At 41.6% G+C, this 121896-nt stretch overlaps 1 protein-coding gene across 1 annotated transcript; it reads right to left on the reverse strand.

The window, feature by feature from the left end:
- Positions 1 to 53394: 53394 nt before the first annotated feature.
- Positions 53395 to 120484, reverse strand: KCNK13 (potassium two pore domain channel subfamily K member 13; the record flags this gene model as incomplete). The annotated part of the gene is made up of 2 exons (XM_080345429.1): positions 53395 to 54287; positions 120148 to 120484. 2 exons carry the CDS (start codon positions 120482 to 120484, stop codon positions 53395 to 53397), a joined length of 1230 nt encoding a protein of 409 aa, XP_080201555.1.
- Positions 120485 to 121896: the final 1412 nt, after the last annotated feature.

Consider the following 121896-nt stretch of genomic DNA (forward strand, 5'->3'; position numbering starts at 1 on the left):
GTTACTTTACAGAAAAAGCTGCCCAGTTATGAGTCTGTGGAGTATTCTTCTAAATGGAGTATTTTTCTAAACAGAATATTGGAGTAAAGACATTTAAATGGTCAATGAGGCAAATGTTTGGGTACACACTGCTGCCAATGTCCCTCCCTGGCCCTGAGTGGCTCTGGGTACAGGGCAGGGATTTTCCTCTTCCCAGCAGTATGTGGCACGTCATTTCCTTCTGCCGAAGCCTGCTTTCTTGGGACTTTGCTGTCAACAAGAATTACTCACTTTGCGGTCTTTTTAGCTCAGGATGCTCCTTTTGTAAGTAAAGAATTGGTCATGCAGTGTGAGTAACATTTGAGAATGGATCTCTTGAGCACATTTAATTGAGACTGAATATAGCGCTGTTGCAAAGAAATAAATTCAGGTTAGCCTCCAACAGCTGAGAAGACTGCACAGTTTATGTTACACGGTCCCTTTTCTGCATTTAGGTGGTTGTTGAAAACAGGTTTGTTGATACTATATTATAGTTATTCTGGGCAACTCTATTGCCTATGGCTCTGTAAACTCCCTGAAAACAATTATTAATGCCTCTGCGTACAGCTATTTACATAATGACTGTAGAGTTTTCTTGGGAAGTGCTCTCTGAACATGCAAATCTCTCCTCATGTTGCCTGTGTGGTCCCTCAGCTCTGATGGACTCCAAACGTCACTTCAGGTTCTCACGTGATGCGAAAGTGCACAAAGGAAGAATTGTCAAAATTGGAGCTTTCAAGGGATGGTGTTATTTTATTTACACAACCTTCATAAGTACCCCTCAAGGCCCTCCTCGTGCTTCACAGCCAGGCTGCAGGCACCAAGGGTGCGAGGTGGCACTCAGACAGAGGAGTCCGAGCCCAGCTGGGTGGCCTCGGCCCCAGCCACGCAGCAGCTCTGCTGGGGAAGAGCTTTGCTGGCTTCCCTGGGGCAGGGTTACTGAAAAGGTTACAGAAAACAGTCAAGGGGAACCTACCCAATTTGCTATTTGTTTCTTAACAGCACTGTCAACTTCTTTTGTAGTTCATTCTTCTGTCCAGTTCAAGCTTTGAAGTTTCATGGCGTTAGTAAGGACTTCAGGGCATTTTTCTACTAAGTCCAGCCTTTTGTCTATTCAGAGAAGAACACAGTCACTACTCTGTAAATTAGAAGCGTGTTCAAGTTTGTGTTATAGCAATTAAATGGGAACTATCACTGTTTCCCTAGAAGCTTGACAAGAACTCTCTCCTATTGTTTTTAATTTCCACTATTACCCTGCCTCCATTCTGCTCTCAATATGGTGCTTCATATGGAGATGAAATGGTTTTCTTCTCTTCAATATGGATCACAAATAACATTTATTTGTATATTCATTACATCTCCTTGATAATAAGACAATGTTTGTCTTTTTTTTTTTCCCTGAAACATCGTTCCTCTGGAGGAACAACTGAGTACTTGGAAGTTAGCATCCCAACAAAGGTGAGATCCCTGTGCCAGGACTTGCATAAATGCAAGTCATATTATCTAAACCAAACTGATTTCACAGCAGAGGTGGCTAAGCAGGGCATTTCTCTGAAACCTAGACACCAGCAGTGTGTTTCCAGAAAACTCGTAAGTCTCAAAAATCAGTTCTGACCATGGAGAGTGAAAACGTCTCGATGTTTGATACTGGTTTATTCTTTAAGGATGCCAGACTTCTTCTATAACAGATATCTTAAACAGCACAACAACTGTGAATCTTGTTCTGGAAGTCCTGACTTTTTCTAGCATTTCTCAGGGGAGCCCACACACCCAATTCAAGGTCATGATTTCCAAGAGATGACAAGAGAAAGAATTCACCGTCATGTGATTCCAGAGGATTCTGGTGGATGTCTGAAGCCCAACTTGACATTATCCATTTGAGGACCTAGGTTGATGGCCTTTATCTCTCTAGTAGCAACAAATTGCCCTGTACTAGTACAAATCATACTCAGGCAGAGGAAGAGTGGACATGTTACTTTAAGTAATTATGATGACTAGCTAAAACTCTTACTATAAATTATCTGTTCTTTAGCCAGAAAAATCTGTAGCCTGTGTAGCTATGGTGCTTTTCATGTGTGCTAGATCCCACACAGTTAATATGCTGTCTTTAAAATATAAGGAAATTTAAACATAATCTAATATGACTCATTGCTTTGTAAGGAAACTGTCTCTCTTTTTATTAACTAACTGCAATCTGTGTCTCCCTGTCATAGATTTTGATTGCGGGGTGACGATAAAACTGTGGCAAATGTATTGTTAGCCCCCTCTTCCCCCTTTTCCCCTGAGGACAGGCGATTGGGAGGGAAAGAAGGACAGAGAGAAGAGAGCTGGAAAAATTAAAAATGTTTTACTAATGCTACTGATAAGAATAGAGAAAATAATACAAAATATACAAAACCAATCTTGAAAGTCTCAGCAACTGCAGAGCCAGCACCCGAAGTCCTGGACTGGACTCTGCAGCCAACCGGAGCTGGATTCACTAGGCCTCAGTTCGGAGGGATGACTAGCAAGGTCCTCTCCTAATGTCTGCCATAAGGAAAAAAGGATGAGATCCTCGTGATCTCCCACTTTTATATGAAGTGTTCACGTGAATGGGATGTTATACTCCGTTGGTCAGTGTCTTGGTCACCTGTTTCTCGTTGCCCCTCTCGTGAAATGTCCATCCATGCTTATCAATAACTTCGCATGCCATTGCTATGTTTACCAAAACATGTATCCGGTTTTCCAGGAAAATGCAGCTAATATGAAGGCTTTAGTTGACAGGCAAATTCACTAAAAGAGAAACTTGTTTTTAACTAAACCAGGACACTCCCCAGGGTATTTGGAGCAGCTGATCTGTCTTTTACCTCACGACTACATTATTGGTTACATCACAAGAGTATAAACGATATCAAAATAAATGGCACACAAACAATGCATTTGTATAGCAAATGGCAGCACTCCCAGTTATGGCTTGTGTGGACTTCATTGAAAGTCTGCAATTTGTTCAGTATTTTAAGCAAGATAAACTAGAAGCAGGAATCTCTAGAGCTGGTAGACTTGCTACCCCAAACAGATGTATTTTTCAGAGATCCTACTGCCAGTTAAAAAGTGATTTGCTATACAATTAAGGATATGATTGCGAATATTAGATCAACAGGCTGACAATAATCATGGTAGCCAGATTTTAGTCTCTGGCAGAAATGAGATTAACAATTGAGAAGTCCTCTCGTGGAGACTAACCAGATTTCCTGTACAATATAAGCATTCTTTATTAAGCTTGTCGAACAAAAAGGCCACAAGACATCCTGAAATAGCAGTTCCAAGAAAACTAACATTTCATCTCTTTTTCTTTCTCTGAACAGGTCAATGTCTGGTGTTCCTCTCAGTTTGTTCTAGAGACTACTCACACAGTGTGGAACAGGAGCCAGGTTTGATGAGTGACCCAGACCTGGCAGGGAAGGCAGCAGAGCTGGATCACTTCTAGGTGAGGTATCTCATCCGAATGTGGAGCAGGGCAACTCACGCAGGTTCTGGACAAGCAGTGTTGGGCTGGTGCATGGGCTGTTCTGGGCAGCAGCCGGGTTTGAACTGCAGTGTCAGAAGTCACCAGTGTCCCATGCCAAGCAGGCAGAGGTTTTGGCTGAAGGGACTGCAGCCCCTGGGAGGCAGCCAGCACCATTCACTTGGGGGTCTGCGTATTCATAGCACTGAGTACCTTCTGTTCCTGCCGGTTTGTGGAGGCCAAACACTTTCCCCTTCAAGGATGCTAATTTCCTTGGAAGAGGCTCTTCTCAGGGTTTTCTGCTGTCTCCTCCTGATGATTTTTATGTGGAGACTGCTGACAATCCAACCCATGTTAACAGCTGCTGGCTGCAGTGCTTGTGTGTAACATTCACAGCACTGCCAACCCTAAATCCCAAAGCCACACTGCAAACACCAAAATGAGAATCACATTTTTCCCCATTATTTTTAGAAACACATTTTAATGATCTCTTTGCCCTCAGTTTTATGACCTTACAGAGTGCACCAGAACCTTGTGTTCCAGCTTTTCCTTGTGGTCAGGAGAGTATTTTATGTTACAAAAGAAAGCTGAGATGCTCCTGGATCGCAGTAATGCAGGGGCTGGGAGTTCCAAGGAAAGTGTTAAATATCCTCAATACACAAATAAAATAAATAGTGCTGACAAGAACCATGGTTATTGATAATCTCTCCAGGAGCAAATTGGAGACCTTACAAAGCAATGATAAAACAGTAAAGAACTGGTTGGCTAGACGGAGGGCAGCAACAGCTGAAGAGATGAAAAGAGAGGCAGGGGAGCAGAGCTTTATAGGGGTGTGCTGTCTGACTGCTGCCTGAAATGTGAAGGGATTTCAGCTGATTCCTGTCACCTATAGCCAGAGAATGTATTTCCAGAAGAGGAAAGTGAGTCTGGAGGAGTTGTGTAAGAGTGAATAGAAAAAACAGGACCATCATCTCTTTTTCATCATTAGTTTATGGTAGGAACATTGGAAAGTTACCCCAAATAAAAAAGGGGTGCTGGACAGGCAGTGGTCTGACATGACCTCAATTAGCACAAAACCATCAGGAATATGATGTCTCTGGCTGTGCTGTCAGAAGGAGGCAAAAATTGCTGCAGGAACCCTTAACCTTTAACTCGCATTAATGTCCTGAGTTTGTAAACAATTCTATTCCTCCCATGGTAAAAGAGATTCAAGGGAGGAAAACAAGCCCGAGAGTTTCTGTTCTGGGGTGAGATATCATGACAACACTATGTGTCCCCTGGAGCCAGTCTAGCCAGGCGCCCCAGAGACTCGGGGCTGCTGGGAGCTCCTGCACACACTGCTGGCAGCTGAAAGACAACGGCATATGGAAACGTGAGAGGCCAAGTGGTCAGAAGGATGAGGAGGGCTTTTTTTTCCCTTCTCCTTTCCATTCTCCATGCATCATGGCTGAACATACTGACAACCTGGTGACTGAGGACTTATACACGTGCCCAAGACAGCCTGGATTTTGTCCCTACCTGTGTGACCTGGGGGGAGAGGTACGCTTCCAAACATACAGAAGAGTTCAGTTTTCATGAGCCTCTCTCTCTTTATCCTTTCCCCTCAGCTCATGCAGTGGCCAGGCATCCCAGCTGCAGAATAGCCCGAGGTGTGAGCATCACCCCCAGAGGAGCTGGGCACCCACTGATGCCAGAACCAGTGCTGAGGAACAAGCAGCTACTGAAAGCATCCAGACCCAGCAGGTACCTGGAAACTTGTGGCCAGCCCAGAGGGAAAATCACTGACCACCCTCGTGCTGCCAGACAGACAAGCCATGAGGAGGAGTGGAAGCATGCACAGTATCACCTGCGGTGTATCAGGAAACTTCCCTGCACATGCTGTTCAGTGATACACACATACACAGTCAGGCCATTTGTCGCACTGAAGGCTCATTGGTTTACTTTTCAATGGGTGCACTGTTGAGAAAAAGAAGAGACTTTCCTCCCATGTGGCTTGTTGCAGCTGGTTATTGCAGCAACTCACTGTGAGACCATGGCAACTGTCAGATTAACATCTTTTTTGTATTTAAACGCAGTACCTGTTTGTAAGGTGCGAGCTGTTTGTTGCCTTATTGGCCACCTCCATGTTATCTCTGGCACTGCGGAGAAGTTCTCAAGTCCTTTGTCTACACAGCTAATTGAAAATAAACCATCACTGTCTGAGCATGTATGGAATACACAGGACAGAACTGGATTGGGTCATTGGCTAATTCAACTTGCCGAAAGTAAGTTTACACCAGGGCTGACTGTAAGAGTATGCCTGCAGTAAGCAGTGGCCAGGGCTAAGAGCTCAGGTCAAAGTCCAGAAGCAGCACGAATACAAATATTGGATGTTTTCTCACTAAAAATGTGGAAGTCTGTGACAGGCCTGTAAATTCTTCTAGTTAAGCTTAAGTGTATGGGACCAGCAGCAGTTGAAGCTGTGTGAGGATTATGTTATTTAACAGACATTGTTGCGATTAGCCTTAATAGAAAAATCCTCCAGAAAGCATATTTTCAGTTCATTGTCTGAACTCTGCCTTTAGCTCAGTTATTCATTTCCTATCTAATTTCCAAGTCATATTTCATCTTCATTACAAATCCCCTATTTTATCCCTTATAAAGAGCTAGTCTGAATGTTTACATCCTTACCACTGTATACCTAACACGTAAATTGCTGCAGGAATTCTCTCAAGGCAGTTTGTTAAGCAAAGCTCATTAATTTTCTTGTGGCTGGGAGTGCAGGTGCACGCAAACACTGGTGAACCTGTGTCATGAGGTGCCAGATACCCCTTTTTGGCACACAGCCCTGCTTTCACTGCAGCCAACCCAGTGCTACTCAGCAAGCGCCAGCACAGCGAGTACCTTCATAGCAGCCTCTTCAGAGAAGGAATATACCAAGTGAGCTTCAAGACTGGATTCATTTAGCATCAATACCAGTGCTTCTCTTGACTTGAGGCTGACACAATGTTTGGAAACTGTGGGAGGATCTGCAGGACTGACATACATCTGCAGGCCAGCAGATATTATTTGACAACCTCCACTTCTCACTCTACCTCTAAATTACATTGTTGGATTCCTTTTCTTTGCTCCTTTTCCAAATTTGTAGTTTTTGTTCCCTCACAAGCTGTGTGGGAAATCTTTAAGTAGAAAAATCCTGGAGGCTGAGAGGCTGCATGGAGACACTGTTGCATTGAAGTTTCCTGGACTTCTGCTACTGATTGCTGTTGGAAGCAGGACTAGACATTTGACCTGATCTGATTTGGCATAACTTCATTAAGGCATCCTCCATGAGTGGGTTTTTCATAACTTTTAGTGCATTGTAATATAGAGGCTGTTTTGTATGCAGGAAACTGTTGAAATGGGCATATACTGCTACCACAGAGACACTCACATCTATTCTTCTGTACTTCATGAGGAATAAAAGCTCATTCCTACCACAGCGTAGCACTATGCAATGAACAAGCCTTTTTTGTTCCATTAACAACTTTGTTTTAGGAAGGCTACAAATGATCTGTGTTTGAATAGCACTTCTTCAGTGAAGGGATGCCCAGGAATGACCAAACCCTGCCTCAAAAGGTCTCTGATTTGCAGGCTGTTTCTGAGGTGCAGAAGGCAACTAGTAGGATAAGGGACAAGAAGTGGGTTCACAGAATGTGTTCAGTGGCTTGGTTTCCTACAAAAAGCTTACGCTAGCACAGGAGAAAGAGGGAAAACAACAGCCGCCTGTACCATGCAGGCTTATGAGGCGGGGGAGAACACCTAATGTAATCTAATCCCTTCCCCACTGGCACTAGTGAGTGGAGTGTGTGCTCCTCTAACTCACCAGAGTCTACTCAGAGCAGAGCTGTGTTCTGTCTCCTGGGCTGGAAGCCACAGCATCCATCTGTCCTCAGTCAGGCATGGCCAGGGCTCGGCTGCCTCTGTCCTCAGGAAATTCAATTCTGCAGTGAAGCGACACTTCACCTTGTGCATCAGCATCAAAGAACTACCAAGCACATAGCATATGCCAACAAGTTAAAAAAGCTGGAAGGGCTTAATCTACTGTGTTCTCCAGAGCCTCCCCTCTGTGCCATAGCTCTGGCTGGAAATCTTTCCCCATATCCTGAGATAAGTGTAACCTCTTCTGTACATGATACCAAAAGTCTACAAGACTGTAACATGCCATGGCAAAAAGACACAGGAGCTATGAAGAAAGTCACCACAGCCTGAGGTCCCAGCAGCAGTGAGGCTTTGTTGGGTGAACATGACAATCTGATCTAGAAACTGTTGGCAGCTCATTTAACCTTCAGTTTGGGTTTTAATCTACAGATTCTTCCTTTTATCTCTTGGGTACAAGGCATTTCAGTGACTGCTTCCTCCCTCTAAATTGCATGGAATGTTTTATTACTGTGCTTGTTGCCATCTTCGTACCTCTGGTTAGAAGCTGTCAAACAGCTTCTTACCCAAGCAATTCTGATTTCAAATTCCAGATTGTTTACTTGCATTTGATTTGGTTTCTCATACAAAGCCACAGCTGGAAACCACATCCGCAAATGAGAGAACAGGGCTATGTTGCTAATTAGTGCCCCGCCAATCTATCACATTTTACCAAGCCTATGCTCCTGGCACAAGTGGCCACGTGTCACACTCTGCTCTGTATATGCCCAAGAGATCAAATGGAAACCACAGTGGTTCTTTTTCAAAAAAGGGAAAATTAAAATTCAAGTGAATGTCAAAGATGCTCTGAGGCCCTTTGTTGCACTTAACAATACATTATTCCTATTGATTCATCTAAAGTGCATGAAGCATGTCTAAGCCACGGCATGGAGTGAATCTAAAGTCTGTCAGGAGGGAACTGGTCTGTGGAAAGACAAAATGATGGGTGGATGAGCATCAGCCTCCATGTTCCGCAACATTGCAAGCGAATCATGGGGGCCCCTGTCGCCCAGGCAGCTAACACTGGTCTTTTGGCAGGGGCTGTGCTAGAAGGCAGGTGCACAGAGAGCAGAGAGCCTGTCACAAGCACAAGTGTCTGCACAAAAGCCCACTCAGTGAAAACTATAAGACAATGATGAAGCACAACAAGGGCTGACACTCCAACCTTTGAGTTGCCTTTCTGCTTTATATGTTGGCCCCACAGAGATCAGCCTGAGCTTCCCAGGTAACATGTTTTTTCCCACAGCTGAGGTCAGGACAGCCACCTCTCTCTGCAGCAGCTGGTTGCTGTCTTCTGCTCATTCTGACAAAAAGTACAACTGTGGTAATACAAGGGCTTTTATATTTTGTTGACTCCTGACTTTGCAGCAGCTACTGCTACTGTCCCAGCACTGAAGTGCAAACTGAGCCAGAGAGGTAAGCTGAAGGAATAAGTCATTCCTGTAGCAGCAGCCTCCGAGCCTGCAGTGTGGAGTGAGGCACAAAGGAAGAAATGTGCCACAGGACAGCAGCTCCCAGGATTTTCTGGCACTAGATGTTGGTGCATCTGCCTGTCTGTGGGAGATGTGAAAGCGCTTTGGGGTTAACTGCAGTGAATCAGCTCATGTCTTTTTTGTGCCTCTAGAAATCACTCTGAGAATTTTACACAAGTACATCCTAGCAGGCATATGTGCCACTACTGCTTGTGGTGCCAGCTGTGGGGAGCATTTGTATTTGAAATATCTAGGAAGGACTGAACTGCCTCACAAAACCGGGACAGCCGTGCCGTGAACATCTTGCACCTCAGGTCCCCAAGTGCTCTGCAACATCTGTTAATTTTCATGACATGCTATGGTGTCAATTTTTATTGCTTAGTTTTTACAGAAATGAACAGCTCAAATAGGTGACTGATGCTTGAAAGACAATTCTGTTTTGTATAATTTTACCAAGTCTGTAGATCTTCTCCTTAAACATCGGAGGAAATTTTACCTCCTGATGCACAGTTCTGCAGCAGGGGTACAGACAAGACTGACAAAAATGTATCGGCAAGGTGCAACCATCCCCCAAAGTGTAGCTACATTGCAATTGGTGACAAATGGTGCCACCCATTGGCACAATGTGGAGAATGGAGGCTTTTAGAGAGAGGATTTGCCTGCTCAAAGGCAAAAGCACTCACTTAGATAACTAAAAGAGCATTCATGTCAGTCTGATGCTATTATGTTTAATGGAGCTGAATGAGTGACTTCTGCTGAAATAAAATAGTCTTACAGCAGTGGGAGGAGAGGGAGAGACATTTTGCATTGTAGCAGCCTCATAGAAAGGAGAACAAGGCTGGAGATGCTGCAAGCGTAATCACAGAACTGTGGTTGACTTTGTGCATTGCAAAAGTGAGCATGGGATGGATATTTCCATAAATGCCCTGAGAGAGCTGAGCAGAGGTGGAGTGACTTGCTTCCTGGCTCACATGGCCCAACAGGCACATGTGTCTCTGGCTCCCTCTCCTCTCCTTCATCATTTCTCTTTGCTTCCCATGTCATTCTGCTCCAGAATCCTTCTCATGGGGGCTTGGTAAAATTAACCTGCCCAGTAAAATAGCTTTTCTCCTAAAATTTCAGAATTTGCATAGTGGAAAACTGTAAGCAAGGAGAAATGTTCCTCCTCCCCTTAGCACATGGTCAGGGTCTTGCTCTCTGGCCCCATGCAGGATCTGACAGTAGAGTGAGGCTCGACTCTTCCCCACTGAATGGTATCTGGCTAACACTGACCTTCCGGTCCCAAGTTGTTCTCTCAGCCCTTCTCCACGGGCAGGACTTGCTAGCATGAGGAACAGATGTGCAAAGGATTCACATGCCCAGATTCACTCAAATGGCCATAGCGTGACAATACAGATAGTCAGAGGTACTAAACACTAAACATGGTTGCTGCCAAGCCCAGGAGGTGCCTGGAGTAATTTTTATCATTATGTCCTCAAAGTGGGTCCATAAGCAGCTGTCTTTGGTTGAGCATCTGGCTTATGCTGTGGGGCATTTAGATGCTGCTCCCGTTGTTCTGTCTGCAGGTAGTTATGGAGCACAGCTGATTTGGCTCTGCACAGAGCAGACGTGGGAGCAATGGGACCTCCCAGGTACCCTCCCTCCGAATGTGACAGTGGCTGCAGCACCTTGCACACATGCTGTTAACACTGGTTTGCCTTTGATATTCAACCAACATACTATTTTTCTGCCTACCCCTAAAAGTGTAAACAAATCTGTACTCATAGAGGAGATGGCAGGATAAGAACAGGTTAAAACAGCCTCTTAGAAAAGTTACCCCAAATCCTAGTGTTTATGCTCTGCAGTTTATGAATATGCTGCCACTCCCCTAGGTGGAAGTCTCATTCATAGCCCAATTAGCAAATATGGCCATGCTTTTAGTGACATGTACATGGACAGATCAGTAGTGATGTTGGTACTGGGCAGGAGACATACCAACTAAATGCAAAATAGATATTAGCTTCTGGTTATCTTCCAGAGTTGGGCAGCTGGAATCAAACCACAAGATATGGGCCACTTTCAGAGGAAATAACGTAGCTACCATCTTGCTTTGTACCACGGCTCACTGTAATCACTCTTTCCTCAGTGCATTTTTTCACTGCACTGTTCAAGTAAATTTTGGAACAATAGATCATAATGTGACTGCCAGTCAGCTTTGTCCCCTCTCCTGTAATTATGGGTCTCTGTTCAGTTCCTTATTGCTCAAGGAATCTTTGGTTTTACAAGACTATTTAATTAATCCCATTATTTTCTGAATTACAAATCACATTTTCAATTTCTCCATTTATCAGGGTGACAAATCACTCCAACTTGTTTTACAGTACAAAATTCCCATAAGGTCTGATTGTTATAGATCTGCTCTACATCACTGTGTTGCATCTATCACTTGAGGCTCAATCATTTCTATAACCAGCAGGACAAGAAAGCATTTTATATTTAAATAGCATCATTTTGGTTCCAGCTCAGCAGAGCATTTAAGCCCGTGCTTACTGGCTAGGAGGTCATTAGGACTCAGCAGGTGTTACAGCAAATGAATGATGCATTGCTGTGGCAGGGAAGAACCTGAAAGAGCTCACAGTGTATCTGGCCCTTGCCGTACACGCCACAGAGGACAGTTGCCACACACTTCCAGCAAAGCTACTTTTCTTACAAATGCTACGCAGATGCTCCCTGCAGGAGCTCATGGATGCTGGTAGAGTCAGCAGCATTTTCATCTGATTCATGTTTCTGAGGGTCTACAGATCATTATAGTGAGAACACATGCTTAAATCCCACTGCAGGTAACTGGGGTGAAATCCATGCTGACCTGAAGGTACAGGCAGGCTGGTGTTGCCGCCTCCCACCACAGCCCCGCAGGGCTGTGTGCTTGCTCTGCTGCACACTTCAGTGGGAGCTCTGGAGCCCTGTAATGCTGTAGTGGCTCACTCCTACTCTAAGGCTGACAATCTTAACATGATTTTCAGAAAAATATTTGTTTCTTTGCTAGTTTCTGTTCAAAGGAAGAAGGGAGAGCCATTAAAAGCTGCTTTGTGTGTACCCTCCACAGCACCATTTTATACCACGGTAACAGCTGATGAGATCTCAGGGTGCAGAAGATCTGCTGAGGACTGGCAGATCAAACTCACCTGTGCCAAAAGGTACCAAAGCCATTCAAAACCTACATCTGATTGTGGCAACCTGTAAAATATTCAAAGGGTGCCACTCAAAATTAACTTCCTGTTTTAGTAACAAATATAATCCTTGGACTTATTCAGTGCCTTGCAGTTAGACTAAAATGCTGCAATCAAATTAAAACCCCCAAATTCCTTTTCTACAAGTTACTGCAAAGCAAGATACCATGTGAGTTTACAATGTGGAAGTGTTGGGGAGCGGGTTTCTCAATGCCAGTGTTTGAATACCCTTGCAGTTCCTTCAGGCTGGGCAGCTGGGCTGGAGAGCTGTATGGCTGCGTGTTCATACCCCAGCGTACGCCCTGGTAGTCTGCTTGCCCTGCACCGGCTGAGCTGTGAAGGAATGACTGTGGTGCTCATGTCATGGGAGCAAGCCTGGGAATGGACTACCACATCTCCTGCCCAACCCTGTGACTCTCTCCTTTGGATCAAAGAGGACAGACATGAAAAGTTTACTCCTGAGAGAATGAGAAAAATGGGGGTTTTTTTGCTTTGTGTGAGTTTTGGTTTGGTTTTTGGCTGGTTGGTTGGTTTTATTTGTTTCTGATTTGGTTTTGGTTTTGTTTCTGCTGTAAGTAATACAATGTTCTAACTTTGGGGTTTTTTTTGTTGTTGTTGTTGTTTTTTTTGTCCCCTTGGGGACAAAAAACTAGCAACATTAAAGTAACAGCCACTATAAGCAGAGTTTGTGCCTCTGATGCTTCAACAACTAAGCACATTGATTGCTGAGTGAAAGGCCCTCAGCTGTTGAATCACATAGTCTGTATTACCAGGTTTTCTCCCAGACGAAACTGCATTTCCTGCTCTCTTCAGCTTTTGTATTTATCAGTTTTAACAGTCTCAGAGCCTTCAAATCATCAGACAGGAGCGCAAGAACAGACTGGAATGGAGTAGAAGTTAATATACTGTCTCAATAATTATAATCATTTGAGAAGACAATTTGTAATTACTTCCAGGTCCATAAAGATAAATCAAAAGCACTTAATGCACAACTGCAGTGCATAAATGCTGTTTATTACCAGTGCTTTTCTTCTCTTAGGTCTCAGTGCATCCTACAAAAGCAAGCTACTGCAAACCATTCTACAGATGGCGAAACTGAATTACAGAGAACTTAAGTCACCTTTCCAAACTAGTGCTTTGAACCAAAATGATCCAGATGAAGTCCAGGCTTTATAATTCCATATCTGATGCAGCATAGTGCGTGAAGTACTAATCACATATAGAAAAGCAGTAGAGTTGTCGTCCAAGGCACGGATTTCACGTCTTGGTTTGGAGCCCAGCCTACCCCTTTTCTAAGCCTCGGGTGCGTTGGTGTGGCTTTGAGGCAGATGTGCTGGAAGTTCCCAATGGAAGGCTACTACTGCAAAATGCAGCACAGCTTGAGTGCCTAGGTCTGATTTTTCCAAGGTTCAATGGAAAATAAGAGTGAAGCAGGTACTCTGTGTACTGATTTGGGTCTGCACATCTGGAGATGATCATCTAAAGCATCTGGACTGAAAGGGAGCTGGGATAAGAAGGCATATCTAAGGGTGTAGTTTTGCACCTTTTCTGCTACTTTCTCATTCACCAAGGCTCTGGCTCCCACAGGACCTTCTGGTGAGGGCCAGCTGGGATTTCTGCTGCTCTGGTGAATAGATCTTTCTTTTCCCTAGTGGTTGGAGTGTGGACAAGAGCCTTTCCTTCCTCTGGCAGCAAGCTGCTGTTCTGGTCTAAGTGGTCTTGTCAAGCTGTGTCCTGAGACAGCTTGCACTTTGGCTGACTATGATTTGATGATCTCTAGAGCTGGATATATTGTCTCGTCATGCAGAATCAAGCATGAAGCAAGTTACTCAAGTAGCTGAAGTTCCTTCAAAAAATTTGCACTGGCAGGCTTACCAACGTTCTATTTTCATCTCCACGAAGTCATGGAGCTGGTGTAAACTCCTTATTCTATGTTCTGGCTAGTTTAATAAAAACTGCAGTTGTATGTATGCATTGGTCACTCCAGGGCTGAAGTACTAGTGTATGATATATAGATCTGCTGTTAACAATCACAGGTCATGACAGTGGATCTGATCAAAAGAATACTTCCTTCTGTCTCTTTCAGATGCTCAGGGAAAAAAAGATATTCAACAGCTGAAGTGTTAAACTAGGAGATAACCACCAAAAAAGTAATACAATGTTGCAGCCTCACTGTGCGGTTAGAACTCAACTCACAGAAGAGAACGATGAAAAAGCCACATAGCCAAAAAATGTACACTGATTCATTCACTGTATGGTAGGAAAACAAATACTCATCTGCTTATATATCTCAAACACAACAAGCCTCATTAGAATTCTATTCACAGCTCATAGCAGGTTATAGGCTCAAAAAGAGTCTGGGTACTTCAAAGGAGGTGTAAAGGCCATTGCTAGTCAGTAAAGCTATAATGAATCATGATCATATTCTCTGGTAACTAACTGGGAATTAAATTATTATATTATTCTTGTTTTTCCAACAAACCGTGGCAACTTTAAATTGCTGAAGGGAAATATTACCTGTGATCTTAAGATATTGAAATGCCGTGATATATCTGGGTATTTAGTGTTATCATTTCTGTGTTTGTTTGAATTTGTTTGCTGTATTTGGCTCACTCTGGAACAGATGGCAGGAATTTTTGCTTCTGAGTGTTACTCTGATGGTGGAGGGTCAAGAATCCCTCAGTTACAGCAAACCGTCGCAAAGGGTAACAGTGGTTGGAAAGCAAGTACAGTTGCCTTCCTTTTCTGTGCAGGCAACCAGCCGCTCTCTGCTGAAGGCGGTGTGCTCCTGCTGAGACAGCTGCCCACTGCTGCTGGCCATACACCACTCCGCTTCTCCCCTGGTACATGCGGAATGCAGGTACAGAGAGAGTTCATGGGATAAATATGTTTTGGCTACACAAGTAAGATGTCAATTTCAGGGACACTGGCTTGATTAGAGACATCTTGTTGGGCAACGCTTGTTTTTACAATTGAAGATTAATTCTTGTCAGTCACAATAAAATCTTGACTCCGTCATGAATATGCCCAAATATAGATCCTGAGAAGAGGATTCTAAGGCGTATAAAATGGGACCCAATAGGTGACTCATTTGTGTATTTGTTAGAAAAAATTGAACATTTCTGTTTAAAGAACATGCAGTATTATTGGTACTGTAGGAAGTAATTGCCCAGACAGGCCCAGTGGTTTGGATCAATGCAACAGCCATTATATCACTGGTACGTTCTGTAATTATTCTATATTTGAACAGTGGCTGGAGTCTCATCTCCCTCTCACTCCATCATCCTGGTCAAAGCGAGCTGCGTATAATGAGCTTGCTCAGAGTCTCCCTTCTCCTACCATACATGCTGCCAGCATACCTTATCCCATTTCTCACAAGCTCAAGCACAGTTGTTTTTTTCACCAAGTTTTCCGCCCACGCAGGACACAGCTGCTGCACTGTGGCCTCTCACCAGACCCCCATGAAGAGCTGCTGCTCTCACACCCTTCACCAGCACTACACCATCTCACTCAGGCAATTTGTCACCTGCACATTTCTTCACTGTGCAAAATCTGCCCACATGTCCCAGGCTGCATCCCTTCCCCACCTCACACAACTCAGCAGTTTGTATACTTTTTAGGCCTTTAGCCTTGCTTGTGTTCTGATTGTACATTTTAGGAGAGGTCTTCCTAGCTAAAAGCCAAAAGGGACTGTGGCACTTACTTATGACGCAGACCCTGTGGCACACGGAGGCTTCCGCGAGGAACTGGCTGTGCTGGGAAGAACCCGTAAGAATGATGCATTTTTCCTTCGTTGCGCTGTGCCTTTCAGTGCAGGTCACTTTGCTTGTGTCTCAACACAAAGGCCACAGCAGAAGAGGCCACCATGCTGCTGCTGCTGTCACACTTTCATCTCTCAAGACACTGAGAAAAGGCAGTAAGAGAAAAAGCAAACCCAGCTTTTGCCATCATCCCCTGAGAAAGCTGTGCCCAGCAGAGCAGCAGAAGTCCTGCTGCAGGACCTCACTGAAGGGAACGGGGTCACTTCTGTCACCAGTGTAGGACATTTTGGTGTATTTGTCTGAGGACAAGACTGCCCCTTTTTCAAATGGCCATAGAAAAAATCGCCTGCACAAAACAAGGGGTTTACTCAGAAGGGCAAGACTTGCTTCTCGCCAAGCATATAGAGCATTTCACCTGCATTGCCTAATTAACTTCCTGCAATCCAGTCTGTGTTGTTTCAGAACCTAGTACATCTGATATCCGACAAAGTCATTCCTGTTTCTATGTCATGCTTCGTTTGCCCCAGTTTGCAGGAAGTATTTGGATGTTAAATTTGATTCAAGCCATTATGTTTCATTTTTATCAAGAATCTTTGACTCATTATTTTTTTAGCTGCTTCACTTGCTTGTGTGGCAGGTTGCCCATTGCAAAGGCATCTGAGCACCTCATCACCAGTTTAGAAATCAGCAGACTGACAAGCCCCAAATCCTGAGAGACTGGGCCAGATTTTACAGGGGGTGATTCATCATTCAGTTGGCAGCTTCCAGCTGCTGATATTGGGAGGTTTAGTCGTCTGTATTGACAGCACAAATGCCTCAGCCAGTCTTAGCCACCTGATGCGATACAAACAGATAATGTCTAAACTAGCTGATCCCTAATATGAAAGGGCCTGCAAGAGTTTATTGGCTGTGTACTCTCTCTAGTGCCACTGATAGTCCTTGACGTCAGTAAGAATAGAGCAGAGGCAGAGGTGTCTGTATGTGTCATTTTCTTCATCCAAGGTATCAAGATTATGCATCAAGACTGCCTGTGATGCATCTTGTAATGAAGCAGCACAACTGGGAGCTGCAGAGAGAAGCATGCATAGTGCTTTCCTTACAGCCTCAGAGACACAAAATCAGCGAGTAGGTCGTGGGAGGTCCTGGGCTTGATTTCTAACTATCCTCATAGCAATCTGCTCTCCAAACAGTGTTGTTGAAAGGCAGAATCATTTCACTAGACTGTAAAATGCATGAACAGCAGATGAGATTTATGACACATTTTGTGTGAGCAATGAAGTTGTTTCAGTAGTTACAAACGTTGTGAGGTACAATGAGTAACTGAGATTTTCCAAAATTAGGATATTTTTTAAAGTTATCCTTAGAAAGCCTCTGAACCATTAAAAAGAACAGCAAAATTGAATTGGGGACTTCTGTGCAGATTCACAAAGCATAGTTAATGTTAGTTTTGGACAAGTATATAAAAATATAGATTCTCAAAATGAATGTTCTGTTACTATCCAGCCCTTGGGGACATATAAAACAGGCCCAGTGCACACACAGCCTATGGGCATGTGGACAACAAACAGGGTCTGAGTGGCATCCAGCCTCTTCAAGACTACAAACTGGGGGTACACTGAGCGCTCTCTGACCCACACTGCTTGCAGAACCTTCATCCAACAAGCTAAGAGCATAACAACGTCAAAACACCACGTTTACCACCCTTTTTGGGCAATGCTTAGGGCAATCTCCATGAGGTTTTTCTACATCTTGCGAGAGGGTACTTAACACAAGCTATAAAGCATATGGGAACATCAGCACCGAAACTGCTAAACACTCCTGAGGCGTTGCCTGCTGTTTCTGGTGATTCCCGCTCTCCTCACCAGCTGCTGCAGTGGCTACACCGGGGTGTCAGCCCTGCATGGGGCTGTGATGTGAAACTCGGGGCTGCTCCTGTACAGCTTCCTGACCCTACCAAATCTAACTTTTAAGACAAGGCTGACGAATAGGCATTAGGGCTGTGGATGCCAAGGGGAATTTGCACACTGCTATTCACATCTGTGACTGCACAAATACCTTAGAGAATCCAGGCGTGAGGCTGACCCCTGCTCAAAGGGCAACACACACAATTTCAGCCTCAAGGGTCAATGTCACAGAAGACAAAAAATCAATAGGATGACTGAATAGCAGAGTCTGTGTCCTAAGAGTCACAAGTGACTACTGATGTACACAGCTACTGGCTTGTATAAATCCCTTTATAAATGTTTTACAGGATTTGGCCCCCAATTGCCAGCTTAGTACCAAAAAGCTTGCTTGTCACACACTCTGACTTCTTTCTGCACATTTTTTTAGAATGTTGTCATTGTATTTAAAATACATAGGAAGAAGATGCTTTACAACTGTTTACTGTTCAAATCATAATTAATATTAAATTTGTGCAGGGTGATGAAACAGAGCAGAAAGTCACCTTGCTTTTGGTTAAATTCATTTCTAAACACCTTCAGTTAGGGAGGGAAAAATGGTTTTTTTCTGTTCTACAACCTCTTATAATATTTTATTCAAAATCCAATTTAATCACAACTACATCCAGGCACACAGCCCCCATAGAAGCCTGACTATTGCTGACAAAAAGTGAAAATCTGTTTTCTGCCCCGCCTCCCAGGAAAGGCTGCTATAATTGGTCTGCAGGGGAAGGTTGTGCTCCTTCTTAAATTTGGTCCTTTCACTATTTATCCCTAAGGTAGCAGTATAATTTTTTTAAGTCCTTGTTCGAGGATATGGAAGTTACCACATGGAAAAATAATTTTATTGGATAACTATCCAACAAACAACTAAACTGATTTTTTGTATCTGGACCTGCCTACTTGCCTTCCTTAAATTAACAGCTTCTCAACTCAAATCAAAATACTTCCTAGTGTGAAAACAACATGTCCTTTTTATTCACACCTAGCAGGGTGAATAGTTCACGTAGTAGCCTCAAACGGAAATAATTGCAAGCATCGTCTGCAGCTGGACAAAGGTTGCCCCAGGGCTCTCAGAAAGTCTCTCCCATCTGTGTCTTTCTGAGTCACATCATGCCCAAGGCAGCCAGGTTTCTGTCAGTGACAGCGCAGACAGGGCAGTGGTTCACGGGCCAGGAGAGCCAGCTGCTGCTCACTGCAATTTGCCTGTTGCATGGCCCTGGCTGAGATACTTCTTGCCATACCTCCTCCATAGGTTGTCTCCTGCTGGAACAGGGTGTTTGTACAGCAGAATGAGCGAGAATGTCTCCTGAAGCCATGGACCAGAGGAAAAGGTTTGCCTTACCTGTCAGAGCTGGAGGAAGCCTTTCCATCTCCTGGAAGTGTTCACAAACCAAACACTAGCTCATGAAGTGACACCAGGGACATCTTTAAATACCTCTGAAAGGTTGGTATGTTCATCTGAACAACTCAGAACTTCTCAGCCTACAGGATGGAGATGGGCAGCACTCACTGTAACACTGTCCTCCATATCATGGTTCTCCTTTACTGTTTTCTTCCAAAACTCTTTTATCTTTCCAAACCAAATGTAGAATTCATAAGGAAAATATAGTAAAGGAGGGCAGGATCATTAAGTCAAACTCCTTGGTCCACACAGGACTACCTAAAACTAAACCATATAAAAATGAGCATCATCCAGATGCTGCTTGAACTCTGACAGGCTTGGTGCTGTGACCACTTCCCTGGGGAGACTGTTCCAGTGACTCACCATTCTCTCAGTGAAGAACCTTCTCCTAATGTCCACTTTGAACTTCCCCTGATGCAGATTCATATAATTTTCTTGTGTGCTATTTATTACTTGTCACCAGAGAGAGGAGATCAGCACCTCTCCCTCTGCCAGTCCCCTTGAGGAAGTTGTAGACTTCCATGAGATCACCCTTCAGCCTTCTCTTCAAGCTGAACAAACCGAGTGACCTCAGCTGCTCCTCCTAAGTCTTACCCTCAAGGCTTTCCACCATCTTGATCACTTTCCTCTGGACACACACTAATAGTTTGATGTCCTCCTTATGTTTAGGCACCCAAAACTGCATAGAATATTTAAGGTGGGGCCACACCAGTGCAGTGCAGGGTGGGACAGTCACCTCCTTTGACCGGCCAGCAAGTCTGTGCTTGATGCACCCCAGGAAATGGTTGGCCCTTTTGGCTGCCAGGGCACACTATTGACTCATATTCAACTTCCTGTCAACCCAAAGCTCCGGATCTCTTTCTTCAGGGCTGTTCTCCAGCCCCTTGTTCCCTACTTTGTATGTATAAGCAGGATTATCTCATCCCAGGTGCAGAATTCAACACTTGCTCTTGTTAAATTGTATATGATTGGTGATTGCCCAGCTCTCTATCCAGATCTCTCTGTAAGACTTTTCTACCCTTGAGGGTGTCCACAGCTCCTTCTAGTTTAGTATCATTGGCAAACTTACTTAATGTACATTTGATTCCCACCTCCAGATAATTTATAAAACCATTAAAGAGCACTGGCCCTAAAACTGAGTCCCCCCCAAATCCAAACAGTTTCTCACAACCACACAGAGCACAGAGATTCAACTAATTTTACCACTGATCTTAACAGCACCCACTTTAAGACAGTCTTTCTAAGCTCTGCACTAAGCTACCTCACTGGTAAAGATCTGGATGTGAAGTGTCAACAGAAGATTCACAACCTTCACTGCAAGCCCAATTTATAAAACATACCTGCTTTGGTAAGTACAGTTGAATTTGGTCAGTCTCATTATGGCTTGTTTTCATAATGCTTTTACTAATGTAATCTTCATCTCACCAAGGCTGTCTGGCTTACTTGTAAATAGGCAAGTCTGGGCTAACACTCTTTTCAGATAAAATAACACTCTTAGTGTAACTTGCAATTATTTTTGTTAGGCAGTCTCTGAAGAACTTGGAGAATATACCTTTGTGTGGCAGTTGCACTTTCCTCCTCAGAACTGGTGTGGTAGTTGCACGTCCCCCTCTGAGAACTGGAGCCTTCAATGGGGCAGTTATTGGCTCTTTTGTGGGACCCGGAGTCGGTTGACAGGGTCGTTAGCAGAGGAGGAGTGGTCCAAAGAAGCTGAGAAGCTTCTGGAATGCCCACAGCCAGATCTGATAGACTACAAAACTGGGTTCCCGACGAAGATTTCCTTTGTGTGATCTTCTCGGAGCAGCGAGTCTGCTGAGTCGGAGTCCTCCCCTTAGATGGGAACGCCGTCTAAGGAAACTTCCCAGGATTGGGAGCGCCTCACCTCCTCATTTGGATGAGTGATAATTTACTGGGTATATCCCTGAATAAGTCCTTGCCTAACCTAGATGGGTGATAGTTTACCCTGGAGTCAGAGGGCTCTGGTTTGTTTCTTGTGAGTGTGTGCATGTACACTGTGGATCCTCATTATTCTCATTTTTGCTGCACCCCAATAATCTCTTCAACTGGTATCCGAACCTTTATGTTACGTTATTGGAGTGCTAACTAATTGTATAAACCCTGTTTTGGTTGGTTCATTGTTTTTGGAATTTGTCCATCTGAAACTGACTTTGGGGTCCCTCCGTGACACTTTGTCCTAATATTATTTTCATTTTCTGAAGACAAATTAAAAAAAACCCAAAAAACAGAAGGGTCATCATTTTGTAAATTCTAAAAAAAATTTCTCTCTTTTTGTGCCTTGGAGTATTTTTCAGTGGAGAATATCAAATGCAAGTTCCATTTAAAAATACCTAACTGAACACCTACTGAAGCTACTAAGCCAAGCACAAAATTGTTAGAAATCCTAGGTCATGTGATCATGATTTTCTCTCCTTATTCAGGTGCATTAGGCTACATTTTTTCATTTTATATGAGGTTTGGAATAATTTAATAGCCTTGATCAGAGTCCTATCTCTGCAAATAAGCAGCTAAACTGTGTCTAAGTACTTATAAAAACAAACAAAGAGCAGACCTGCTCCCTGACTCCAAGCAGATGGATACATCAACAACAAATTATGTGAAATCAGTGTAATTCCTTTCTGCAACAGAGGACCTCCTAGCTATGGGAGAAGAGGTACTGAACATGCATCTTTGCAAATCTCTGATGCCGTCTTTCAGTAATATTTTCATAAGGAATCTAGGGAAATGTAACCCAAATGAGACTGCTTAAAGGTGAATAAGAATGGGCTGAAAACGGTGTTAGAGACATGGTTCATGATCAAAATGCAAGAAAGGGGGCTTAGTATAACTCCACATTTTCACCAGTAAACAGGTCAGAGTTAGTATGGCCTTTTCTGGGATTAGTGCTAGAGATGTCATAGGATGTTTCTGAACACTGTATGGCAGAAGCAGCCTGGAGCTGATGGCAGAGGCATTGAGAGGGCTCAGACTGTGGCCCCCTCACTCCGAGTTCTCTAGAAACAGCATCATGAGGCTTTCTGTCTTACTGAGAGCAAAGGCAGCTCTTGCTCAAACAGGGCAGACCTGCATTGCAGAAATAATTCCAAGACCATTGTTTTATACTTTCCTTTGAATACAAGAAAATGTGTGAATCAGATGTCAGGAGTGATTGTGGTAATTAGATGAAGGATTAGGTCAGATCAATGATTGCAAAACCTCACAGCAGCTTACTGATTCAATCAAATAAATTTTCAACCTAATTTTCGTCTCTTCAGCTTCAAAAATATAGCTAATATTTTATGTAACTAAATTCCTTAAACTTAGGGGTTTGGAACTTAGTCAAATACCCTTAAATCAGATGAGATTTTCTAACAGTATCCTAGTACTGTTTTGGAGTGCCAAGTTGATACTACACAAGGAGCTGTGTGTGTAACATCAGTAGTATGCAGAAGACTTCACAGTGTCACATAGCTTGCCCTACACTGCAGAGCTCCTATTTCTGATGGTACGTAGCAAAGACAGTTTTGGAACCCCTAGTGTAAAAGTAAGGAGTTGAAGTCCAGAGTAACAGCCTATAACACTAATGATGCTCATTAACACTCCTCACTCATCATTTTGCCTACATTAAACTATGACATACTGCAAGCATAGGATTAAATTTTAATGAATAAGTGCCAAAAACTCCCCCTTCCCGCCTGTTAAAAGTGGAGGGCTGAAGTGGTAAGCACTGATTGTACAGTTGCTGAGGCTCAGGGGAAATATGTAACAGTATGTCTTTCCCAGGGACTGTCACATGAGCTTAAATTCTCCTTGTTTGACTTAACATTAGTCATCTATGAATTTCATTACCTATGAGCAAAACTTGGAATTGTGTGTGTAGTTAGAGCAGTAATATAAGGAGACTTTATAGCACAGAACAAATAATGCAGTATTGAACTACAAGTATTTTTACAAATAACTTTTTAGAATAAGAACCAAAGCTGAGCAAACTTGAAACTGATTGCTGATGGAGCACACCAACATGGTGAGCATCTGTGCCAGACACAATTTGCAAAGCAATCTTGTGCTGTTTTGGAGTGTCTCGTACTGCAGTGTCAGCCTTTCAGCCCCTAAATTACCCATACAATATGTATGTGTGTACACATTTCTGTACTTCTGGACAATGCTCAGAAGTTACCTATTTGAGTTTTTTACCACTCCAGGGTAACACTGGGGAGGACAAAAAGACCTTGGCTTTTGTTCTGTAGCAGGTTGTGTATCGATTCTTCCAGGAGCAACGGACACCGTCACATCCCTCTGAAACAGCTACTTGTACCCTTTCCATATGTGTGGAGCAATGTCCTACTGCTACTCAATGGGTGGCTTTACCATACAGCTTTGTAATGCAAAGAATACTTTTTAAGCTGAATATTTTGCAGGTTCAAGTCCCAATATACTCAGACTGTGTTTGACCCTGGGTAGCTCACCAGTGGGATGAAGGCAACGTTCACAGCTATAGAGGAGGAGGTTTCTGTCCCCTCTCAGATGCTGTGGTGGCAACTGTCACCAAGAAACCAAACTAGGGGTAAGTGTGTTCCAGCTCTCTCTAGCCATTTGCAAGGTTACATAAATCCATATACTGCTGCTTCCCCTAACACATGAATCTAATGCTTTCATGCCCACCATACCATTAACTTTAGGCCTGCTAGCACCTCTAAGCAAGCTCAGCTAGGACAGAACAAGAACATGCAGAGATGACTGTTTCAAAGCAATAAAACTATCCTTTGGATAAAGGATGTGTATCTATTATACTATGAGAAATGAGAAAGCAATAACTGAAATCCATACTACAGTCAGACACCTCAAAATGAAATCATTAATAATTTAGTCAGAGTTCATAAAACTTAGGTAGTTTTTCATATGAAAGATACTTTATCAGAAGACAATGACATATCTTTTTTCTTTTTACTACTTCTGTTATGATCTTATTGAAGTAGTATCATATGTCATCTTGCCTTATAAGAAAAATTAGTACTTTTCCAACAACTTTGCAAAATGTGTATCTGAAAGGGATACAGGTGTTTACATAGGTGCAATAGAAAATATTTATTGGAAATGAAAGGTGTGGTTTCCCTGTAAATTTAGAAGGATGGAGAAACAGGCAAACCAGTGAGACTTTTTTGTGTCAGCTAGAATACTGTGTGATGAGAGTGAAGATGGTTCAGTGCTTAAGGTTTTGCAGAGTTTTGATCAGGTACCTTTTCCACAGAAACATCCCAGTTTTAGTAGCACTGGCCTTATTCTCCACTGCTTTTCTCTTATGCACTTTGTATAGATGTTTAAAATGCTACATTCAACCCATGAAATGCCCATGCATGACTTATTTTATACAGAAAAAAGTAAGACAGTAGCATCCATCTGAATAGGACCATTCAATATTAGACATGACAAGTTCCTAAGCAATATAGACTGTTCTGTTTCTGGACATAAACTACATTCTAAGTGAAAGACATTACAGAGAAGTTTTCAAGACAAGCAGATTATTTCATAGTCATCCATTTGCAGAATCCAGACAGTCTTCTCCAAGTCATCTTGCATTGGTTGCTGCCAGACACAGATTTGAATACACCATTCGTCTGATCCAGTATCATATTCCTCTCTCCCTATGAAGGTATATGAAAGTAACAGAATCATAGAATGGTTTGGGTTGGAAGTGACCTTAAAGATTATCAAGTTCCAATCCCCTTGGCATGGGCAGGAACACCTTCCACTAGATCAAGTTGCTCAAAGCCTCGTCCAACCTGGCCTTGAACACTTCCAGGGATAGGGCATCCACAGTTTCTCTGGCCAGCCTGTGCGAGTGCCTCATCACCCTCATGGTAAAGAATTTCTTCCTTATCTAATCTAAGTCTATCCTCTTTCAGTTTAAAGCCGTTACTCCCTGTCTTATCACTACATGCCCTCATAAAAAGTCCCTCTCCAGCCTTCTTATAGGCCTCCTTTAGGTACTGGAAAGCTGCTAGAAGGTCTCGCTGGAGCCTTCACTTCTCCAGGCTGATCAACTGCAGCTCTCAGTGTGTCTTCATAGAAGACCTCTAATCATCTTTGAGGACCTTCTCTGGACTCACTCCAACAGGTCCGTGTCCCTCTTATGTTGGGTGTTCCAGAGCTGGACCCAGTACTCAGGTGGGGTCTCACCAGAGTGGAGTAGAGAGGCAGAATCACCTCCCTTGACCTACTGGCCACACTCCTTTTGATGCAGCCCAGGATACAGTTGGCTTTCTGGGCTTCAAATGCACATTGCCTGGTCATGTTGAGCTTCTCATCAACCAGCACCCCCAAGTCCTTCTCCTCAGGGCTGCTCTCTATCCACTCTCTGCCCAGACTGTATTTGTGCTTGGGATTGACCCAACTCATGTGCAAGATCTTGCACTTGGCCTTGTTGAACTTCATGAGGTTTGCACAGGCTCACCTCTCCAGCCATCTGGATGTCATTCCTTTCCTCCAAGGTACTGACCACACCACTTAACTTGGTGTTGTCAGCAAACTTGCTGAAGGTGCACTCAGTCCCACTGTCCATGCCACCAACAAAGATGTTAAACAGCACTGGTCACAATACTAGGGCCTGAGAAATACCAGTAGTCACTGGTCTCCACTCATTGTTTATTCTGGGATTTTTTCAGGGGCTGGGTGTGTGGAATGAAACAAGGAATTGGAGGATTTATGGTTTTGCCTCAGGATGCTCCCTGCCACCTCTTAACCTTAAATGCATTACATTTTTAATAGAAATAGTTTAATTGCACTTCACAGAAACAGAAAGAAAATTATCATCAAAACCAAAGTATCTCCACCCTTAAAGGGACTGGAATTTGGAATTGAGGTACAGCAAAAGAACAGAAAATTATTACATTGTCAAAACAAGTCTTGACATTCTTAAAATACTGATTCTGAAAGGCATTATTTTAAAAGACAGACTGACGTGACAGCAGATTATGAAGCCAGAGGCATGTATGTTGGAGTTGGATGGGATCATCATGTCCAGGATGTCTTTATGCAGCTTAATTGAGTAACAACAGAAGCAAAGCTATGACAGGCACCAGCACCAACTGCACAAGCCTGCCAGAAATCTTTGATATTAACTCATGCATGTAGGGCATGCCAGAATGTTTATACTGAAATTGTTATTCAGACTCACTGGACTAAGTGGAAAGCCCTCCAAGAATGATCCTATCATGCCCAGCAATACATGAAAGAAACGACAAAGCACAGCCCAAATGTAAATCAGCCTTTTTCACCTTTCAATAGCTAGCTGAGGAACAATTCAGAAATAAGCAGTGGTTCTTAAGAACCAGGGGCCTGAGATATCCCGTCTGTTGGAGCATAATCTAATTACCACATGGCAGGCTACTCTAGGGTAGGTCTTTTTCTCCTTCTCTTATTGCAACTCTGTCACATATTAATATTTGTATAGAATAGTTAAACCATCACAATGCAATAACTTGACTTCTTAGGCAACCTAGCAAGTGAAATACCAGGTTTTCAGATCCTGTTTCTGTGGAAATAATTGCCTATGATGTCTGAAAACTGGACCGTCAACAGGATACTCCTTGTGAGAAGGAAGAAACCAGCTTGAACACTTGGGTATGGGTGCAACTTGAAGACAGATCTCTTGCAAGCTGAACACATACTGTGAACACAGGAGCCATAACATCACTATCAAAGCTAGCAATAAGAGAGGGTTTTTTATTGCTCAGTTGTGACCATTTGGCCAACATCTGAATTCCATGACTGAGACAATTAAAATGGGTATTTTTTTCTTGTGAGTGTACTGTTCTGTTAAACTCCCATTACCTGAGAAGATAATTAAGGGAAAAAGTGAAGCACCAAGCAATAGATCACCATGATACCAGGAGCTGGCTCTGAGCAGAGGTGGGCTCAGGAAGACAGTTCCCATCCAGATGGAGCTGAGTGGTGAGAGCACAAGGACAGCTACAGAAGTGCCCAAATGGGCAATGAAGCTGGTGGGGCTGAAGTCTGCATATGACAAATGAAGGCAGTGTAATACACCTTACAGCTGGGAAAATGACACTTCAGTCTGGCATAGTGACTTCCTAGTCCCTGCAGGGAGGGACAGAGAAAGGATTGAAAGTTAGATGGTGAAAACAGAGCTGGACTACAGGGCTGTTGCAAATCTAGTCTGTAGTTGTCAAGGCCAGGGAAGGTTTATTTAGATCTGCATAATCCCTAGCTCAAAAATGTCTCACTAAACCTCAAAATTGCAGAAGTTTTTCCCCATCCATTATGAAATGTTGGCACAAGTGCAGAGCACCTGAATGAGGGAAGGAGATGGCACATCTGTCCATTGGAGCAACATGGAACTGAAGTGGACAGCTGCTGCTGTTTCACCACAGTTAGCAGAAAAAAATGTCTCCAAGTGACATCACAGAAGAAACACTGTTGTTCAGTAAAACAGATTTTCAAACTCACAGTTCCAAGCAGCATGTGTTAACCACAGGCAGTGTAGCTCTCACCACCACACAGCTGACTCTATATGAACGCATATTTGAAGATTCCAGTTAGTTAATGGGACATCCATAAGCAACAGAAAGAGGAAACCAACAGTTTCCTTCCAAAGTGTTTATCTGAGGGGCAGAGAACATGAATGAGTGATTTAGTAAGAGATGGAATTATCTCCCTCCCCCTGTGGGTCCCATTTTGTAACTGTCAGAGTCAAGCTGCTCTCTGAAGGCTTAAAGTACCATCATGTTTTTTTCTCTAGACTAAGATGATTTTTTTGCCAAGAAAACAGCCAGTTGAGCCACTTCAGATTGATGAGATTTCTGAGTCTTGTCAGGAAGAGATGTAGATGCTGTACTTGGTGAACAGAAATTGCAGGGTCTTTGATAAGCAAAGACATTCCAAGCTGCCGGGGAAAAAATAATTTCTACAGCTCATTGGCTTCAAAATGCTTCATTAATAAATACAATTTTGAATTTCATTTGTTTTACATTCAGAACAGATGGGCTGGCAAGGCTTAAGAATGTTTAACCAGTCCCTGTCTTTACCACAACATGTGCACTAGTGTAAAGATTAGCACAGAGGCACTTGGCTGTTTCAAGTTCTAATACTTGCAGACATGACCTTTACTTTTAACGATTTTCCTCTTTCCTCCCTACAACACAACATCCAGAACCTTGTCTGCTGTCCGTACCCATAGCTCACATTCAGTATGTCTGCTAGAACTGGAGTTTAATCTAATTTCTCTCAGTTGGATGTTTGTTTGCTTGAATGATTCCCTACCAAATATGAGCACAGCCTGGTCCAGAGAAACACCAGTTAAGTATGATGTAAATGCAAAACACTTAATACACTTTTTCCAAGTATGAATGTAAACCATTACTATGCATGGTTAAATGTAATTCTCCTCCCTGAGAAGAGTAAGGTAAAGTCGACTGGAAGCCAGTGTTCTCAGAAAAGATTCATCAAGATAATCACTTGTGACAATGAAATGTCTTAAATACACCAGGGAACCACCAGCACAGTGGTGCTTTATTAAAGCAAGTGCTAGTAAGGTGTCTAAACCAACTTGTCAAGAAGCAGAATATCTACAAATTACCTTGCAGCTTTGTGTCATATTTTCAGAGTATTAGAGCTGTTATAGATCAAAACTATTTTAACAAAATGTGTGCTTAAAGTAGTGCTGCTTTGGGGATAATTGTGCAAGTACAATAAGTGTCTGATTATATACTTAATGGGCAGATGTAGGTATTCTTTTAATATTGGAAAGTGTGTGTGGCTTGCTCTTACATTTTTGCTGCAAGTAGAATTGTTCTACTTTGTGCTATATTGCTAAACCTGGAGCAAAGTTAACTCCTATTGCTTGAATGAAAGGTAAGTGCTTTTGAAGTAGGACCATCAGATTTTTGTCCACTGTCACTGAGAAATTTCAGATGACCGTGACGTGCTGCATGGTGATAACAAGAAAGTGCTATGTGGACATGGATTCATTGAAAGGCTTACAGGTAAATGAAATTGTCATCCCTTTTCATACTATAGATACTTCTGTTACTTCTACCTGCAGGAGATGAAATGGTAGAGTAAGTAATTTTAAGTATTTTTACCATAAAACTTGTCTGCTACTGAGTCATTAAGAGGCAAACAATTCTGAAAGCTGGGAGGAGAGCTACACAGCAGTAAAAACAGTGAATGCATGAAAAAGGCTTGTGCAAGTTTACATACTAAGATTTGTTTAGAGTTAATATAAGGCACACACACACATGCAAGAGATAAATCCTCACATCAGGTGAGAATGTGAGGATGTGGTGCAAGGCCTGTCTACAAGGTCACATAGAAAGAGGCAGTTGACTCCACGCCTCAAGACCATCTCAGATAAGAAAGAAAGAAGGGTAATTGTAGTAGGCAATTCCCTTCTGAGAGGGACAGAGAGCCCAATATGCAGAGTTGACCATCATCGTAGAGGAGTTTGTAGTCTACCTGGAGCCCAGATCAGGGACATCACCAGGACGCTCCCCAGCCTGGTGCACTCAACAGACTACTACCCACTGCTGATCTTCCAGACAGATGTGAAGGAAGCTGCATCCCGCAGTCTGAGGGGAATGAAGAAAGATTTCAAGGCCTTGGGACAGATGGTAAAAGAGTCTGGGGCTCAAGTGATTTTCTTTCCCTCCTTCCAGTTTTGGGTGATGAGATGGGAGGGAATAGAAAAATTCAGTCCATAAACAACTGGCTACAAGACTGGTGCTACAGGCAGGGCTTTGGTTTCTTTGATAACGGCTGGTTTTATAAGACACCAGTCCAGACAGTGATACGTGGGAAAGGTTTATCTCACAGGGGAAAAAGGATGCTGGGACAGAAATTTGCAGGGCTCATTTGGAGAGCTTTAAACTAGACTCGAAGGGGGATGGGGTTGTGTCTGGGCTTGCATCAGTGGGGCAGCACTCTAGAGTTGATGAAGACTGAGAGGCCTCCCATAACCCTGAGGTGGAATCAGTGTGCTCAGCTCGCTCTCTGAAATGCCTGCACACCAATGCACGCAGCATGGGGAATAAGCAGGAGAAGTTAGAAACCTGTGTTCAGGCAGGAGATTATGACCCGGTGGCAATTACAGAGACATGGTGGGACAGCTCACAGGACTGGAATGTGGTCATGGATGGCTATGTCCTGTGGTGGTGGAGTCCCTCTTTAGGTGAGAGAGCAACTACAATGTATCGAATATTGTCCAGGCACGGATAAGGAGCGAGTTGAGAGTCTATGGGTGAAAATTACGGGGCAGGCTGGCAAGGGTGATACTGTTGTGGGTGTCTATCACAAGCCACCAGATCAGGGTGAGTTGATGAAGTTGATGAAGCCTTTTACAGACAGCTGAGAGCAGCCTCTCAGTCGCAGGCCCTGGTTGTTGGGAGGGATTTTAACTTCCCTGATGTTTGCTGGAAGGAGTACTCAGCCAGACAGCCACAGTCCAGGACATTACTCCAGTGCCTTGACGATAACTTTCTGATGCAGATGGTGGAGGAGCCGACTAGGAGAGGTGCACTGCTGGACCTCATCCTCACTAACAAGGAGGGTCTGGTTGAAGCAGTAAAGGTTGAAGGCTGCCTTGGTTGCAGAGACCACAAAATGGTGGAGTACAGGATCTTGTGTGGCAGGAACAGAATAGCAAGCAGAATTGCAACCCTGGACTTCAGTAGGGCAAACTTTGGCCTTTTCAGCAATTGCTGGGGGAAATCCCATGGGCAAGGCTGCTTGAAGGTAAAGGGGCCCAAGACAGTTGGTTAGTGTTCAGGGACTGTTTCTACCAGGCTCAAGATCCGAGCATCCCGACGTGTACGAAATCAAGGAAGGGAGCCAGGAGACCTGCGTGGTTAAACAGGGAACTGCTGGGTAAGCTCAAGTGGAAGAGGAGAGTTTACAGATCATGGAAGGAGGGGCTGGCCACTTGGGAAGAATATAAGGCTATTGTCAGGGGGTGTAGGGAGGCAACTAGGAAAGCTAAGGCCTCCTTAGAATTAAACTTGGCGAGAGGGGTCAAGGACAACAGAAAGAAGTTCTTCGAATACGTGGCAGATAAAACTAACACCAGAGGCAATGTAGGCCCACTCATGAATGAGGTGGGTGCCCTGGTGACAGAAGACACAGAGAAGGCAGAGTTACTGAAGGCCTTCTTTGTCTCTCTCTACTCTGCCGGAAGCTGTCCCGAGGAGTCCTGTACCGCTGAGGCCACAGAAGAAGTCGGGACAATGAAGGAGTTTGCCTCAGTTGATGAGGACTGGGTTAAGGAGCAGTTAGGCAATCTGGACATCCATAAATCCATGGGTCTGGATGGGATTTACCCGTGGGTGCTGAGAGAGCTGGCTGAGGTCATTGCTGGGCCGCTCTCCATCATCTTTGCCAAGTCTTGGGAAATGGGAGAGGTGCCTGAGGTCTGGAGGAAAGCAAATGTCACTCCAGTCTTCAAAAAAGGCAAGAAGGAGGACCCGGGTAACTATAGACCAGTCAGCCTCACCTCCATCCCTGGGAAACTGATGGAACAACTCATCCTTGGTGCCATCTCAAGGCATATCAAGGATAAGAGTCAACAGTCAATATGGCTTCACCAAGGGGAAGTTGTGCTTGACCAACCTCATCGCCTTTTATGAGGGCATAACGAGGTGGATAGATGATGGCAGATCAGTGCATGTGGTCTACCTTGACTTCAGTAAAGCATTTGACACAGTCTCCCACAGCATCCTTACAGCTAAACTGAGGGAGTGTGGTCTGGACAATTGGATAGTGAGGTGGACTGCGAACTGGCTGAAGAAAAGAAGCCAGAGAGTTGTGGTCAATGGGGCAGAGTCCAGTTGGAGGCCTGTATCTAGTGGAGTGCCTCAAGGGTCAGTACTGGGGCCGGTATTATTCAATATATTCATCAATGACTTGGATGAGGGAATAGAGTGTACTATCAGCAAGTTTGCTGATGACACCAAGATGTGAGACGTGGCTGACACGCCAGAAGGCTGTGCTGCCATCCAGCGAGACCTGGACAGGCTGGAGAGTTGGGCAGGGAAATAGTTAATGAAATATAACAAGGGAAAGTGCAGAGCCTTGTATTTGGGCAGGAACAACTCCAGGTTCCAGTATAAGTTGGGGAATGACCTATTAGAGAGCAGCATAGGGGAAAGGGACCTGGGGGACCTGGTGGACAGCAGGATGACCATGAGCCAGCACTGTGCCCTTGTGGCCAGGAAGGCCAGTGGCATCCCGGGGTGGTTAGTAGGTCGAGAGAGGTTCTCCTTCCCCTCTACTCTGCCCTGGTGAGACCACACCTGGAATATTGTGTCCAGTTCTGGGCCCCTCAGTTCCAGAAGGACAGGGAACTGCTGGAGAGAGTCCAGCACAGGGCAACAAAGATGATTAAGGGAGTGGAGCATCTCCCGTGTGAGGAAAGGCTGAGGGAGCTGGGGCTCTTTAGCTTGGAGGAGACTGAGGGGTGACCTCATTAATGTTTACAAATATATAAAGGGTGAGTGTCACGAGGATGGAGCCAGGCTCTTCTCAGTGACAACCACTGGTAGGACAAGGGGTAATGGGTTCAAACTAGAACACAAGAGGTTCCACTTAAATTTGAGAAGAAACTTCTTCTCAGTGAGGGTGACAGAGCACTGGAACAGGCTGCCCAGGGAGGTTGTGGAGTCTCCTACTCTGGAGACATTCAAAACCCACCTGGACACATTCCTGTGTAACCTCATCTAGGTGTTCCTGCTCCAGCAGGGGGATTGTACTAGATGATCTTTTGGGGTCCCTTCCAATCCCTAACATTCTGTGATTCTGTGATCTTCAAAGGAAGTTTAGCTGAATATTTCTCTGGGAGTATCCAAATAATTCCTCTTGCACAGTTTGGGCTATAAGCTTATACTGGGGGTTTCAGTTCAGCCTCATTTCCTAGACTGCTACAGATACAATATGGAAAAAGCACTACCTCGCATAGTGCTGCTGTTTAATCTATTTAGTATTATCATTCTCTTAACATTTGGCTACAGTCCCAGGAAAAGCACATAGATAAGGGAAACATTTGCAAAATAAAGGAGAAGCATTGGAGGAGTTTAATGAAATAAGCTAAACTGGATTCTTTTCTGCAGGAATCTTAGAAAATCCACTTGCATAAATTCAAGCAACTTTAACATCTAGGAATAAGCTGATGTTTTTTCTCTAGGTCCCACAGTAGTATGTGCAAAGACGTCCACTGCTACTTTTTAAATTAGCTTTCTGAACAACAATGACAATGCAAGCACAACCCTTAAATACATTAGCAGTTTGTCTGGATATAAGGCAATTGCTTGGGCAGTATCCCTTGGCACTTCATGCTATGGTTCTTGGCTCACAGTAAAACACAGACTGTCACATCTTTGCTGTTTTCCCTACTGCACTCATGCCTGAAACTTGTCTGAACATATCCAGATCTCCTCAGTGTTGATACTTTTGCAGTTACTTCCTCCTGGAGGGCAGGAAAAAATATCCACGGTTTTGAATTGTGTACTTATTAGCTTGCAAAGATGTGTGCTCCAAAACTGCATAGACAACCTCACCTGGAAAACTCGCAACTCTGAAGAAGAACACCAGACTTTTGTCTAAAGCAAAAGATTTTAGGTAAAGTCATGTGACTCAATATAATTTTGTCCTATAGCTGCTGCCAGAGAAGACAGAACAAGGTATTCTGTATTTTTTGCAAATAAAGAATGGAAAGGAAAAAAGCCATTTCCCTGTTCTTTTTGTGGCCATCTATCCCATCACAAATTCCATTTAAACAGGCTACAAGAAGCCTGGTGTAACAATCAGGGAGAAATAGAACCTTCAATCATCTCCTTTTCAATCAAATGTTTTAATTTAGAAGCAGAAGACTGCAGTGCAGGAAGATATGGAAACTCATTCTGCTCCTGTATATTTTAGATAATTAATTCACAAGAGTGCGACACTTGGTATAGGCAGGAGGAAAAGGGGGTGCCATCAATGCAGAAAAAAACTGCAAGCATACTAACTAGCAAATTTCCACAAGTGTCCACAGATTTCGATCAATCCACATATGCAGACTTCTGAGCACAGCTTCTGACATGCAGATCAAAAATAGTGGTCAAGAGAGGTAAATGAGACCACTTACATTTATTTTCATCAGCAACAAGTGGTTGTAAATTATCACAGTGGCACTGGCATGCAATGAAAACCTCTGAGTCAATCAGGAAGTAACAGGAAGTAATCAGTAAATTGTGTGAGTCTTCAAGGTAAAAAAGAGGACAAGTTTAGCAGGAATGTCCATGAAACTTGACATGAAAGACAATTCTGCTGCTCTCAGTACTGGTAGAAACAAATCCATTGTCAAAAGTTAGTTTTGATCTACTTGGCTACCCCTTAGAGTAACAACAAGGCTTTCAGACATGATTGATTAGAGTAACCAGATGAAATAGAAAACATACAAACTGGAAAAAAACAAACCAAACTAAAACACAACAAAACAAACAAAAAAACCCGAAACAAACCCAAACAACAACAAAAACCCCACCCCAAAACAATAACAACAACAAATAAATAACAACAAAAAACCAAACCAACATCCAAAATCTGCCTTACTACTTTATTAGGACTGTCCTACCAAGCACTAAGAGAAGCTAGTCACCTGATAAATGTCAGAAGTAACACTTTTAATTGGAAAAAAATGATAGAACTCGTGGTTATTTCATCTGAAGACTGACATTCTTAGAACTAAAAGATCAAAAACCTCACAAACCAACAAAAGAGGTTACTCATTAAAGGAAACTGAATTAAAATGCAAACAAATGAAGAGTACAAAACCCATTGCATAGGCTCTTCCATTATTTTCCATTATCATGCTACTGCATTGGCCCTGTCTGAAGATTTAATTCCAACGCTAAAGTTCACGAGAATTGATGAAGATTCAGTGTCTGGAAGGCAGGATCCTAAGCTTGGGATTTGAACATAATAAAAAGAATAAAGAGGCAGAGTATGAATCTTCAATACCTGTAGCTTTCCAGAAGTTCCTCTAGCCTCGTAGGCATTGATATGAAGGAAGGGTGATGTCAGGTGATGACGAGCTAGTGTCATGTGCTCAAAGCTATTAACGTCAAACAAGCCTGCTGCTCAAAGTAAAGCACAACAAATTCCTAACAGAGTAATTGTTAATTGGTATCAGTCTCACTGGAAATGTGGAACAGGGAGAAGAAATGAAAATAATATTGAGTTCCAATGTAGTGACAGCCAATGAATAAAGAACAACCAGATTCACACTGGTCTTTCTCCTGTCCCAGCTTAGTGAGTACTTATCAGGCCTGCTCCATCATCAGCCCATTGTGCCAAAGACCGTACATTACAGTCAAGATGAAAATGGTGCTGCTTTTTTTTCCCCACTAGCATAGCAGACTACTTCACCACCCCAGCAATTCATTAAAATAGATCACATAGAATTTTATGCCTTAGAACAAACCCTCTCCTTGTTTAAAAAAAAAAAAAAAAAAAAAAAAAAAAGGAAGGAAAAAAAAGGCATAATTGTGCTGGGAAGATAAAGAAATTAAAGCTGTGAAACATGCTGAGTGGAGGCTACAGGACTGAGCTCTTCCATGACCCATGCTGCAGCTCTTGTGACCCGGCTTTCCCTGGCCATGCATCAGTGGCACATCCAGCGACTGGGCTTGAGACCTACACTTGCCTCCAAGTTTCCTTCAAAAAGAAGTGCTGGCACAAGTGAAGAAGTGACCTGAGCTGCTCTCCTATAAGCCTCCAGCAGAGGAAAGAGCACCCTGAACTGTGGGACATATGTACTAGGGAGACCTCTTGCCCCACCATGTAGAATCAGCCTCAACAATAATCACAGTAGTATCACAGAAGTTAGTTTTCAAATAAATAGGTGCCTGGAAGCACTCTTAACAGATCTTTTCCCCACCAGTTTGCTTAAATCTCCTCTGCAATAGTTTGAATTTTTTGTTACTTACTAAGTGGAGAACTTTTCAGGACTGTAGTAACATTTTTCTATGACAGATATAAACCAAAGAAAGCAGTCCATGACGCAGTGACTGAGACACTAACCTGGGATATAGGAGTCTGCTCTTTTGAAGAATGAAAATCAGGCTTGATCATTTGTTTTCAATAGGGATTCCAATCTGGATATTTGTTGTCTGCTTACACAAAGCCAATGCATTTTCTTGCAGCATTTGTTATCTTATAACATGCAAAGCAGGAGAGGCCTTCAAGAATCTGTGAAACACAAACCCCAGGTTATGCTCTGAGAATAACATAGATCATTTACTAGCCATGTGTGAATAGAGTTCTCTTTCACTCTCACTCACCACTGATACTGTGTTTGTCAGGAGCACAAACTCAGCCACAAGGGTAGATTCCGAAAAAATAGAACCGAAAACATAAAAATCATCTTAATGATAGCAACTGAGCTTCAATGAACACAAACATCTGCCTTTCGGCAAGCAGCATGCATGGGAGCTGTTACGCGTGGGTTTGATACAGCACATTAGAAGGGACAAGTGCCTCATTTAGCTGCTTGCTGAGACCATGGGAGCATTTTGACAAGCTGTGTTAACATGCTAATAGACAGGGTTAGAGACAGTCTTGCACAAAGTGGCTCAAGTCTGTGACGGGCAAATTAAATTAGAGAGCATTTAATTGAGAGGCTGTGGTGTCAGCAGCGAGTACCAACTGTCTGTCCTGTCACAGGACATGGCGAGGGTGCCGTGGGGAGCAGCCATGTCGAGCAGTGCCACGCCAAGCAAATGGCTGGTGGAGCTTTGGGGCATCACTGGTGGGACTTCCCTGGGGAACAGAAACTGAAGCAAATCACCAGCCTCATCATGCTCTCACCTCCCCTTGAGAAGCTCTGGCCTAAAGAGGCTGTTTCTCATCTCTGCCAGCAGACAGGCCCATGCCCAGGGGCAGCCCTGGCTGTCTAAACTGGAGCTCTTGCCCTCACAAGGGCAAACTCTGTACGAGTGAGAGCACTGAGAGCCTCACTGGCCCTGACTGGCCTCTGCCCATGGCCCAGGACCCATGGCAGCCCCCCCAGGGCCATCAGCCCCGGCCACAGTGATGCTGCTCCCCATAGCCCTGCCCTACATGGCTGTGGGGCCATGTCCTGGCCCAGCCTTAGCCCATCTCTGTCTCCATGGCCCTACCTGGCCACCTCAGAGCCATACCAACCCTGGTTCCCCTCAGCTTGCTCTCATCCAGACGCACCTCGGCTTGGCAGGTCTCAGGCGGTGTCTGCCATGGTGCCTCACAAGCTTGGTTGTCTCCCCACACCTCCCAGCTGAGTGTGACCCCACAGGGCACAGGCCAAAGCACATGGCTCCCTGAGGGACTGCCTCACGGTTGACTTTGGTCCCCAATGTCAGGAGGTCACCTGGTGCCTCCCCAAAACACCTGGCAGCTGTGAAGGGAGGAGCAGGGCCTGCATGTGGGGCTGAGAGCACCCCCTGCTTGGGGGCTGATATGGGGGCCAGGCTGTGTCCCTGTCATATGGCAGGAACAACAAGAAGCCCTCCTGCATGAAAGGCTTGGAATCTCTGCTCAGACAGCAGCCTTCTGACCTGGGCAAACGCTTCTCATTTGTGACGCAAAGTGCCAAATCCCAGCTTCGCCCCAAAACACCAGCCATGATTTCCTGTGTCTTGTAGCACTGCTGCTAATCCTGCCCTTGTACAAACCGAAAAGGCGTTTGGAAAAAAACTAACATGTTTCCTAGTGTCTGCTGGTTTGTAGTATCAAGCAGGTAGTCATTTGGGACAGTGTTACCTGAAAAAAATTAATCCGCACATGTATGATAACATTGCTATCTTTTATTGAATATAAAAATATCAGTATTTTCATTTTTAAATAACTTACAAACCATTTCTGGACACGAAAATAAATGGATTTCATGTTATTCATACTCATAGCTTCTCATTTGTGGGAGCCAAACTTGGTGACAATAGTGCCTTTAAAGGGTCAGATTTTATACTTCCTTATTGCTTTCAGTATGCTGCACCAATTTTTCTAATAGCTGGTCAATAATTGAATATTTCTCAATGAGAAAGTGTCATCAAATGAATAAGTAATTCAAGAAATAGTGGGAAAATCAGTTCAAAATATTTGAATCTCATGAAATGTGAGTTTTGAATGATGTATTATCGCAGTTGCCTATCTTCGTTGAACATTAGCCTAATCCCTGGCGCTAAGCTTATGTAGCAATTCTCAGACTCTGCAAAAAAGAGCTGTTGAAGTAGAATATGATGATGGAATATAACACTTAAAATGCAATCTAAAAGATTCATAGAGCTACATATATTAGCACACTAGCATTCATTTCCTTACAGGTCTTTGAACATAAATGCACTTCTACACTGTACCCCTACTGTTATTCTAATACCTGAGTGCTGCAAAAATCAGAAATGTGGGCACTCCAGAAGGTTTCAGATAGAGCAATACTCTATTTTCATGGGAAAGAGCTGCCCTAATATTAGGTTCCACAGTGTCAAAGGCCAAATCCTTCTTTGGTGTAAACCTGTCAGTTTACGCCCACCTGAAAAATCTGTTTATGTAACTTCTTCGCCCTTAAACCATTCACAGCATTTACCAAAGCTGGAAAGTAACTTGGCAGTTTTCATCTGTTGTAACAAACCTTTTGCTTTCCTGAGCATTTGTCTGCAAAGAAGAAAATCTTTAAATGTATGATATGGTTGCAGTATATAAACATACATTTTGCTTAATAAATATTCAGTTACAGCATCTCTATTGCTTTTAGCACAGGTATAAATTTCTAAAGTAAACTTACTTTGCTCACGTACTTCCTGAGCAGATGTGTAACATGGGAAACAGTGTTCAGGAGGCTTATTGGTCTGGTTATGAGTCCTTAGCACCAACTGCTGAAGAAAAAAACTTCAAATGCACTTTTTATAAAAAATTGTTTTGCAGGAGAGGACAATTTTTTCTTAACACTGTCTGCCTGGAAGAATGATGATTCAGAAGCATCGTTTTATTTCAAATGGTACAATTACTATTTATGTCGACACCATTTAAAAAAAATTCTACTGCATTTTTACATGATTATTGTTCTGCTTTAACTAAACACAAACTTAAAAGTGCACTTTCCCCCCCTTTATTTGCCTTTTCTTTTTCTTACCATTTTATTCCCATTCAATTATTTTTAAGGCTTTCAATGGAGATAACTAAATGGGTTCTGATATTTATCGGTTCTGTTCCTTCTATTCTGCAAGTGGTCATTCTTGTGGGCACGCTGGGACTCAGTGAGATGTGTGAGCCTTGCTCCTGTCGTACCTGCACAGGAGGGAAGAGCTGCCCTCGTGAGCACCCGGCGGGGCTGGTGCTGAAGGACCGGCTTTTCTGTCATGCCCTATGCCCCTTGTTTTTCTCTTCTTTCCAGTCACAGTATAAGCAAGATTCACACTTATTTAATGACTCAGATCTGCAAATACTCCTGACTTTGTCTTCCTTGTCTTGGAAGTAAGCATTCAGAGACCTTTGATTTGAATTTTTTAAACTGCTTTTCCTTGGGTTTCATTTTTTGACTTTCATAACCATCTTTTTGTCAAGCTATTACAATAATAACCAGGATGAGAACATAAATCTTATCTCTACAGCACAATAGCACATCTTCTTAATACAGTTTAACATACTACTTCTTTTTCACTTGCTTTGCACTTTGAGCAGATGTCATCATTCAGCTCCTTTGGAGGTACAGGCAATAGCTGTTTTTATTTGCCTCTATAAATATAATTCAGAACTCATCTCATGCAATTTAATGCTTTCCCTTTAAAACAGAATGTATTTGAGTGGTTACATCTGCTAATAACACAGTGTTTCTGGAGTGCCTCAGTTATCTTTAGCTCTACAAATGTGAAATATTATTCTTTGTTCAGGTTTTCCACTGACCCTGAAATATTCTGATATTCATTACTGGAACACCCTGATTCTGCTTAGTTATTAGAGTATTTGTGCTGGCAACTGGACTGAGTCAGATGTAGATTCCTTTCCCCCATCACAATACCTGTTAAGTATTAGAAGTTTGTCATGGTTACAGGCTCCTGCTCACAATTTTTGTTGGCAATGAGCTGGGAACACAACTGTTGGGACTCTTTGAAAGCACTTCAATTTCTTGATTATTTTAAATCACATTTGATGGAGGGGTAGAAATATGAAAGATATTAAATTTCTACAAACTGTGTAAATGTAAGTGTCTAGGAGAGAAGTGTGCCTGAGGAAAAGGCAGGGCAAGCTGTTACCTGGCCTGTTAGCAGCCTGCCCAGCCACCACCAGCTTAGGATGTGCTGGCCAGGGGGCAATACAGGAGATGGGGTATTAAAAATGTGGAAAATGGGGTATCATAGTAGGCTTGCTATGGCTACAGGAAGGAGCTGAGACTATCTGAATATTGGATATTAAATATGCAATGGGGGTATTGGATTAGGGTGCCATTTGGAATAGAAAGAAAGGGACTGGATGACTTTGCTGAAGGTACAGAAAATATGTGGATGTTGCAAGTCAATGCAGGGATCATGTACTGGGGACATCAGACATAAATTTGTACACACACAGGCATTGTTAGTTCCGCTGCTCACAGGAAAACTTGCTCATGGTGGTTTTTGCTAGCTATGTTAGTAGAGAGGCTTTTTAAGTAAAGGAATGTCTGAGCAGAATCCTACCATTTCCTAAAACTCTCCCAAAGCTCCCCGACTCTGCGAGTCTGTGCTCCAGGGGCGTGCAGGGGGCCCAGGCACCCAAACTGCTGTCTGGGCAGCGAGGCTCTTCTCGGTGGCAAACAATGATAGGACAAGGGGCAATGGGATCAAGCTGGAACACAAGAGGTTCCACTTAAATTTGAGAAAAAACTTCTTCTCAGTAAGGGTGACAGAGCACTGGAACAGACTGCCCAGGGGGGTTGTGGAGTCTCCTTCTTTGGAGACATTCAAGACCCACCTGGACATGTTCCTGTGCAACCTCACCTAGGCGTTCCTGCTCCAGCAGGGGGATTGGACTAGATGATCTTTTGAGGTCCTTTCCAATCCCAAATATACTGTGATACTGTGATACTATGAACCCTCCATCAGCAGCTGGGCAGACAGGCTGAGGCGCAGCCTTTGCTGCTGCTGCAGGGCACGAACACGGGGCTGCAGGTGCATGGGAGGCCTCCAGCACATGTGGCTGCCTGACTGCAGAGCCGCTCCCCAGGAAAATCAGAGCTGGATGACCATGAAAACAAACTGCAAGAGCAGGCAAATGCCTTGCTATGGCACCACAGCGGGCCTCATGGGATGGAGCCACACATGCCTCTGAACCCTGCAGGTCCAGAGAGGCTCAGCTTAGTGTGCAGAGCAGGAAGAAGCATGTGGTGTGTGGTGGCTGCCTTCATGTTGAAGGAGAGATTTGGGGTGATGTGGCCACATTGGAGCAGTGGTGCAAGGGGAACAAGAAAGTGGGCTGATGTTGGAAACAGACCCACTTTTTGAAAGTGGCCTATGGAACCTGGCTGAAAATAACTCTCGTTTCAGGTTCATGCACCTAAATAATCTAGATCACTTAGAAAGTTTATTTGTGAAGAACCTAGTCTGTTTAAGATACTTAAGTACTTCCCTTCACTTGAGGACAATACTCTTTTCCTGTAAAAATAACTAAAACATACTTTGATTATCACATATTCCCCTGCTGCAACTCACTATGTCAATAGGATTGCCAGGATGCTGCATGTAGCTGGCAATTTTGCATATACAGTGAGGGGCAGCTTCTTGAAAGAGTAGTCCCAAAAATTTCCCTGAAAAGAGACCAGTGCTTGCCTTTTGTAAGTCCTAATCTACACCCAGTCCTCACTGACATCCAATGTCCCTTCCTAAAGGTTGTAAGAAGATGAGAAGCATGTTCAGTGAGTTCTCATCCTTTTCCTCTCTGCAGTCTTGTTCTACACTGCCCGTTGTTTGCTGTTACTATTAACTTATATTTGCTTCCACAGGTCCCATTCAGCTCTATGCTGTCCTGTGCTAGAAATCGCTTATTACAGTTATTACTGTTGCCGAACAGTCGTGATACAACTTCTCTCATGAGCCCATTCAGTGTCTATTGAAATCAAGCAAGTGATGGCTTTGCTGTATTGACCTACCTCCTACGCAGCAGATTTTGTATATTTAATGTGTCCAGGGTTCAGAGAGGGAGCAGCAGGACTTCCCTCCAGGAAACCTTAGCTCAGGCCAACTTCCCTGCAAGGATGATTTCCTTATGAAGGGTATCTGATGAGAATGCAAAGGACATTTTACATTTTTTTTTTTCTGTCAGATAGGCATTTGCTAGTGGACCGTAAGTCAAGATGCCTTAGACAAATGAATAATAAGCACATTCATCATAAATCCACAAAGTATGTTTGGGGATTAAAGCAAGGATGTTTCTATGATCTGCTGGTCACACAGTTCTATTCCTGCTGTACTCACAGAGATCAGTGTTTCAAAAATATAATCAACAGCCTAACAATCAAGGGAAGATCATTCTTGAAAAACCTTTTCATCACACACACACAAAAAGCTGTTTGTGTCTTAGTACTTTTCAGGTTAAATATATCTGGCATAATCTCACCTAAAATAGGATTTGATGCACAAACTAATTAAAATTTAACTTGTATCTATAGAAAAATATTGCATGTTGACTTTTTTTTTTTTTTAATTAATTTTAATCAGTAGAACAAAAAAACTTGTCCTTAAGGAAAAAAACTAACCAAAGTCCTACCATGTATTGCCAAGTACTTTTGTATTTTTCAAATTGAATTCTTCCAGGTAATCTTTCAAATAATTTCATCTACTTCTGTAGCTCTGGGAAAAAAATTATTTTATAAGAGGTAACTGTAAAATGACAGAATAGAGTTTTGTGTTGGAGGCTGGTAAATCAAGCTTTACTTGTGTTTGATTTAAAATTTTAACTACTTTTTCCCCTACTAATCAGTTGTGCAAATTCACCCAGGGATCTGAAAGCTAAGTATCTTCTGGTGCACATCTCAGAACCTGGAATAAAAATACTGCAATTGCAGCTTACTGTCCATAACACTTCATGAAACTAACATGAGTACAAAATTGATTGGGAAACAGTATTGAGACAACAGAATGTACGGAATGATAGTTCAGTTTCAAACTGGAAGAAGGGATCTATTAGGTTCTGCAAGACCTGGGACAATATTTTTATTAATAACTTGGATGATGGAATAGAGAACACAACTGTTAAGTCTGAAGATGATTCCAGGCAGTCAGAAGTGACGAAGATGCTGAAGGACCAAAATGAGTGTGGGAAAGGGATCTGAAAAAAACAGAAGCAATTCAAAAACAATATGTGTAAAATGGTACATAGGAACAATCACCTGCGTAGACTGGAGGCACTAGAATTTAGATAAAGGGTTTTGGAAAAAAGAATTTGGCATCAATACCACATGACAAACTGAAGATGAATCAACAGTGTTTTAAGATAGCAAGCACTAGCCTAGAACCTAAAATGGACAGGACATTGTATGTAAGATGTGGAAAATAATCATACTGCTCCACGCTCTATTAATAAAATATTTTCTGTGTCACTGTATTTGATTTTGAACACAACACTTCAAAGGAAAAATAAATAAAGTGGATCAAACAGACAGTCTGGAGGACAGTAGAGAAATTATAAATAATGTCACATATGGAAAGGGATTTTTATAGTCTGGGGTAGCAAAGGCTAAGAGGACATTTTGCAAAAAACACCTTCCTTTGGAAAAGGAAGGGAATATTCTGTTCTACACATGGCTAGGATGCAAACAATGTGCCTTGGCTGTAGCAAAGGAAATTGAAATTTAGCATTTGGAGGAATGTTTGAAAGTAAAATTCATTATGCTCTCCAGTAAGTTGCCTGGAAATACTGTGGAATGTCTAACACTGAAAATCCATTAAGAGCATGACAAAGTTCTCTGTTTTCTTATCATCATGGACTCTATTCTGTAGATACTAATTCTTGCTATTGCACAGAACTGTTACATGGCGTCAAACAAGCACCAAATCTTTTGCAAATATGGTGACACATTTCTGTAGTTCCAGTTTAAACATAGGGCCTTCAAGCCTTGGACATCCAAAGAAGGTAACAGAGCTCAGGGTAGCCAGCAAAGAAGCTGATTGAGTTAAACATAAAAAAAGTTAAAATCCTGGCACACTGAAGGGATTTTTTTTTTTAAGTGATGCTAGAATATTGCAACAATCTTTTTCGTGCTTTGCAGGACATGGGATTTCAGTAATTTGTAGAAAGGAGGTCAGAAATCTTATTCCTGGTATGAAACAATTTCTCAGTTGGAGTCAACTCTTTTACTAAAAGCTAGATACACTATGAGACAAAAACATAGGTCTGTGATCGGTGGACCACATGAAGCTGTTTTCACTTCAAAACTGTGCTGTGAGTCCAGGAAGGTATAAGCTCTGTTTGACTCTTTCCTGGATGACAGGACATTCAGGACATCATTCTCTCTTTGTGCCTCGCTTTCTTTTCCTCCTGACTTGCTCTGTGTGGCTTTTCTTGTACCTAACAGGTTGCAAGCCTGCCTCTCAGACTTCTTCTCAGGTGGACTGCTAATTTTATCAAAATGTGTGGGAAGTGTGAGACACCTCACCCCCCTTTGGCAATTTTATTTGAAACTGGACCATGTTTAAAACAGAGCAGCAGCAGACAGGCACGTATGTCTAGTCTGATCCCATGCACTTTGGTTCCATCAAGCAGTGGGAAGAAATGCTTTAAGAACATCTTATTATTGCTCTGGTACTGCTGGGAGAAATTCTACTCAAATGCCAGTGAAATCATGGCCAAGAAGCTGATGAGGTAAAATTCTTTAACATCTCTGCCATGGTTGTGGTTTATAGCTGCCATGAAGATCAGTCCTTATTCAAAGGAAGAAAAGTGAAGTCAAGACTATTGTTTCCCTGATACCTAGGGAAGTCTGGAGTGTTACTGATTGTTACTGTGCTCACAGACAAATGCAAACCCATTCATTTATTAAAAATATAGTAAGCCAAAAGTGACAAATATTGATACCATGAAGCTCAGTCAGCTCAGCAGCCTTTACTGAAGGCATCCATAGAGAATATAAGCTTCCACGCAAATTGCAGGCCAATTGGATATACAAAAAGAGGCAGAATATCCCTTCTGGCTGCCAAGGCATCAAAGACACTTCTGCTGTTCTACATCCAAGTACCTCTACGTGATACTTTAATTCCAGCTTCCTAAAAACTGTCTTGTTACTCTCAGTGGAAGTAGGTATGAAAAATAATAAAAACACATCTTTATCATTACATTTCATGGATGAGGTATGGCTCTGAATCCTCATTGAACAAAGAGGTCTTTGTTTTACAAGAATCCTTTTTGACAGTGAGTCCACTTTCAAGTGCAATATTCAACAGCGGCACATTCAATGGTTTATTTGGCTAGGGGAAGGATTTGATTAACTGAGACAAAGATGAATGGAAAGAAAAAAAGGAGGCAAGAAGATCTTGTGGGTGTGGACTGAGGGAAGCAAGTTGAAGGAAAGAACAACCTGACACAGGCAGTGAGCACAGAACAACACCTGCCCTTGCAGAAGTGCAGGGCATTTCAGGGAAAGTGTTATTATTTGTCAGAGTTTCCAGCTGAGGAAATGAGTGACCAGCAAACAATTCTTAGAGATAATAGTCTGAATACTTTCAAACTTAAATAAGTGTTCCTTATAAGTAGATTATTATTTTGTTAACCAAATAATGGACCCTGGCTGAGAAGCTGGTGCAGAACACAGTACTGCTTGAGTAGAATTAGTATTTGCACAACTGGTGGTAAAAGCAAAGCAAAAGGCTAGTTAACAGTTCTTTGGATTATTTTGTAGCGCGAAATTAATTCTTGTGAAAAATGTCAGAAAGAGCTCAGTGGCAAAGTCTCCATTGATTTCAGTGGAGCTGAATCCGTTCCTGAGCTGAGAACACAGACAAATCCAATGTGCAGAGCCAAGCCAAGATACCATAGGTTCCTTGCCCAAGGGGTCATACCCCTGCCTAGAAACCCAGAGCTGACAGACTGATGACCTTTTCAGTCCCTGCCATCTCTAATATCACTGCCAACAATAACGCCTAGGGGTCAGGATACCCATCTGCTATGTATTAGGCTGAGAAAAGCAGCTGCGTAGGTGCTGTTTACAAAGAAATGTGTTCAACTTAGAGCAAAGTATTTGCCCAAATGCAGTAGCTGCAGAGAAGTGCTGTGACTTGCCCTTGGTACAAGGTGGTGGTCAGTGTTTCATGAGAGAAGGGCCCATCCAGCACCCCGTGAACAGAGTTCTACTGGCAGAGCCAGGATCACCCACCAAATTACAGGCATTTGCTCTGAGGTGGGCAGAAACTAGCTGGACCTGCTTTGGAAAAGGGTTTAGAGACTAGATAGCATCCAGAGGCCTCTTCCAGAGTAAATTGCTCTGTGAATTTCTGAACTGGTGGTTCTGGACAGCATTATCTCTGTTTACTTCTAGCCCTGAATACTAGATGCAGACAATATGACACCCAGAGGTTAACAGCCAGCAATTGCTGCTACTGCAGCAATATGAACTCAACTGGTCACAGTGTCTCCCTGACCATCGCAGAGATGTGAGCAATGGTGACTCCAACCTTTTTAACAGACTTCACACAGCACCTGTTACTCAGACCATCAGCTCATTCCCAGCATTTAGAACAGATGAACAAATACAACTTTAAAGTTCTTTTATTCAAACTGTCACTATTCACTAATAAGACCAAACCTCTTCAGTGAGCTGTAGAAATTAAACTCTGATGCAAACGTCAAGTTAGCAAAAAGAGGAGGATTTTAGCAGCTCCAAGTGGTACATATAAAGGTTATGTAGGTTATTTTCATTTTTCTTCATGTGCATCTTTTTCTTCTAAAGATATCAAAAAGCAAGGTTCAGTTTTCTCAGAGAAGACCACAAACAGAAAACGCTGCTAGTGTTCTATTGCTTTGAAAGGCAGAATAGCTTTCAAAGACATTTCAAAATACAATGTTTGAAAACTAGGGCATCTTGCCTCTCTCTGGGATCTTCTGCATGGACACCCGATAGCAAATCCGTTTGGAATCCAGAAACTGGCACACTTGCTTGGAAAGAGAACCCATTGATTCTACTTTTAATCAAACTTTCCCTTTGTAAGAAGGTAGGCAACCTGATAAAAATAATATTTCATTTTTAACAAGTCTCACTATCATGCCTCTCAAAATCTTTGCAAATTTATGTTCTTTATTCTATTATAAAGGGTGAGTGTCACGAGGATGGAGCCAGGCTCTTCTCAGTGACAACCACTGGTAGGACAAGGGGTAATGGGTTCAAACTGGAACACAAGAGGTTTCACTTAAATTTGAGAAGAAACTTCTTCTCAATAAGGGTGACAGAGCACTGGAACAGGCTGCCCAGGGGGGTTGTGGAGTCTCCTACTCTGGAGACATTCAAAACCTGCCTGGACACATTTCTGTGTAACCTCATCTAGGTGTTCCTGCTCTGGCAGGGGGATTGGACTGGATGATCTCTTGAGGTACCTTCCAATCCCTAACATTCTGTGATTCTGTGATTGCAAATAATTTCCAATAATGAAAACTTCAGGCAAACAGAGTGGAAATGTAGAAAAAATATAAATGAGTGCATCTGTTCTACAAGGTTATTTTTACCTTTGCTAATGCTTTTAAAAGTCTGCAGTGATGGGGTTTTTCCTCTGGTTTGACGCTCTATAAACATGGGCCATATCAAGAAGCTTTGGACTACTTGGAGCTGAAGGGTCATTCTTTGTGTTCACACTGTCTTCCTCTTAAATCTAATACAGAACAGGAATATGTTGGTCCACCTTGATGAGCCACGGCTTTAATTTCCGTAGTGAAATGTGATCTTTTAAGCAGTAAGCACAGAGTATTGTGTACGCTAAGAGATGTTTGGAAAATAAGGAAGAGGGAAGGGATTGTATTCCTATTTCCTGGATTAAGCAAAAAAACTACTGTGAAAGTTCTCAAATAGACAGATTGCACTCATATATTTGGCAGTATTATCTGCCCAGGGGGAAGAAAACACTTGGTGATTCTCCACAGCTTGTACATGAAATTGGACAAAATAGCTTTGCTACTTCTTGAAGTTTCTGAGAAATTACTATATTAGCCAAATGTTAGCAAGCTAAATCAAAAGAACAACCGATGCAAACTCTATTGACTGAAATGCTGACCCTTCTCTCAGCTAAAGCTCACTGAGCTGCTGCACCCAGAGTGAGGGCTTTGGTGGGTCATAGCAAACAGCTCCACTCCAAAGCCCTTGGAGAGGAGTCATCCAAACAACCTAATACCCTCCACCTCCAGAGGAACTTTATTCAAATATAATGTTAATCAGAAAGCTCTTTCCCCAACCTGACCTCTTTCTCTTGATTAATTCAGTCTGAGAAATGAAGATGGTTTGTTTTTCATGCCCAGCCCAACCTTCTGTTTGTTGTTCAATTTGTAAATGTGTCAAATATAATTAATAGTGGCAGAGGCCAAGGTTAAATCAAACAAACTGTAAACATTGCTTGTGCTATTTGGTTGATGCAAAGCTTTCACCATAAAAGGCTTTTAAATAAATGAATTCAGCTATTACTGTGCTGCAGCACTGAAACCTTGCTCCAAGTGTTTGAACTTTTCAGGGACACTGTCAGGTCAGCTTAGATTCAAAACCTAATACATGACTGGGATTCTGAAATTGCCTAAGGGAATTAGGTACCTGACTTGTACTCAAAGTCAATGCGTTGTGGGAAGTGAATTGTCTTTCAGCAGGAATTAGATGTCTTTGAAAAACCTGTCCATATCCTTGTAAACAGCAGACCATGTCTTTCATGCAGATAAACTAATGCAACTCGTTTGACACCTACATACCCAGCAAAGCATCTGATGCACCAATTGTACAAAACCTAAGACTAGCCAGAAAACACTAAGAGCTACCTTTACTTTATTGTGTTTTGGTTAACACTAAATATTTTGTTTCCATGTGCAGTAATTACATTGTGCAATAGTGATATTATTAAGGTGTGGCATAACTATGAGACCAACTTCCTAGAGATTACTCCATTAAGGACTTTAAGTTTCAGTCTGCCAGGCTGCAGCTTGCAGTTTAACCCACTGATTTTAGTGGTACTCCTGACCTGGTAAGTGCAGATTCAGAGACTCGGTACATCCAAGGTTTTCCTCAAAACTTTTTGCAAGGGGGAATCTAAACTTTATTTTTTAAAAAAACTTTCTTTTAAAAAAACCAAAAAAAACCAAAAAAACACACCCATATCTCAGCAACCATTGTGCAATTCATAGCAGGCAATAAGGAAACTCAGTACTTTTGAAAGCAGGTTTCTGTCTTGTTGACTGAGATTGTAATGTTACGCAATACAGCATTAAAATTTAGATTATATAGCTTTGAAAATAGATCTCTGGCTATTTGACGGTATTTCATTTCATTTCATTTCATTCCTCATCACTACTTTAAAAAGTCATGCAAGAATGCAGTGTTGTCTGTATTTTTGTCACTCCTATGCCAAATTTTGCTTCTTTTGGCACATGTATGTCTCCACATGTTTTTCAGTGTTAATAAACTGGTGTTACATTATGAACTGAGCTTCTGAGGTTTTCTCTATCTCTATACTATCATTGGACTGAAGTCAGAAATTTCCCTTTCCAATCTTAAGTGTCTTTTTATTTATCCCCAAATATTCTCTAAGAATTCTACTGGTCTCCTAGGTAAAGCTGCCTCATGCAATGTTCAGCATGGCTGCTAGAGGGGGAACTCAACGACAAAACCATAGGTCTTCTGGGGACAGGATGACATCATGATACAAGATGGCACAGTCACAGAATGTACTGGTCCTTCATCTCTGGAACGGCAATTCACATCTGAACAGAGATGATTAGACAAAATTAGTGCACTTATTCCCTCTTTATCTTCAATGGGCATTAAATCAGACCACAGAACCACTGCAGAGAGCCTTGCGAGTGGCAGGCTCAGGTCATGAGGAAGCCACTGCTTGGGAGAGCAGGTCAGGACCCATCGATGGAACGCAGAGCCAGCATACACCAAAGATCTCATACAGCCTTGCCCAGTCTATTTGATCAAGGCTGCATATTAGTCCCTTGCTTTCATAACCATAGATGTTTTCATATCTATTGAAAAGAACTGATAAAGATTCCTCTGTGGTGATGGGTGGCTGAGGCTCAGTATCACAAAGAATGGAAAGGAGCAACATAACTGCCTTATGTCTTGGGAGCAGGTGAAACCACCTGAAGACCATCTTAATGATCTAAAAGCTAAATAATCTTACAGATGGTAATGCTTTATCTATTTTCATCAGTGTATATATGTATGGTTTTTCTCTTTCCATTTGATTTCTCACCTATTTTCTATTAATATTGCTCTATGTTCAGACTTCCAGAATCAAATTTTGAAAGCTAATTAGATATGGAAGGATTTGAGTCAAAATCCTGTATGGAAGCCAGATCCTTCATTGACAATGACACAGAACTATATAATACATGAACTAAAGAAACTTGCATGTTTTGATGATTTGCCTAAGATGAAAATGTGTGTTGCCTCCATCATCTGGAAAACAGAGTAGTGTTGAGTAACTTTGGTCTTCAGTGCTCAGCAAAATATGACATTTGAAACTTAGAGTTAATAACTGGCATAAATGGAGAAGTAAGCTGCACCCTTCGAGACTGTGGCTTTTCTGCCCATGATGAAAGCCCTTCTTAAGCAATGGGTCAAGTCCTAAACTATTTCTGCTAGTTAGCAGCATGAGGAAAACTTATGCAATGAGATTTTAGGGTTACAGGCAGTGAACAGAGGGATTGCTGAAGGAATTCGGAAAAAAGGCTTCAGAACAGTACTTTTCTCTTTTTATATCCAAGTATTTTTATTCAGTGAGGTTGAGACAAAGAAGGTCTTGCAATGAAAAAAAAAAAGTAAAAAAAGTATAACAATGTAACAGATCTCGGGTGCTATAATATCATCTAAAATAATTCAGTAGCAATTTTTGCTAATACATAATCCCCCCCAGAAACAAGTCAGACTGCTTTTTTCACCAAAGTTAAAGTTTGGGAGTGGATTCAGATTTTACTTGGATGCAAATATGAAGAGATACTATTAGGGACATTCCACTGCTGCACAGCTGAGTTCATATCAGTATTTGGACTAATGGCTTCAGCTGGAAGCTCTCCTTGTAACTAAGGACAGCAGGATTTTATTTTTAATCAGGATATTTTAGCTGTAATATGTCAAAAAGAGCTTGCAATTCTTCTCACTAGTTAAGTACAGTTGTTTAATATCTGGTTTTACTTTATTATATGTAAGGATTCCAAGAGGTATTTTTTCATTTTGAAAATCAAATATTGCTTAAAATTAGTATTAAAATGTTATCCTACAGTATCAGGAACCTCAATAAAAGAACTTGTGGTCAGAATGAAGAAAAAGAATATTATATTAATTCCTAATACAAATTAAACTGAAGAAGCTATCTGCATCGTTCCTAATAAGAGAAGTTAAGAACTGAATACTGGTGTTTTAAATTTCCTAAAATTGTAGTATTCTACAAGCTTTCCTAGCTGGGAGAAAACATTCAATCCTGATGCATGTACTGTTCTCTTCAGGGGGAATTGGATCAGGACTTTTGTGACCAATTCTGATTATTTATACTCTCATATACTGTTTAGCTTTAATGCATTGCATGGTTAAAGGAGAATCAGGAATTCAGCCTAGTCTTCCTTAAATTCTTGCTAGACTTTATGTTAATTTAATCCCTTATTTCTCCAGTTACGTAATACAAAGCATGATTGCACTATTAAACATCACTTTGTTACCTGTTTTTGTATTCTTCTCACTGTTATTATTCTTCTCATTGAAGTCTCCTTTCTAGTCATAATGAACACTCAGAGCATTTCACTGAGAAAAATGAGGAGTTAAACATTTTCTATTTCCCTAATCAAGACCCTGTCATTATCATCACTGAAAGCCAGAAAAGCAGATGAAGAATGACAGAATTACATGAAAGGTAAAAAAGACACTGCCAAAGTGATTTTGTGATCACAGTCACTTGTTATAATAGTTGGCATGGCAATCTAATTACATACTAAAGTCTGTTGTGTAAACTCAGTTACTAGTGGCATTACATAATGCTGATGCTCAATTGCATCAGTTACAATTGAACATAATATGAGTAGAAATTTGGGAAAGTCTCTGTTATTGTGGAATAATTCATACAACTCGTCAGCGTGGCAGTTTTCAATTTAATTTGATATTTTTGAAACAGAAAGCCACAGTGATTCAATTATAGAAGAAAAAGTAGCCTAGAAAAAAAATCATGCTTTGCAAATGGAGAGAAGAAGACAAAAGTAGGATAAATTTTTATTCTATCACTTTGACAGTATCCTTTTAAAGGGAAGACTAAATTAAATTCTAAAGGACAAATTCTCTTCTCATTCACATCACAATAGCTCCAGAGTAGTCCTACCAACTTTCATAGAATTACTCCAGTTTTACACAAATATTAATGGCAGCAGAAGCTGCCCTTTCAAGCCCAGCTGTTTCGAAATAGGAATACATTTTAAGAAGTGATTTAGAAAAGAAAATTGTTTGTTCATTTGTTTGTTTGTTTTATTCCATTAAATTGGGTCTGCAATATCACAGAGAAAGGCTGATTCCTCTTTTGGTCTCAGATAAGTTACTTTCAGAAAACAGGTATACAGAGAGTAAGACGAAAAGCTCAGAAATAAGAATGTGTTCAGTAGACACACTTGGTTGCTTCTCATACCATAGATTTCTCTACCTGAAATCTGCCTTTCATATAAATGGAGGAGAACAGGACATGGAAAATTGATCTGAAGACTAAATAAAATTTCTCCTGTAGTGACCTGCTTGAGGAACAGAAGGAGGGGGAAGAAGGCAGGCTGAGACTGCTGCAATTCAAAGAGCAAACACGCTAAGTGACAGCCCCCAAAAAAGTGTCAGAGGTTTTCCAGCAGGAGGTATGCTGTTCCCATCCATCCCACCCTCTGGCGACACTCTCTCCCTAGCTATTTCCACTTGATTCATGTCGTTTCTATACTTGTTGAAACGGTTCACACTGTTTCACTTTCTTACTGTTATTATTTCACCTATCCACACTTGTCTCTGCCAGTCTGTTATTCATAATTGCTAAGGCTCCAACCCCACCAGAGAATCCGTTTTGCTTTGAATTAGAGCCCATTTGCCTCGGATAGCCATTAGCAGTTTCCGACAGCTGTTTCTGCATGATGGCCAGTGAGACTTTATTGGAGGCCAGGAAGTCTTTCATGGAGATCATCTCGCCTGACAGCCGGCGTCCATCTGTGTCACTCTCATTGACAACATCAGTCTCGATGGAGATGTTTCTCCGGCTACGCACATTTCCCGGCATTACCACGTTCCTCCGTGAACGAAATAATTTTCTTTGGCATCTGTGGCAGCACCTACAGTCCAGCTTCTTTAATATCCAGTTTATAGATTGTTTGATGACAATAGAGATCACGTTAAATAAGGAATAGATGCAGCACACCCCCATGAGTATGAAGACAAAATTGCCAAAACGGTAAAGGCCTTGGCTCTCATATTTGGTGTTCTGGCTGCTGACCAGATCACCAAAACCAATGGTGCTGAAGGCCACAAAGCAGAAGTAAAGTGAGTCAAAGTAACTCCACCCTTCGATTGGTGTGTACATTGCAGAGGCACAGCAGGAAATGATGAGTGACACTACACATAGAATCAGCATGACGTAGTACACGGAGGGCTTCCAGCCCGCCAGGCTGTCCACCTCAGAGCTCCCCGAGCCCCGCCGGCTGTTGTGAGGGAGGACCCCTTTCCTCCTCAGCTGTCTTTCATGGCAGGACTTCATGACATAGGCTATGACTGTGATCAAGCGCTCCAGGAACAGGTTAAAGAACAAAATGGTCCCTGCACATCCTATAAGGCCATAAAATATCAGAAAAATTTTGCCTCCAACGGTGGCTGGGGTGGTCATGCCAAACCCTGGAAGAAAAAACAGAACAGTTGAAAAAAATAAACCCATAATCATGCTGTTGGTGGTTTTGTCACATGGAAGACTGATGAACTGTCAGTAAATCCCTGTGGCACAGCTCAGCTCTGGAAAAAAGCGAAAACACTCTCCCCAGCTGTTACCCACCTGTGCTTGACCATGTCCCAGTAGTAAGGGGAAGGAAATTCATGCCAGCATTTCCTCCAGAGTTAGAATGAAACAAAAAGCAGAAGAAAACATGCTGGAAAGAAAATATACTTTAGTGCAGGCCTGAATTTTGTTCTGGTTGCTAGGCTTGCTCCACCCCTCTGTGCCTGGGATCACTTCCAGGCTCTGGGGTTATCACACCCGCTTCCTTCTCTCTGATGCTGTTCTGGGTGGCTTTTGACTCACAGGGGTCCATCCCCACCACATCTGAGTAAACCCAATATGAGTTTTTTCTGACCCTTACTTAGCTCCCGCTGTAAGTGCGGGTGGCCCATCAGCCAGCACCCAGCACCCACCGCAGCCCAGGGAGGAAAGCTCAGGCTGGGAGCACACGCCAGAGGAGGCAGCTCCTGACAGGGTCAGCAGCCCCTCATGAGTGTCCCCAGCAGGCATTAGAGCTGCCCTGCATCTGACGCCGGGGCCTGTCACCCCTTATCAGCCCTTTTTCTAATCAGCATTGCCGAAGTTTTCATATTTCTCTGTGTCCCACTCCACAGCTCAAATCTGTATGTGAGACTTTACTTAGGTGTTCTCTGGCATCATTCCCATCATGGGATTTCTCAGGTCAGAGATGCTTCAGGCTTCCCTCAACCCTTCTTAAAGCCTGAAAACAGTAATTTTGTTTTGGTTAAAACTGTTGATAAGACAATCTTACTGTAATAAGATATTATTAAAGAATAAAAAGCATGTCCAAACATCATTGAGCAAACTGGAGTAATAGTCCCTGTTGGTTTATTAGGATTAATAAGGGATTACATAACTGACCAATTAAGCCAAGACAATCTTGCTAAGAGAGAACAATCATGTTGGACCAGAGACACAGTTATTTGTTTCCCTGTCTTTGTATTGCGAGATGCTAATTATGAGATAAAGGCATTAGGCTCTGAGAAATAAAGGAAGTCATATTTAGTGCAATACATTTGTGCTTGGAAGACAGACAACTGCAGTGTGAAGAGACTCCCATGTTTCCAACACTGCTGAATTGCACTCCCCTTCACTGGAAACCTGCCACCAGCACAGACTGGTCTCTAACACTGCTCCTGCCTCACAGGGTCAAGTGACAGCCCTCACCATCACCCCCCTGGCAGGACCCCCTCCAAATGACAACCCCAAGTGTGGGCTCTGGAGGGTCACTGCATCCTCACCTGCATCTGCGGCCAAACTGCAGCCTCCAGAGGAGCTACAGGAGGCCCAAGCCTCCTTGTCAAATGTTGGTGCTAGAGACATCCGGACTGCAGCTCTGTGATGTGGGCAACAGCATGGCGACACAAACCACATGGACAAAACGTTCTTTATGACAAGAACTTTTTGCTGTTGTTCTCCTTGGCACACATATGTTTTCACTCACTTTCTACCTTCCCATTCTGCTCTGTAAACTGATCCCTCTATAGTCCTAATTTTGATGTTTATTTTCTGTGCAGTCTGGCTTGTATGCAAGTCATGACCTCCACCCTGTGGACAGACCCGTAAAGACTGATGGATGAGGGGAACCTCTGCAGCTGGTGGGATCTGCCCAAAGCAGCCAGTGTGAGGGAGGCTGGGGGCCGCCATGTCCCGGGCCCCTCTGCTCACTGCAGAAGGGCTGCAGGCTGGGCAGGGGCGGAAAGGCAAGGGAGCCTCTAGCACAGGGTGAAGGGCAGTGGGCAGGATCTCTCATAGAGTAAAGCAAATGCCCTGGGAAGAGAAATGTAAATCAGGCTCACACTTCTAGCATGGCACAACACCTTTGGGCTGCTTCCCACAGGCCCCTCTCTGGATCCTACCACTGGCATCACGGTCAGAGCTCATCAGCTTTGTTTGTTTAGTTGACTGGATTTTATAGCAGAACTGAGATGTGTGTACATAAAAAGCCACTAACAAAGGCAGCAAGCAGGCATGATGGGAAATGCATGGTGAGCTATAAATATCAGAAGATGCAAAACATCAATCAAAAGAGGCAGTGAGGCTCTGATGGGGACTCTACCCCTTGTCAGCTCCTCCTCGTCAGCAGGGGCACTGGTTTGACCTCCTGGAGTCAATGTAATTTTTGTTCATTTTTCTATTTATAAACCTCAATGTGTAGCAATCAATGCTAAGATTTCTAAGGAAGCACTAAAATGGAAAACCTAAAAGCAATATAAAGATATTAATTTAACAAGCATTTTCCTTCAAAGCTAATTTGTCAAAAATGAGCTATGAGCTTTTAGTTCCAGAAATAATTTCAGTTCATTAAATGCCTTGTATTTCCATGTATTGGGCCACACTCTGCCTGGTTAACTTTGGCTATCACAGCATTATACCCGGGATTAATTCAGAATGCTGTATTATAGACAAGGGCTTGTTTGACAGTAAGTACATTTTTCTCTAAATGGACTTTTGTGGTGTTTGAAATACTCATAAATCCAAGGAAATCTGGTTAATTGTATCGGTCAAGAAATGCAGGAGGGCAAAATTGCAAAAGGCTTACAATAGTGGAAATGAAACTAAATGTTCTCTTATGGCATTTTTGTGAGGACACAGAATCTCCATACTGGGTCAGACCGCTGTCTTTGACAGTGAAAGATATAAGAAAATGTGAACAGGGAAGAAAATATTAACAGAGTGATCTTTCTCTGGGATACTCTCCCATCTTGCAGAAATCAGCAGTTTAGAGGACATCACATTTAATAATTCAATCATCAATCTTGTAAAATAATTTTTTAAAATAATCTATACTGTTGGTCTCCATTAAAACTGAGGCAGTAAGTTCTACAATGTAATTATGTTTTGTGGAAAATAAATCTTTGTCTAACCTGCTGTCTGACAATTAATTTCAGGGGTCTGCTTTTTGCAATAAGCTGTAGCAATTGTCATTCTCCATGCACATTATCCCTTCACCTTCCCCCTTCTGCTTTTATAGACTTCTATTATTTCCATCTTTCTCATTTCTTCCCCAGTCTGGAGAGATTTATGATGTTTAGTCTCAAGTTTTCACTCTTCTAAGACATACTTCTGACTAGCCCTACTACCTTTCTTGTTTCTTTTCTATCTTAATACAGTCTTCCAAAGATAAAGGAGCAGGACCAGAAATACACAGTATTTGCAATGCAAAAGTACTTTGAATTTATGCAGGGCATGCTGATGTGTTGTGCTTTGCTCTCTTTTTCACAGGAATTCCTATTTGTCTTTTTAATTGCTACTGACCACTGAACTGATATTTTCAGCAACCTGTCCACAGCGGGTCCTAGCTCACTTGCTCAACAACTGATGGCTGTCTTGGAGCTCTTCACTATCTGGCTGTAATTACATCTGTCTTTTTCCGTGTACATTACTTTGTATTAATCAACACTGAATTACATCTACATTTTTACTTAGTTATTCAGGAATACGAGATTCTTCTATAGTTCACTACACTCAGGTTTATAGTTGGTTATCCTGAATACTTCTCTGTCCTAAGGAAAGGTTGCTATCTATTTATTTCTCTATCTCTTTTCTTACATTATTTAAGACTGTTGAAATGTGCAGGTGTCAGCAAATAGCCCCAGAGACTCTGATGTTAATCTGCTACCATTTTGAAAACTGAATATTGATACCTAGCTTTTTCATCTATTCTTTTTAAACAGTTATTTATCAAGGATAAGCTTTAACAGGACAGGCTGGAGAGTTGGGCAGGGAAAAAATTAATGAAATATAACAAGGGCAAGTGCAGAGTCCTGCATCTGGGCAGGAACAACCCCAGGTTCCAGTATAAGTTGAGGAATGACCTATTAGAGAGCAGCAGAGGGGAAAGGGACCTGGGGGTCCTGGTGGACAGCAGGATGAGCATCACCCAGCACTGTGCCCTTGTGGCCAGGAAGGCCAATGGCATCCCGGGGTGGTTAGTAGGTCCAGAGAGGTTCTCCTTCCCCTCTACTCTGCCCTGGTGAGACCACACCTGGAATATTGTGTCCAGTTCTGGGCCCCTCAGTTCCAGAAGGACAGGGAACTGCTGGAGAGAGTCCAGCACAGGGCAACAAAGATGATTAAGGGAGTGGAGCATCTCCCTTATGAGGAAAGGCTGAGGGAGCTGGGGCTCTTTAGCTTGGAGGAGACTGAGGGGCGACCTCATTAATGTTTACAAATATATAAAGGGTGAGTGTCACGAGGATGGAGCCAGGCTCTTCTCAGTGACAACCACTGGTAGGACAAGGGGTAATGGGTGCAAACTGGAACACAAGAGGTTCCACTTAAATTTGAAAAGAAACATCTTTTCAGTGAGGGTGACAGAGCACTGGAACAGGCTGCCCAGGGGCTTGTGGAGTCTCCTTCCCTGGAGACATTCAAAACCCGCCTGGACACATTCCTGTGTAACCTCATCTGGGTGTTCCTGCTCCGGCAGGGGGATTGGACTGGATGATCTTTTGGGGTCCCTTCCAATCCCTAACATTCTGTGATTCAACTTTTCATCCCATTGGAGTATTGTTTATTTCTTTTGATGAAGAGTTTTGCAAAAAAGCTTTTATAATGTCCAGGTACACTGTAATTTTTGGAGGCGTGACTTCCCTCTGCAAATCTATGTCACTTTTTTGAACATTCTGACTAGTTATATTCTTGTTTACAGTTTCCTAATGTTCCTCCATGGCAGACAGATTTACTGGCCTCTGGTTTCCAGGAACATCTTTGTAGCCTTTTCCACAAATTGTGGTTACATCTCCTATCTTTTCTTCTCCTTGCACCAAACCTGATTTCAGGCTATAAACCACAATTAGTTAAGCAGCATTTTCATGTTTGAGTTCTTTTATGAGCCCTGCATGAAAAATTCAGTCTTGGCAGTTTGAAAGAGCTTAGTCAAATAGGAGAAATAGAGGAGAAACCATGAGCCAAATACATGGAAGGGAAATGACTTAGTGAGCAATTAGAGCAGAAATCTGATCCATGCGGCATAACAGTGAAAGAACAAGAAGTTAAATTGGCAGACTGGGAAGCAAATACAGAATGAAATTATGAAATCATATAAAAGAGGAAATAATAGCAGTGGCTGACACTTGCAGATTATTCAGAAATATTATACAAGATTGCTTCTTGTGATGAAGAAAGAAAACAGGAAACAACCGCAGGAAAAAAATGCTGATTTTTTATGGTATGAGAGAATGCTGATGAAATTTAGTGAACTTTATTTTACAAATTGGGTGACACTTCTTGAAAAAGAGTTATTATTTCAAGTAGAAATAGAGATTACAGTTAATCAAGTGGGAATCAGATCATTCTGAATTGGGAAAACTGAATATTTTTAAGGTACTGAAAAATGTTTCAATTGATTTGTTAGATATGTCCACAGATATGGCACTATATTATCACCATTGATAGATACGCATGATAAGCCCTAACTTTACCAGCCCAACAATGGGCTTCTACTAAGAAGATTTCAGATATCTATTCTGAAATCAGTATGATACAGATTTACCTATGTCCCATGATCCCCTGACTACTATAAACTGATGTTACCTTTCCTAATATTCAGCTGAACTGAGCAAATACATTCCTTGTAGCTTCAATTTTCCTTTAACTGTTGTGGTTTGGCTTTTTTCACATATTGCTTACGCAAGAATTCAGATTTGTTTGCTGAGTATTTATACTGATTCTGAGTTTCTCTGTAGCTGAACTACATTTTGCAGAAGATGGAAGGAATTGAAACTCCAAGTAGAGTCAGTAAAAGTTTTCTAAAGCACTGCATACCTCTTATGCAAAACTATTTTGCAGATTTTGTCTTGGCAGTAAAACTTCTATCATGAAGATTGTTACTGCAAAGTGCTCTAAAATCTACCCGTGTCTTCAGGTTATATTGTGTGCATATTCCAAGAAGACAGAGGTTACTTATACAAAAGAACAATTAAAAAATGTAAATGCATCGATAGTATAATATAATCATGCTTCATGATTTCCTGAAGCAAGTACTGGGTATAACCAAAGAAAAGCAAGCAGCTGTAATTCCTATCAATAGTCAGCTTGATAAGGACTGAGGCCCAACAGAAGTTCTCCTAGAGCAGAATCCTTTGACAGAAGGTAAATATTGACTAACATGAAGCAAATGTTGTTCTTAATATAACAGTAACATGCTTGTATCGAAATCTCACAAGAGGAACAGTCATCAACTTTCTACAATTAAACAACCCTACAAAAAAAATCTAGTTTCTCTATTTTTTGTTCCTCAATATCTTGAGTCATCTTCCTCCAAAAATCTACAAAAGCTGAATTAAAACAAGCACCAGCCCCTAAAAGCCAGACCCCCAAGATGACGTGGTGCAGATATCCCACCCAGCCACCCTGGCTCTGCCCAGGTCCCCCAGCACCACAACATCCCCCCAGACAGCCAAGGGGGCACAGCCCAGGGCACTTGTGCCACTACATCCTGCCATGTCACACACACAGTGCACAGCCCCAGTGAATCCAGCTGCCAACTCCAGGCCAATATTAGGTAATTTCATCTTTTTCTGTTGTAAACTACTTCATTGCTACCAACTGTTGTAAGCGTTTCTCCCAGATCACTATCCACACTCATCTCCCTCTGCTTGGTGATACACAGTCTGGCATCTCTTTTAATTCTGGATGTCCTGACATTCACAGGTTGCATTAATTAAGCCTTCAGTTTTCATTTCCTGGTATGCTTGATGCTATGAAAGAGCATCAGAAACAGTTCCTCAATCCTAATCCCTCATGAACGAAGCCTGGAGCACCAAATATAACCTGTGTGTAGGAAGACTAGGACTGACATACAGATTTTACAGTTAATTCTGGATCATGAGATTGGGTCTTTCTATTGTTCTGCAAAATAGCACTCTTTTCTGAGAGGTTTCGTTTCCTTTTTGAATGCGTGCAGTTCACTGCTCCTGCCTTTCCCACTAAGAGGAAGTGGGTAGAAAAAGGGGGTAACACTATAGCAACAGTAATGAATCATCGTGATGCTAGAAATATCATGATAAAACAGCTTTCCAGTTTAACCTACGATCAGTCTTCTTTGTCTGTCATGTTGTGACTGTATTCCTAATGCATTTTCTATTTATTTGATTAACTCTTTTCCTTGTTTTTGTCTATCAGTTCTACTTTGGTCATGACTCACTCAGGAAATGATGAATTTCACCAGTGGAACGGTCAATGGAAAACAACTGAAGATCGTGACAGACACGAACCAAGCTAAATACCAAGACTTCCAACTGCAGTGAAAAGATCATAAAGAAAATAGTTATTAGGAGAGAGAAATATGGAAAGTCTTAGATACCTGCAAAGATGCTGACTGTCCTTCCCTCAGACACGTTCTGCACTGAACTACCTGCGTAAGGACATTCTGTGCTTCTAAAAGACAGGCAGAAGAAATGACTCTAAGTGAAGTTGTGCTTCAAAGGCTTCACTGATAAAAAGTCCTGTACTGTGTACTGTTCCTACAGTGTGCAGACACTAATTATTTGGCAAAATTCACTTCTGCCATGATGGCCTATTCTGGTGCTGCCAGAGCACAAAAAGTAGTCCTAGGAAAACTCTACTTCTGCTGGAGTAATTGCCACCCACAGGAACTCTTGTAGGAAGAGTCAAAGCACTCTCAGATCATGTCACTTGTCACATCAGTCCCCTTAGGACACTGCTGCTTCAGCAAGCTTGTAACAGAGCCCTGCTGTAGAAAGGAATGGGGGCATTAAGTCATCCCCAGGAAGAGAAGAAAAAGACACACTTCTGTGAAGACTTTCACTGTGTGAGAGGAGATGCTCATGGAAGTAGGCAAGGTGCTGTCACAGCTACCTGACAGCAATAAACTGGGACTTGGGTCTAACTTCTGATATGAAAATAAATGTCTAGTGTGGTTCATTTTGCTAAGTGTATGCAGAAAATCACACCCCCCCCCCCACACACACACACAACCTCCTCTGTGATTTCCCATTAGTGGATGCTCAGTATCTGAACTGTGTGGCTGCCTGGTGAGACATACTTACATTCATACATGTTGTCAGAACCACTCAGATAAACATCTTGACCCTCTCTCTAACTATGAGGGGAGATAGAGCTAGCTGCATCCTTAAACCCTCCTTTACTGCAACAATTATTTGACAAAATAATATTTTATCAGGGACAGCCTGGAGTATGTTAGCATTTATTTCATTGGCAATGCTATTTTCTCATGCAGATGGTTACATGGTGAAGGGCTCAGCCTGCCCAGGCAGGCAGGGGTGTATGGCCATAACAACGCTCCTTTGTGCTATATGCTCTTCTGTTTCCAGACCCACCCACCTGAGTGAGCTCTGTGCCTCCTGCCCTGGCATCCCAAGCACCTTGTAGAGCTGTAAAAGCTGGAAATGTCTCCAGGGCTATTAGATCTGAGTCACATCTGCAGATACACCGCTATGCTGAGTGATCATCTGCTCGGTGACCTGGGACCCTGCCTTGAATGCCACTGCTGCTGCTTCCTTCTGTGCTGGTCTGCACCCACAATGTCATGCTCGGGCAGGCTGAGAGAGATGTAACCTTCTGCAGGGCTCCTAGCAGGGTTAAGTCCATTCCTAAATGGCAATGCTGATGCTGAGACTAATGACAGAAGATGTTTTCATGAAACAATAAATATAGTTACCCAACTACAACCAATACTTTCTCATATATATTGAGATTTTTTTCCCCTCTCTAGCTTGTTTGGAGAGTCATCAAAGTTGTCAGACAACACCCTCACCACTTTTTCATTGAGGCTGAAATACAGAAGGAAGATGATACTGCTTCAAGGATGGCACGAGTCCCATGCTTAGCCTGTGCCACTGTGGGGTTACAAGACCTGTGTGAAAAATTGTGCATAACATTACTTTGGCCATGAGAAAAACCTTCTGAGAACCCAATCTTGTAACACTGATGTAGGTTTGTCATGCCAAGTGTGTGAACGCGACTTCAAGGGTAGAAATAGCAAAATACTGAGGCTTTCATGGATTTGTTTTTGCAGCACATAAGATAAATCTTGTTTTGTGTCAGTGTGTGTGAGGCAATGCCTGTATTTAACATGGCAAAGTTCAGCTCACAGTGAGCCACTGTTTAAACCTGTCTGAAGAGCTGGATACCTGTTACTGCCCTTCTTTTCTCATTCCACTTATACAATCTGCATGTTCTGCCTTGAAGAGAAACCTGTCTTAAGAAAAGCTTCCAGTGTTAAGAAATCTAAAAGACATAAGTAAAAAAAGTACTAAAGGGATAACACTGGATGAAAGATAGAATTAAAATTCAATTTTAATAGACAACATCTTTAGGGATCTGTTGATGTATCGGTTATAATGTCTGTGCAGCCCTTAAATAATAGATAACTTTTTGGGAGAGAGAGCCACTGTAATTTTCATTATTGTAATTTTTTTGTATAAGATAATTTATGAGAACGCTGCCATTCTGCTTTATATAATGAGGGTTATATTTTATTTAAAGTTCATTCAAGGTCTTAAGTAAGAAATGTACACAGCTGTGTTACAGCTTCTGTGTTATCATTAATTCAATGTATAAATACTTTATGCCTAACTTTGGGTTTCCCTTTATAATTTTATGTAGTTTTTGAAGCCTGAGGTGTATGCCCAGTGCCTTTCTGCCATCCCTAGATAGATTTGTAAGTCTGTAAACCTTTTGTGTTACTATAGGGATAGAAAAGGGCTGAGTTTTGAAAACACCTCATTATTATGATTTTAAAATTTTTTTTGTGACTTGTTGAAAAGTCATTTAAACATTTGTGTAGTTTTTAGTTAGCCTTAACACATAACAACATTTATCTAAGTAAATAACCTATATTTTATTAACACATTTGTATTTAATATTTAATTAAATATTAATATGTCATATGAAAAGGTACTCAATCCCTACGTGTAGGTGAACAGCATATCTGGTCCAGCCTGAACACCCATCAAAGCCAGTCATCAATAGTTTGGCAGGCTCTAAAAGGCAGAAAAATATCAATAACTGCTGGCGCTGCAGGAGTGCTTGAGTGCTCGACTACATACTAATACTTCCCAGCCCCTGGGAAGGCGATACGGGATCAGTCCCTGCAGCTGTTTGCAAATGTACTACAGACATCAGCTTCCACCTCTTTCCTCCAGAGAAATGTCTAGGACTCAATGATCTTAAAGGTGTTTTCTAACCAAAATGTTCTATGATTCTATGACACCAAGCATAGCTTTTGCTGGGTGCTCAGAGCCCTCTCTGGATGCAAACCTGCATGTGCATGGCCCCAAGACAACCTAAAATCCTGTGCCAAAACGCACTTAGTAGCTTATACCTTGGTGTGGGTACTGGAGTAATGAAGAGTGTTAGTTCTGTGGACAAGTAGCACCAACTGCAATTCAGCCAGTGCAGGTGTCAGTGCCCCCATCCCCTGTCTCAGGCCTCGGGCAGAGGCTGCAGCCCTAAGGGCACTGAGTCTATGGGGAACAAGCTTTTTGCTGTTTCTTTTTGGAGAAACGAAAGCCTAACGTTTTACAATTAGGAAAAAAAAAGTTCTATTTGATGTCTTGATAAGAGAAGGATGCTAAAGCAGTAATATTTCTCTTGTTCCAAGTCAATAAATTAAAAATAATTAGATTGCTGTGTGCTGCAGGGGAAGGTTTGCTTGTTGTACAGTCCACTGGCACCAAAGCCAGGGACTCATCAGACCCTGCCTCCAACCCAACATATCGTCTGAGTCCTCTCCCCGGGGCCGATGCCAACACACCTCATAGAGACTGGCAAAACTGTGGGAAATAAGTGTGACTCATGTTCAAACTACAGCAAAGTATTAGCGTTTGACACTGAATGAAAATATTTAAATGGTCATAACATTTCTGGATAATATACCATCAAACATTGCATAGAGTACAGGTTTTTGAATGTATGCTGCATTTAAATCTTAATACACAACATATTCATCTTTCTTAAAGGTTTTCCTTAAAATTATAATAGCTATAATATCCTAGACTCCAAGCTACACACAAATTTATCCAAGGAACAATAAGGAAATATGGTAGAACAAATAGAGCCTTTCCTTAGTTAAAAAATGCCTGAGAAGGCAGTTTATATAGTGTAGGAAGAAACACAGTTATCATCAGTTCCATTCCTGTTAAAAACCAGCACAAAAATAAAAATAACAAATCAAAATTTTAATCACAATAGAAATATTTTCAACATGAAAGCCAAAGGCATATGCTTTTGGATTTAAGGTCATTGAGCATGGAAATGCAGTAACTGTCAGATTTGCAATGTATATTTAGTTAACATTCAGCACCAAAAGAAGTCCCCATAAAAACATATTTATAGGGAAAAAAAAGCCTTAAAAAAATGGCCTTTCTTACTGATTTCAGAAGGGTATGTTCAGAAGAGGTATACACTGTATACACAGTATATATGAAGCATCTGCGATGTGTTGAAGAATCAAAACCAGACCTAAACATCTTGAAGTATGACTGAAACAGGGATTATAAATATTTCTTCAACAGGCTTGGAGAAAATTAATGGATTAATATATATACAAAACTGAAAAATACAGATAATTATATCTGCATTAGATAAGCATGTGTATGTGTGATGAATACATATATATGTACATAAACATTTTATTTTTCTATTGATAGTGTCCCTTACTAACAATAGGCAATAACTTCAAGCTATAATTCATCTTGGTAGGATAATACTTTATCTGAATTGTGAATGTAATTAACACTGTTTCAAGGGCTTGTTTCCAGTCAGTCTGTCTGTGTAAACATCATAACTTCAGCTATTAAGGAAGAGGAACATAATGTTTTGTACTAATTTAGCCATAGGTTAATCTACACAAAATTTTTCCTTTTAAATAGTACAAATCTGCCTGCATTTTAAGAGTTTTCAAATGTTAATTTAAATTTGGTTATTGTGAATTTTATTCCTGGCATGGATACATGAGAGATCTTTATTTTTCTTGGAGGAAAAAAGTGTTCCTGTGTCTCCCAGAGGGCATTTTTCACGTAATACTGTAGGAAAGTTATATGTCTGTAGCTGCTGTGATTTGCTTTTTTAGTCCAAAATGTATTAATAGAATTTTCCTCTGGTCTGCAGCTTTAGTGTTTCTTCTCATTTAGAGGTAAAGCTATGAGGAGTAACGCAGTTATTTTTGTTTCTTACAGTGGAAAAAAGAGAGAAAATGTGGTGTCTGTTTGTATCCTCTTGGTAACATGAGCCTGGGGAAACTCTGCTAGTGGCATTTTCAGTGAACGGGATTTTTCAACAGTAACGCTCTTCCTTGGCCTGAAATACCAACACAATCAGAGCAATTTTATGTAACATGGTCACTTGCAGTTTAACTAAAGCAGAAAGACAGAGGCTGACAGTGTTAAAGTCAAAAAAATAAAGAAAATAAAAGGAAAACAAAAATCTCCAGCATTACAGGCTGGAAGGAAGTTGGACACAGATAAGGAAAGCTTATTTTTGGTAATGTAAAAAAGCCCATGATATTTGCATATGTGTTTCTGTATGATTACATTTTCCTAACCAATTTGAAGCCTTATCTTGATGGCAGAGAGGAAGGCTGGGAGCCATCGCTACCAGAACCACCATTTGCCAAGGGCCTCAATACTGCTACTTCCACAGCCTCACACAGAAAATTAGGTTAGCATGATGCTTGGATACATCAAACTCAAGAACAGATCAAAGGACCACAGCATAAAAGACAGCACAAACACTGCTTTAGTTCCCTGGAGACTGACAGAGAGCCCCCAAAAGCTAAGAATAAAAACAAAAAATTCACAGTTCCCAAGTAGGTGCTGCAGTGACTGCAGATGCAAAGCAAGGACCATGAGCCCAAACCATATTGGCTGTTGGTATGGTATCTGGTAAGATATTTAAATATTCAATATGAAAAAGGAAGCAGATATTAATGTTGTGATTAAAATTGCAAAAACTGGTAGGCAGTGCTGACAGCAAATATCAGAGATTGCAGTGAGTATTTATCACTGGAGAACTGGTGATGTAGGACTGCCAGTTCTGTGAGTACTTACGATGAGCATATGATGAGAAACTTCAACACTTGTTTTATCAACTTGAAATTTCTTATCCATTATTCTGTGTAAGATACCTTAAAAGCTAAGAGTTATGAGGGGGGCAAAGACTCTCATATTTTTTGTTATTTTAAAAGCAAAAACTTATGCTGGAGAGACTGAGAGCTGGACACATGGGAATAAAAACTGAGTTTGTGAAATAATCACAGAATGATCAAATGGTTTGAGTTTAAAAAGATCTTGAAATACCATCTAGTCCAACCCCTCTGCCATGGGTAGAGTCATCTTTCACTACATCATGTTGCTAAAAAGCCCATCCAACCTAAATAATGTCAGGCTGCCCCAAAGAGCACATCACATGCAAAACAAGCATTATTGCCACCAGATGCAAGAACGTCCAGACAAACTTAGGACACTACACAGAAGAAGAAAGAATCGAGGTAATGTCAGTGACTGCAGTGAATTTTGTCTTGGAGACAAGAGTCATTGCCAAACAGCGTGCTGGCTTCTATCTGCACAATGACAAAACACATAGTTTTGTTTCCAAAATGTCTGGCTTTTTCAAAAGGCAAGGACCTGCTAAGGCCCTGGTTCATGGATTGCCTGAAGGAAATGCACATGCACCTGTGAAGTCAGAGATGCTCTTTAAGTGACAGGTCTAGTGGCATATGTCTGTAAATCAAGCATAAATTAAATAATCCAGCCTAGTCACATTATTTTACAGGTCCAAACATTTATGTAGAAAAGGACCTATATGTAAAATGCAGCAGGAAGTTTCATACTGCAGTATCCTCCATAGCAACTTTGTCTTGCTGTCAAATTATTGTGCCATTGCAAATGCTAAAAAAAAAAACCCGACACAATACCCACTGCAAGGACCAATTCTCTTCTTATCTACCTGGGTGATGACCAATCCTGCTCTCTGTGCATCAGGCAAACTTAAAATCTCAGCATCACTTGCCTCATTCACCCAAACAATTCAATAAGAACAAGATGAGCACGCAGAGGGTAGAATTGAAAGAGGTGATAACAAGAAGATAAAGAGTGGTCAAAAGCTACAAAGCTGGGTGTTTTCTGATGTAACTTGACAAGGGATGTACTAAGGACATCCCAAAATCAGGGGATGGCTCTAGAGACCGCCTAGTCCAGCTCAGATCAGGGCCTCCCACGCACAGCAGGTGTCCAGTCAGATGTGAATTCATCCAGAGGATAAAAGGGATGCCAGGCTTTCCAGTCAGGCATTTATAGATTTATGGAAATAAAATGATACTCTAATGATGTCTGGAAAAAGAGATGTTCATATATGCAAAGACAAAACTGAAGTGAATTATTTCAGCAGTAGAATTGTGAAACTGCTTCTGAAATACTTTCGATTAAAGGTTAAACAGTCAGTAGTAGCTTTTGCGAGACCCACAGAAAATCTTTATTTACTTTTAATCTGCTTTATGAGGTTCCCCTCTGCAGGTTTAACTGAGTTGACAGCTTTTGTTTGTGAGAAATCACAGCACTGTTGGAAACATAAGCCATTTCAGAAGCGCTGTCACCTCTGCTCACAGGCACCCGCAGCCACCAGACCCGCAAAGCAGATTCCTACCAGAGCTCAGTATTTGTGAGACCCCAGGAGACGTGAGCTCTTCTCTGAATGAAGACATCACTCTTCTCTTACCTGAAGACATCACTGAGTTGAAATCATAATGCAGACAAATATTAAAAAGCTTTGGGGGAAATGCCTGGCTGAACTTTAAAGAGATTACATGGACTGTGGAGTGCAACACATGGACTGTCTTAAATTCTGAAAGACTTAACTCAGGGCTACGTCCTGGAGTTTGCGCTAGGAAACAGTCACTTAATAAAGGCCCATCATATCAAACACTGGAGTTAAATGAAGGAAAGCCATTTCAATAAGCACAAAGATAATTTTATCCCAAGAATCTTATCCCAAGCTTTCAGATTATTTGGGAAGATGGCTTTTCTCAGTCTTTCAGAAGCTGTTAAGCCTGGAAGCCGAGAGGTTCAGCTGTTGGAAGCCTGTATACAAAACAACCCTCCTTTGCAAGTACCTTTTTCACAGATGTGTCATGGTTTACTTCATACTTTTAATGTTGATCAGCTAAACAACTACAGTTAATGAAAATAATTTTGCAGATTCTGCCTATGAAAACGATGAAGCCAAAAAAAACTTTTACTACGTATGTTCATCCCAGGAACTGAAGTATCACCTATTCAGTTCATAATGTATTCTGCCAGGGAAAGAAGAAATGCACAAATAAGTCTATATAGAAAGCACTTCTTTAATTTTAAAACCCTTGGAAAAAAGTTATAATGAAACAGCAAAGCAAAGTTCTGGCTCTTCTAGAAGTTCTGAAGAAGACACCTGTACTAGTAATAGGTTTAAAAGCTCATCATTCACAGTGCTTATCTCCCAGCCCAACAGCACATTTTACTTTGGAAAAGAAGCACAGAATTAAACAATAGGATTTCTCAGGAGTGTAAGCGACCAGTTCCGTGACTAACCATGTGAAAACAAATCGGAAAGTTTTGAGGCCATTTATGAAGTCCTTTCTGCACTAAAAGGAGTCTGTGCAGTCTTTTGTGTCTCTGTAGCGGGTTCCTGGAAGCCAAGTCAAACCAGTTTGTCATACATGAAAAGGAAATAGTGCTTTCATACAGCATATAATGCACACGCTGAAAAACGGGTGCAAAAGCTAGTGTCACAAAGGAATCTATTTTAAAATAGAAAGTCTTTTAGTGAAGTAGTTGAAGAGACAGAGTTTATCAGACTTCCATTAGAGGCTCATTTCCTTCAACAAGGATTGTGAACTACAAAGAAAAAAAATATATATTTTTTTTTCACCCAGCTGGGAGCTGAAGAAATTAATGGTTTCAAAGTCACAGCAACTTTCTTAACAAGTAGAGAAATAAGTGACATTCTCCAAAGAACAGTTTTCAATGAATGGGAAAAGCTTAAGCTTTTATGTTGCTGTGTTTTAAAAAAATTCTCAACATCTATGATGCAGAATGGTATAGACGGACAAAGATTAACCCCTTTTCAACGGAACAGGGAGACCATAACTGCCAATGTCCCACAAGTTAAAAATTAAGAAAAAAAGCCCCCAAACACTCCAGGCTGTTGCTAGTAGTACGATTTTAATATGTGCTAACATTAAAATGCTGAATGACAAAGTTAGCTGGTCCAGTACTAAAATGTTTTGTGAAATAACAAAAGGGAGCTGTAGACCAAATATTGGTTAGTACTTATTCCAATGCACTCGGCTTTCTTGAGGCTATTAGAACTCCTGGGGTGCTGATACTTCAATGAAATCTATGGCTGAACTAGTGATGCCATATTTTGCTTTGTGCTGAGTGTCGCTGTCTTCCAGGATCTCTGGGAACACCTGAAAATCTGTATCACATACACTGGATTTGACCAAAACCCACCCCTGTCCCTTCCTTTCTGGCATCCTAGAAGGTGAAAATTGGCTAAAATACTTTTTGCTCAGTATAGAATTTTAAAAAATATTTTAAAGATGTGATTTTAAAGATTGACTTTGAATAAAATTTTGCCTTAAAAGATGCTACAATGAATGTTTTCCTAGAAGCAGTTAAGACAAAGCTAACACAAAAAATAAACCCAGCCACCAGCTGCCTTGCAGTCCCAAGAGTGATGTTTTACTTAGAAACATGACAATGACGTTCTTTACCAGATGCACGTCTGGGCTTGCTAAAACATGTTTTCAGCTGATCTTGACGTGTTTATGACTTTGTGATCCATCTTTTACAAAATGCACCACTAAAAGTCCTCTTCAACAGAAGCATGGGAATAACACGCTTTGTGTATATTCAAATGATAAATCCTTTTGGTTGAGGTAAGAAAAAAAGCATCCAATGCTGTCCATGAGTAAGAGGTTTTGTAAGTATCCAGCACAAAATACAACATAAAATCTACTCTTACTTAAACATTTAATGACTATTCTTGAACAGTATATACAGTTCAGGAAAAGAGGAATGAGCGGACAGCAAACTAAACCCCATCCATCTCTGTGAATGTTCACTGACAGATGAGTCCAAGGACATCAAGACAGCCTGCCACCCCAAAGAAATTTTATTTTATGTAAGATCTGTTAATCACCCATGCAACGGCAATGGTAAGGTGTCATCAGACAGAAGATCTGAATGCATTCAGATCACCATTGGCTATCAATGCCAGCCGATTCATATGCATGTTGCAGCTGATTCATTTCTCTTCCATGTATCTACTGACCTCATATTGTGGTTTTGCGTATCAGGATCTTTTCAATGACTACTGACGAGCCTCACAACTGACAGCACAACGTTTAAAGCTGACGATGTTTTAGCAGACTTTCTACTAAAGACATTCTTTTCAAAAAACCTGACACCTGGCTTAGAGAACTGCCTCAAGAATTGTACTGCCAGTAACTGGTCCAGCTGCTTGAACATCTGCATGTCATTACAGTATAACCTCTGCTGGATTTCACAGTGAGTATGGCCCAGCAATACCTTCACCTCTTTCCCAAATCCTGGTCTGGGTGCAGCCTGTAGTTTACCATAGAATCATAGAATATTAATATTTTTGCTTGGAAAAGACCCTCAAGATCATCAAGTCCAACTGATAACACAACACTGGCACTAAACTGTATCCCTAAGAACCTCATCTATGTGTCTTTTGAACACCTTCAGGGATGGTGATTCAACCACTTCCCTGGGCAGCCTGTTCCAATAGCTGGCAACCCTTTCTGTGAATAAAGTTTTCCTAATATCCAATCTAAAGCTCCCCTCATGCAATTTGAGGCCATTTCCTCTCGTCCTGTTGCTTGTTACTTCGGAGAAGATATTTGACTAGATATTCACAAACTGAGCAGATGAGCTTATTTAAAATCATATCCATTTCCACTTCCATGTCTTTTAGTAAACTTGTCTTGAAAAAGACGTGGTTGTTGATCAGGTAACTTAGAAACTCTATTTTTTCACTCTGGCAATGAGTTTTACTTATTTCTTAAATCGTGTTCCCTATTGTCCCCTTCTGTTTAATGTCTTGCCAGATATATTTATAAAATAAACCAACAGAAAATTGTTAGCTGAAGTACTGATGCTGAAGTTAGGCATCAGTCTTTGCATGTTTGTGCTGATGGTTACAGTGGAAACCTCCTGGCTTGGAAACTGAGTTGTTATCTACCTGCTGTTTCAGTAAAAGCCTTTTGGCTGCTTGTAAAAAAAACACATTTACTACTTCAAAATACCCACATCATCTGAGGAATGATGCATCATCTTTAAAAATGCTTTCTGTATGAATCTATCTCTACCTGAAATATTTTCAGCAGAGAAGACATATTGGTTACCTAGAATATAAAAATATTGAATAATACAAACAAAAATTATGTAATGAGGTGATAATATAGTGTTTTACAGCTGCTTGATAAAAGCAACTCCTTTCCAAACTATTGTAATATGGTGTTTGAGATGATTTTCATATAATTTATTTCATATTCTGAGTGTCCTTTTAAATACCCCTGTCAGGCATGACTAGAAATGGAGAGTGAACAATATATTGACTTCTGCAGGACTGCCAGTGTGCAGTTTATCATCGAGCTATTGAGAATCAAGAGAAAATACAACAATAAACCACAGTTATTGATTTTCACGTAGTGCATCAATTGCTCTCTTGGCTTCTTGCTGTCTTTCATTGTTAGTCCCTTTTGTTGTCTGTTATCTACTTGCCCATGAAAATTTATTCCTTGGTTCAAACCATCCTGTGGCTTCACCAACACATTTGTCCAACAAGAGTTCAGACCAAGAGTGTCTTTTTTTTCCTTGCTGTCTGGGCAGCCATCACTGATTGATGGAGGTAAAGTGATTAATTGTTTTTAGGAGCTGCTTTCTGGACATCCACATTTCCACATTACATTCCGGCTCCTGGGGAGGATAATTTCTCCTTTGGTTTGAAACTTGCTGCTTTTGAGTACAGCCCCAACCTGAGCAGCCCATCGCTGCCTTCTCTTCCAAGTGACGACACAAGGAAGGGAAAGTTTGCCAACTGCAAAATGTTTATGTTATTTTCTAAAACTTACATAAATGCATTTCCTTATCTCTTGCAAGCCAGATCTAGAAGACTGTATACAGACAGAACAACACACTTGGCATTACTACTTAATTTCTTAATGCTGCCCATAAGGTCTCACGCCCAGAGTTCTTATATTCTAGACAAAGAACATAACGTGATAGGTACATGTTTCCCAGATTTAATAGATATGTCAATGTCATGGCAAAGATAAGTGATTTAAATATGAAGACAGAGTGTGGGTCAATATGACTATATGCATGTGCACACCCTTCCCTGAAAACTTATTGGCAGTAAAAGAAGAAGCTAGTTAAATCTTTCAATTCAACAAGAAGCTTTGACATTAGCAAATATTTGCTCTGTGTTAATATAAACACTAAGGAGAATTCTGAATTATTAGTTGTTCCTTTCACATTTGCAGCCTCTTCCTTATTGAAGCACTTCCATATATATTGTCCTTGACATCTTCTTCCCATCCTTGAAAGAAATACCCTTCCATTTCAGGATGATGAAATTCAGAGGGAGTAAATCAAATTGCATCTAATCAGTTGAGGCTGAAAATGTTTCTCAAAATCATGAGAAATGCTTGAATTTGGTTGCTCATTACTTTTATCTTCAATAGGCAGGAAAATCCAGTTCACCAAGCAGCCATTACAAAGTAGTTTCAGCCAGATTTCTGAACCCTTTGTACCTGATGGCATATTAGAGAAATTCACTGGACAATCAGATTTTGGCCTTGATACAAACCATATTCTACAAATTGGACATAAATCTATTAAGAGAAACAGAATTATATTTGGTTTACAGCAATAAGACTGAGGTAAAATTTGATCCTCAGCCTTGAGATCCATTGGGGGCTACCTCTTCATAATAAAAATATCTTAGTAGGTAGAAACATAAATGCTAAAAATAGAATGGTTACATTTGCTGGCATTTTACCTTGTCTAGAAACTGGGGGTTTACCTGCTGCTATTGATATGTAACTCCTGGAAACTCTTACTCACATCTTAGGAAGTCAAGTTTTGCGATTACTTTTTGTCATGAGAACAGATATCATATCACAGAAATAAAGTATGGAAAGCAGAGGAATAGTGTAGACCGACAGCCATAGATACCCCCTGCAGTGCTACAGGCTGGGCGCAGAGTGGCTGGAGAGCAGTCAGACAGAAAGGGACCTGGGGATACTAATTGACAGGAAGCTCAACATGAGCCAACAGTGTGTCCAGGTGGCCAAGAAGGCCAACGGTATCCTGTCCTGTATCAAAAATAGCGTGGTCAGCATGACAAGGGAAGTGATCCTTCCCCTGTACTCTGCATTGGTGAGGCCACACCTGGAGTACTGTGTTCAGTTCTGAGCCCCTCAGTTCAGGAAAGACATTGAAGTGCTGGAGTGGGTCCAGAGAAGAGCAACACGACTGGTGAAGGGACTTGAGCACAAGACCTATGGGGAGAGGCTGAGGGAGCTGGGGTTGTTTAGTCTGGAGAAGGGGAGGGAAGTTATAGCCAGGTGGGGATTGGTCTCTTCTTCCAGGCAGTCAGCAATAGGACAAGAGGGCATGGGCTTAAACTCTGCCAGGGGAAATTTAGGCTGGATATTAGAAAGAAATTCTTTCCAGAGAGAGTGGTCAGGCATTGGAATGGCTGCCCAGGGAGGTGCTGGACTCACCATCACTGGAGGTTTTTAAACTGAGACTGGACATGGCACTTAGTGCCATGATCTAGTAAAGGGACTGAAGCTGGACCAAAGGTTGGACTTGATGATCTCTGAGATCTTTTCCAACCCAGTCAATTCTGTGATACTGATGTTGTGTGCTGCTTTTGCTTTTCCCTAGATTTGTATAACCTGTCTCAAGATTGTTCAGCTTCTTAAAGCCTGACAGCTAATTCTGAGGAATGAACGAAAAAGCCACATGATATCCGATGATGATTTGAGGACTCTGTGTAAAGCAAGACAGGCAAGTTCAAAGATAAGTTTGCAGTTGTATAAAATTGTCTCAATATGTGGCAAGTCAGCTTAGGGTTGACACATACCAACCTCCTCTCTAAAGTAAATAAAGAAACAGAATAAAACAAAGAAGTTGAATTCAATAACCAAATTCTGGGTAGCTGATCAAGATGCCATGAAGGGTCTAAAGCCAGTTTAATTCCTTTCCTTCTCAGGAAAGGAACCATGTGTGATGGTAGGTCCTTCAATGGAACACACAGAACTGTTTTAAAGAGAAAAAGTCAAAGACTGTCAGGAGAAGAAAGGTCTTTAAGTCCACAGAGAATGGGACTTCCTCAGGAGCAGAAGACATGTTTCTCTATAGGAAACTCGAAAGAGAGTGGTCCAGTCCATCTTAGCAAACAGACATTTCATTCCAGTTTGAATATTTCGCCTGCTCTTCAGAGAAAGCCGTGATTTGGTTTAAATATTTGAAGGGTTTATGTGGGATGTGCTTCACTGTGTGGTCCTGGAGAGGTGAACCACATGCCTGAGCTCACTGGGGACAAGGCTCTGGGAAAGGTGATACTTATGCTGACAGGGTGTCTTGTGGGATCAGTATCAGTCTTGGAAGCCATGGAAGCCAAACAGTGAGATCCATGAAATGGAAAAAAATCAGTGCTCTCCCAGAAACATGCTAGGGAGACCACAAAGGTTTCAAACTCAGGAAGCTAAAGCACAATGCCCAGGAAAAAAGAAAAAAAGCACATGACCTTTTCATTAACATTCCCTGGAAATAAGCTGAAGTAAACTCCCATGCTGTGAAAAGCACCTAGCAGCTGGATGTATGTCAAAGAACTATTGGCAGAAGACAAGAGGATATACTGATTGTAAAGTAAATCTTTAAATACTTACCAAAGACCAAAGCCAAAATGGTACATCAGCCCCTAAAGCATGCATCATGAAAAATTCAGGTGACAAAGTGTAAGAAAGAGATGCATAAAACCTCAGCTTTTCTTTAGGTATTGAAAATTCTGTGGGTAATTATGTTCCCCCCTCACCCTGACGCTTCTCTAGATGCTTAGTTGTGCCCGTTTGTGCCCACAGATGCGGTTACCTCCACTGGCCTGAGCATTTCTGGGGTGCACAGGCAAGGCAGTCCTCTGCTGAGGTCCCCACAGCATTTGAACCCCTGGCTGCACTCTACCCATGGTTAACACAGAGCAGCCAGATTGCATTTAGCACAAAAGGCAACAGCTACTGCTGCTTCCACATAAACATCCAGCTGGCGATGTCTGCCTGTTATGGGATGTTTGAGATTTGGATTCAGCCTTCTTGACATCACTCCTTCATGCAGAGCTCTTGGGTGGAAGCAGTGTACATGGACCTTGTGTAAAGCATGGAATGGGACTCCCCTCCACACTGGGAGGAGCAAAGCTGGTGTCTGGAAGTATGGCATCCCATTCCAGCTGCTTTCCAGTGCTCCCTGCCCCAGCATGGCTACTGAGCACCTTGCAGCTGAAGCAGAGAGTGTTGTAATCACACTGTCGTGTCTCCTTCTTCCTCTACCAGCATGTGGTCTCAGAGCACACACAGACAGCGAGAACCCCTCATGATGCTCAAAAGGATTTATGCAGTGGCTGCTGCAGGAAAACCTGTATGTTCCTCCTGTGCCCTGCCAGCACCCGGGTTTCTGCTGGTGAGTGGGTGCTGGCAGTGAAGGCTTCTCTACATTAATTTGGCCCCTCGTGTTACCCACATTTAAACTGATGTTCATAGCATTATGAGAAATGTGTCAGGCTCCTGACATCTCCTTAACATGTCTTGAATATAAGGCGCCACCAGATACACCTACACACCAACTAGATAGCTTCCATGAAGAGCAGCATGCCAGGTGTCTCCATGGACTTTAGAGCAAGCCAAGAATAAGGAAAGAAATAAATAAATCACAACTGCTTAACAAAGTATCAGGATGCACCCCTGACGGAAATAATGTTATCAAAAAAAAAATAAAATCAAATACCTAGTTGAAAATGTCTCTGTTCAGACTCTAATTCGGCATTTCACTTTAGGGGTTTAGGGGCCAGAACTAAGGACCCATTATCATAAGCATTCTATTCAAAGAGTTACTTCACATCCAAACTTTCTTTTCTTCTTGCATTCCTTCTTTACGAGGTATTAGTGAGTCCATCTGAACCTTCAAGCGAAGCTGGCTTAGTTCTTTATTTTTTATCATTATATCACTGTCAGCAAAAATATAGAAGAGAGATTCTGTACATTGACGCAGACCGGAGATCTTCTGAATGTGCTGATTCCCCAGGAACTGGTACTGGGACCAGTTTTATTTAGCATCTTCATCCATGACTGGAAGAAGAAAGTGCACGGTGATATCCCCAGGTTTGTGGATGCCAGTAAGTTCATTTGGGTAATCAAATGCCACTGATAGCAAAAAAGGATTTCCTAGAACAGAGTGAGGGAAAAATAATCTAAACCATGCCTGTACAAGGCTGAACTCAGACCTGGACATTTCACTATGGAGGAAGATCTTGGAGTAAACATTGACATTTCTCTGAAATTATTGCTCAATGTGTAGCAGCACTCAAAAAATAAATAGAAATAAGGGCATCATTTGCCTGCTACGTAAGACTCTTGGTGTAGACATCTTGAACTGCACTCTGTTCTGGTCTCTACATCTCAGGAAGTAGTTACCTGAGTTAAAGAAGGTGCAAAGAAGGATGACTAAAGTGATTACAGGAATGGAGTAGCTTTTATATGAGGAAAGAACATCTCCATTTAGAGAGGAATGTGTTAAGGATGGATATAATTAAGGGTTGCAAAATCCACATGGTAGAAAAGCTGAATCGGGGTATGGTGTTAACCAGATTCTGAACTAGCACATCATTCAGTGAAACAAGTAAGAAAGGAGACCATATAGGCAGACAGTATTAGCAAACTCAAAAAAGAATTGGACAAATTGATAGATTTAGGGTCGACGAGCAGAGAGGAAATGGAATGGGTCAGAACACACCTTCTAACATCCATATCCAACAATTGTGGATGCTGAGGGAGTACAAGGAGCTGTGACTTTGACCAGGCTCACATCCCCAAATGACATTACCTCCTGCTGGAACACAACAGTGGACTAAAGGGAGCATTGATCTGGTCTTGTTGGGAATGTCTCATGTTTTCAGAAGGGCGTTGCTTTCCTGCTTGCCCAGTCAGGGTGTTCATGTTACTCCAAGTATGCTGAAATTTGGTAGGAGGGCTCCCTCTGTCCTTCTCCCACCTTCTCTTTTAGTCGTGGGCTAGTTGTCGCATTTCTATGGTATTCCTTAGCAAAAGTATTAATTCAAGCTAGAAATTCCATTTTACCTTGCTTAATTACTTAATAAAGAATATATCTCAGAAAATAACTACTATGAAAACATCTTAGAAATAACTATTTAATCAGCTTCCAGCATTTCATAGAGATCAAACACGATACACTTACTGATACAACGAAAACCAACACTGAGATGAGGAAGGCTGTGCTGACTGACATCACGCATGTGATTAAGTTTTGGGTACTTGCTCCCAAAAAGTTTTGATGTGAGAACTAATCTGTTTTCATAAAATTATCGAGGGATATTAGCAAACCATGATTACTTTACTACTTGTCAATTTAAATTTGAGTACAAGATTCTATGCATAAAAATACATAGTTTGAATTGCAAATCACTGTAGTGTCTCCATGTATTACTAAGGTACATATTTCCCCTCAACACAGAATAATCACGATTACACACACTTCAACTTTTGTTCAGAACTCAATTACAAAAACACATAGTGCTGTGTATTTTGACGTCCTACATCTCTTACCACAGCCGAGGCCTTGGACCTTGTAAGGAAGAGGATGTGCAGTTCTTGCATTATTGTCTTTCCACCGAACATCCACAATTTCAGTTAAAGACTTTGCTATTTTTACCTTGGAACAATTGAGTCTGAGGAGATCTCTGATGATTCAGGCAAAGACATCATTTGCTTTGCAGCCCATTCAGCATGAGGAATGGTAACTACTTTTTTTCAGGGACTTTGCTCACTGCAGGTTTATTCAATGTGTCTCTTACTTTGGTACATGACAAAATGCAAAAAAGAAATCACAAAAAACCACACACACACAAAACCAAAAAACCCACAACAACCTGTCACCCTTTATATGTCCTCATAAAAAGCAAATGGTAAAAATTTGAGTTCATCCTTTTAAGGAGACTGTGCAGTTATGTTTCTTATATTACAAATAAATATTAATTTACTTCTACTCATATTAGTAAATTGTGAGTCTTTATTATGGCATCCTCTAATTAATTCTATTTTAAATATGTTGAAGTGACTGTTTTTAAACTCAGCAGTGTGAGGGCAGTAATTCAGCATAAGCCTAACTTAATGATGTGAACAGGTGTGAGGAAATGACAGATTTATTGCATTGAGTAGGAACAAGCTAAAGCAGGCTGCTCAAGGATCAGGTCTTTCACAATGTGACAATACTGACCGGTAGGGTATAGGTGTCTTTAAAATGAAACATTCTTTACTGCTTTGGCTTGGAAGATGCAAGTACATCATCTGAAAACTTCTGAATTCCCCATTTTACACAACCCTTTGTTGCAGCAATGCTGCCTTTGGAGTGAGGCAAAGCACACAGCACCACCTGCACTGATCCCCAGAGAGCTGCATCAGGCATACAAACAATTTTGCAGACAGAACATACTTTAAAATGTAAAGCATGGGTTGACTGCTTTGAGTAGGAAGGTATCTGTGAGTATTTGAGCTTTCCTACCCACTGCACTGGCTAAGGAAAATCTAGGTTCCTGCAACCATTTCCATAAGCTTCTCCTCCAGGAGTTATACACCTACTATGTGTTTTCCAAGTGTCTTTAAAACACATGCTTTACATAACAAATAGAAATTCACTTTCAGTTTGAAAAGCTATAACATACTTCTATTTCACTCTCTTTATTAGAGGTTTGCCAAATCCACTTCTTTTCTAATTTGTATTTGGACATAAGAACAGCCATAGCTGTGAGAACAGAAATAATGAACTACTTCAGGAAGTGATTAAGAGAAATTCAGTGTAATGCACACCAGAAAATGAAGGCATTTTTAGCATTGGTGAGACACAGGCTTGAGGATCTCGAAGCTTCAGTGCCCAGTTTTGAGCTGCACCATTATTCTGAGTTGCAGCCTACCAACTTCAGCAGTCCTTGCTCAGACACCTCACTGCGTCAAGCCTTGCTAAATGCTGTTGCAGTTCTGCTATTTAAGTAAATGTAATTTTTGTAATCTGATGGCCTAAAAGGTACAGATCCATGATTTCACATAACTGGCAGCTGGTGGTGTGGAAGCAGGAAAAAATGAGAATGCAGGAGGAGCTTGGTGTGAGCTCAAATGACCTGGTGCTGGGCGTTTAGAGCAGAGTTCAAACACCCCAGCATTAAGTCTGAAAAAGTCTGTGACTTTGATCTCCATGAACACAGACTTAACAGATGCTGGATTTATATCAGCATTTGGGCATCTTTTACCAAATCCTTTCTACTTTCAGGTGATGGCAAATTTGAGTGTGGGACTCCAGGTCGAGTGGGTCCCACATCCCAAAGTCTTTCTGAGCCCTGTTGCTGTAGTTATTTCAGCATCTCCAGCATAAGTACACAAGTTGCCAGCTGTACTGTGGGGGAAAAAAAAACCAAAAAACCAAAAAAACAAACAAACAAACAAACAAAAAACAAACAAACAAACAAAAAGGAGCTTTCTCAATTTACACTGAAATTTGAGAAGCATTTATCTATGTGATAATGGCAGCAGAAGCAGCTCTTGCCCACTCAACCCTGGTGCTGGTTTTCTTGTCGTGACAGTGAAATTGTCTGTGGCCAAACACTGATCCAGAGCAGAGGTTAAAACCAACCCTTTTGTCAGAGTATTTTTAACCAGATGAGTTCCTTGATGCAGCTAATTGCACATCCCAACAAGAAGCAGGTAGGATAGAGAGAGGAGGTGGTGCTGGGTGTTGGACATGGAAGAGCTTCAGGGCTACAGGATGCAGCATTGCCTCTCAAGGACTATCTGCAGCATTTCCACCAGACCAGCTCCTAGTAAGTGATTCATCAAATGCCTTTGTTTTTGGATATGCTGTCCTCTCATTCCTGGAAACACTTGTTTTCTGAAGGTATGTTTCCTTCAGACTCTGCTCACCAGGGGAGGCTGAGGGGGCTGAGCTCTTCCAGCTGCCACTGGCAGAGCTCCCCTCCGGAGGACGGGAGAGAGAACACCGGGGCTCCATCAAATGGGAGTTGCTATGGGCAACTGTATATAAGAGAACGTAGGCTAGAGGCAGAGAAAGCCAGAGGGATGAAGTAGAAACAGAAGCCCAGCAGGAACAGCTCTCAGAGTGGGTATAAATGCTGATATAATGGCAACTCGAGCAGTCTGCCAGTAGTTGCAAAAAATCACAGCCAATACACCAAGGGGCTAAAAGTTATCACTACTTGCAGCAGATGTGAGTTTTCAGGCTTCATGAAATGAGGGTGCAGAGGTGCCTGTTCCTCTGATGACAGGGAGCAGATGGAGAGTTACAGAGACTCAGCAAAGCAGTCAGCTCTGCATCATCACGATCAATTTACTACCTTCCTCACACCTAGCTGGGCACAATTAATACTTTTTTTTTGAACAATCAGGGAAATTAATGTTTAATTTCTCTTAAGGCCCTTGCAGAGTGTCTGACAGGCAGTTATACAAGCCAGTGTAGTCTAAGCAGTTTAGCTGTCCAGGAAAAGAGCAGCTAACCTCCTGTGCAACCTCCATTGAAGAAAAATGTTAGCTTTTTCCATTAACACAGAAGGTGGCCAAAATGGCTATTATACACCTGAGTTTAAAGGCTGACTTTCACCTCACCTCCAGTTGCTTCACAATTGCTTTTAGGATTCTTAGATGGACAACTCCATGCATACCACCATGCCTCAATTTTGGTAACCTTCCCACGACTATACAGCACAGAGCCAGAAAGCACAGTGACAGCCAGGTATCAGGTATGTCAGTGCTATTGCTGGAAGCCAGTAAAAGAACCATTTTTGCTCCGCATCCTTCAGCTTGCCTTGCCCTGCTGCCCGGCCCTCGATCCTCGCGCAGGGGAGCCAGGACTGCGATACTGCTGCTTCTGTCTCAAAGGCCACATGGACAATCAAGTCACTGATTTTTCTTAATTTAGTATCCCATAGTGTTGCTGTTGCCTTTCTCTTTCCAAATCCAAGATAAGGTTTTACTTTGTTTGCCTCTTTTCCTTAGGCACTTCCGCGGAGTGAGGTCCAGCCAGCTGAGGAGGTGGCTGAGACAGGACATTACACAGGCTGGCTTCTTCAGGACACAATTGTCCAGATCAGACTCCATCCACCCCTGTTTTATATGAAGGTGGTTCAGCTAAATCAACCTTCTTTTCAAATATAGCAAATTAGTCACTTTTTAACACAAACCCAAATGACACTAAAGTCTCCTGGGATCTCATTCAGCCAAACATTTTTCATGCGCAGCTTTGAGTTTCACACATTATGATGTTTGTTTCTAAGGCAAGAAATCAATTGCAAAGATACACAAGAACTTGCCCTGAAATTTGCAAGCAGCTTTTTAATTTCATATAATTTATTTTAGTCTTCTGTTTCCCAGAGGATATAAACAAGCTCTACAAAGATAGTCATTGCCAGTTTATATTTCACTGACTTTTTTCAATGAAGGATGATTTTTTTATCCAAGCCCAACTTTAATAAATTCAACTAAAACATATCAGGAACTGTCACATCTTCAGATCTCCAATTACTTTCTAGCAGCATTAAACAGCTACAGTAAGAAGTCTGCTAGCACCTCATGGAAACACCTGAGATGTCTTCTAATTAGGTGTGACTCTACCTGAAGACCGCATCCGGCTTTCCTGCCTGTTTTTTCTCTTCCCTCATTTGATGCAGGCATATTTTTCACAAGAAATCAACAATCTCATTTTCTTCAGTTTTTAAGCTTCTCTTCCCCGCTATTTATGTGCACATAAACTAACTGGAACATTGCAAGAGAGAATTATAGCTTTATACAGGAAACACAGAGCAGGAAAAGATTCCCCTTTAAAGCAGATGTACAGCATGTGTGCATCCACAGATGAAGCACTATGTCTATGAAAAACTCTCCATTGCCCAACATGGGCAAGTATTGAAGAAATTCACTGAATGAAATTAAAGGTCAAAATAATGAGAAATGAAATTTATCCTTTTTATGTCCCCTTAAAAGACCTGTATTTGGTTTTGGCACACTGGATGTGATGCAATTGTTCACATCAATAATTAAGAAATAACAAGTAGATGCAGGAAAGTGCCATGTTCACTCCTCACAGAAAGTTAAGTATATCTCCATGGGCAATGGACACTTTTGACTCTTATTCCCACACCCCAGAACTCCTGTTTTTTCTGACAATGTTTCTTCCTGCCTTCCAGGATGAATCCCAGTGAATTACAATGAGTAATATTGCACTGCTATGAAAAGATGCTTCCTTTTTAAATTAGAAATTAAAGTCTTGCAATGAAATGTGCACAGATGGTGTGGGGCTTAAGCCTTGAAAAAATGAAGAAGTGATCGGAAACAGGAACTTCAGCTCTTTTAAAAAGAAAACAGTTGGTGATGGCACATGCAGGTAAGAAGTGAGTGTGCAATGTGTGGGGTGGAGTCTCAAACACACAGACTTCTCCTTGAGTTTCTCATCAAAATGTGAAAGAAAATATTGTCACTGCTCTGAAAAACTTACACATCTGCTCAGCTTATCCTATGGTGGGAAATCACTGGCTTGAAGCCATGACAAACTGAAGTGCATAGGTTTATCTTTGAAAGACACATGAATGAACCGATAGATGGCTATTCAATCCCACTGATAACTTTTTGCCACACTTTTAGTTACAATGCATCAGTTTGAAATTTTATTTCAATTATACATAAATATGACACTCTCTGCTTTTATCTTCTTTTTTTTTTAATGGGTTAAGTTGATCCTGATAAAATCACTATTGGTTCTCCCAGAGATAAATTTTACCTCTAAAATGTAACCAAAACCAACTCAAAAGTCAAGTATTTCTGTTTCTTCTTCAGCATTATTAACCCAGTCATAGACTACTGAAAGTCAGAAAAAACAACAACAAAGCATCTCAGTAATTGCCATCTGTGGCCTTTCTGAGAGGCTTTTCAGTTATTTTACAGTTAGTGGAAACAGGTATGAGTTCTGCTTTTTTTACCTGGGCAGATTGTCAGGCAGAAATATACAATGCCATAATATTTTGGCTGCAAACACTACAGAAAAAGAATGATTTAAAAATATTTCCATTAAATAATCACCATGCCTGCCACAATAATCTGTTCATCAGCATATGGAATGGTAATTAAAGGCTAGAAAAAACCATGAAATTAGCTTTCTTTCTATGATTTTGACTGTCCCTGGAGACAAATACCTTCCACAGTGCATCTTCTCATGTATTTCAATGCCTAGAATGCAGAGAAATATATGAGGAGTCACTTTTTTTTCCCCATGTATCACATGAAGTTCAGAAAACATGGCAAATAAGAAAAGGGAAAACTGTTCATGTCTGAAAGGAAATATATTATGTCAGAAGGAAGGTTGTGTTTAAAGCAATATTTTTTTTTTACATTAAGAAAAATAATACATAGTTGTTTACTTTCAGTTATATCAATATTCTTACTGGCAATAGTTTTTGACATAGGAAGGTAATGAAATCTTCAGCAGGCAAAAAATATTTCTTCATAAATTCTGAATAAAAGAATCCCTAACTGTAAATGCTGATAGACAAATTCTGGTTAACTCCAGCAGCTAGAACAACCACAGAAAGCCTGAGCTGGCCAAACCATACGAACCAGCCCACCAGACTGGCTGTCTCTGAAATCAGTTTTTGGTTCCTCACATGGTCACAAAAGCATCATGCACTCTCCTTTTTCAAAATTAGACTGGACTCAAGACTTTTCTTAGAAAACAAGTCTCATGATACTCTGCTATTCCCTTGACTCTTTCCTAAAACCTTCTCTGCTCCCTGCAAGAGCAAGATTCACTGGCACCCAACACCGTGAAGTCACCAGTGGAGCTGTAACTTCCCCACTTCTCAACATCTCCTTGCCGAGACAGTTAAAAATCAGCCTTTGCTCTCTAGCTGCAGAAGCCAGTGCAGGTTGCACACGGTGCTGCTGACCGTGTTAACTGCTGAGGAACATTTCCATCCTGCAAATACCAGCTGCAATCGTTGTTGCAAAATGCACGGTGTATCCCATTTGCTTCAACTGAAAAGCATGCTGCCTGCTACTGCTCACTACCCCGTAAAACCCCAGATATCCTGGCACTAACCCGGCCACATGGGTTTCTACCTCCTTTAAGGAACACAAATATCTCCTTCACCAAAGGAGGAGCCTGACCTCCTCTTGCAATTTCTCTGTTCGTTTCATGTAACTGACACAAGACAAAGCGTGGACTTGACCAAGAGACAGAAGCCTGGAGAAGAGTTTACTAAATACATCTCAGGTGTCCTCTTTTTAAAAAAGCAGGTGACGTGAAAAACCCCAAGTAATGAAGCAGGCCGTTAAAGAGAATCTGTCATAACAAATGACCACCAGTGCCCTGACAGTACTTGCTCTCAAACCACGTCAGGCAATAGGCAAATGCTTCTCTAAAACTGTAAAGCTGAACAGGGTAAGCTAAAGAAACTATTCCATGGGGTTGAATGTGCAAAAAACCCTGCACTTCAAGTAAAATCTTGGCTTGTTGATGGCAAAGCATCATGTTGAAAACTGAAGCAGCTAATGGAAATGATGATTAACAAGGCTTTAAAACTGGTATTTATTTCTACTTTTCATAACTCATAAACTCAAATACTACATTCCATTACGAATGTGATTAAACTGTATCTTGCTGCAGTTGTATCAGATAATTAAGCGTTTTTGCCTCACTTGGCACATATTTAAACTGAGGCACAGGAGAGGCAAAGCCTGTCTAGCAGCTAATGGTAGAACCTCAAATAAATGCTAAAAGTTTTTGAACCCCATTTCTTTAAACAGCTTACAGCACTAATTCCTTGACCAAGCAGCTGCCTCATGAGTATAAAATGAAGGTTTAACAGGGAAACATATTAAAGTATTAAATGCAACAAAAAGACTCTTCAACTCCTGTCCTCTAACAGATTAATGCCATGGCATAAGGCATCTCACGCAGTGCACGGCTGACCTCTGACTGACTCCCCACTGACTAGTTATTCGACATTTGATGCCATGCAGCACTTCCATCACAAAAGCTCCAGTACACTGTTGCTGTGGCAGAAAGGACGAACTGCAAAACACCATGAACACCAATGGCCTCGCATCTTTCCAGTCCATACACTGTGATATTCCTGCATTTCCAGCCTCCCTGACAAGGCAGCACGTTAACCCTGCAGCGCAGTTAGGATTTCCACCCACCTAGGTTTGGAGGCCAGTTTCCGTGGATGCCCCCATCCTTGTGTGTTGCCCCACATGTCAGCATTGCCTAATTACATCTGCAGTTTTAAAAGAGACCTCAGCGTTGATATTCAAATATTCTGCCTGTTACACAGTACAAGGCAATATACTTAGCATGGGAGCCTTGCTCTGGGTCACAAGCTGGAAAAGATTGTACATGGCCTTAAATAAAATTGAGAGCATGCTTTTAAAATTGCATTCGCTTCGCTACTCATGTGCTGCTGTTTGGTTTCCCAAGGAATATAGATATGACATTATGGTGCCTACATGCCCAACATAGCGTATCCTACTTCTGAAAATAAACAGATATCTAGTCTTCAGAAAGGGAAGGGCTGCTGCCAATTGACTATAAGATAAATTGGTCACAGAAGGTTTCCTTCTGTGTCAGTTAGACAGCAGGTTAGACCCCAAAGCATAACTATTTGCACAGCTTATAAAAATGAAAACAAACAAAAAACATGTCTGAAAAATTGTCTCTATTTGTGTATAATCTCATCAGCCATGCAGAGATATTCACATAGAAAAATTCTACGGTAGCTGAAGAGTTTGGTCTGGTGCTATGTTACTCCTTTCTTATGCCTTTGTAACTCCACTATAAACAATCTGTTTACACTGGGGAAAACAATGATAAGTCAGACATCAAGACAGCAAATTTAGTGACATATAAATGTTCTGTAAACAACAGATGTAAAACTTACTTAACTGCCTCTTACCATGCCTTATTTGCCTTTAAAAATCCTTTCTCATCTATCTGCACCTCAACCCACTGGAAATTTCTGTAGGTCTCCCCTAAACTCCCTTTATTCTGTAAAAATGTTGGCACCCTGCTGCCAAAATAATGGCGGTTAAGAGGTGCTCTAGGACGAGCTCCTGACTGCAGACACCTGCAGGGCAAAGAGGACGACATCTTTCCTCTAGTTCCTTGTCACCTCCACAAAACTCAATGAATCGATTAAGCAGTAACTGAGTTTTCTGGTTTCTAGCAGTACAGTGGAAATACATAATTTGACTTGTAAAAAACAACTGTATTTTCCTTGCCACTGAAACATTTATCATGAGTACATGCTATTACTGCTTTTAGTGTTTGTGATTCAGGGAGGGAAGGGAACTGTTGGTTTGTTTTTTTTAAAGATACTTGCTGGAATACTTTCTTAGAAAAGGAAGGTTTTATTTTAAAAAGTCTGTAAAAGTCGCTTAGATTCCTCATAGTTCTTCCAAAACTAATAACAATTGCATTAATATATCTATTAGGAAACTCATGCTGTTTGCAGCCTAATACAATCATTTGCTCTAAAACTCAGTTTTCATTGATGTTCATGTTCTGAACAATGATCTATTAGTGGAGTTAACTCAGAGTGGCTCCAATAAGAACTTAGGAAGAAAGTCTGCAGGTAGGTCCCTCATAAAGCTTGTGGTGACTCTCCAAAATTCAAACACAGCCTCAGTGATAAAATGCACAGTTAGCATTAAATTTATCCCTCACAGTGTCTTGTGTTTTAGATTAAATGTCATTTTTTCAGTTTTTTTCTGATGAAGGCAGGCTCCGAATTGAAAACTTTATTTCCAATCATCAATTTTATACCACCATTCACATGTATACACTACAACCACTATCAAGGGCTCTCTATTAGACTGTAGCCTTTCTGATTTCTTTATATATCCTGGCCACAGGCAAAGTTAAAAGGCATACAAAGTGCTAAAATGGCAATAATACAAAGTATATGGAGGCTAAGTTAATTTTACCACTAGCGATTTTACTGTTACTATGGCAAGTGTGAAAGCATTCCCATTATTTAAGGCAGGATTTTGCAGTGCTGTAAGCCCTCATGCTGTTATCCTCACAACTCTGTAAGAACAAACCAACCCAGAGATACTTAAACCCCTTTTTCATATAAGAATCACTTCCACCTCCACCTCTGGCTTTTCCCTTGTGGAAAAACATTGCCAGCCCATGTCCTTGTACACTGGTCACAGCTCTGAGGCTTTCATGACAGCTTCAACAGAGCATCTGGATCTGATCCTGTCCAAAACAGCATCATGCATGCACGGGCTCTCCTCCTGATCTCATCCTTGGCCAGGGAGACCACAACTGGGCCTTGAATAAAAAGGTTAATGAACTGAATTAGCCTAATATGAAACTGCCTAAAGTAGTCAAACACATGCTTCTGGAAGGAATGACAAGAGAGAACACAGCCTTCCACAATACAAAGAGATGCTGATTTGCCACACAAAATTATCACTAAAAAGACCGAGCTATGTCACAATCAAAATAGCTAAGAAATGCTAGAACGTAAACAATAGGAGATGAGATTCATCTAAAATACGGTACAGGCTGAGGTACTATATATATTATAATTAAAGTTAAGCACTTATGTAAATTGCTGGGGTTGAGGGTCAGAGTGTGCAGCACTGCAAAGCCCCACTTCGCATGGCTGGTGTGATCTCATAGCAGATATTGTCAGCTGTGGGCTTCTCTCCCTGCAGGAGAAAGAGGATTTTGGGTAGTCACAATAATGATGAAAAGCATGGGAAAATTGCTGAATGAAGAGAGATTGAAAAGGCCCTGGCTGTTAAATATAAAGGGAAGTTTAGACTATGACAAAAATAAAAAAGATACTTAATGGTGTAAAGAAAGTGAAGCATCCTTGCTTATGTTTTCTCACCCAAGAACAAGAGGCTATTTATTTAAATACAGATACTGATGAAGAAGATAACATGTTTTCACATTACATAAGTCACTAGAGATGGGGGTTGCACTTTACCAGGCACTTGCACAGATCAACCCAGAAGTGGGCACAAGAACTCTATACACTACTGTGATGTAAATCTGTGTGAACCCAAAAGGTCATTTTATCTATTACTCCACCCAGAAGAACACTAAGTAAGGTTATCTAATTGCTTAGTAGGATCCAAAAGGCACTGAAATCCCTTTCTGCTGACATCTAGGCTAAGCCTTTCTCAGTCCCCCTAACATACCTTGTCTGCTTGCGCAGCAGAGAGCAGGTGGCTCCCACCGCCTGGGCAGGGTCCTGTCACATAGTGGAAGATCCTTATTCCATTTTCCTTCTTCTTTCATCAATACAATCTTGTATCTTCAGTGTTTGCTAACAGACAATGTTTTAAGGCTTGGTCACTCTCAGCCATCTCCTCTGGACTCTCTCCAACTTAGTTCCACTTCTTTCTCAGGGTGCACTGCCCAAAAATGGGGAGTACACCAGTAACTGCAAACAGGGTCCAAACAGACAGCAGTGGTTACTTTGCACACCTTACAAGCAATATTCCTGCTTATATGCCACAGAGGGAGACCTTCCTCTTTTGGTGTCTTTTGTTGTTGTTGTTTTGTTTGTTTGTTTGGGGTTTTTTGTTTGGTTGGTTTTGGTTTTGTTTGGGTTTTTTTATGTGTGTGTTTGGTTTTTTTTTCCCCAGCAAGGTATCTTCTCATGTTCCATTTGTGATCCTCTCCAATGCCCAGATGTTACTGAAGAAATTCTACGCGACCTGTTGTCCAGCTTCTGTCCTTGCACGCTTGGTCATTCAGTGTGCAGGATTTTGCATTTCCCATGTATCAGATTTTGCCCCATTCTTGCAGATTGTTCCTCCAATTTGAGTTCTCATCCTGCCATTCAAAAGGCTTGCATCCCTCCCATCATCAGCTGTGAGTTCAATAAGCTGGTTCTCTCTTTCTTCATAGAAAGACTTCTAGGAAAAATCCTGAATCATTGCACTGGGACCAGATTACCCTGTTTAGGAGTACCACTTGACGCAGGTACACACACTCGCAGTGATTATTTCTGCCTGAGCAGTTTTGCAAGCAGTTTATGCTCACTTTACAGTAATTTAATCTAGACCGTGTTTATGCAGGATGTGCATGAACAGCCATGTGAGACAGTATCAAAATTTATTCTGTAATGATGATTTCTCTGCTTTCCCACTGAAAAGGCCCATTACCGTGTCATGGAAAGAAAATGATTCATACAGGCTATCCTTCATACACTGGCTTTCATGGTTTTGCCCCTTATTTCCTTCCTACTCAAGTTTTCTCAGCTTACAGGAAAGAAAATAGTTTTCTTTCTTTCTTTTCCATCTACTGTCAGTATACCAGCATATATATATAAAAATATATATATACATATATATATAGCCTGAAATGTATCTATGCTGTTCTGTATTTCATATTATAAAGAAAGGATGAAAAAAAACCATCCAGTCCATAGAGGAAAGATCCTGGCTGTAACCACAGTCCCTGTAGATGCAGGGATCCCAACTCTGACTGCTCTTTTCCCTGATTTCATAATTACAGTGGACTAGAAACAGGCAACACGCACCAGTAAACCTGTTTTTTTCTTGAAATGGTCTAAAATTGGACTTACCTAAAATTAAAAATATTGCAGTGTGACGAGGTAGGAATTTCCAGGTGAAAAACAAAAGGTTCCAGGAAGCAAAAAACAATCCACAGAAAACAAACAAAAACCCCCTCCAAACTGTAAACTATATGAATTGTCACCTAACATGCCCCACTCACCTGTCTGATTCTCAGACCTGTTCTTTCTTCTTCCCGATACTTATTATTCATTAAAAAACAAACAAACAAACAAACAAAACAGCAATTTTTTTCTTTAGAAGAATCTCTTTTTTTAAAGGATATTTTCTAATTATATCAACTGAACATTTTCAACCCGAAATCTAATACCAGTAATAAACAGCTGTAACCTTTCAATTGCTATAAACAAGCCATTTGAATCAGCGAACACGCTCCAATTTATTCCAGATATATTTTCCTGAAAATTGTTTGTTTGTTTTCTGTTGTTTGTTTGGGGGTTTTTGGTTTTTTATGGCTCAGGTTTTTTTCTGTTTTGGTTGTTCATTGGAAAATGTACTTTTTACTTAACCTGTTTGGTGTTTTTTTCCAAAGGGACAATAAGAATTTGAGGGGTTACTTTCAAATTAAATAATCAATATGTGGCAAAATTATCAAATATATAAGAGTACACAGTCCTATATACAGGTTAAATATTATGAAAAAGTATATAGTATAGCACGGCATAGCACAGTATATAACATCTCCTGAAACAGGTGCTTAATGGTTCATTTTATAAAAATATCATAACTTACTTAAGAACATTTTCTTTTCATAAATACAAGCTGTCAATTGAAGTCAACTGGTATTTGTCACGGCTTAACTTGTCAAGACATTGGATAATTGTTTCCCATATCTTCCTTTTTAGTGAAGTTACCACCTGATCTGTACCTGCTTGCTGCATGTCAGTGCTGGGATAACAGTAACTCTCCAGCTGTCTTTCTGTCTGTCTGTCACTACAGCAGTCACTGGTCCACCTCGTATCTGTCTTTAAAGCTGTTACTACTGTTTTGGTATTTTTTTTCTTTATAACTCCTACTGTGTATTTACCTAAGCTGCTTATTTTATGTCTCTTAACTAGCTAATGATTCCTTCAGCAAACTATGCCCAGCTGTTCACAGCCAGTTTGCTAAGTCAGAGTCCAACCTTCCTCTTTCAGGAAAGCAATACGAGTTTCCTGGTGTTCTTCTAAACTTCTACCTGCTCCTTTTCAGCAGATAACTTCACACTTTTTTACTGTCTCTCTATCGTCTTTAGGTTCCAAGTGAGTAAGTGATTATTTCAAAGCAAGCAGCAAAGCTGTCAAAAGTGGTAACAAATACTGGTAAGTCACAATCTTCCAAATGCTCTGTTTTGTTTGCCTACGTGTTGTTTCAGAGGATACTGTGAAGCAAAATGCTTCATCACTGCATGGGAGGATGTGTGATGACAACCTCACGAAGGTGAGCGTTTTTCTCCTGATTGCTTTTTACCCTGACAGAGCATCACAAATTATTTCTTTTTGGTTAGAGAGCTTCTCAGGGAAGCAGAGAAAGGTAACACCGGCAGATCATTACTTCTATTGCAGCAAAGGCCTAGAGGCTCAACAGCATTTGTGCAAGCTGCAAAACAACATGAAGAACGTCTGTATAACACTAATGTGTTCACCCTCACAAATACTTCATAAACACTATATGTGCACATATACGTAAAACATATCTTGTATATCTCTTATAATACATATGTACATACCTTAAAAGCATGCAAGCATTTTTTTCTTTATTTGCATTATGTACTTGGCTGATTCATAAAATATATTTTCTATCTCTGATCATTTGGAGTAACGTCTCAGGTGTGCTCAGGTCTCACTGGAGTGGGGAGCCAGACCTGGACCAGCAAGCAGGAATCACTACCTGGTGTCCCGGTCCCAGTGGGAATCTCTGGCCAATGTGCAGTTCAAAGCAGGAATCAGTACCTGGTGTCCAGTTCAGAGTGGGAATCACTGACCAGTGTGGAGTTGAGCCACAGCCATTTCTTCTCCTCTGGGAGAAGACAACTCCCGTATTTGAGACAGACACTACAAGACTGTGCTGATGGCAGCAGATATCACGCTGCCTTCATTTTTAGCAGAGATACAGGGGAAAAAACAATAATAAAAAAATCTGAGAATGGTTCCTGTTTTCACTTCTAGCAACAATCCTGTTACGTCTGCTTAAATTTCTATGGCATCTTCTTTTGCATACTCATCTTTGCCTCCCACTGACAGTGGACTTTGTACTTTCTTCTCCTTAGTTTAACCCTTTGGGATCCCATGCTAGCCAAATTTTGCATTAAAAGATTTGCTTCAGCAGTACTAACAAGATATAATTACTGAATATTTTGGCTCTGTCTTAATTTGTATTTGAAGGCTTGCTTTGCTAATAAACTCTGATTTATTCAGCTGCACAAAATAGGAGCTAAACTTAGCCCTTTTATTTTCAACAATATTATTGCATGGGATATACTCAATTTTCTTTCTTTCTCCTGCTTACACAGGTGGGGACAGATTGTCTCAGATGCAGTATGCAAGGTCTCTATGTTATGGCCAGCTGACATTACAAAACAGCAAAGACAGCAATTTCCGAGCTGGAACCATATGACAGGCTCTCCTTTTTATGTGATACAGTTAACAACAATGTTGTGTTAAAATAACACCAAATACATATACTTTTATTATCAAGAGTATAATCTAGCAAGCTTTAAATGAGGTAGCTCTGCAAAGTAAGGTATAATGAGATATCTGTGACAGTGAGTACAAGTTTCTTTTGCAGGATTTAACTGTGCTGTTCAGCTGACATGTAGGAATTTAAAAAGGCATAAAATCTTGGTTTTGAGTGGCACTAGCACAGCTTTCCTGTGAGATGCAGGTATACACTGGCCCCGGTTCTTTGTGAAGAAATCTTTAGGCAAACAAGACACGTTCTTCCAGTGAAGACACTTTGCCTCTATTTCTGTTTCTATTTGGAATTATTCCTGCAAGGAAAGATGATCAGTGCTTATGTAAAGCCAAAAAGCAACAAACGCTTCTCTTCATGCTGAGATATCAAGTCAGTGTTTCCTCTGTTCATGCACAGTTGCTGTGGAGTGGGATGTGAAGATCCCACAGCATTTAAAAAGCGTGGGGAAGTCCTGCAGTCCTCATCAAGCTCCAGTCTTCCCATCTGCCAAGGAAGGATCCTTTTCACTTCGAGAAGGGGAAGCCCCACAAAGCACCATAGTAGATCAAATTTGGAAAGACAGGAAGATCTGCAGGAAAACATCACTTCAAAGCCAACTAAACACTGACTTTCAGTACCTTGCAAATCATTCCTGACTTTGTATAAATGGGAACTCTGAGGTATCATAGCAGTAGTCCACTTCAAATTTAATGTTCGAGATCATCTGTAACAAACTGACAGCAACATTCTGGCTGCCACTTCTGTCCAAGTGTGAAAACTAATTTCAGGGTCTAGTCTCTTGCACTGAGCTAGCCAAGTCCACATAGTAGTCCAAAAAGACAATTTTATGCTAATTTTCTACTTAAAATACCTTGTCAAGGGAGGCACCTTTGCAAGATGACACGGTTTGCAGTATCGTAAAGATCTCAGTCAAGTCACACCTTTGAGCACTACTTGACAAGCGTAGCTTGCTGATTTTTTGGCACATTTCCTATTCCAAACCACTGATCCAATCTTACGATATTCCAAGATTAAATACAAGTCATTACAACTAACATAACTGGATGCATCATCATGAAAACATGATATTATCCTTTCCTTACAGACATTTCTTTCCTTCCAGATCACACATTTATTTTTAAGAACAAAGCACCACTTTCAAGGAATATATCAAGTAATACAGAGTTTGGAATAAAGTAAAAAATACGTAATTCAAACTTGTGTAGGTGAGAAACTGTGATATCTTTTCCTTTCTTCCTTCCCTTATGAATGGACTACCAAGAAACAGAAGTGTTGCTGCGTTTCCAAATTCCAGACTTTCTGGATTTAGATAATTACCATCAGGCTCTAATCTAAGACAGTAGACCTGTGGCTCAAAGCACATTGATTTCCCAGCAAGAATCAGTGGCAGTGCCTCTATCAGTGAGGAACTAAAATCACCATTAACAGTGAGTTTCATATCCCAATGCGTTAAACAAGGACATTAGCATTGTAAAATGTGCAATCACCAGGACTTTTTTCCTAGTGGCAGGGCTACTAATTTCATTGCTATATGGCTCCTGACGTGAGGAGAGAAGGCTTAGGATGATTTGCATTTCAATATGGAAACCACAAGAACCTGAGTGCTGCAAATTCAACTTCATAAACTCATATTGCCATGGGTACAGGACGGCATTAGTGGCCGTATTTTCCTAGCAACTAACAAACATCATCAGGACAGCAGGCTTTTCTTGCCTTACTATTTTTTCTAGCTGGAACTATGCATTAGTTCTGAACAATGGTTGCATATCTTTAAAGTTATGAATACCTGGGTGAAGCAGTGAATGGTTTCCATTCCTTACATTTCAATTATGATCATTTGTCCTGCATTTTCCCTATGGGGTACTGAGAGCTCTCATAATTTATGAGCCCCAGGATTATACTGGGGGAAGGAAGAGTAAAAATCTCCCACACAGAATTTTCCTCAACTGACTCAAAGGCTGTTTCTCCAGTAATTATTTTCTTATGGCTGCTGAGGAAGATCCATCGTGCTCTTGATTTTCATTAAATGTGATCATGAGCAACGTGTAAGAGTCAAAGATGACTCACTGGATTTTATGGGGCGAAAACCACGGCTGTTCCATTTTTACCCAGCAAGTTTTTTCATAGTCCCATAGCAATGAGAAGAAATCAAATTTTTCAGCAGAAAAAATGGTGGAGAGAACAATAATGATGTCAAGATGGTAGTGTCTGAAAGATGAAGGTAAAGTTTTGTCTTACTTATTTTCATTTGCTGCTCAGAAATTGCTCAAGTTTTAATCCAAGCGTGCGTGAACATCCACAGTCTATATTCTTCCTGATCATCCTTTACATTCTAGTTCTCTAAATAGAGATAATTTACAAAGCAAAAACATTCTAGGCAAAGATTATGTTACTTTGTAAAGATCTATTAGTCATGGGTGCTCTGCCTAATTCTATGAGAAGCCCTCTATACCTCTCTTGAACCTATGTATGTACACATAAAACATGTAAATGCAAAAACATTCTAGCCATGCCTAGCCAGCAATTAACAAGAAAGCAATTACACCCACAGATACGTTGTGAAGCTTGAAGCTTTCAGAAATCTAAAGAAAAGCTTGATATAGGAAAGCTCAGTAGTGATAGCAACTGAAAAAATAAACACATACATCATTTTAGTTGGGCTCTGCAATAAAATGGATCTTATGTGCCCACCTGCTGATCTCTCTGATTATCTGTCAGTCATATTCTGCTTGACTAATTTTTGGATCTGTTGAGCAGTCTCTGCCATATCTGAAACAGGCTAGAAGTCTCCAAGATAATTATAATCCCCCAGGTTTTCTGACAATAAGAGTTTGGGTAGCAGACAGAGAGGACTTTTGTGAAATTAAGGGGCTCAGAAGACACTTAACTGTTACTGTAGAGTGAGTTGGCTGAGGCAGTAACAGGAACAAACTAAAGGAAACTGAGTTCAAGTAAAAAATTGAGATTAAAAAAAATCAGATATAATTAATACAATCTTAATGAATTTTCAATACATCCTTACAAACATCTAAGCCAGTCGGGATGTTACACACTCACAGTTCAGTTAAAACCTAAGTTATAACCTCAGCTTTGTTTCCTGAGGTTATTACCAGATGCGTGAGGGCACCAGGTACAGCTAGAACCAGCTTCAAAACCACCCCTAAACTTGATTCCTCCACGTGGACTTTACGGTCATCACTGGTCTCCTCCATGACTTTGATCAGATACATACACTTTGGCATTCAATACAGGAGCATTACTCCTGCATTTCAATCACCTACCAAACACAGAACTCAGATAAATGACATATATGGTTTCTACATGAAAACATGCTTTCTGCAAACAGGAAAATCCCATATCCAAAGCAGATAAATGTGAGGAAAATTTTGCGGGCTGGCTTCATTCCTATTTATTACTTCACTTGTTTGTGTGTAGGTGTGTAAACAAACGCAGGTATTCTGTGGCATGGTGTATGTCACATATACATTCAGGCTGAGGTGTCCCAGTAGCCTTGGCAGCCCTTCTCTGTCTTCTTCTGCAAGGATGCACTCTATAAGAATAGAAATCTTCATTTCTAAGTGCTGATGCACTGAAAAAAAGTAATTTATACCCAAGTCTAAGCTAATATCACAGCAGATTAGCACAGATCGTAGGCATGGGGGCCCTGGCACGGGGCGCCTGGTGGCGCATCATGGCGGCCCTTGGCAGCGTGGCATCTCGTGCCGAGGCCTTGGGATATGAGGGGAGGAGGCCACGCGGTTCAGGCTGCACACCTCATGCATAGAGTTGACTGATAACCATGAAACTGTTGCTGCCCGTGGTTCACTATGTCATGTCAAAAGGGACAACCACTGCTTTTCCAACAAAATGCTCTTAATTTAGTGACACTGAACTGGTATCAATTACTCTGCAGAAAGGTTCAAAGGAGATAATAATCTCTAAAATGCTGCAGGGTTGTTGTTTTTCATTGCTAAATTGTGCATGTTTTGACAGTAATCACTGAACCCTTTGCTGTTTCCAGAGGTTCCCATGGTGCTGCTATGAGGTCTGGTAGATTCTGCAATGCTCAGATCAACAGCAGAAGGATTTATTCAACAGCAAGTGTTGGGTTTATTCTTTTACTTCACACATCAGAGCTTCAAGCCTACATATTTTTGTCGTAATACTTTAAAAACTTTAAATGTAAAATTAAATGGATACAAAAAACTTGAAATCTAATAAATCTGAAAAATAGCTCCCTTTTTGTCCTTCTGAGATTGATTGTTCATGCTTTTACAGAAGACTTCACTTGCTCTTCTGTTGCACCTTGCTGTAAGAACTGCCAGGATAAAGAAAACTGGCTATACTTCAGTGTCCTGTGAAGAAAAAAATGGAGAAAAAAGACCAAAAAAAATTTTCACTTTATTAATTATATGTTTTATGTGTAATTGCAGAAGGCAAATTTAAAACTCATTTCTACATAGAGCTGTTTATACATTTTACTTCCTCTGGGAAGAAAGTAACTATTTCTGTTTCTTCAGGGTGATTACTGAGGATGTGTAAGATTAAGCATCTGCATAAATCTGGGTTGTATTTCAGATCCTATCTACAGCACAATCTATTTTAGGCACATTTTCAACACAGAAATTCAAGAGTGCTATTCAGACTCTCTCCCCTCTGCAGATGTCTGGCTTACAAAATTCCTAGAGCCTTGTTGTTCCTTCACAAATACCCAAAGCACCTATTTAGATGCCACGAATGCAGCACCTCATCCTGACTATCCAAATCTTGCATTCCAGGAGTCATAGAGGGAGATGTCTAAACTTTCTTCATCTCTTCCCTTACATTTGTTGACTTTACTAGGCACTAGCAATTACAAATTCTGTTCAAAATCATTAGTGGTGGTGCGTAATTTTATTGCATATAGTGGGCAATGACTGAAGCAACCACTCATATGGGAAGCCAGAAGCTTCAACTCTAAGTCCTAGCTGCCCACAGGGAGGTTTCAAGCATTCATCTCATTCCCCGGAGCAGTATCTAAACCACCAACTTGAACACAAGGCTGGGAGAGAGCCTTTTCTGTCTCTCCTTGGGGAACCTGGGCCATGGTGCCAACTCTAACAGAAAGAGGAACGGAGCATGGACATAATGCTGCCAGGGAACATAATGACTGTATCACCTCTGCTTTTTTATTTTAACAGCATAGCAAAGCCCTGACACTGATGGTTACCACTTATGAATGCTGTTAAGTGGTCAGCTTTCATCCCTGCCCGATGAAAATGAAATTCTTCAGAGGAATCCGCTCCTGGAAAAACTGCTCCTATCAGCCCCATAGCTTATTGCACCAGAGAGCTGGCTCAGGCAAGGGCCCCTGGGGGCTTCTCCAGAGCTCCCTCCTAGAAGAAGTCTCTTCAGAAAAGGCAAGATCAAGCCTAATGCAGCCTGTGTTTTCATCAGAGACAAGGTAATGGTCAGGAATGAGCAAACAAGTAGACAACAAGGAAAGAAGGCAGGGGGGAAAGAAAGATCAGGTGCAAAGTCTGTGGTTGTTGAAAGCGACTTCATATAAAGTGGACAAAGCATCCAAATTAAACTATTCATAACAGTGTCTGTTGGACTCCTGCTGTAATCAGACCCCAAAGCTCTACTGAGTCCTGAAACAAAAAACAAGACCCAGAGAGACTCTGAGAGGGATATACTTCTCTGAATGGACCAGTTGAAAACACAATGTTCTTCATTTTAGAAAGAAACTTCCAAAATTAAAAACCCTATTGCTACTGCTTCTATTTGACCAAAACTGAATTTATGATTAAAAAAAACCAAAAACTAACCAGTTCACGGTATTTCAGGGTCTGACCTATCTTAGAGAACTAATTGTGCAGTGTGTAATTATGCATCTACTCTGCTGAGTATCTTCTTTTACATTGCTGAGTTTTGTGGGATCTTGCATAGATTTACCTTTTTTTGGATGTCCTCTGAAGGGCAAGTGCTAGAGCCAGTACATTGCTAGAAAATCAGTAGTCATATGGTTCAAAAGTCTGTCCATTCTTTTGAAATGGCTGTTATTCCAAGTACTTAAAAGTTGTATTTGATGTAACTGAGGCTTTTTCTTCTCTCTATCTATAGGCCTTTTTATCACCTTCTAATTAATGAAATAATGGCAAACAATTATATTGACATCTAATGCAAAGCATATTGTTAAAGTTTGTCATGCCCACTTAACTTTCCTTTCTTGTATGTTACCATAATGTTATAACCTCAACGTTTTCTGCCTTTCTGTCTTCCTGCTGCTGGAAGCATTGATCAGTAAAGTTATTCAATTTTAACATTTAAATTAAGTGGCAATTAAACATGAGAAGCTGAAATGTCTGCATAACTTGTGTCTCTCAGGATGCTTATTCTAAGTGAAGTCTACAAAAGATTTGAAATGCATTAGGATTCTCTTATTTTGCTATGGACAAAGCCTCATTAAAGCCATGAAAGCGAGCTACACTTCTCTGCAGGGCTAAATCCATGTTTCACCACCTATGAGAGTTATCTGTTCTCCGAGTCAGAGCCCTGCAAGAGCACAAACCTCAGAAATGGTGGGGAAGGCCCACTTCACTTTTCTGATATTCACGTCCGTCAGGTGTCACGTGTTTTGCCAAGGAGAATCTGAGTTTGGCTCTGTGGTTAAGGCAGAAGTTTCTGACATCCTCTATGGAATAGAAAGGCTTGCTTGTTTTCTCTGGATTCAAGTAAAATTCTGTTGGCCACCATAGATGAACTTCACCAGGCAGAACAAACTGACTTCTTACCAAGTCACGTAATAGTTACTTGATGTGAAGAAAAGCCGAAATTGCCAGATGCTTGATTTGTTTCTAATTTTAAAAATAGAATATCTTTTTTTAAAATGGAAAACAATAAGGGAACAAATAAAGAAAATGACTTATATTCTAATTGTTTCTATGTAGTGAAATTAAGTAGGAATTTTCTAACAAAACATTTTTTCATGGGAAATAACAAAGCATCAAACCCAAGCACTTCACAGAAAAATTTGAGGTTTGACATATTTTTCCCAAAACAGAAACAGGATTCTGACAATTGAGAAGCCATCTGCCTTCATGGCCTGCTAAAGAGCCCTGGTGTCCTTGTGTGTGGCTGAGAGACAGCCCTGCTCTCTGGGTCATCCAGTGACAAGTAACTCATAACCCCAAAACAACCTGTTGCAGAGCCAGAGGTTCACAACAGCCCAGCTGTGCTGGCGGCTCTCGGACACACAGTGCTCCTCGGGCTTCTTTGGCATCAGGAGAAATTATCCTTATTCTGGGAAAAGGTCTCTGAATGTCCCACTGCCAGAAACTTTCCAGAAACAACTCTCCTTTTTAGCTTCAGCAAGTGGAGTCCCTGGTGCACTTGGCAGCATGCTGAAACCCTGACATTACGTATCTGGCTGCTCCATGTTGTTTTTGAAAATGAGGGGGAAAAATCTACTCCTGCAGACAACTTTCTGTACATGATTTGTAGAAACTTTCAGTCTCTGTGCAAGTGGCATCTCAAGCCTGAACTGGCTGCACTGGAGCACCTGCTTCCCCTACCTCCTTTGAACATGCTGTTATTGCAAACTTTTCCCTACTAACCTAACTGAATGCTGACACTGTGTCCTGGGACAGTTCCAGAGTTCAAGGGTTTAGTGGGTCAATTACCAATTACTAGCTAGCTCCTTTCTTAATAAAGTTGAGCATCTTTTTCGTAAACAGTTCTGCTAAGAAACACATTTTCATTTCATAACTTGGTCTGTAATTCTAAATTACGCAGTAGCACTGCAGAAATGAAGTCAGAGATATCCTGCAGCCTAATTTACCATTAAAGGGTAGACAAAATTGTAACCAAATGTTTGGATTTACAAGAGCTCAAATAAAGAGGAATACTCATTATTCCAGGTCAGAAGGTGGAATTCAGCTAGAGTCAGGAGGAGATTGCCCCCCTTAATATCCACCTCTTAATTGCTGGTTATCTGCATTCCATGATTTTGGCAGTACAGTAGAACAGAGGGCCAAGGTCCACTAGACATTCCATGGAAAATAAGACTTGCAGAACAGAACAGAAGTAAAGGAAGAAAATATTTTTGCTGAAAACAAGTCCTTCCTCAGGACAAGAGGCCTAATCCCCTGGCAGCTAGGGAATGGGGCTTGATACTGTGGACCAGTAAGAGAGATCCCACATCCCGGCTTACAGGAGACTCTTGGAACAGCCAGTATTAGATAAAGGCAAACAAACTGCTTTGCTGAGAGCATCTTCCTTCTCACAAATCACAGCCATCAATCTAGGCATGAGGGTTCAGTTTTTCCAAGATGTAATTTGGGCACAGCTCCAGTTAATATCAGTAGACAGGATAACAGTCATAACAGCACAGAGGGAGGAGAGGGGACTGCATTTGCAACCAAGACTACTTAAGATGAAAGGTAAACGAATTATTTGATTTCAATGTTTCAGTTCAATGAGACGAGTCTCCCCTGCTGTGGATACTTATTGTTTTCCTGTAAATTCCTAGCCCTTTACATTTATCCCTTTCTTCCACAGCTATTCTAATTTACAGGTTAGTCACCTGAGCTTTCTAACATCACAGCAAGGCACAAGCTGCCTTCTGAGCCCCGCAGCCTCCCCACCGCCAACCGCCGAACCTTGGACCGCTGGCTGGCACCTGCAGCAAGTGCTGGGAAGTGCTTATGGAATTCAGAGCAGCACTTCTTCTCACCCATATTTCTTGCTTTGATTTTTCTCTATGCTGATCAGGTGCTGATTATCTGTCATCCTTAAGATATCTCAAGCCAATACTTAAATGTGTTTCACGCTTTCTTTTTTTATTATTACTCATCACGTCAGGAGTTGACATGATTTTGTCAGGATTGCAAACACTTGCCAATGCTCCCTCTTTAATCTGCTGGGGAGGCAATTGTAGGTATGAGACTGTTCTATCTCACAGCTCTAGCAGCAAATAAACACATTGGAAACTGAGCTGGTATTTTTGTATGACTCTGAGCTGCTCATTTTCATGCTAGGTTTGGAACACTGCCTATTACTTCCTTCTCATGCAACATGCTCTGTCATGGAAAAAATGATCTGTTTGCAACTGAAAGTGTTGCTATAAGAAGAAAGCAACAACAACAAAAACAAATGTATATGAAGAAATACTACTTTAAGTTATTTATTCTAACCAGCACTTGATTTACCCTCATATGGATGAAGTTACACACCAGATGGCCAGAGACTTTGCTTTACTGCAGGGGAATTTTCTCCTGGGCAAGTAGGGTGTGTGTATGTGAATGGCAGCAAGATCACCTCAGGGACCCCACCAAATCAGAGCAGTTTTTAATTCCAGCTAGGACTGCACAAGAGACTCTGAGAAAGGATTTCCCAAAAGTGTGCAGAACCAGTGACACTTAACCACCTGTTGTGCCCTTTCCCCATCAACTCCAGTAACTGCTTGAAAACCAATCTGACTCTTGGGGCAACTTCTCATCCTGCAGGAGAATTTTCTGCCACCAAAGCAGGTCCTATCAGCAATACTCATGGCGCAGCTATAGTGCTGTGATCTAGATCTCTGCAGCAAGGATCGTGCAGAAATCTGCATTTTTTTTTAAATCCTTAGGAAGGTTCTCAGCATGCTGAGACAGCATGGGAGAAGGTTCTGAGCAGGACTGCCAGGATGAAGCTGAGACAGAGGGAAGCAATGTACACAGAGAGATTGGTTTTACTCTAATTAACTTCCTAGCTCCTGTTAGTTCCTTGTTCAGGAAATTCTTATAACAGTCACAGGGTGGGTCCCATCCTTACCCATACACGCAGGTGAAGTTTTAACTTCTGTGCTTTTGATTAGGATGAGATAATGTAAATTTTAGCCATTACCACAGGTAAAAGAAAATACAAACACTCCAAGTGACTATATTTTCTACAAATGCTCTAAGTTATTAAAATGCTTCCTGCTGAAGTGATGAAAAGAAAAACAGGCACTCCCTGTCTGAAATTAATGGATAGACACCATTAACGAATGGATCCTTTCATTATGTTGAAGGTCTTTCCTCTTCAGGAACTGCAGATATGCCAGTTAGTAACAAAGCCTCAAGCTCCGAGTTCTTAATGAAGACACGAAATGTTGTAGGAACAAGCGGCTGTGTGATGCTGTAACTGTCACGGGTATGGGACAAAATCTGTCTTAGGACTCACTAAATCAAGCAGTCCAGGAACATAGAGGCCAAAAGATCCTGAAGCATAGCTTCATTGTTGAAAGGCAAGTGTCTATATTCAACATGTTAGTAGCCAGACCTATGCCTTCAAATCATCTGGAATACCCGTGAAGGAGGGACAAAGGCATTTAGCCTGGATAATTATCAGTGGCACTAAAAGCCAGATCACTTCAGTTTGAGCAATGGGTAGTGAGCACCTGTGCTGCTGCTGCAGCTCAGCAGGTGACTCTAAGCCTGTAATCTTCATCCTAAACACCTGCCTGCCCACTGGCCCTTTACAGGGAGGTCCTTTATCTCGGCAGTTGCCTTGATCACTTCCACTGGTCACCTCTTCCTAATTTCTGCTGGGTCACTGCCCAGGCACCTGCTTTAAAAAGAGTGGTGATGCCCAGCTGACCGGAGTTCTGCCTTTGAGCAAGGACAGAAGATTAAAAGTTGGATTTACATCTTCTTTTCTGATGCGGTGTTTAGGTTAATGAGGCTCAGAAATAAAGGGAAAGAACTTTAGGAGAACTAATACATAAACTAGTACTAATGGATGACATTTGATGGCTTTTATTCAATGGGAGCAAACTTTGATTTTTAAAATGCAAATCTGCTCTGAAACATGGCTGTAAAACGACCTAGTAAACAAACCAGATTTGTTCTTTGTGTATTTTGAGTCATGCCAATGTTTTCTTTGCAGACAGGTTATACAGAACATCAAATGTAGCCCCTTGAATGCTGGTAAGATAAAAAACTAATCTTAAAAATATCTGCCCTTCAGTGCAACAGCCTCTCCAAGATACGAAATAGACTTATAGACTAAATAAGATGTTATTTCCAAAAGCAGTATTCTGTCCTTGATTTGAGTAGCAAAATACTTTACAACCGGTATAGAAGTACACTGCAAAAGATGGCTTTTAAACTGATTGCAGACTCACTCACCTGGTTATTCACATGCTCAATTTTAAACACATCAGGAAAAGAGTTCCAAATTTCTGCAATAAAACTTGATCTGGTTAATTTCTTTTTCCAGTACCCACCTAAATCAGCTCTTGAAGCAGGACATAATTCATCCTGGGGGAGCATCAGAGAAAAACATCACGAACAGGAGTATTTCTCCTTAAAAAAAAAGGACAATTTGAAAAGCAGCAACCCAGCTCTTGCTGCATAAATTAGAAAATATTTAGTATCTAGTTATGACAAGCCTATTACATGCCACTTGCTATTTCTCTGCTTTTTCAGATGCCAGACCCAGAAATTGGAAGGAACAAATTTGTGGAAACTTGAAACTGTCACGGCCTTCAAGAGTAAATGAGGGTGCTCAAGAGTAAATGTTTTATTTCTTTGCAATACTTTAGTACTTATAACTTCCAAAACACATTTCCTTCCAAAATGATGTTTTGAAGATGATATAGGGGTTTCTTGTCAATGGCACTGAACTCCAGCAGTCGCAGTCCTGACATGAAACAAGGCTGTAATGTAATAGCAAGCAAAAACCCACGAGGTATCAGAGAACAGCCAGAATACAGCGTCCAGCTGAAAACGTGGGGAGGATTCCTGTTTGGTACCAGGAGCATCCAAATTAAAACATGGGCAAGGCTGAAGTCTTACAGAGGGTGCCAGGACAGTTCTAATAATAGGGGGATTTGGTTTACAGCTTGTCTGGAAGGCGGCATCTGTTTCAGCACAAGGATGTTTGAATTTGTGGTGAAGGGGCACTTCAGAGGAAGGGATGCCCAGTACTGCTCCTTGGGGCACACAGGACAGTCTGGAAAACGTTCTCATTAAGCCACAAACCGAACTTGCACCTGCTTACTCGATGAACTAGGAATATTGCAGCTTGAGATGGATCATGCAGACTCCAGTTCCCTGGGCAGATGAAAACGCCTATTTAAAGCATTAGACGTAAAAGATGAAAGGAAGAAGGGAAGCCTGTATAACAAAATTAACTCCTATTTAGAAAGACAGAAACTGCCAAGTACAAATTGTAATTTTTCTTAAAACAAACAGCACCACAGTGCCAGGCACAGCATACAGGGAATGAAAAAGTGATGTGATGTAAGGAGAATGCAAAAGGAAGGGGGAAAAAAAAAGAAATTAATCTGCAATATGAAAGAAAAGTTGCATTTAAAGCGAAGGTTCTACCCTAATGGCACTATTCCTATTTTTATAGAAATAACCACAGAAAAAAAAATCTGTTTCTGCTTCTAACTGGCCTAAAATATTTCCTTATTTTCAAAGCAATTCATGGAACATGCTGGTTTTGCTCTAACTAGCTTTATGATTTTTGAGCTTGACTTCATATGTAACTACGTGTATGTTAGAACATGGAAATCAGTACCATGCCTGTTTGCTGAGTATTATCCTCCACCAGACAGAGCCAGCGGAGCTCAGCAGTCTGTACAGGCTACATTGATATTTCTGGCATGAATAAGAGAATCACAAGTACAGATGTACACAAGGAACAGTCTATTTTAGCAAGAAGGCTGCACAGCAGTTGCTGTGAAGCTCTGACTAATTACTGCAAGAGTGTTGCAGAAAAGTACAAACGATGCAAATACATGCTTAAAATAGAAAACTTTTTTTAGTCAGCATCCTTAGTACATTTAAATTCAATGTTTTGCTACTTGTTTTACTTCTTTACAATGTTACAGCTTGACACTGAAGCAACATATGCTTTCTACTTCTTTATTTTTCTAATAACTGAAGCCTATCAGATTTTCAGCAGAAATGCTTTCTATTAAAAAGTGTCACACTTTTTACTATACTCATCATTTCTTGTGTATGAATAACATCACATTTAGGGCCTTATTAACATTCTTACTGTGAGAACAAAAACACCTCAAACTCAAAATTGGTTTGAGGTTGCAAAAAGCCTGGGCTGTATTTGCAACCAACAGCACCTTCTGATATATTGAATTTTCACAAGTCAAGAAGACTGAAACATTCCACAAGCTATATTCTTCCCTCAGGGATGGCAGTGTGAAATCAATGGAACACTTCAGCCACACGAATGCTATCAACATCCCAGTCTTATAATCCTAAATATTTTTCCTGACAATCTAAATTATATAATAATATTTCAAAAATTACTATTCATTTATTAAAGTATTATTTTCATTTTTAATATTGAAACAATTCTGTTTTGAAGTGTTTTTTACTGCACTGAAAAGCTCTCATAAATTAACTGTTGATGCATCAATCATCTCAACAAATGCTTCTCTTTAACAGATGAAATAATTCTAGTGAATAAACAGTACTATCCGTACAAGTAAACATAAATTGTAATCAAAGCCTTTATTTTCAGTGTTCTATATCTTGACTAAACTATTCTAAAATTCAGTTAAGACAGTCAGCAAATATTTGGATTCACATTTGCAACCCTTCCCCCCAGCATTTATGATTTAGTTAGAACAACTTTCCCATTGCTTTTATATACGGGCTAATCCAAGTTAAAAGATTTTTTTTAATATATTTTCAACTATAATGTAATGTTATTTGAACTCACTAGTTTTTCATTTCTTAAGTCAATATAATAGATATATTTTATAACAATCTCACTGTTTGGTATACCTAGACCCTCTTTATTCTTAGAATTCATCTGCAGGACAAATTAACACTGCTCCCATAACCAGCAAGTAATTTGTTGAAATTAGTGTTTTTCATTTCTCCACCCAGCTTATCCCACTTCATGGCATGTCTAATGTTCTCAGCCCTGATTAGGCTTTTGCTTTCAATTAAAAAAGTAATTTTCCCTCCAGGAAACAGGAAAACTTAGTATTGCATGTGTCACCACTCCAGTTAGAAACCCCTCATTTGCTGTGTGCTCCAATATGTAGAATTATTCTCCAGCTCAGCCTGCAGCTCCTCAGGAAGCTTCTGGCTTGGAAAATAATAGATGCCTTAGAAGTATTAGGCAGAAGTAGTAGAATTACAGCAGAGAGATCTGTTCACAAGGTGAGCAAGCTGGAGCGTGGCCCATCTGGAAAACAGACCCTTTCTCCAGCTGGAGAAAGCCAACATCTACCAGGGCTGCCCTTTGGCTCAGTATTTGTCTGCACAGACTTTGCCAGGGAGCTGCAGAAGCGGCCACAAGCACGGTGTATCTCCAACCTACCCACCCTTCTGCGAAGGGCCGCAGGGTAAATGGCATGGGGACAGAGGCTGGGCAGCCGGCCCTGCCTGCCATCTTCTTGCAACGCTGACCTAAAGAACACCATTTCCTTTGGACACACAGACCGCCTACAGAGGTCCAAGCTGCATGTCACCTGAAGGACTATGTTCCATTTTCAGTAGTGTTTTGTGCAAAAAATGCCTTGGCTGGGGAGTAAATGGGCTTTTAGAAAGTTTAATTGCGTTATATCACTCCTGAATATAGGATGTGGCCATCCAAATCATTTAGGCCTTCCAACAATTATCTAAGACTTATTATCTGTCTGTGTTTGAGAAGTGGATCCCGCAACAGTGGCCTCAGCCACATCCCTACACTAAGGCAAGGCCTGGGTACACTCGGGCCCCCCTCCTCCCTTCTCCTCATCGCCTGGTTTCTGCAGGAAAACAATGCAAGTGGAGACCCCCAAAGTAAGCAATGGTTTATTTTGCTCGGTCTCTCTTTTCAACAAGTTGGACATGAGGGGAGCAGTGGGGGCACAGTTGAGAATATCCACTACTTGGTTTAAATGGAATTTCAATGCCTTAAGTTTCATTTCATTGCCTTTAATTGCCTTCATCTGTTGAACCCAGATAACAGTACTTTCCTCATGCTCTTTGTCTCTAAGTCATACTAGTATGAGCAACTCTAGCAGAAGGAGGTACAATCAATTACAGCTGCCGAAATAGAGACTTCCAGCAAAGTACTTTGCTCCTTAAAGAAACAAGTTCTTAAAAGTTAAGATCTGTTTATTTTTAGCCTTTTAAAATGAATTGTTTTTGACTCGGGCTTTGGTTGGTTTGTTTGTTTCATTTCAGAAGCAGTAAAGATATTGTTACATCTGATTTCACTATTTTAATTAAGTGCTTCTCAGTCCATGATCAATTCTATTTTAGGCTGTTCTGAAGTTTATTTAATTTGAGATGTATACTAAGCAGAGTATCATAACTACACATGTCAAGGCCTGCTTCATCCTAATATTAAAATGTTGCTTTGATTTCCTGAAGGTTTACAAAAAAAAATCTACGCAGTTCCATATAAATTTGTCACAAAATTATTTTTATCTGCATTCTAAAAAAACAAATGAAAAATTGCCAAAGAACAAGATATGCAGTGTGCCAAGCACCTTGCCTTATTTTTTGTTTTTTGAGGATAACAGGGATAATTAATACAAATTATCATAGAATCCAGGGAAAAAGCTCTGGCACAGGCATAAAAAGGTCATCTCATCCACTCACTGCCCAGTGATGGAATTAAAGATTCCAGCATCATTCTTGCAGGATGTTTGCTTAACCTGCTTGTAAAGGACTCTGGTGATGGGTTCTGTACAATGTTCTAGGGAGACACAACTGCTTCACTTGACTTAGGAAACTTTTTCTAATGTATAACCTGGATCTTCTTTGTTGCAATTTCAGCCTATTAACCTATGTCCTAGATGCCATGCACTTCGAGAATAGAATGTGGAATCCTTCCTGCATCAAATTTTCATACATTCTCCTCCCTCACTAATTCCCTTCCTTCCGCTGTGCCAGTCCCTTGATTTCTTCCGATCTTTGCATAAGTCTTGTTTTCTAGGTGTCTGGTTATACCAATCACTTTATTCTAGACTCTGTTTCTAGAAGTGAAGCAGACAAAATCTGAAAACTGTATTCCAGACAGTGCTTCCCAGTACAGCATAGAGTGGAAATACTACGCTGCAATATTCCTCATACATTTCAACGTGAGTTAAAAAAAATGTTTTTACAAAGGCATAGCAGTAATTCTGGACCAGATACAGGCAGCAGGCCCCTGCAGAACCCCATTTCATACATCCTTCTATTCTGAAAATGATCCAATGAAACCTATCCAGTGAATGCAATTTCCAGCTGGTCCTATTGCAAATTCATCACAACCACGTTTCTTCAGGTTACTTATCAAATGTGAGGCAATGACAAAAGTCATGCTAAAGTCAAGATATCTGATATCAGTTGCTTATTTCTTAACCATAAGGCTCGTTACCTTGTCTTACAACTAAACAGACTAAATTTGACAGGACCTACTTTTGGTAATTTCACGTTGATCACTACTTGGTTCCTTGTTTCAGTTTTGATGTTTACAAATAGTTGATCTGATTACCCATTCAAGCAATTTTAGGTGAATTAAAGTTAAGTTGTTTGAGCTATAATTTTATTTTTAAAATTCCTTCCTGTCATCATCCCTTTTTTAAAGACTGGATGCTGTTATAAGTTGCCTGGAATTTCATCCCCTTCCATGAGTTGCTGAAGGGCTCCTTATTGCTTTAGTAATCTCTTTGAATATTCTAGAATGAAGTCGAGTTGGCTTAAGCGATTTGAAAAGAGCTGACAGATTTAGGGATTATAACCCATTATTTTACTTTCCACTTTATCACAAGCGTTAATGGTATCAGACATCAGTTCAGAGTTGATCTTTTCAGGAGATGGGTGCAGAAAAAGGCATTAAACATTTCAGTCTTCTCGGAGTAATTTGTTGAGAGCTCTTCCTCTTCTGTACAGCAGACCAATATTTTTCTTAGTCTTTCTCATCGATAGTGTCTTGATAAACGACTTCACATCACCCTTGATACCCCTCCGCTTATGGCATCATGTTTTGAGGGACTGGACATTTTATTCTGTTCCTGTACTTGCATATTATTCCTTTTAATTGTCTTCACTAATTTTCCATATGCTTCCTTCTTGTGACTGAAATCAGTAACTAACTTAACATTTAGACATGTTGGTCTTTTACTACTGTCCTCCTGCTACATTTGGATTACTAGAGCCAGCATCTTTAGTATCTTTTGTCCAAGAGACTGTTAGCCTGCCTTAACTCACTTTTGCTTCAGTTTTGGTTCCTCTGAGACTGCACACTGCACATCTCTGAGCTTATTAAAAGTTTTGCTCTTGAAATTCCCTGGTTTTCTGTTCTTCCTCTTTCTCTTCTAAAGAATAATGGACTCTGCCACACTGTGGTCACTGAAGTTGCTTTCTGAACTTCCAGTGAAACTAGGATAGGGTCAAATCCAGAAAGATTTCCTCTTAAGTTGCTTGTATTTATCAAAAACTTGCTGAAGAACTTGTGCCCATCTCCCAGCACATAAGCCACTAAATATTACAGATAAATCCCCTATTATGATCAAGTCATGCCCTGGAGAATCTTGCCAGTTCCTGACAAAAAAAAATGTTCCAAATCTTCTTGAGATAGTGTCACCGATAAATTTGTTTCCTCTACAGACTGATTTTTTTTCCTCTACAGAGTGATTTTAACTACTTACTGATCTTGTTTAAGAGAGAGAAAACCTGTAGCAGAGAAGTTACAGTCAGTGTTGCCAACACTGGTGTGCTGTTGCAATTCTGCTCCTGCCTCGGTGTGGGATTTATCTCACCTAAATTTCAACACCAATAGTATAAATATCTACTTTGCACTTGGTACCTCAGCTGGTTTTTTTTTGCTGTGTGGTTTTGTTTGTTTGTTTTTTCCAGCCAGGGAGGAGGAACAGACACATTAGGACATATTAATTGATGTGACCTATTTTAGATATCTTCCATAAAACTGTATGACTTGAAGATCACTTGAAGACTCTGGCATTAACAGAAGTAATAAAATCGACAAAGGAGATCTGACCTGGCCTTTTCTCTAACCTTGTGGGTTATAACCACCTGGTTTAACCTACATTTCAACCCCTGTCCAGTAGGGAGCCTGCCAGGCTATCACTCCTGTAACTTTTTAGATCTTGCTTCTAAAAGGCTTTCCAGGTTGATTTAATTTCATACTTCCTTTCTATTACATGGTTTGCTTTGTTTGAAGATTTCTACTTCATTCTGCAGATAGCAGAGACTGGTGGCCATTCTGGCATTATAACCCCCATTCTCCTTTTCGCATTTTTTCCTACATCTTTGCTTTATACAGATCTGTCCTATATTACAGAAAACTTTCAGTTGAAGTTTTCATGGACCGTTCACTTGAGCAGGGAAATCTTTCTAAGGTGGGGAATGCTCTAGTTTTATTAACAGATGCAGTCCTCAGCTGGTAGAAATTAAAAGTTAAGTGAGTTGACAACTACTTGGTGGTCCTGTAAAGCACATAATTGGCGTCAGTTTACCTGTAACTTCTCTGGAACATCAGCCCAAGCACCCCTTATTGGCAGACACAGAACCAAAGGGGGAAATGGGGGTGGAGAGAGAGATGAAGGATGGGAATGGAAAGTGAAGAGGCTTTTTCTCTAAAGATGCCTTTCCTGAAGCAGCCTCCCAAGCCCAGAGGAAGGGAATCAGTCCCATCCTCACGCTCAGGGCACACACTTCTTTTAGGTGCTCAGGGCTATCAATGCAGGAGTATTACAGTGCTTTATAAAACACAATCTATAATAAAAGACCTTTTAATACACACTAGACAAAAGTTTCTTCTCGAAGTATCAAAATGAGAGAGGAAACATTCTTCCCCCCTCTTTTTTTTTTAACTCCGTCAGCTCGCTACACGTCAAATAAACCTCCTTGCTCTTCATTGCTTCTAATTTCATAGTTTCTGGCTGCTGTTTCCTCTTGTTGGCATGGGATAAGCCTTGTTGTTCCTCTTTCTTTTGTAGTTCCACTTTTAAGACATCTGTTGAACAAGATATTTTTTATCTTGCACTCCTCTTAATGCAAATGCTACATTATTTGGAAAAAAAAATAAACCTAGTTCTGTTCTATTTACACAATGAAAGCCAGCAGGATTGTTTCAATACCTTCTGATAAAAACAGCCTCCAAAGCAACTGGTGTAACTTTTTTTTTAAATTTTGTTTCTTGTATATCTATGAAATATTTCAAAGCAAAATCTTCCCTTCTAAATTTCATCTCCTTGCACAATGTTATTTACTCAGCCAGATGCACTTTTCACTTTTAAATTATCACCATACAGTTGTTGATACATTAATTACTGCAATGACATTTTTATGAAGCTGTTTCTTGTATACTATTTCTACTCATTAGAATTCCTAGTTTTTCACACTAAAACAATGAGATCTTTGAATATTTTGTCATCATGGAAACTAATTATCATTTTTAAAGTATGACAAAAGGAAAATGACAGGAGACACGGCATTCAGTAACCTGTATTCAACATTTTCCGGCTACACGGGGAATAGGCTCAGCAAGTCAGACACTGCAGGATGTGGTGGATTCAAAGGGAAAGAGAGAGTGGGTGTCACACTAACTCAAACAGTCATGAACTGCATCGATACTTGGGGTTTTCCTATCCTTCTGGCCGCTCTACAATAGAAGAAAGCAGAGAAGCCATCAATATGTTACCTTCAACAGAGCATGTTGGAACTACATGTTTTATTTCTAGTTATCTGAAGGAGAATCTGAACGGCCTGGTGCAATTTTTGCACTTCTGTTGATGAGTACAGCAAGATGACAAAAAGTACTTTATATCCAGGAAAGGACTCAGAGGCTTTGTGGCTCCAGGAAAGCAATCTAGTCCTTGCATGCTCTGGTTCTGTACGTCATACCAGGGAGGAGGTGGGCACCTCAGAAGGCTTTCCGAAACAGCCCCCATTCTGAACAAGGAGTTCCTCATAGCAATGTCTCCATCACTGAGAGCAGCCTTGGTGAAAAGCATCTTGGAATCAGTAAAGGATTCATAAAACTGAAATTATGTACACATCACCTTCTAACAAATGTAGCCTTCATCAAGAACAGCCAGAATGTGAGAGTTGTGGTCAAAGCAGGGAACCGAAACCTGAACTCCCTTTCTTGTGGCAGAACTTTAATTACTATGCTTTTATTCAACAACTGCGTGCCAGTTTTTTTAAGGAAAAGATGGATCTCTCCAAAAGAAAATGTATAGAGGGTTGTATTCAGAACGGGATTCAGGGTCTGATGGTGTCTTCTGAAGTTCACGGTGAGGCAACTGACATACAAGGACAAGAGCAACAATATGCTTTATGGCCATAAAAATGAGCTTAGCCTCTCTGAGTCAAAAATTAGTTTTTTTCTCACTGTTGGGCTGGATAAAGTGAAGCAGAGAGATGACACTCACACTTTATTAATGAATGAGGGGCACAGCTAGGAGCATAACTAAAAGCACAGGCTTGTATTGCTTTGCTCTGAAGGGTAGGACACACTTGCCCCATATGTACAACTTTCTTGAAATGTCAACCCACCAAGAGAAAAGAGACAACCAGAATCTATGTTTAGAAAAATCCAGAAACTGAATAAATCTATGAAAAAGAAAACGCTAGCTCCTGTGAGCTTATCTCATTATGCCACCTGGGATTACAGAGCCCTGGTCATAGCTCAGTGGCTAAAGAGGGTCATTTTGAATTATTAGAGATTTTTGCAGCATAAGCAATATTTAAAGAAAAATGTTAGCTAGGAGAACAACACACCTTGTACTGCACAAGCTCCAGTATTTCAGGCATGGTATGGCTAGGTAATGGCACATCCGTTTTTGAAACCAGGAATAAGCTTGTCCCTTGGGCCCAGGCAGAGCATTCGGTGCAGTTGTCATCCCGCGTTCACTCCGCACATGGCAAAGACAGGGTGATCTGAAGGCTGCAAGCAGTACCCCAGCTCTCTAGTTTGAATGAGTTTGGCAATTTGCTGGGTATTATCCCACAAACACACTTGTTTTTTGCGCAGCCTCGGTAGCAGGTACTGCATTTACACAAGTGAAAATGAGGAAAGCAGCACTTTCTCTGGCATTGATCTGCGCTCCCTCCTTCGCTCCACGGCCGACTGCTGTTAACATGGACAGTGCGGCTGTCTCACCCCATGCAGATTTCCTTGTTAATGAATGATGCTCCCGTCAGCAACCCTCCCCAGGCTGCTTAAATAAGTTGCTGTGACTCCTTCTACCCCTTCTGGACAATATGCCGTGTGGTTGCTCATCACTCTCTCCTGTAAAAATCTCACCCTTCACTCAAGGAAATTTCACCTCTTGGGCCTCAGGTCAGTGTTGGTGGACAAATCTCTTTCTCACCATGCAGAAAATCTTTACACCTCCAGCTTGCAGAAAGGAATGATGCAAATTTTGGCAATTTCTCCAGAAAATGTACCTCATTTTGTGAAGATGATATAATTTCCTCCTTTGCCTCACTGCTTATAAACAGTTTGCACAGAAAAGACAAGAGGCAATGGGCACAAACTGAAATACAGGAAATTCCATTTGAACAGGAGGAAAAAACTCCTCTTTTACTGTGAGGGTGGTGAAACACTGGCACAGGTTGACCTGACAGTTTATGGAGTCTCCATCCATGGAGATACTCAAACCCCAACAGGACGCAGCCCTGAGCAGCCGGCTGTACCTGACCCTGCTTGGAGTGCGGGCGCTGGACCAGACGATCTCCAGAGATGTCCTCCAGCCTCCAGCAGCCTGTGAAAAGGGCAGCCAGCTCATGTGACAGTTTTAGGAGCTGCTTCAGGCTATGTCTTTACAACAAGATTCATTTTTTTCCATTTACAGTTAAAATAAACAGGGTTTAATCAACGTCATAATAGCGGCTGTGAAGGGCATAGGCTTTTTTAAAGAAGGGAAAAGGAAACAAAGTCCTTCAATTTTCTTAAATTATTCAAAGTAAAAAGGCTGTAAATGAGATAAGGGTGTCTTAATCCATTGATACATTCTTCATTTGATGCAACTCAGTTATTTTTGAGTGGTTTCAAAGAGCTGAGAAGGTTCTAGATGCTACAAATATCCCAGTATGTTAACCCTTTGTGTTGCTCAAAGGTAGTAGTGTCCACCTATTTCCAGTGGAACTGAGGATATTCAGGTGTCTGTCATGAAAGACAAGCAGTGATCCAGTGCATAGATCTTCAAACACCTGGACAGCATCTCCCTACCTTCTGGAGGTACTACTGCCCCCAGGTACCACAGAGGTCCTTCAGTAGCCAAATGCCTGCTGATAATAGCCACCTTACAGTCCAATGCTGCTGAACACCCAGAGCATACCAAATGCTCTATAAACCACATATACATGCACTGAAGAACAAATTGGGACTCAGGTCTTGTTTTAGTTTCTGGTCTGAGGAATATTTGATTAGTCTATGCAAAGTGGAAGAGTTTCAACAGAAAACACTGACAGTCCCGGCTTAAAAATTATTCCCCAGACGGGTGGTCAGGATACTCTGCTGCAATGCAGGGATGTGGCTTCAAGTCCTTGCTGAGAAATAAGTTCCTTTGTTCACTCACATCCTGAGACAGTACTACTACCACCTGATTTCTAGGCAAAAGGGACACTACATTAAGTGAAAAAGGGCTGATTGGAAACCAAACAGGGCTTACAGAGAAGCCCATGTGGGCTCCTCCCTGCGGGCTGGAGTTCAGCACCTGCCTTTGTGGGATGAAGAGGCTTTGACCCCATCTTCTTCCTTGGCATCACCTGCTGAGTAGCCTAAGTAGCCTCCTAGTTGGGCAGGTATTTGTGGTTGCCTTCTCGTATTTCTAATGTTTCCAGTATAAGCAACCTTAGTGCTGGATCACACTAAGCTAAAGTCACATCAAAATAAGCTGACTGAGCACTGATAGGAATAAACCCTTTTATGGAACAAATTCTAAACTACTAAACTGAGAAAAGGCAAATTATTTATTTTTACTAGCTCGGTTCTGTTTAGCTTTATATTTTCTTGACAAATTAAAATAGCCTGGTTATATTTAGTTTCGACCTCTTTCCTTGATGCACTGATATAATGCTTTGATATCTATGTGACAAACATTTTATGTGAATCTTAATTTAAAATACAGTATTATTCCCTTAGATACTGCAAAACTCTCTTCTTTCCTCTGAAAGACAAAAATACATTATAGTATTGCTTTGTAGTTAAAGTACAGGAAGCAGATGATGCTACAGGTAATGTTTCAGTGACACTTTACTAGGATATTAAAGTGGTTAGGTTGACCTTATTTACTGCAGAAGAAATAAATTTACTTTGGTGGAGCAGCAAAATAATTTCCATTATGCAAAAGAGGAAAAAAAAAAGTTTACGGAAGAAATAAAAGATAACCGCTTTTACAACAATTTACCTGCTAAATCATATAGTACTGAATGTAAGTTAGCTGATATTAGGAATATGCCATAAAAGCACCTATTCCTTAAAAAGTGCTTTTAACTGAAGGCACCAAATTATATTCAGCTGTAGAAACTTTTATAGACACCAGAAGTATAGACTGGAAAACACATAAAATAATCCTTCCACTTTCCTTGGAACTAGCAAGGTCGCAGTTGGAATAATATTGATACATTCATTTTGAGGCACTGTACTGAGACTTGAAAGAAGATGTGGACCATCTGCAAAGGGCTGAGAAGAGTGCAAAAATATTGATTTGTGTAAAACAAAATCTGTTGTTAGGACCCCAATAAAGCAGATGAAAGTAAGTGTACGGTTGCAGAGTCTGCAGGAGAACGCTCCTGTGTGGCACAGCTGAGGTGATCTGGCTGAAGCACAAGAGTCTTGTGAACGTCTGGAGAGCCCGGCCCACAGCACAAGCCAAGATAAAGCGCTGAAATGCACAATGAGTCTCACAAAGCAGTAGTGCTGCAGAGAAGATTAAGAAAAAAAGGGATGCTATTGATAGGATTGAAAGAGTGCAATGCCACTGATGGAATTAATGGACAATGCAACTTATAAAACATGCTGAGAGAGTGACACCATGGATAAGACTGAGGAAGAGCAATACCACGTCAAAAGAAGGGACAGGATGTAAATTGCCAAAGTCTACAGACCATACACAAGCCAAAGGAAAAAGGGTTCTTGGCGTTTTCTGCAGAAACATTGATGGAGGTCTAAATTGTGGGCAACAGAAATCACCAAGCCAGAGAAATGGCCAGAAAGTGTGAGTCGATAAGTGGATGCTTGTGTTTGCAAGAAGTTATTTAATAAGACCACATATACCATTCTTAATAACCTCATTTATATAAGATAAATATTTATGTTTAGAACTGCTGGCATCGGTTAATACATGTGAGGAGTAACTGTATCACTGCAAAGGGAGGTGACAACATTGTGGCTTCTTGAATTGAGAGAAGACCTAAGGGACACATGACAACAGTCTTCGTGTACCTAAAAGGCTATTCTTGGGGTATGAAGGATGGTAGGACAAGAATAATGCAAGTCACTGAACTGCAGTAAGGTGGACATCAGGAAACCCTTTTTTTTCTTATGAGGATAATAATACACAAGGCTGGATTCCTTGTGGAAGTTGTGGGATCTCCAGCAGTGCAGGTTCAAAATGGCAGCTTGGACAATCATCTATCAGGGAAAAAAAAAAAAAGAAAAGTTGCATATAATTGATCTCTAGGAACAGAGGTGGACCAGGTGGACTTCAGAGATCTGGTCCCAGCTCTTTTTATTATGACTTTATGGCTGTAGCAAAGATTAGCATCAACATCGTATTTCAATCGTAGAAGAACACCTTAAAGAAGTTTGCAAAAATGGGTTTATAAATTAAATTACCAGTTCAGCAGAACATTTAGGCATAGTTCTTGGGTCTTACAGACTTAAGGTCTAAAGACGCAAAACATCCAGATCTTGATGCCCCGAGGAAATCTAAAACCAGCCCGATTACATCTTTCACAACAAAATTAACTCCAAATCTAAGAAAATCAGTATTGGGGAGAGGCTGAGCAGAACCACTGGAAGCGTGAGGTATTCTACAAACTGCAGGACAGCACAAACTCACACATCCCACACAAAGCATGGCTTCCTCTTCAGAGAATGAGTGTTAATGGAGATTTCCTGAAGAATTGCTGTTGTTAATTAAACAATCATTCCTGAGTGTGCGCTTCACACGTGGAAACTGATGAGAATTGGAAATGCCATTACCAAGATTTAGTGATCCTATTTGTCACACTGGTAAATGCACACAAGATTGCCTGTCTCTAACTGAAGCTCCGTTTCTCCGGGGCTTTTAGCTGTTCAATGCCGCCTGAATGAAAACATTCTGGTGACATCCATGGGCTCCCTCAGGTGCAGAAGTCTGTTCTTGGTGCTGTCCTTTTTCATCTTAATGTACTCTTTGTCAGCCCCCCTGGAATTTCTATTCAACATCACCTTCCTCCGAAGGCTCCTTCAGCCTGAAGAAACTTGAGTTCGTTCACAAAGTAAGCAGTGCCCACCGACCTGTTGATTCTGCCTCATAAAGCCAGAAGTGCAAAAAGCCAAGTGGTTTGAAATGCAGCCTTTCCAAGTCGTACACTCTGCAGCTGGACACTACACAAGGTATTTTATGGTTCTTTTTAAGACCAGACTCGATCCTCAGAAAGGTCCCTTCTGAGCTTACAGCCTATGAAACCACCTACCTCCTGATCTAAGATCTCCCAGAATTTAAAGACATACAGCGTTTGTAAAAAGCTTTGGGCTTTGCGTGCAGCTGCCCTCCCACAAAGTCTGCCACCGCATGCCGGGGCCGGGTTCCTCCGCGCAGGCGGGCGAAACTCCCGGGGAAAAGTCTGGCGGCCGCGGGGGAGCCCGCCCGGAGCAGCGTGCCGGGGAGCGGCAGCCAGCGGGGCCGCGGCTTCCGAGTGCACCCGGGCGCTCAGCGGAAGAGCGCTCTCCGCCAGCGGGTGCTGCCCGCGGCCGCGCCTCTTTTATAGGAGAGGGGGGAAAAAAGGAGCAACGAGGAGACAGGAGCATGCCCGGCACCAGCACGAAGCCCAAGGGAACGAAGCCCAAGGGAGCGAAGCACAAGGGAGCTGGGGAGGAGAGGGGGCTGCGCATCCCCGGCCGCCCTCGCCTTGCCGCCCCGGACCCCGCCCGTCCCTCCGCGGCCGCCGGCGGGTCCCGCCGCTCACCGATAGTGGAAACGACGGTGCCCACGAAGTAGAACGCGCCGGTGAAATCCCATCGGGGCCGGATGTCGTCGACGCGGATGCCGGCCACGCTGGCCGCCTCGTACTCGCGGAGGAAGTGTCGGAGCTCGGCGCGGTTGAGGTTGTGGCGCCGGGTGAAGTTCTCCAGCCGCTCCTCCCAGCGCTCCTTGGCCTCCCGCTCCGTGGGCAGCTCGATGGCCGAGAAGACGGCGGCGCCGCACAGCATGTACAGCACGATCAGCACCGCCAGCAGGAGGAACCGCGCGTTGTCCGCGTTCAGGCGACCCGCGCTGGAGCAGCAGCCGCCACGACACGCCATCCTCCGCCCCGCGGGACCGGGCTGCCGCGCCGCCACGCTACATCGGGGCCCTCCCGCCGCCGGGCATCACGGCGCCACCCGCCAGGCGTGCGCGGGGCCGCGGCCGCAGAGCTCAGGGAGCCGCGGAGCCCGGCGGCAGCGAGCGGCGCTCCCGGGAGCCGGCCGGCACCCCCGCCCCGGGGACAGGGCGCTGCCCCGCCGCGCCCGGCACGGCCCCGCGGCGGACGGGCTTCGGGCTGCGGCGCATCCTGCGGGCGAGGGAACCGCTCGTCCCGTCCCGCAGAGCCCCTCAGCCCCGCTGCGCCCCGCGCCGGGCCCCCGTCTCCACCAGTTTCATATCCCCTTCTTTCCCCCGCCCCGAGCACGTCGGAGCGGGGCGCAGGGACAGGCACCGCCAGGCGCCTCCTGCCTGCCGGGGGGGCGAGGCGGGACCGGCGGCAGCTCTCCCCGCCGCCCTCCCCCGGCGCCGCGGGGCTCCTCTGATCCGGTCCGCGGGGGACGGCTGCCCCTGACCCCGGCCGCCCGCGCCATGGCCACCGGGAAGCCACGGGCCGCGCCGTGCCCCTGAGGGAAGGTCCCCTCGGCAGAGGTGCAGCCGCCGCTCGGGGCTGGGCGGCCGCCCCCGGGGTCTCCCCGGTGCCCCGGACAGGGCGGGCAGGCACCTGCCAGGGCGAGCCGCCGGCGGACGGCTGCCCGCGGCCTCCACCCCTCAGAAGCTGTCGGGGAGCTGTCCCCCCAGAGCCCGCGGCGTTCCCGCCCGCTGGGGCCGCCGTCCGCCGCGGGCCGCGGGGCTGAGCAGCGCTGTGCAGCCCGCGGAACGCGGGCGCTGACAGACACCCGGAGTCACTATCTACAGATGATTAAATCTCCTCGCTACCGAAGCGAGAAAAATTGCTCCCTTTTGCCAAAAGAGGGCACCTCGTTCTCTGCAGGCCTGGTGGCTGATTGCCTTCTCGACAGGTTGTTACATCTCCATCCTCCCAACACTGGGGAGTCGAAGGGAAATGGTGTGTGGAAGACACTGGCAGCTCTCCCACTGCAATGTGGTTTAAAATGCGTTATTTTCAAGGTCAAGGAGCTCTCGATCCAAACCCTCTGGAAAAATCATTCTTACTATAAAAAGAAAAAGCTAAACTCAGCAATTTATGGCAATTGCTACAGTGCTGAATTCTAGTTTAAAATTATTTGGGGCTAGAATTGAACTCTGAAAACATATTAGTGTATAAGCATTCTCTCCAGTGAAAGTTAACCTACATGTATTTTGCTTTAGAAAGCAAGTTAATGAGATATTACTACAACATTTGCTGGTTTGGGGTTTTGTTTGCTTGATTGTCTTTTCCTCTTTTTGTTTTGGTTTGTTGTGTTTGGTTTGGTTGGGTTTTTTCCCCCATTTTCGGTTAATTATGTTGCAG

The sequence above is a fragment of the Nesoenas mayeri genome (genome assembly GCF_963082525.1).
Source record: "Nesoenas mayeri genome assembly, chromosome: 5".
NCBI lineage: Eukaryota > Metazoa > Chordata > Aves > Columbiformes > Columbidae > Nesoenas > Nesoenas mayeri.